We start from the raw sequence: 101,919 nt of genomic DNA, 5'->3' as shown, positions 1-101,919 counted from the left end.
TGAGAGGTTGTGGAGTGTTTGTCCCGCTTTCATGAAGTTTAGGGCGGTTTACTGCACCCCCATGATCCTCACAATCACTCTCTGGAGTATTTTAGGCCTGGAGGAGGAGGAGGAGGAGAAGAAGATGATGATGATGATGTCCTGCCCATCTGACAGGGAGTATAATTTCTGACTCAAGATAATCCAACCGGCCAAGGAAGGGAAAACAAACAAGCCATTTAAAAAAATAGAATTATTATTATTATTTTGGTGGTGGTATGGGACCTGCCTTTGCCCCTCTGCTTGTGAATGAGCATCAGCTGTCTTAAAATTGCCACACTGGGGCCTTCCACTTTCAGCCAGTCTCTTTCCCCCGGCTGGAGAGAGAGCAGGCTTGATTTCTGATAAACAACACAGCTGTCTTGAACCAGCAGGGACTGTGCTTTTGGGGCTAGTTGTGGGACATTAGCCACCAACATTAAAACAATGTATATCACAGGCTGGTGGTTTTTTTTTTTTTAAAAAAAAAATTAAAGCCCATTTATGCTAACGCTTAACATCCTGGTACACCGAGTTCCACAGGCTGTGTGTGCATTGTGTGAAATTGGTACAACTTAGCCAAGTCAGCTTTTAAGGCACGTCTACATGCAGACTCTTAGCCGGTTGATGTGGTTTTCAGAGCGCATCTGGGTCTGGCATTTCCACCATTTATTAAAATGGTGAAAGTCTGGCTCACTGGGAAGCAAATGGGACTCTGTATGTGCTCAGAAACTAGTCAATCATATACACTGTGCAGTGGAAACACTGGAAATGGAGGGCTGACAGGGATCTAGAATCATAGAATCATAGAGTTGGAAGAGACCACAAGGGCCATCGAGTCCAACCCCCTGCCAAGCAGGAAACACCATCAGAGCACTCCTGACATATGGTTGTCAAGCCTCTGCTTAAAGACCTCCAAAGAAGGAGACTCCACCACACTCCTTGGCAGCAAATTCCACTGTCAAACAGCTCTTACTGTCAGGAAGTTCTTCCTAGTGTTTAGGTGGAATCTTCTTTCTTGTAGTTTGGATCCATTGCTCCGTGTCCGCTTCTCTGGAGCAGCAGAAAACAACCTTTCTCCCTCCTCTAGGTGACATCCTTTTATATATTTGAACATGGCTATCATATCACCCCTTCACCTCCTCTTCTCCAGGCTAAACATGCCCAGCTCCCTTAGCCGTTCCTCATAAGGCATCGTTTCCAGGCCTTTGACCATTTTGGTTGCCCTCCTCTGGACACCTTCCAGTTTGTCAGTGTCCTTCTTGAACTGTGGTGCCCAGAACTGGACACAGTACTCCAGGTGAGGTCTGACCAGAGCAGTGGAGCAGAATACATCTAGTCCTCAGTGAGGTGGTAGAAGAGCATATGATTAAGAACTCCTATTAAAGACATATGCTCACTCGCACAAAATTTATTCCTGAGCCTAGATTTTCTCCTCACACGCCAGTTTCCTTTCCTGCCCTGCACTATATTTAAAACAAATCTAAACAAACATGTAGCATACAAAAAGAGAAAAACTATTTTAGATGTAGGGGGGGACGACTATTTAAAGCTGGGATAGGTCAGCAGAGCATGAGACTCCTACATCTCAGGGCTGTGGGTTCGAGTCCCCAAAAATCCTGCATTGGAGGGGGTTTGACTAGATGACCCTGAAGGCCCCATCTGATTCCATGACACTTTTAAACACACAAATCATGGGAAGTGGTAGAATTTGGGTCTGCCACCTGCACGCGGGATTAAGAAACTTAAGCACCCGCTACATTGGTAGTCTAGGGACGCGGGTGGCACTGTGGGTTAAACCACAGAGCCTAGGGCTTGCCGATCAGAAGGTCAGCGGTTCGAATCCCCGTGACGGGGTTAGCTCCTGTTGCTCGGTCCCTGCTCCTGCCAACCTAGCAGTTCGAAAGCACGTCAAAGTGCAAGTAGATAAATAGGTACCACTCCAGCACGAAGGTAAATGGCATTTCCGTGCGCTGCTCTGGTTCGCCAGAAGCGGCTTAGTCATGCTGGCCACATGACCCGGAAGCTGTATGCCAGCTCCCTCGGCCAATAAAGCAAGATGAGTGGCGCAACCCCAGAGTCGGTCACGACTGGACCTAATGGCCAGGGCTCCCTTTACCTTACATTTGTAGTCTGAATTTCAAGACCCCCCCAAAAAAACCACACACAGGACAACGAATAGAGAACAGAGCAGGCCCCATCTTTATTTGTCTCTAGGGGGGAGAAGAAACCCCTTGGTTGTTCTCCTTTGCCTTCTGGGGTGGGTGGGGGGGCCTCAGTTCCGTTTCTTGGCCTCCCCGGGGCTCCCCTTGACAAAGAGGCCCGTTCCCGGCCGGCCGGGAGACCAGCGCCACCGGTACCAGCCGCGATAGGTGAGGAACCAGCAGAGGGTGGCGATGGCGGCGCCCACCACCTTGTGGCTGTAGTCGTAGAGGTAGACGACGGTGCAGGCCAGGAGGAAGTTCCACAGGGCGAGGAGGAAGACGTTGAGGAGGAAGATGAGGCGCAGGGGGACGCCGGCCGGGTGGCCCTGGGCCAGGTAGCGGCGGAAGACGGAGGTCTCCTCCACCATCAGGAGGCAGCAGAAGGTCAGCAGGAAGGTGTGGCCCGAGACGTCGTAGCCGTGCCACGTGTGGCCCTCGTGCAAACACGTCCACTTGTCCGGCAGGTTGTTCACTAGGATGCCCTCGGGCACGGGGTCAAAACAGTAGCCGGTGAGGTTTTCGATGAGGAGGAAGGTCTCTGTGGCCCCCAGCCAGAGCCCGGCCCCCACGCCCAGGCGGCTGAGGTGCCTCAAGGTGAGCAGAACCCGGTGGGTCGCCAGGTAAACCACCGAAAGGATGAAGCCGCCCAAGAAAATGCACGTCCAGCCCCAGGCCGACCGGACAAACTTTCTGCGAGGGAAGAAGAACGGAGGGAAGTTAGCAGGGTGGGGCAGGAAGGCGGTCCGCTGCCCCAATGCTGGATTTAGCCCAAATCGGGGAGAGCAGAGGAGCAGAAGGCGAAGTACCTCAAAAAGCGGAACCCCAAGCCGTGAGCCATGGAGGAAGGGAGGAGAATTCCCCCCCAAAATGGGGCCGCCAAGCAAACGGATGGGCAAGACCCCAATACATCACATATCCTGCGTACAAAGCATAACCCGCCTGGGGAAAGTGAACAGCGGGGTGGGGAATACAGAATATTTTTCCAATACATGACCGCAGGGGAGAAAGGTTAACATGAACATGGATTTAACCGATAGTAACAATTAGGGATTCCCTCTTGGGCTTCTCGTGGGATGAAGAAATGAAGGGCACTGTGACATTTTGGCTAAAAAGAAATTTGGCTTAGCAGAAAGCAGAGAAGATGGAGACTGAATGTCTTAAAGAATCATTTTCTAATGACGGGAAATCAGAAGTTTGTCCCCTTTATATTTAATGTTTCTCTCTCTGTTCTTTTTCTGTCTCCTTTTCTTGTTCCCTTTCTCTCTATCCTCTTGTATCTGTTCCAGATAATACTGTATCGTGAAAACTTGAACAACAGTCATTAAATATGAATAGTGGAATATGAATCTTTTTGGAGATGTCTGGGACCTATCAGCCATTCCAATATACCGTGAGGCATTCGACCCACAAACTAACAGTTGCGGAAACTTTGCTATGCTGAGCTCTGAACGCACAACTGATTTTTCATTTGGCACTCAAAAGCACTGGGGATAATAGCGCCCGGTATGATAGCATTCTGCCCTTGGGAAGAAATTCCCCGCAACTCAAGTCAACGGCTGCATTTGGCAGTCAGAGATCGGATGGCATCAGTTGACCCCAGGATATTCGGTGTGGATGAACCAGGGATTTATCGCTGCTATACAAAGCCTTGTTTTCTGCCAAGCCGCTCTCCCGCCCGCCTCCCCCAGGCATGCAACCACAAACATGTTTTAAGAGACCCCGCCGCGATCACTCACATGTTGAAGAAGTTATGGTGGTTGGCAAAGATGGCTCGGGGGTTCACGTAGAACTGCAGCAACGGCCCAAAGATGACCACGGCTGCCAACCAGAGGTGGTAAGCTCGCCGGAGACAGGGCACCCCTAGCAGCCAGGCATACTGGTTGCTCCAGAAACACACCAGGCCACGGCAAAGGGCTTGGGCCCAGCCGGCCGCCTTGGCCGGCAGGGAGGGCTTCTTGGCCCCTGATCCCTCTGCCATCCCCCCCACCTGCACAGCCAGAGATGCCAGAGGAGTCCTGTCCCTCCTCGGCTTTGGGACGACCCGAGGTGGGTGGGTGGGGGGTGGGAAGAGACAAAACTCTTGCGGAGAGAAACGTCGTCCAGAGTTGATCCACGACGACAGGTGTGGGGATCAAATCCAAGTTTGGCGTGAGCAGCTGACCGGGAGTAGGAGGGGAGAGCAAAGCAGACTGGAAAAATTGGGGTGGGGAGAGGGGGGGTGTCGCTGTGCCAACGCACGTTGAAGAAAAAAACCAAAGACCCAACCCCCCCCCTCTTTTTAAAAACCGAAACAAAGAGAAAGAAAATTTCAACAGCTTTTATTGACGGCAATTGCAGTTTGCACAGACACCCGTGTTGGATGGAAGTGTGCAGATTATCTCAGGAAAGAGATTCTTCCCCCCACCCCCACCCCGTGACGTACAAGCCTCCCCCTTCTATGCTGGGGGAGTGGGTTTCCGGAAAAAACAGCTTCTCTCTTTAACCAGAGAGAGAGATTAAATCAGGGTTCAATCTACTTAAAACAAAAAACCTCCAGATATTTTATTGTTTCAAAACAAAACAAAACAAACCTTACCATCACCACTCGAGCATCAGAGGCGCAGACGATGGGAGACCCCCCCCCCAAAAAAAAAATGGGAGAAGAGCAGGAAGTATCCCAGAAAGGGAGCCTCCCAGGACACCCAGCTCCCCACGGCAAACGGGGAAATACAGTTTGGGGAAGGGATGTAGAAGAGGATTTCCGCCGGCCTCCCTTTTCAAGCCACCTGCCGCTGGAGGAGACTAAAAGAAAGGCCGGGGGGGGGGGGGACTGTGGGGGTGAGTAGAGGCAATGGGGAAGGACGATCTGGGAGGCAGGGCCCAGGCTGAGCGCACAGCATCTTCCAGGGGAAAAGACCCCGCCCCGCAAAATATCAAGCCCTGCTATGACCCCTACGCTGTCATTTCTCACTCAGACAAATGGCAAAGGGTCCCCAGAAGTAGCGTCCCAGGAAGGAATGTGTCCTGTGCGTTCTAGAAAGGGAAGAGGGAGCCTTAATTATCTGCTGCTGGGTGAGAGACGGAGGGCATTTTGCCAACAGCTGCTGTGGCAGAGGGAAAAAAAGGGGGGGTCTCGCTGTATCCCTTGCCCCTAGAAGGAGGGAGTAAGGGCCTCACATCCCAGTCTCTGATAACATCTCAGCACTCAACATGGCACCTGGAAAGGAATTAAAGAACGCAAAGCCCTCTTTTCTAACCTCTGTGGAAGGCTGATCAGTCAATCACACAATCACACACACACTGGGGGGTGGCATGGGGAGGGAGGGAGGGAGGGGTCTACAAGCTGTTGTTCCCCAGAGCCAACTAAATCCCAGAGTTGTTAGGATATGATCCATGATTCTGCCTTCCAATAATTCAAATGAAAAATCACAGACCAGGAAGAGGGTGGGACTGTAAATTTCAATCCCACACGGAACCCTAAAGCGACGCTATAAACTAAACTAGCCTGTTGTTCAGATTAACAATTCCTTACCTAAATTCCCCCCCTTTTGCAGCCGGTCATCCGATTCTGGCTCTTCCCAAGAGCTGGGTTCGAGACGCTGCCCATCTCCCCGAGACCTGGTTTACATTTCACTTAGCAGACCGCCCGCAACGAAGTTTGCCCGCCCTCCCACCCAAATGTCCCAAGGCCACAGGCAGCGCGAGGTCTTGTTTGCTCTCCCCCCCCCCCCACTCCCTCGACCGTGTGGCGAGTCCAAAACTGGAGAATGGTGGCGAGCAGAGATAGAAAAGGCTACTGATCCGAAGCTCCTGAGGGTCTGGGGCGCAGCTCTCGGGCGGTAGGGGGTCTCCGAGGATCTTCGTCGTATTCCGTCTGGTGGTACTCCCAGAGCCGGATGTTCCCGTCCCACTGCCAATCAAAGAGAAAGGTAGTTATAGTCATCGCTTCTAAAGCATCCTTGAGGGTACCAAATGCTGTGGAATTCACTAGGCATGCAGGCATAAACAAACAAACAAATAGATAAAGGAACTTGCTAAGCAAGTCCCACGTATCCTGACAGAAAGCTCAAAGCCACTGACAGGTGTACAGTGGTACCTCAGGTTAAGTACTTAATTCGTTCCAGAGGTCCGTACTTAACCTGAAACTGTTCTTAACCTGAAGCACCACTTTAGCTAATGGGGCCTCCTGCTGCTGCCGTGCCGCCGGAGAACGAATTCTGTTCTCATCCTAAAGCAAAGTTCTTAACCTGAAGCACTATTTCTGGGTTAGTGGAGTCTGTAACCTGAAGCGTATGTAACCTGAAGCGTATGTAACCTGAGGTACCACTGTATATGCTTTTGGAAACTGTTAATCTTTGCCACCACTTCCTTTTTAATTCCAGCTTGGTTGATCTGGAATACCTACTTGCTGTTCTGCTTATCCATTGGGTTTTGGCAATCAACTTTTATTAATTAAAAAAAGGAGGTTTTTATTTCTGATAAGACAAATCCAAACTAACCTAGGCTACAACCTATAGAATTGCCTGATCCTGAAACCCAAATACAGTGGTACCTCGGGTTAAGTACTTAATTCGTTCCAGAGGTCAGTTCTTAACCTGAAACTGTTCTTAACCTGAAGCACCACTTTAGCTAATGGGACCTCCTGCTGCTGCCACGCCACCAGAGCACGATTTCTGTTCTCATCCTGAAGCAAAGTTCTTAACCCGAGGTACTATTTCTGGGTTAGTGGAGTCTGTAACCTGAAGCATATGTAACCCGAGGTACCACTGTACAACCAACCAGTTCCACTACTGAACATCTTTCTCCCAGCCCGAACTGAGGGGCTGAATTTCATCTGCAAAACTCGCAGTCTTGCAGTCCAGATACGTCACAAGGGCTCTTGCCCCCAAACAGGAGCCCACCTTGCAATCCAAGTTCAGCTGAACAGTCCCTGCTTTAAGTGCTCTCTTATCTCGCTATACTTTATTTGCACTAGATCGCTGTGCCAATGCAGGGCAGCTGCACTGCCAACGTAAAATACACCTGGGCAATCTCCGCAGAGGTTGCTGCTTATTTCCCAGTTGAGATGACGGGCAGCATGGGCTGGCAGGTACGGAAACGGCTTAAGAGAGGCCTTCCCCTTCTGGTACCTTCCAGATGCTTGGGGTTACAGCTCCCCCCATCCCAAACGTCTTGCAGGCAGGCTGGCTGGCTGGCGCTGATAGGAGTCGAAGTCCAAAACATTTGGAAGGCACCAAGTTGGGGAAGGCTGGTTGACATTTTGCTCTGGCTATTGGCTTTTGTTTTGTTTCCTGGGTTTAGTTACTTATTTATTTTTCAAAGGGAATGCTGTTATTTGGGGTCCAAAACCGGTTTCAAAAACAATGGGCAGCAAACACATTTTGCACCATGCCATTAAATGCTGGGTGAGGGCAGGGAAGATGGCAGCTCCTCCCACATGTGAATGCCAACGGGTTTGCCTACGACCCAGCCGACTGTAAATGCTACACTTTGCCATTACAGTGGTACCTCGGGTTAAGTACTTAATTCGTTCCGGAGGTCCGTTCTTAACCTGAAACTGTTCTTAACCTGAAGCACCACTTTAGCTAATGGGGCCTCCTGCTGCTGCCGAACTGCCGGAACACGATTTCTGTTCTCATCCTGAAGCAAAGTTCTTAACCCGAGGTACTATTTCTGGGTCGGTGGAGTCTGTAACCTGAAGCATATGTAACCCGAAGCGTATGTAACCAGCGGTACCACTGTACTTATTTCAACATCTCTCTTCTAAGGGTTCTCAAGGCGACTCACAACTACTATTCATAAAATGCAAAATCATAAATATAACCCAATAGCAGGATGGTGAAAAGCCACAGTTAACACACCAGAGGCTGATTAATGCTTGCTAGAATAAAGCCAAGTCTTCGCCAGCCACTAAAATTGATCAAGCGCACTTTCTGGGTGTGCCGTTCTTCAGTCTGGGCACCCCAGTCAGAAGACCCCCTTCTCCTTTGGGTTCACCCACCACGCCTCAAACTGGAAGGAGGGGGGCCTTTTGTAGTCAAGTGGCACTGCCAGATGGGTTTGTTGAGAAGGAAAAGACGAGCAGCAGCAACCACAGAAAAGGGCAGATCAGGAGAAGAATTTCATCCTTGCCATCACAACCTTATTGGCAGGGAAGACACACAAGTTCCTGGGCGAGAGCAAAGAGGTTCCAGCAATCATCTTGACCACACAAGCACCCCACCCCACCACTCCCTCGCTCCCAGTACTTGCCGAGCTGCTGACGATCTTCTCCTCGTGGGGGTGCCAGCAGACATCACGGACACAAGCCTTGTGATTGGTCAGTTTTGTCACGATCAGGCCGCTCAGGAGGTCGTATACTGGAGGAAGGGAAAGGAGCACAGGGTAGCACAGAGAAGCGTTGGCAACACACCGGCCCCACGACACTCACTCCTCCCATGGCAGTGGGGAAGTATCAGAAGGGCTATCTATCCTCTCTTGCAGCCAGAATTGATGCTCCAGATACCACTATTTATCCCTTAAAGGACCCCTGACCATTAGGTCCAGTCGTGGCTGACTCTGGGGTTGCGGCGCTCATCTCACTTTACTGGCCGAGGGAGCCAGTGTACAGCTTCCGGGTCATGTGGCCAGCAGGACTGAGCCACTTCTGGCGAACCATAGCAGCGCACGTAAACGCCGTTTACCTTCCCACCAGAGCGGTACCTATTTATCTACTTGCACTTTGAGGTGCTTTCGAACTGCTAGGTTGGCAGGAGCAGGGACCGAGCAACGGGAGCTCACCCTGTCATGGGGATTCGAACCACCGACCTTCTGATCGGCAAGTCCTAGGCTCTGTGGTTTAACCCACAGCGCCACCTGCGTCCCATTTATCCCTTAGATGTCAGCATTGGACCTGCCCACACTTTGTATTATTGATTATTTTTATACAGTAGTGCCATTTAGGTCCTTGCCCCAAGGAGCTTGCAAGTCTTCAAGTTCACACACGGGGGTGTGATTGAGTGAAAATTTAAGGGGCACAGCATATAGTCGGAACAATGGGAGGCTCCCAAGATCCTTCTAGGAAACAGGTGGTGGGGAACTAGACATCTCCATGAGAACAAGTGAAGCGTTTCCCTTTGCAGACCAGACTGACGATGGTCTGCAAAGGAATTTCTTTCCCCTCTGCACAGATCAGATTGAAACCTCTGTCAAGTCTGCCAACCGTTCCTTTGCATTTGCAGTTTTACTTGCCCACACCTAGCACTGTATGAAGCCACGTGTGGATTGGGTGGTTGTGGCTGGGGGTGGAATGGTCTCGCAGGTCAAACTAACCCTAGCCAGGGCAAATGTGTCTCATGGACCAAAGGCTGCTGCAGCAGCAGATTCTTAACAACAACAACAATTTATTTATTTATACCCCGCCCATCCGACTGGGTTGCCCCAGCCACTCTGGGCAGCTTCCTCATGCGCCAACCATTTAGTTCTGCCGTGTTTTCCTTCCCCTTTGGGTTTATTATCCAACTCACCGTCCAGGCATAGTGACACAGCCTGACCTCTTTGCTTTCATTCTCTCCCTTGAGTCCTCCATACCAAAAGGGAAGGGACTTTCAAACAACATTCGCGTCCGTGCGGATGTGCATCTTAAGAGGTTTCTCTCCCACCCACCAGCAAGAGATCGAATCCTGCACCCAAGCAAAACGCCGCACTCCTTCAAAAAGGCAAAGCTTGACCCCTCTGACTGCTGCCCAGCATGGCACTGCCCTTCCAGTTCCGGGCGGATTGGCACTGCCCCGGCCGATCCCTGCCACCCGCATCCCAAGTGCACTCACCCACCACCTTCCCCGTGGAGCAGCCACTGTAGATGTACTGTTGTCCGGTACTATGAAGCGGCGAGAAACGGCAGCGGATCAGCGTGTGGAGCACTCCGTGGCCGCGGTACGTCATGAGGGAGGTGTCGCCTGGAAGCTTTGACTTCCGCCGCGCTGGCAGAGGGAGGAAGGAGAGGCGAGAGGAAGGGTTAGAGGAGAGTAAGACCTGCCTCTTCAATGCTTGAGGGTCCCCATCCTCTAAGACTCACCTTTTTTGGGTACCTGCTGCCAGCGATAATCCCAGTTCTGCTGAGTGACGGCTTGGCGGGAGGCTTCCAGCCCTTCGCGGCCGGAGAACTTCCGCATGTCCCAGAGCTTTATCGTCTGGTCCTTGGAGTTTGAGATGAGGTATCGGGCATCCCCCTGGGAGGAGGAGGAGTGGGGAACAATGGTTTAAAGGAATATTTCACACTCTATAGTCTCCAAGGACATTTCCCATCCGTAGTACAGACGTCCCACAGTAGAGGACTCACTCGCTAAAGGAAACTTAATTTAGCTCTTTCAGCCTCTCCCCATCATGGGAATCCTGTATAAATGACATTAAAGGAATGCATGGCCAAATATATAGGCGCTCATCAGCTACTGTGTTTTCACTTGGACTGCTGTGGGCTTAGGTGGAGGTGAACCAGGCAGATCTTTCTTTCAGACAGTATCAACACCAATTAGCTTCTGGGCCCAATTTAAAGTGCTGGTTTTGACCTATAAAGCCTTAAACGGCTCAGGACCACAATATCTCAAGGACCGCCTCTTCCCATATGAACCTACCCAGACCCTGAGATCATCTTCTGAGGCCCTCCTTCGTGTGCCTCCTCCTCAAGAGGTTCGGAGGGTGGCAACACGAGAACGGGGCCTTCTCTGCAGTGGCTCCTTGTCTGTGGAATGCTCTCCCCAGGGAAGTTCGCCTGGTGCCTCTATTATATACCTTTAGGCGGCAGGCAAAAACGTTCCTTTTTAACCAAGCCTTTGGTTGATCCAATTTATACCCTATGCCCTTTTAAAATGTGTTTTTTGGGGGGGAGGGCTATTGGGTAGTTGTTTTTACTTTTATTATGCATTTTGTGGTTTTATATCTTGACTTTATTCTGTGGACAACCCTGAGACCCCCAGGTATAGGGCGGTAAATAAATTCTAATAATATAATAAATAATAATAATAATAATAATAATAGAAAATAACCAGGCCTTTGGCTGATTAATATTATACAGCCTTTTAACTGAGTTTGTGGGAGATGGAGCTATTTTCTTGTTATTTTTGTTTTAACTATTTGTGTTTTTATCTTGTATTTTTATCTTGTGAACTGCCTCGAGATCTTTTGATGAAGGGTGGTAAATAAATCTAATAAATAAAATTAATAAAAACAAGCAGATCACGCAGAACATGTTGCGAATGGGATCCTGAAGAAGCCTTTTTTGAGGGGGGGTTCAAGGTTGTTTCCCTAAATAAGCTTTCCAATCCCATCAGACTCCACCTCCTGCCCTCTGCGACGATAGAGAAAAGGATGCCTTACTTTGCTGTCTATGAAGGTGATGCCATCTTGATGGCCAGCCAGGATGCCCACAGGCCGGGGGTCGTCCTCTCTCATGGTGCGCCGGTCCCACACTTTGCAGATGGCATCGTCCCCCCCGGAGAACAAGATGTGGGAACTGGTGTCGGCAAAGGCCACGGCATTCACGTCGTCTTCATGGGACTCGATCTGGAGGAAGGCAGAGGACTCAGCGCAAGAGGGAGGAGCAGGATTTTCTACGGGAGAGCTAAGAGTGGGATGCGGGTGGCGCTGTGGGTTAAACCACAGAGCCTAGGACTTGCCGATCAGAAGGTTGGCGGTTCAAATCCCCGCAACAGGGTGAGCTCCCGTTGCTCGGTCCCTGCTCCTGCCCCCCTAGCAGTTTGAAAGCACGTCAAAGTGCAAGTAGATAAATAGGTACCACTCCGGTGGGAAGGTAAACAGCGTTTCCGTGCGCTGCTCTGGTTCGCCAGAAGTGGCTTAGTCATGCTGGCCACATGACCCGGAAGCTGTATGCAGGCTCCCTTGGCCAATAAAGCAAGATGAGCGTCGCAACCCCAAAGTCAGCCACGATTGGACCTAATGGTCAGGGGTCCCTTTACCTTTACCTAGGCTGGCTGCGGCATGCCAGGCCCCAGTGTACACTGGGATGCAGTAGGGGCACTGAAATGGTATTTTAACGTACTGCAAGAGACAAGAGCTGGAGAGCCACGAGGACTCGAAAGCTCCTGGGCTCAAGGGGAGCTCAGTGCCTGGGCACCTGCTTCCCAAATTTAAACCCTGGCATCTCTGGTTTGAAGAAGGAGCAGTTGATGGAGCGACAGGAAAGACCCTCTTTCTGCCAGCCCAAGTGGGGAACGCTGACTTAAATGGACAACCAGTCTGGCCTGGTAAATGGCAACTTGCCCAAAGAACCAAGCCGCTTTGTTAGGGGGCTGGCTGGCTGTCGCCAGGCTCAGCTGAAGCCAAGTCATTTAGTGCAGGCACGTCCAACAGGTAGATGATCTACCAGTGGATCACAGGATGTCTGTGGTAGATCACTGGCTCCCCCCAAAGAAGCTCAACAACTTCGAACCCCTAAAAAACGGGCCTTCCTCCTTCCTAAAAATCGCTCAACAACTTTGACCTGAACTCCACAAAAGGGGGTAGATCACTGCTAGCCTTGTGAGTAGATCGCAGTCTCTTGGGAGCTGGTCACCCCTGATTTAGTGCATTTCTGCATCCACGGAATGTGATTGGCCAAGGCAACCATTCTCAATGGTGATGCAGCAGAATCACACGCTGACACACACATGCAGAGCCCACCTTGGAGAAGCACGGCACGCTACAGAGAAATGGGGAAGGGGATGAGGCAGAATGGGCAGTGGGACGCTCAAGAAAAGACATCTAGAACAGTCTTCCCCAAGCTAGGGTCCGCCAGGTATTTCGAACTACAACTACGCTGCTGGGGGAGGGGACTGGCGGAAGTTGTAGTCCAGAACATTTGGAGAGTCCCGGCTTGGAAGGGCTGACCTACAACATCCCAGGGATCCCCGCCCTATAGCTTTCGGGCAGAAAAAATCCAGACAGCTGGACTGGTGCTTTGCTTTACTGCTCCCCTCAATCTTTTATCCGCGTCGGGATACTGTGGAAGGAACCGCCACTGTCCCATGTGCTACAAAACGGCCCGGAACCTTCCAACAGTAGCTAAATGAGTATTGCTAGCAACGAAAGGAGCTGCAATGAAACAGCGGCTGAAACGTTAGGCTAAGGACTAGAGTGGAAGTGCAAAGGGACAACACATATTCACAGAGAGGAGATATTGTTAGGTTTGCTCAAGGATAAATAGACTTGATATTCATCCTTATCATTTAAGTTCATTCAAGTCATTGGGCAATTATTGCTATGATTATGACTACGAAGTTGCTTCTAATTTCACTGTCTTTGGTTTTTCTTCCATTTGCAGAGAGAAATCTTGAAAGGGCCCGAAGGGAAACAAGGCTGTGTGTGTGTGTGTGTGTGTGTGTGTGTGTACAGACACACACAAATATAACAGCCACACTTTCTAAGACCCAGGGAGAGAGGAACAGGAAGTGGGTGAGGCCAGAGGCATGGCACAGAGAGGCCCAGCAGGAGTGGCAGGGTCCAAAACGTAAGTACCTTGAGCGTCCGCTTATTCTGCTCCATGTCGTACACGTAGACACAGCCATAGTTGGCCCTAGGTTTAAAACCAAAACTGAGTGGGTGGAAGAACAGACATAAACACAAGGAAGGAGGGGTGGGAAGAGACACTGAAGCCACACTGGTCAATGGAGCCTAAGGCAGCACCTTGACAGGAGAAAGGCATGTCTCGGAAGCATTTCCAACACTTCACCCTTGAATTGGAGTATTTCTACCCTGACTTTCACCTTTTAAAAAGCCCCCAAGGAAGCTTACAAAATGAAACATTGCACAACTTGGGTCCGTGTCGCTTCCTTTGGGCACCAACAGGGAAGGGGGGGGGCAGCTGCCCCAGCCAGGCTGATGGGAGGGGCTTCACCGCCTTGCCTTTCGCTCCACAGGGGCCACATGGAATGAGAGCCACATGGCCCAGACGCCCAGAATCCTCTTGGCTAAAAAGACCAGTATCAGACAGCCCTCCCCTCCCTGCTAAGCTTCAGGCACATGACAGAGATGTTTCTATTCCAGGAGGAATTTTCAAGAAGTTTCCTCGGGGTTTTTTTTTACTATTACTTTTAATTGATTTTACCCACTATATGCTTTTTAATATTTTTTTTCTGTACACCGCTTAGAAACTTTGCCAATTAAATAGCAGAAATAAATAAATAAGGGATGAGAGAGAGGGCAGAAGATCTGTGTTTTAGAAGAACCCAAATCTTGTCTGCCTAGGCCAAGTTCAGGTGTCGCCTTAGACAATGTCACAGGTAGGGAACTTCAGGCACAACGGCCAAATGTGGCCCCTGGACTCACTATCTGGCCCTCAGAAAGCCACCCCTCATGGCCCTGATTCCCCACCACCACCAAAGTGCTTTGCTCCTGACTGGAATGTCTTCTTGAATGTGGGATGTTGGAGTTTAAGTAGCCTGCTGTACAAAGGAAACAGTTGCCGCTTCGTTGCTGTTTGCCTCTAGCCCCATCTGCAGAGGGCAAGTGGCCCTTGGAAGGTTGTCCAGAAATGAATGCGGACCCCTGCTGGTTTTTATTTAAAAAGAAAGGTTCCACACCCCTGGATAAAATGTTAACCAGTGCTATGAATTGTGGGTAAAGGGACTGGGCAAAAGGCTAACGTACCCGCCAAGCACCTCCCTTCCATCGGAGGAGACTGCGAGGGAAAAGACGGCAAAGCGGCGCTCGTCAGGCCTGTGGAGAGGAAGAGAGAGTTAGAAGCCACTCTAGGAGTCTGTTTAGTCAAATAGGGTGGCTGCTAGGTGCCCTCCTTACCTCAGATCCAGTGCTGTGTGGGTATCGCACTCGCCATAGATGTTGCAGATGTGAACTGTAAGGAGAGGGGGAGGGAAGGAAGGCCAAGGGCATCAGAGTTAACACTTCCTGCGGGGTCAAGGACTGTCATGTGACACACACCCCCACCCTTCCCAGAAGCCAACCCCACTCACTGTAATCTGACCAGCTGGAGTAGAGGAAATGGGCCCCGTCAGGAGTGAAGGCAACATCCAGGACACTCCAGCCTACGTCCCGGGCTTTGATGCTCCGGAACTTCCGGAAGCCTCCGTAAGTGCAGTCATATAAGCGGATTGTCTGATCTGAAGTTGGGGGGGGGTGGAAACGTGGGAAAAGGAACAGAGAAAGAGGCAAGTGTGCTAATTGTACCATGTGTCAATGCGTCCTCATCTACTAGGACCTTTAACACAGAGGCAAAAACACCAAGGTGTTAGGCTTGCATCAGGGATGGGAAACCTGTGTAACCCCCCAAGACTTCAACTCCCAGCAGCAGCCAGCATGGTGTCTGCTCAGGGATGATGGGAGTTGTAGTCCAACCCAAAGTGGTGGAAGGGACACACTTTCCCCATTCGTGCCTTGCAAGACTTTCTTTGTTGAGCTACAGCTGCTGTTGGAAAACAGAACGCAGCCTTTTAAGCCTTTGATCTTGGCAACGGGAATCTGGGATTAGTAAGAGATGGGAGGGCACCCCTGTAAAAATGCAAATCATCCAGATGAACCCATATGAAGGACCCAACTTTGAGGACATTCAACACTGTCCTTTCCAATGGGATAGGAGTATTTTTTTTTCTTCTTCTTCCTTAGAACAGCAATACCAACTAAGCAGCAATGGTGTTTTTGCATGAATAAATAAATCACGCTACACTTGGGTATCTGGGGATTAGAAGCTCCACAGGATCTTACGGAGGACTAAGAGGTTTTGCAGCAAGGCCCACCCACAATGCAATGTTTCCCAAACAGCATTTTAGGACACTTGGTACCCAAAACGCCACAAAAACTTGTGCTACAGGAAATTTCAAGACAAGAGAATTCTAGGATGCCCTCAGTGCCAAGGACGGAAGCTGATCTGATGCAGGGATTGTTTAAAAACCAACTGCTACACTAATAATAATTTACGTATGTCTTACATTTTTGTTATTTTTCCTTCTTGTTATCCTGTATATGACTATAATACAGTATGCGTTGATACAACAAAACAGAAAAGCAAAACAAAAACAAAAAAGCCAAATACTATGATGTGTTACGAAGTACCTTGACAAGCAGACATAAAAAGCTTTCCATCACGGGAATAAATCCCACAGAACGCCTTCTGGGAGTAGGAATCGGTGAAGGACAAGTGGTTGGGGAGAAAGCTGGAAGAAGAGCAAAGTCTGAGTTATTAAAGGGTTCTTCCCCTAAAATCATTATCTCACCCACCGCACCAGGCCTTCTCTTCCAAATACTCACTGTGACGCCACTCGGGAGCACTCCCCACGAGAGAAGCTGCTGTTGTGGCAGAGGCCGCGCTCCCTCTGCGGTGGAAGGAAGGAAAAGAAAAGGAGTAAGTAATTCAACAAGGCTCTGCCTGCAGTTTTCATACACTGAAAGATCTGCTCTCCAGACAGCCCCACCCTCAAGTGGATTTCTGCGTCTTTAAGCTACGAGAACCTCTTGTTTTCCTAGCCTAATATTGGCATCCCCAAGAAACGAACAGGCACCTTGCAAAGCAGTCGAGGGATGCTGTGCTCAGTCTGTCCCGAGCCCAGCCTGCCTGTTGCCAACTGGATGTGTGTTTTGATCTCGTTGCACTCCAGGTCGTGAGTGTCTGGCGTCAAATCCACTGCAAGTAAAAGAAAGAGAGGAAGATTGGACAGGTTGAGAACGAGACCCCCAATTGTTGCCCGATATACTCAGATGGCACCCTCAGACTCTCTTACATTAAAACAAGTTACTGGCCAGTACCTGGAGGTTTGTAGTGATTTCCAAGTCGCCCTTCCCAGGCACTGTCATTGTCGTCGTCCGAGTCCGAGAGCGTCTGGACCAGACGGACACTGGCTGCTCCCCCGCCCTGCATCAAGTGAAATTGTCCTCTGGAGAGAAAAATTGGAAGTTTTAGGAATTACAAATCCGTTTTGCCCCTCCCCACATCACAACTCACAGAGAGGGAATGGAGAGAGGCAGCCCCCAAATTTATTTGTTTCCTGTTCTCTGAAGGTGCCCACTAAGCAGCTTTTGAAGTTTTAATACAACAGCCAAGGAATGATTTCAACTGATGCCTACCCAGCTCAGGATCAGCTTAGGGGTTCACCAACTAAGAGAGATGGGAATAGAGATGCAAATTTTTAACATAAACTATGGAGAGAATATCCCGCTGTCTGAGGCTCCTACATCAATGTCCAATGACAGGGTCAATCTTGAGTAGACTGACAGGATCCAAAAACAATCCAAAGGCTGAAAAGTTCAGGAAACAAGGGTGGCATGAGAACATAAGATGTGCCCTGTTGGATCACACCAAAGGCCCATCTAGTCCAGCATGCTGTTCTTACAATGGCCAACCAGATGCCCCAATGGGAAACCCACAAGCAGATCTTGAGCCCAACAGCATCCTCACCTCCTGCGGTTTCCAGCAACTGGTATTCAGAGGCACAAGGCCTCCCAAAGTAGTACTACAACACAGGCTTCAGGCTAGTAGCCATTAACAGCCTCGAATTCATTTAAAGCCACACAAATTGGTGACCAGCACCGCCTCTTGTGGGACAGAATTACATAATCGTGAAGAAGTTGTCCGCCCTGAATCTTCTGACATTCAGTTCATTGGATGCCTCTGGATTGTAGTATTATTCATCACACCATACATAACTGTATATGCATCTCTCATGTTCCCAGCTTGTTTACTTGCTTTTCTTCCTTCTAAACTAAAAAGCCCCAAGTGTTGCAACTTTTCCTCATAGGTGAATTGCTCCAACTCCAGAATCATTTTACTTGCCCCTTTCCGAAGCTTTTCCAGCTCTACAGTATCCTTTCTGAGGTGAGGGGACTGTACACAGAATTCTAAGACTGGTCATTACAGATACTGGCAGCCTTATTTTCAATTCCTTTCCAAGCAATCCCTAACATGCAATCGCCTTTTTCACAGCAGTCACACTCTGGGCCAACGTTTTCACCAAACTATCCACTACGACCCACTGTCTCCTGGATAGTCACCGGAAGCTCAAACCTCCTAACTGTATATGTGAAGATATGATTTTTTTGCCCCAACGTGCATCACTTGTGTGCACTGAATAGCACTTGCCATTTTACTGCCCATTCATTCATCTATTTTAGAGGGGTACTTTTGGAGCACTTCACAATCTCTTTTTGTCTTAACCACCCAAAAAACTTGCTATCAAAACGGTATCAGGAATCTCTTTTGTGTATGCATTGCTGGCAAAAGCCAACCAGAATATTTGGTATAGAGTTGGCTATCAATATTTTTAAAGTATTCCAAAGTGTTTTGCGGCCTACCTAAGGTGACATCAGAAACAGGGATAAAGAAGCCACAGATGAGGAAACCTTCACTTTTCTTGAATAAATTTCTAAAACTATGATGTCATGCGTCAAAACTTTGGATATCTCATCCTGCTCAATAGGTGGACAACTGAGAATTTTAACGTCATGAGCATACGAAGAAGTATGGCCCTGAACAACTTCTGCACAAGAAAATACAAAAACCCCTCTACTCTTAGAAAAGCAGCCATGGCACGTGATGAGATCCAGCAATACACAGTTAAATTCTGGTACGACCCCCTTACAACTGAGACTGCATCCCGGCTGATTTGTAAAACATAAACCTGGACTGTGACCCTTATTTCCACACTTCCAAACTATTTTGCTTCTGTGTTTTTTAACAAGGCGTCAAGGAAGTCTGCACACTCAGTTATGCTCCCTGGATCCTTAATCATCATCCCATCTCCTTGAATCCATGCATGAATTAATTACCAGACACACATATCTTCAAAATCCTAGCTCTGTGAGAGATCAGCTGAGAATGGATTTTCCAGTAGGGTCTCATGAGTCTCCACGCCAGCAGATTCCACTTACTGAGAGGACTGAGTTCTCTTTGTCCAGATTAACAGAGCCGACAAAAAAGGCATAACAAATTCCCTTCCTCTTCCTGCCTTGAGATTCTGCACGAGTCTGGAACACCAACCGCTGCCAGAGAGGCATCCCTCATATCCCTAATTTGACTAAAAAGTGGGGCGGGGGTGTGAGTTACCTGCGCAGTAGATATGCCAATACCTGGGCCAGATCCACATCCTCGTCGTCCTCTTCCTCGCTGCGCAGTATCCCCGAGTCCCTTCGAGACCAGCTCCCCTGGTTATCCCGGCCCCCCGAGCCAGCGTTGCTACTACTGCGGGAGCCCATGTCTTAAGGCATACTTCACGGTATGTGTCCGGTGTGTTCTTCACTTCCTGGAGCTCAGGAACCAAACGGAGGGAGCAAGTCCTTTCTGAAAAGGAAAATCCTGAGCCACTAATTGCAGAACTTTGTACGCAGTACGGGGCGGGGGGGTGTGAAGCGGGAGAGAGAGAGCAGCGTTCATTCTTCTTCGCATGAAGAATTCCCTGCCTCTTACCAATCAAATCTATCCTCACTCAGAAGTAATAATAATAATAATTTATTATCTATACCCCGCCCATCTGGCTGAGTTTCCCAAGCCACTCTGGGCGGCTCCCAATCAAATGTTAAAAACAGTAAAGCATTAAATATTTAAAAAGTATTGCTCTTTAAAAAATGTAAATTGTATCACAGCTTCTCACTATAGCAGACTAACCCTACATCCAGAAGCCAAACATTCCCCTCATTTGTTTCCATGGGGCACCCACTGCTTCCCATAGCCATACACCCCCCCCAAAAAAATCACCCCCTTTTCATCTTCACCAATCACAGCCTCCAATACTGAAAGGGCTCCTCGGCTCCCATATCGAGGTGCCCTTATCTAGACGTCAGCCAGCCACCCACCCCGTCCTCTACGTGACTATACCACAGCCCCAGGCAACCAAACAAGGGCTCGTAGACCTGCTGAACCCATTAAAGTACTTTTTTCGGACACCTGAGTCCTCTCCGCCAATGGGCATGGCCGTTGCTCACGGCTCCTCCAATCAACAGACGCCATAGAGCAGGGACACTCTTGCTCAGCTGCCGCCGCAGCCGCCACCCCCCGCAACGTTCTGTCCCAACTGCCCGCTCGTCCCAACCAATCAGGACGCCTTTCGCGTTTAACCTTGGCTCTTACCGAACTGCTCCCCTCTCTGCTCTTCCCCCCTCCCCGCGCGTCCACCTTGTCCAATCAAAAGCCTGCCCCCCCACCTTTTCCGGGAGCGCGAGACCCTCCTCACCCTCTAACGGCCGCTGCGCGAGGCCTTGTTTACATCTTAAGGCGACAGCCGCCTCTAACCGGAGTGGAGAAGTGAGATAGGGCGGGCCGCGCCGGCTGAGAATTGATTGGCCACCGTTCACCACCCCACGTGGGATAGAGTGCGGGGCTTTAAAAAGACTTGCTCTCCCTTGATTGGCTGCTGAGGCTCCTTCCTCGCTTCAGACGAGGGGCAGGGAAAGACCGTTAAGCGATAAACTAGGCGATTAAGGTGAATGAGCCGCCGATTGGACAGAGCAAGCGGATGACTCGCAAGAAAGGCGAGCAGCTGGTCGAAGGGGCGCGCTCGGATTGGTTCCCGGTAGCTTGATCGATTGCTCGGGCTAGTTGCGTAACCTCCGCCATTATCGTCAGAGCAGGATGATTGACATCTCGGGTTAGAGGCTGGCTCCTGTGGGGGGCGGGGCAGTGGCTTACTCTCTGATTGGACAGTGGTGAAATGATTGACGTGGCTAAGGCAGGTTACGAGTTCTAGAGTGTAAACACAGGCGTTTCAAAACCAAATACAGTAGCTTCGGTTTGTAGACCGGCTACCCCCCCCGTCAGAGCCTTTTGTTGCCCTTCATACGCAGCCCTGCCCCCATGCAAAATGTGCTGCTCTTCTTGAGCGCCTTATGTATCTTTTGACCCACAAAACGCATTCACACGTTACGTGCACGTGTGAATGCTCTAACTCCTTTGGAATCCTGCCAAACTCTGTGCGCACAAGCCTAGTGACGCTTTCAGCTCAAAACCCTACCACTCCGTGCCCCAGCCATTGGCTACTTCCTCCTCTGTTCCCTTCATATGTTGGCGCCCTATTTCAACTTTTAAATTGTAAGCTCTTCAGGGCAGGGACCTTGCCCTCTTGTGCTCCTTAAAGCACCACACATACTGATGGTGCTGCATTCAAAGGGATCCCTCCAGACTATGGCTGTGTACATGGCAGCAGCTTAAAACACAGCAAGGTTGAATCTCATTTGTACACTGCCTTGCACACTGGATATGAAATTCATTCTGGGCATGCTCAGCAGCTACCTCTGATGTACACACCTCAGCTTACCTGCAAAGTGAACGCAGTGTTCGTTCTCAATTGGATGTGATCTGGTTTGAGGGACAGCGCGTCAAACAAGCAAGTATTTCTCAAGATACTGCAGGATCGATATGGATTGAGGCTAACAATAACAACAACAACAATAATAATATTTGTACCCCATACACGGCCCAAGTGAAATTGGCTTGCAAGTTAAATAGGGTTAGGAACCAAGTTTTATAAGCCGGCCTTATGTAAACCCCTGCAATTGTCATTTAAAGATACAGTACCTTATTGCAGAAAATATAGGTCTTTTAAGAAGCCGAAGTAAAGTGTTCACCCTGTCGTGCCTTTATATTTTAGAATAAATAATGTGTTGTTAATTTTGTTTAATTATAAAAGTGTGCCTGACTGGTTCTGCGCCATGTCAATAATACTGTAGCTACTAACTCAGCATTTCATACTGGTTTGATGTTAGTGTTGTGGACGTGTCTGCAACACATTTGAAAATTCAGCATATAGATACACACCAACTTACTGAATATTCTCCATTAACATGGGATCTTGCACAAGCCGTCGATTTAAAACGCTCACTTCCATTTATTTGTTGATATTTTTATTCTCATTCATGTTTGTTATTAACAGAATAATGTGCATTTGATTTGATTGGGTGTGTGTTAAAAAATAAAAAATTAAGCTGCAGTCAAATAGCGAGCTCACGCTCCAAGTTTCTTTCCAGTTGCTGCCTCACTTCTGGTTGAAATTCCACCAGTAAAAGTGTAGCCATACCTAATTTTCCTTCTTTTCTGCCCTCCTTGCTCACTTTCCCCAACGCCCCCCTGAAAGACTGTCACTTCTACCAGGGATGGAGGGGAAGAAATATAAAACCCCATTAATCACTTGCATATGTTAATTCCCTGAAATGTAGGCTAAGTGTATTCAGAACAACAGAGGGGGTGATTCTACCAACTGTAACCCACATATAGGAATGTAAAGAAGAGGGGGGAAGTTAAGATTATAACACTGAGCACCAGTTAAAACAACAACAGCAACAACCCACCATATCTGATAACCAGCAGGTGGAATTATTTGCTGGCAAGCTGTAACAGACTCACACGGCTGTTTGGTGAGCGAGGGACTCACGTCATGTAACTCACTTCTCTCATCAGACATCCCAGTATGTAATAGGTGAAAAGCTGCCTTGCTGCATGCAAAACCTCCTCTAGCTATTGGCTGCACTGCTGTGATGTCACTGAATGTTCATGGAAATTCTAAATGCTCCGGTGGGGAACGTTAGCAATCGAATGTTGAGACAGACAGAGCAAGTTAGGTCAACAGTGTCCTAGCTGAATTCTGAAGAAGGTCGATGGTGGAATTATGGCCACGGGGAACCGTAACCTTGACCAAATATAAAATCAAAGGCGGGCAACAAGTTTAACTTGAGTAGCATATTTTAGCCCACAAAGGATTCTGTTCTTATTCCATGTGTCCCAACAACAACCCTGCGGGGTAGGTGAGGCTGAGAGTAGTTTTATCCAAGGCTCTGCCACGAGCAACGTAATGGAGGAAAGATTCGATTCAACGTCTCCCCAATCCAGTACCAGAACTCTCTCTGGCTGGTGTCTGATGGGTGGGTGAACTATAAAGTTTGACTCTGAGTTGTTAATTTACCCCAAAGCCAACATGGGCGTACAGTATGAGTCTTCTGGAGAAGGCTGACTTGTTTGCTCAGGAATTTAATTGTCCCACACCTACTTGGCAGACAACTACTTTCTTGGGAAGGAGCAAATCTGAAGTTGGGTAGAACCATTTTTTTGTATGCAACGGTTGCTGTGCTGGAGATGATGGTGGAGATTGAGTAATAAGGCTTGGTGGGCTTTCAGAAAACGGACTGGGCCGAGTTGCCATCGTGCCGTGAAACGTTCTGACTTCGCAGCCCCCACAACACACACACACACAGAGGATCCAAGCTCCAAATGGGTGTTGCCCGCTTCACTTAGGAGATTTCAAAGGCAGCCAGCGAAATTACGGTTTTGGCAATGAGCTTGATGGTTTAGTCGCATTCCGCCTCACACACCCCATTCGCAGGTTTGAAGCTAGATAAGTGCGGGGATCAGAGGCTGATTGTACAAAGTAAACCTGGAACCAAAACAGCAAGGAAGGGGGGGTGCTCTTGTGCTAAAATCCTGCTTGTGGATCCCGCCCCACCCCAGGGGCATCTGATTGGCTGCTGTGAGAACAGGAAGCTGGAGGAGATCAGCCACTGGCGTGATCCAGCAGGCTCTCCTTACATTCTTGTGGACATTTGAAGCGCAATATTTTGCTCTCCAGCGCGGAAGAACCGTCGAAACCTTCTTCCCCAATTCCCTGATTTACAAACCATAAATCCAGCGGGACACACCACATATTGGGTGGGCGCAAAGGAGAAAGTATGACGTTGTCAAACGCCGTACAATCTCTTACGGGCCTCGTGAGATCTGTCCCTTATGTGTGATGTTCAAGTAAGCCAATGTAAAGGAGGTCTGGAAGAGGGGGAAAGGTGGGTTTAAACAGCCAAGGGGTTTTTGGAAGGAAGGGCAGGCGTTGGCATGAAACCCCACGCCAGCTAAAAAGATCGCGGAACAGATTCCCGAGGGAGCGTAGTACATTCATAGGAGCCACGTAAGCTCAATGGCGTGTGTGCTAAGAGGTCCCCGGGATGAATCCTGGCATCCCTCGCTGATCAGTAAAGGCTTTTCTCCAAGGGCTCTCGAGAGCAACTAACTGTCGGTGGATAAGATAAGGCTAATGGATCAGACTCGGTCTAAGGCAGCATTGTAAGTTCGTTTATCAACCGAAAGAAATAGGAGGGCAGGCTAGGCAAATGCATGGAGGCTTCTAAGTCGTTTGGATGGCTATCTGTCAGGGATTTTGAGCTGGGACTCCTGCATTGGGGGGGTTGGACTAGATGACCCTTGTGGTCCCTACAGTTCTATGATTCAGTTAGAGCTACCAAATAGGAAGGCTGGTCCTGAGGTTCTACTAAGGCAGGGGTGGCGAAAGGGGAGCCACTTCAGACATTGCAGGACTCCAAACCCCATAAGCTGCAGCCGGCGTGACCAGTGGCAAGGAATGATGGGAGTTGTAGTTCAGCAAAATTTGAAGGGGCAAAAGCTTCTCGGCGTTACAGAAATGACTTCTGCTTTGAAGACCCATTGGCAGTACAGCTTCCGCTGCATCCTGGCTGGCAAACAACTGCTTCCACATCCATAACCCAAAGCTGCGCTAGAGGCAGCAAGTTAAGATTTGAGGACATGCCGCAAGCTAGCCTGAGGTGTCCCTTTCCCCAAAAGGCTTTCCATCATCTTTTTTTTGCAACGTAAAAGCGTTTCTCAGGAGGAGGGAAAGGCATTCTACGAAAGGTGAAGAGCCACTCGAGAACAAAGATGGCACACAGACACGGACCGCAGACCCAAAGGAGAACCAACGGGCAGCTGGTGGAACAAGACGGCGGCTCACTTCCAACCTACAACCAGAGGAGGATAGCGGCACAGGAAAGGGGAAGCATAGCAGATCTACCAAGAAAATAAAGAAAGCAGTATGCGCGGCTCAGGTTGCCCAGGAGGCAAGATGGCCACCTCATGGCCAAGGAAACAAGATGGCCGTCTCCTGAATGGCCAGAGAGGCGTAGCTGGAAAGAAGTGGGGAAGGGACATTTTGTAAACAAGCTCCCTGTCATCTCCTCCACCTCCCACAGGAGGTGCAGGGTGTGTGTCTTTGGTCTCTTTTTCCCCGGAGAGCAGGTGTGTTCCCTTTCCAGGTGCCTCACATCTTCTTCACCCGGGCTTCCAAGGCTTCCAGTTCCTTCATCACTTCCTTGGGCAGGTCCTCGTTCACTTGTTCCGTCAGGTACTGCCTCACTTCCCTCACTTCTTGTTCCCAGAATTCCTTGGGCAGTGAGAAAAGCTCCTGGTAGTTCACCTTGCTGAGGCCTGTCAGGTCTAAGGCGCCATCTTTGGGGATGTAGCCAATGGGCGTCTCCTTGGCGCTCTCCTCTCCGTCGACGCGGCGGAAGATCCAGTCGAGGACACGGGAGTTCTCGCCGAAGCCCGGCCACAAGAAGTTCCCGGCCGCGTCCTTCCGGAACCAGTTGACATGGAAGATCTTGGGAAGGCGGACTCCCTTACGGCCCTCCATGCTCAGCCAGTGCTCCAGATAGCGGCCAAAGTTGTAGCCAAAGAACGGGCGCATGGCAAAGGGGTCGTGCATGATGACCTTGCCTGGAACGATTTGGGGAGGGAGGGGAGCAGGGATAGGATACCTTAAACAAGTGTGCATAAGCCTCAGGTTAAACTAAGCTTCGTAAAGCTGTCTCTGAAGTAAAACTTCCCTCTTTCCATATACCGTATTTTTCGCTCTATAAGACTCACTTTTTCCCTCCTAAAAAGTAAGGGGAAATGTGTGTGCGTCTTATGGAGCGAATGCAGGCTGTGCAGCTATCCCAGAAGCCAGAACAGCAAGAGGGATTGCTGCTTTCACTGCACAGCGATCCCTCTTGCTGTTCTGGCTTCCGAGATTCAGAATATTTTTTTCTTGTTTTCCTCCTCCAAAAACTAGGTGCGTCTTGGCTGGTGCCTCTTACAGAGCAAAAAATACGGGTATTTTACTCCTCAGGGTACATATCTCGCTGCTCCTTCATAATAGACAGCTGCTGGTTTTATTATTGTTAATAATACAGTGGTACCTCAGTTTTCGAACGTCTCTGTTGACGAATGATTTGGAACCCGAACGCCGAAAATCCGGAAGTAAATGCTTCCGTTTTCGAACACGCCTCAGAAGTCGAACGGCTTCCACTGAGCTTTCTTTCAATTTTCTCCATTGAATTTGCAGGCCACACTTTGTGCCTCGAAGGTTTCGGAAGTCAAACAGTCTTCCGGAACGGATTACGTTCGAAAACCGAGATACCACTGTAATTGATGTCACTGAAAATGCTTGTTATATTTGATATGGATTGAACTCAATGAATTACCGTATTTTTCGCTCTATAAGACGCACCAGACCACAAGACACACCTAGTTTTGGGAGGAGGAAAACAAGAAGGACTACAACTGGTATCTGCATGGCCAACGGTCAGGGGTGATGGGAGTTGTGATGCAGTAACATCTGGCAGATTGGCTACACCTGTTTTAGGCTACCTGCTTGCTGTCTTTGCCTTGTACCTGGAGCTCCGCCTGTGCTGTGACACCTCACTTTTCGGTTTAGACTTGTACCATGTGCTTATCATTGCCATTCTGCCTGTCTCTGGCTCCACCAATTACAAAGGTTTAAAGCAGGAGTTGGGAATGTTCAGGCCTCTCTATCTGGCCCTCAGACTCTCCCTCTATCTGGCCCTCAGACTCTAATAATTTCTTTCTTATACCCTGCCCGTCTGGAATGGGTTGCCCCAGCCACTCTGAGCGGCTTCCAGCCAAAATGCAGAAAAAGCCACACATTAAAATCTTCCTGAAACAGGGCTGCCTTCAGATGTCTTCCGAAAATTTCATTGACATCTGATGGGAGGGCAGTACCACAACGAGGGCGCCGCTACAATGGTACATTTCTCAGTTGTTGCTCCTCTGGCACTGCCAAATACTGGTACGCAGAATCCTACCTGGGTAGGAATGTCTCCCTTTTGCTAAAAAATTCTCCCCACCCTTCATTTAAACGTACAGTGGTACCTCGGTTTAAGTACTTAATTTGTTCCGGAGGTCTGTTCTTAACCTGAAACTGTTCTTAACCTGAAGCACCACTTTAGCTAATGGGGCCTCCTGCTGCCGCCGCACCGCAAAAGCACGATTTCTGTTCTCATCCTGAAGCAAAGTTCTTAACCTGAGGTACTATTTCTGGGTTAGTGGAATCTGTAACCTGAAGCATCTGTAACCTGAAGCGTATGTAACCCAAGGTACCACTGTACTCTCTGTGGCCTTGGTTCCATTACCCAAGGTGGGCAGGCAGGCCTTCCCTGGACTTTAGCCCTTGAGATGCAACCAGATCTACACAGAAAACAGATCCACCAAGCCCCAGAGATTCCTCACCTTTGTGTTCAGCGGCTGCGGTGGATTCCGATCTCATTGCGCTGCCCACGAAGACGCCATGGCGCCAGTTGAAGGCTTCGTACACCAGGGGCACGCCTGTGGGGGAAATCAGTTTAGCGGGTGGGGTCCCTCAGAGAGGAGGGTCGCTCAGTGGGTGCCCACAGAAGGAAGAGCGGGAGGCCAGGGAGCTTACCTGCAGGTCTCCTGCCCCCAAAGATGATGGCATCGATAGGGACCCCCTTGGGGGACTCCCAGTCCGGGTCCATGATAGGGCACTGGCGGGCTGGCGCGCAGAAGCGTGAGTTAGGGTGGGCAGCCGGTCCCGCGTCACCTTGGCAGGAAGAGAAGGGAAAAGTTCAGGTTAGCAGGCCCTATGCGCTTTGTTCTGTGCGACTACCCAGAATCCTTTGCAAACAAGCCGCCCATCCTTGCCTGGTTTCCAAGGCTTGCCCTGCCAGGTGCTGATGGTCACCCCCGCGGGGATCATCTGGTCGATGCCCTCCCAGTAGACTCCCCCTTCGCTGGTCTCGGCCACGTTGGTGAAAATCGTGTTCCGCTGGATGGTGTGCATGGCGTTGGGGTTGGTTCTGGTAGACGTGCCGGGCGCCACCCCAAAAAAGCCGTTCTCGGGGTTGATGGCCCGCAAGCGGCCTACGCGTGAGAGGGGAGAAGATAATGAGCCGCAGAAAATTCTGCTCCGGATCCCAAGGCCTTTCCTGTGTGAGCCTCTATTTCCCCAGGTTTCTTTCTCTCCTTCACACGAGGAGCCGCTGTCTCTGCGCAAGCTTCTCTCTTTCCATCTACCAAATCCGCCATGCCTGAAGGAGCGTCTCCACCCCCGTCGTTCTGCCCGGACACTGAGGTCCAGTGCTGAGGGCCTTCTGGCGGTTCCCTCACTGCAAGAAGCAAAGCTACAAGGAACCAGGCAGAGGGCCTTCTCGGTGGTGGCGCCCACCCTGTGGAACACCCTCCCACCAGATGTCAAAGAGAAAAACAACTACCAGACTTTTAGAAGACATCTGAAGGCAGCCCTGTTTAGGGAAGCTTTTAATGTTTAATAGACTATTGTATTTTAATATTCTGTTGGAAGCCACCTAGAGAGGCTGGGGAAACCCAGCCAGATGGGTGGGGTATAAATAATAAATTATTATTATTATTATTATTATTATTATTATTATTATTATTATTATTATTATTCCCCTTTGAGCCATCTTAAGACTGGGCAGGTCGCGTGATCTGACCTCCCCATCTGCAGACAGGATGAGCGACAGACTACCTGGGAAATTAGGGGTGGCGGTACCTCAGGCCCGGGGGCCAAATGCGGACCCACTAGGCTATCTGCCTGGCCCTCAAGATTTCTCTTTAGGCCACACCCTCTCTCAGCAGGCCACACCTCTTACCAGCTTGCGCTGCCCTCAGAGCGGTTTAACTGTCCTGACAGGGAACTCTAGGCATTGTAGCTTTGTGATATTGGCCTCCTAACACCTCTCAGCACCCTTAGCAAAACGACAGTTCCCATAATTCTTTGGGGAGAAGCCATGATGGCTTGAACTACTTTAAATGTCAGGTGTGAAGGTGGCCAAGGCCCACAACCTGGAGTTAGTACCTTTTCTGTGTACTTTTACAACCTGAGGGGCCACATTCTCCTCTGAGCAACTGCCCAAGGGCCACCTGCCCATGGTGGGCGGGGCCAGGGGCAAAAGTAGGCGGAGCACCAGATGTAAATATCACCTTGGAAGCCAGAGGTGTTGTCAGTCGGCCTGAGGAGATGCCCTGGGGATAGTTCCAAGGGCCACACAGTGATGCCTGAAGGGCCACATTCTCACCCTTTATTTTTCCCCATTTTTATCCTGCTCTTCAAGGAGCTCGGGACAGAGTATACCAGCTCCCAGTCCCCTAACTTTTATCCATACAACAGCCTTGTGTGGCAGGGTTAGTCACAGAGAGAGGGGAAGAGAGTGAAACTGGTCATTCAGTGATCTTTGCAGGTGAGCAGAGATTTGAACGCAAGTCCCCTAATTCCGGCACGCTAGCCACTGCGCCGTACTGCCTCTCGTGACACAGCAAGCATGCTGCGCCCTGCTCCTCTCATTCGGATCCAAACCCACCGTCACTGTCGAACTTCATCCACGCAATGTCGTCCCCCACGCACTCCACCCTCCAGCCAGGAAGTGTGGGGTTCATCATGGCCAAGTTGGTCTTTCCGCAGGCGCTGGGGAAGGCTGCGGCCACATACTTCTTCTTCCCCTCTGGGTTTGTGAGTCCCAAGATCTGGAAGGAGGAAATCAGCAACACGTAAATGTTTCAGGAGACGCACAGGGAGAGGAAGGTGATGCGCCGGTGCCCAAAGACCAGAGACCCATGCACTGGCAATGGCACCCAAATTTTAGACGAGTTTCTTGTTTTAAGAAATCTAAGCCAACTTTAGGATACATAGAATCATAGAGTTGGAAGAGACCACAAGGGCCATCGAGTCCAACCCCCTGCCAAGCAGGAAACACCATCAGAGCACTCCTGACATATGGTTGTCAAGCCTCTGCTTAAAGACCTCCAAAGAAGGAGACTCCACCACACTCCTTGGCAGCAAATTCCACTGTCGGACAGCTCTTACTGTCAGGAAGTTCTTCCTAATGTTTAGGTGGAATCTTCTTTCTTGTAGTTTGGATCCATTGCTCCGTGTCCGCTTCTCTGGAGCAGCAGAAAACAACCTTTCTCCCTCCTCTAGGTGACATCCTTTTATATATTTGAACATAGCTATCATATCACCCCTTAACCTCCTCTTCTCCAGGCTAAACATGCCCAGCTCCCTTAGCCGTTCCTCATAAGGCATCGTTTCCAGGCCTTTGACCATTTTGGTTGCCCTCCTCTGGACACGTTCCAGTTTGTCAGTGTCCTTCTTGAACTGTGGTGCCCAGAACTGGACACAGTACTCCAGGTGAGCACAGTACTCCAGGTGAGTACATGTAATCAGATATTTGCAGTGAAGGCTGTTTGCGTCATAAAGCCTAGTGTGGTTTAAACTTTAATGAGACATTTCCATGTGCTCTTTCCTAATTTTCTGGCGCAGCAGGTCAGGAAATTCAACAGATGATGCTTTTATAGCACAGAGAGGCAGCAGGGGGTAGATCGTCATCTGTTGAATTTCTGCCTGTCACACAATGTCTAAACACAGAGAAGCCTTCCTTTCCCCCTCCCCCTGTTTTTTAAGGAAGGAACTTTGGTTTCGCAATGAAACATAAAAGCACCAGAATGCATTGTAATAAATGCCAACCCAAAGCCATTATTTTAGACTAGCCTTCCCCCATCCTGGTTGGGGCTTTTGTAGTCCAAAGAATCTGGAGAGCGCTGGGGGAAGCTATTTGTCTAAACACCCTCCGAGTCTTGGATCAGAGGGTTATCCGAAGCAACTCTTTAAAATGGCTTGACCAGAAGCAATGGATTGTTAGGGGCATTTTTTAAAATAATGAAACCTTCACTCAACGCACAAAGGTAAACTGCTCTTCTGGAGAGTTAATGGCGTCCCCCAAATTACCCACGATGCTTTGGAGGCTGTTTCAGCCACGAACACTTATTTTGCAGCGAAATTCCTCACAAGTTTTCCCACAAGGCTTTGCACTTACACACCCGCCGTCGTGGGTCCCCTCAACTGCCCTTCCACCCGGGCCAATGCCCTCTGGGTCCTGACGAAAGACCTAAAAAATTCACCTCCCCCCCCCGCCCTTCCTTTCCATGCGTCAGACCCATCCTCGCACATTTGGGATTTCAGCAGTCCTCTGCCACTCATTAACCAATTAATATTTGCTCGTTAAATATCCCCCTGAGGCAATGTAAACACCCCGTTGTCCTTTGCTCCCAAGCCCCACATCCTTTCCCCAGTCCTGGCTATCAAGCCCCGGCCCAAGCCAAACTGAATAATATTCCAGGCTCCCAGAAGCCTTTGCAGGAAATCCATTGCGCCGCGGCCGCCACCCGGCATGCGAGACTGAACCCACAAAGTCAGGATCGGCCCCGGGGCTCCGTAAAGAGGAGCCAAGAGTGCCTCTGAGCATGTACAGACTATGAAACTGTGGAGGGAATTTAGCTACTGACTCCCGGTTCCCCTCATCCTACCCTGCCGGGCCTGCCTCTTCACAAACTACCTTCACAAACCGTCCCTCTCACCAGCATATGCTCTGCCAGCCAGCCCTCGTCTTTGGCAATGCAAGAGGCGATGCGCAAGGCAAAACATTTCTTGCCCAGGAGGGAGTTGCCCCCGTAGCCGCTGCCGAAGGAGACGATTTCTCGGCGTTCTGGGACATGTGCTATGAGGGTCTTCTCGGGGTTGCAGGGCCAGTTGTTCACCAATTCATCTGCATTTGGAGGAGATAAACAGAGGTTGGCAATCTTACGGAAGAATTCTGCACCTGCCTTGCGGACTTGGAGGGTGTCCCAGCAGCTGTACTGGGGGGGGGAGTAACTGGTTTGTTTTGTTCCGGTTTTTATTCTGCATTTTGTGGTTTTATCTTGCAGTTTTACGCTGCCCTGAAATCTATGGATAAAGGACGCTATACAAATATACTAATAATAATAATAATAATAATAATAATAATAATACTGCAGGAAACTAAGGCTGCATTTACACCCTACATTTAAAGCATTACTATATCCCTTTAATTCTGAAGGAAATCAGCCCTGAGTGCTCACTGGAAGGACAGATCCTGAAGCTGAGGCTCCAATAATTTGGCCACCTCATGAGAAGAGAAGACTCCCTGGAAAAGACCCTGATGTTGGGAAAGATGGAGGGCACAAGGAGAAGGGGAAGACAGAGGACGAGATGGTGGGACAGTGTTCTTGAAGCTACCAGCATGAGTTTGACCAAACTGCGGGAGGCAGTGGAAGACAGAAGTGCCTGGCGTGCTCTGGTCCAGGGGGGCACAAAGAGTCGGACACAACTAAACGACTAAACAACAACAACATATCCCTTTAAACAGTCATGGCTTCGCCCGGAGAATCCTGGGAGCTGTAGTTTGTTATGGGTGCTCTCAGATCAGTCTTCTTCAGATAGTTCTGGATCACAACTCCCATCGTCCCTGACCATTGACTGAGGGCGGTGGGAGTTGTAGTCTGACAACGCCTGGGGACGCAAGGTTTGAAGAACACGGTCTTGGGAGACCCCTCCAGAGCTACAATTCCCAGCGCTCCCTGTCCAGAGGATTTGATTGTTAAACCACTCTGGGAACTGTAGCCGTGAGAGGGGAATGTGTGTCTCCGAAAGACTCTTAACAAACTACATCTCCCAGAATTCCTTGGGGGGAGCCATGACAGTTCAAAGCGGTATCACAGAGCTTTAAAATGTCTGGTGCGGATGTGACCACGCTAAAGCTCTGACTCTTTAAGGATCTTTGTTCGAGCTAAACAAGGATCTCAAAAGAGAAGATAGACGGTGACCGGAAGGTGTTTAAAGGATACTTGCAAAATTATATTGAAAAATCAGAACTCCTATTACAATAAACAAGTTCTGTTATAAATACTGAAATGCTAAATAAGACGGATAAAAATGTGTAACAGAAAAAGAAGTAGAAAATGGGTTTAAAAGTGTGTGAGAGAAAGTGGAAAGAAATTGCAACTGAGTAGATTGGAAGTCTAACACAAGGGTGGGGTGACGGGTGGTGGGAAAAGGAAGTATCTGTGGTATTGAGTGTGGGTATGTATGATTATTTTTAAAGATTGTATGAAATGTATGTTTGTATATTCGTAAAATGTATGTATTAATGTTGAATTATTTTAATAATAAAAAATATTTAAATTAAAAAGAAAATGTGTATCCAGACTGGCCTTTCCTCACACAATCTCTCTCTGCTACTAATAATTTAAGCAGAAGGAAGTCTTTGGCAGAGTTTTTGCACTTCCAGAGGATCTACTGTATTTTTCATTCTATAAGACGCACCTAGTTTTTGGAGGAGGAAAACAGGAAAAAAATATTCTGAATCTCAGAAGCCAGAACAACAAGAGGGATCGCTGCGCAGTGAAAGCAGCAATCCCTCTTGCTGTTCTGGCTTCTGGGATAGCTGCGCAGCCTGCATTCGCTCCATAAGACGCACACACATTTCCCCTTACTTTTTAGGAGTGTAAAAGTGAGCCTTATAGAGCAAAAAATACGGTATTCTGCAGGGCTGTCAGCCTAAGGACCCTCCCCCTAATTCCCACATGGCAAAGGCTTAGACCACATGACCTGGTCCCTCCCAACTCTACAATCCCATGATTTTAATTCCGCTAGCAGCCATTGCAAAACTGACCCAGGCTCAGTGGGGGGAAGCAAGAGGCTGCTTCGAAACCTGAGCCTCGTCCCTAACCATTGGGGGGGTCCCAAGAGGGGTGCCGCCCCCCACTTCCAAAACCCCAAAGAGGACCCTCTCACCTTCCAGGGGTAAAGGTCGCCCCACCGAATGCAAGCACTTGACAAACTCCCCGTCGCCGAGTGTGCGGAGAGCGGCAGTGCCCATCCGGGTCATGATCCGCATGCTGGCGACCACGTAGGCCGAGTCCGTGAGTTGGATGCCGATTTTGGAGAGGGGCGAGCCTATGGGCCCCATGCTGTAGGGGATGACGTACATGGTGCGGCCTGCGGGAGAGGAGGCACAAAGGAGTCACAGGCGGCAAGGTTAAAGCTAAAGGTAGAGGTACCCCTGCCCGTACGGGCCAGTCTTGACAGATTCTAGGGTTGTGCGCCCATCTCACTCAAGAGGCCGGGGGCCAGCGCTGTCCGAAGACACTTCCGGGTCACGTGGCCAGCGTGACATCGCTGCTCTGGCGAGCCAGAGCCGCACACGGAAACGCCGTTTACCTTCCCGCTAGTAAGCGGTCCCTATTTATCTACTTGCACCCGAGAGTGCTTTCGAACTGCTAGGTTGGCAGGCGCTGGGACCGAACAACGGGAGCGCACCCCGCTGCGGGGATTCAAACCGCGACCTTTCAATCGGCAAGCCCTAGGCGCTGAGGCTTTTACCCACAGCGCCACCCGCGTCCCTTGCGGCAAGGTTATCGACTGCCAAAAATTGGGAAAGCCGCAACGTCCCGACTAAAACAGGCTGGTTTCCTAAAATGATGGAATACTTCCATATTGCGGAGCTGACAGGGAGGATAAGAGGAGACATGGTACAAAAAGTGAAAAAGGAGTGGGCAGTCTTTAAGGAACACATCAAAATTTAGGTGGGGAAAGTAGAATTTCTGACAGATACGGAGTGAATCCAGAAAATGATTAGAGTGAAAGTAAAGTTAAAATAAAAGAAGAGATTAAAGAAATAATGAAATGAGTTTAAGCTAGTTGGAAAAATAAAGTAGCGGAACAAGAACGGCTGGAAGTCAAGTCACTTGGTCAGTGTTCATATGGGGTAGGTGTGCAGGTATGTTGATATGTATAGTATAGGTAGGTATTACATAGAGTAGTGTAGGTATGTTTTATGTTATGGAAATTAGGTAGTGTGTTGTGTATGTGTATTATTGTGTAAATGTATATGCGTGTGTTTTATATGGTAATAAAATAAAATGTATATAAAAAACAAAGGAGTCACAGGAGGGGAAGGTGCAGGCAGCAGCTCAAGCAGAGACAGGGGCACAGCTGAAGGAAGAGTCATTGGATCACAGAAGGACAGTTTTTGTGGGTGGAGACATCCCTTGAGGTGGGTCGGATACGTATTTGAAGCAATGAGCTAACAGGGTGCAAAGGAGCAGAAGGGCAGGCCTATGGATGGCTAGAGAATAAATAAACTAGGTCCAGGAGGAATTTAGCCCCATTGCTCCGCCCAGACACTGAGGTCCAGCTCCGAGGGCCTTCTGGCAGTTCCCTCATTGCGAGAAACGAGGTTTTACAGGGAACCAGGCACAGGGCCTTCTCAGTGGTGGCACCCGCCCTCCCAGCAGATGTCAAGGAGATAAAGAATGACACAACTTTTAGAAGACACCTGAAGGCAGTTTTTAAATGTTTGATGTTTTGTTGCGTTTTTATATCTGTTGGGAGCCTCCCGGAGTGGCTGGGGAAACCCTGACAGACGGGAATAATAATAAGAAGAAGAATTTAGCCCAACTCTTCTCAGAAAGTCTCCCTGTCCTATCCACTGTCTATTCTCTCTTTACCTTTCATGCAGCCAGGAAAACGCTCATCCACTGCTCCCTTGAATGTCTGTGGGTTCATCCAGTTGCCCAACTGCCCTTTGACCCCAGGCGCAGGGATGGGCACTGTGTCCCTCTGGTTTTCCGTCACAATGACCGTACGGCTCTCCACTCGTGCCACATCCTTGGGGTCGGTCTTGGCTAGCCAGCTACGTGGGAAGACAGAGGGGGAAAGCAAGGTTCGTTCCGTCGCCCCCAAACCTGTGTGGCATAGCCGACCAATGACAGGATTGTGGCGGCAGTGCCCACATCCCCCGGCCAGTGGCTCCACAGAGCCACCTCCCAGGATGCTCGGCAGGACATGCGCTGGCCATGTGCTTCCGGGGGCGGCCGCCTCCCGCCCTCCAATGCTCTCACCAGTTCTCGTATTTCCCCAATGGCTTGATGACGCCTTCAGACTCCAGGTAGGTCAAGATTTTGACGTTCTCCTTCTCAGTGCCGTCGCAGATGTGGACGCTGTCCGGCTGGCAGAGTCGCACCCCGTGGTCCACAAACTCCTTCACCCGGCTCGGAAGTTTGCCCAGGTCCCCGTGGAGCACTCGTGGGGCATGCGCCCAGCGCACTGGGGCTACAGACCAACATCTGAGAGATGAGGCTCCAAGGCTGCAAGAGACACACACACACAGAGAGAGAGAGAGAGAGAGAGAGAGGAGATCAAGCATGGAGCCACATGAGCAGAAGAAAATAAAAAGGAGGGGAGCTGGAGGAAACCTAGATGGGCATCTCAATTTTCCCAGGCCTCTTGTTTGCCCAGGCCTCTCCCGAGTCCTTATCAGAGCATTTAAATCGTGCAGAAATAGGCAGAGAGATTCCCCCGGGGCCACCCACAGCCTTCCAAAATGTGCAAATTGTACGCAAGCTTGGGCAGGCAAAAACCGGTGCGTGCGCGACCCGCGAGCATGTGTGCCGGAGTTTATGCGCAAAGCCAGGCACCTGCGTTCCCCAGAAACTTTAGATGCCGCTGCACAGCAGCGCGGGCACATTTCCGCACCAGAGGCCCAGGCGCCTTCCTCGTCATTTTCAAATCTATGCAACAAACAACACATTGGGAATGCAAGATTGGGGTGCGCTTATCTCTACGCGGCCCACGTTTATATGCAAAGCCCCCCCCCCAAAGTCAGCGCCTCCCCCCCAAAAAAGCTACCTCCGCCTCAAAGGTGAAGCCAAACGTGTTAGACAGGCTGGAGCCACACGAGAAAAATGAGGACGTGGAACAAAACAGCTCCATCGCCAAAATGAGCGATAATGGGAGTCGAACTTAAATTGCCTTTTGGGAATGGAGAGAGGGTATCACATAAATGCTGGCAGATTTCCCCACAATGCACAACAGCACCTGGGGCAGGTGAGAAACACTGAGATGAATACAGTGGTACCTTGGGTTAAGTACTTAATTTGTTCTGGAGGTCTGTATTTAACCTGAAACTGTTCTTAACCTGAAGCACCACTTTAGCTAATGGGGCCTCCTGCTGCCACCGCACGATTTCTGTTCTCATCCTGAAGCAAAGTTCTTAACCCGAGGTACTATTTCTGGGTTAGCAGAGTCTGTAACCTGAAGCGTCTGTAACCCGAGGTACCACTGTACTTGTGATGGGTGAACATCTGAAGGTACCTTTCCCTGAGGCAGACCATTGATCCACTTTGCTCCTTATCGTTTACACCGGACAAAAGTGGCTTTCCAGAATTTCAGGCAGGGCTAGAAACTCAGATACATGAGCTAGGCAGCGAATGGATCGTTGAACCAGGGTTACAGCCGCCAAAACCGAAGGTCTATTTGCCATTTTGGGGCTGGACAGCTCTGAAGTCGTATTTCCCTGCATGACTTTTGGGTTCCCAAAATGCATTCTGATTGTGCGGATAAAACATCACGGCTATAATTCGACAGGATGTTTTGCTGGTGTGAATAAACAAGGCATGTCCAATGATCCCCAGGCACGGGGGGAGAGGTCAGGCCGCATCCTGGCGCCAGGGCATATTCACTCGACCACAGGTGGCCAATAGCCGGGTGCAAAATGCGCCTGGTGAATTTTGAACGCTGGTTTTGGGCAGGGAGTCTTACCTGGAAGGAAAGAACCTGGGGCTTTCTGGACGCTCTACCAATGAGCTACGGCCTGTCCCCTATGCGCAAAGCAGCAGGTTGCGGACGGGAGAGGGTGGCACGCCTGCCGCCTTGCTGGCAAGCTCCCCTTTCAAAGCATAAAAAGGTAAAGGTACCCCTGCCCGTACGGGCCAGTCGTGTCCGACTCTAGGGTTGTGCGCCCATCTCACTTAAGAGGCCGGGGGCCAGCGCTGTCCGGAGACACTTCCGGGTCACGTGGCCAGCGTGACGAAGCTGCTCTGGCGAGCCAGCACCAGCGCAGCACATGGAAACGCCGTTTACCTTCCCACTATAAAGCGGTACCTATTTATCTACTCGCACTTAGGGGTGCTTTCGAACTGCTAGGTGGGCAGGAGCTGGGCCCGAAAGACGGGAGCTCACCCCGCCGCGGGGATTCGAACCTCCGACCATACGATCGGCAAGCCCTAGGCACTGAGGTTTTACCCACAGCGCCACCCTCTCAAAGCATATTTTCTTTTAAAAAATAAAATATGGCGTTCACAAGTTATCAGGAGGTTTGCTCAAGGGTGAAATAACAAGCAGGTGCCCAGACGCCTTTGTCGCCAAGGCAAGCAGGCAAATCCGATTGTCAAAGCCCAGCTCCGTGCCTAACGTGCATGTACCACGCACCACAAAACTCCGTGTGCACGCTCGTGAACTTGCGTGCGTGCGACCAGGGTGACTCTCCTTTCCTCAGAGGTTTTTAAGCAGAGGTTGGGCGGCCATTTGCCACGGCTGCTTTTGTCGAGATTCCTGCGTCGCAGCGGGTTGGACTAGATGACCCCTGGGTCCCTTCCACCCATAACTGTCCACTTTTCCCTTTTCTTGCGAGGAATCCTATTCGGAATAAGGGAATTTCCCTTTTAGAAAAAGGGAAACGTTGACAGCTATGCTTCCACCTCTAAGATTCTAGGCTTCCTCAAGCTTTGGACCTCCAGATGTTTGGACACTACAATTCCCATCATCCCTGACCACTGGTCCTGCTAGCTAGGGATCATGGGAGTTGTAGTCCAAAAAAAAAAAAAACCCATCTGAAGGGCTGAGGTTGAGGACGCCTGTCCTAGGACAATATCGATGGCTGTGGATCTGTGGACCCTAGACTGTGAGCATGTACGCACCTCGCTGACCCTTGCACGGGAGATCTGGGGAAAGGGTTTGCTTCTCTCCCCCCCCCCCCGGGATTGGCAGAGGACCCACAGCGAGGAACCTTGGCTGGGCTCCAGGCGGCAGGGCAAAGGGCAAAGGGCCAGGCCACACGGTGGCGTGGACTTTCACCCGAGCCAAGGCTCCCGGCGGAGCGGGGGGGGGGAGGTCCCGGCCATGCCCCCAGGGCGCCGGGTCGGAGGCCTGCCTTCGTGCGGGAACATGTTGTTCCCAGATAGAGGCGCAGGCCCTCCCCGCCTTGCCCCACAGCTCCCGTGTGGCATCTCCCCACTGCTACGGGGAGTTGTCTTAATTAAAAAAGAGGGGGGGGGGAGGCAAGCCTAGATCAGATCACAAAAAGTGTGTCTGCAACTTTGCACGGGGCGGGGGAGAAATTAAGGAGACTGGATTCTGCTTCGATCAACCAACAACCTTCAATGAGAACTCTGGCCCCTACCTGGGGATTGAACGCGGGACCTTGTGCATGCCCTACCTGTGAGCTACAGCAATCCCTCTCCCCACACTGATTTCCTCCCCAGCCGCTTTGACTCCGACGCTGCAAGGACCAACAGAGTCCTTCCGATTCATTCGGACAGGGTTCAGCTTTTTCACCATTCCACCTACCTAACTGCTCGACCTCCGACAGGACACTTTTAAAACAACAACAAACCACCGGCCTCAGTTTTCCATCTGTAAAATGGGAACGCTTGATGTGTGTGGCGGGGAAGAAGGACTGTCTTGCAGACAGGCTACAGGACGTCGCAATGGATTGCTCCTGCAGAACACTCCATTCATTGTTTTGTTTCGTTTAAAAAAGTGGATGCACACCACAAGAATCCTGTGATGTCGGTTTCCTCTTCCCTCCCGTACCTTTTTCCTTGTGTGTCATGTTTTTTCCCCCTTTGGGGAAGGGGTTAAATGATAAGCCTGTGGGTAGGGACTGTCTTGTTTTGATTGTATGTAAGCCACCCTGAAGAGCAGGGTACAAACACTCTAAATAAACCAACTATGACTGAATATTGCTCCCATTTTACAGGTAAAGGAACTGAGGCACGGAGCAAGAGAGAGAGAATGTGACTGACCCAAGGCCACAAAATGACTCTGTGGCAGAGATGGGGCTGCGTGCAACATACCCACGTTTTAAAATGTGCGCATTTGCTTTACGGTCACCCCCAAGCTGTCGCTGCTGCTCCCATTTTTACAGAGCAGCCCTCTGTGTGTGTTTTGTTTGTGTGTCCAAAGGCTAAAGAAGGTAGCCAAGGTGAGGTAATCTGGAGATTGACAGCCATAAAACGGTTCAAGCTGGCTGCGAGGCTTGCATGGAGAGGATGAGACCCAGTACTGCAACTGGAGATTGCAGCGTGTGTGTGTGTGTTTGTTTGCAGGGAGAGAGATCTTCCTGCAATTCTTTAGGACCCGGATTAGTGTCCTAGCCTTGGTTAATCTGGAGGAGGGCAATCGAAGAGGAAATATTAAGAGCTGTTAAAACAAAGCAGAGGTGATCGGGCTTCGGAGGTTTGCTGTTTCCTCTTATGGGTAAAAGGTTGTAGAGGAAGGGGGGGGTGTTTGTGGGTGACGTGGAGAGGGAGAAGCAGGAGGCCGAGGCGGAGGAGAGCCTAACAAACAAGGGTGGCGTTGCCAGAGGACAAGGACCCATCTGTGTCCCCCGGCTGCAAACACTCTGCTTGCAAAGGAAGCAGGGCACCCAAAATTTAGAAGCTCTTTCGCACAATTGGGGGGGGGGGGTACAGTTTCAGAGTTTTAACCTCAGAAGGGGGTCCACATTTGCATCTTAGACAGGGGCACAGACAAGGAAGGGAGACAGACGGAATAAAGGGAGGGGGAGCATCTCTAAAGGAGATAGAGGCAGGATCATCAAATCTCAAGTGTTGGAAGGGACGGGGGTGTGTGTGTGTGTGTGTGAAGTGATCTCGTCCAACCCCCTTGCAATATTCAGCTATGTGTCAGGAAGGGATACATGAGCACAGTTGGAAGGGACAGGAGGCCTCGCTTGGCGGAAGCAAACGGCTCCGAACGCCTTATACCCATTTCACAGATCGTGCAAACTGAGGCTGGACTTCTCTTCACCCCCAGGGAGACAGTCCCGTTCTTACTCCAGTCACATGAAGTAAGAGGAGCTTTGCGTTGCATTTTTTTTCTTAATGGCATCACGTTATTCTAAAAATCACATGCAGATTATTATGGAATATAAAAACACACCAGGGAGGAGGGGCGTGCTTGTTTGCTTTTTGCATGGGTATTTGTCTTCCCATATTCTGCCCGCCCGCCCGCCCACCCCACTTAAGCGAACCCCTCTCCTCCAGGACCACCCCAAATAAGGGTGGGGTGCAGAGCAATCGCTATGGGGTGGGCGGAAGGCTGAGACCTCAAACACCCTTCGAAGCGAAGGTCATTATTTGAACTCCATGAGATCTGCCGAAAGGATTGAAGCAGAAGTTGGGGGGCCGAGGATGGGATGGGGGGTGGAAAGAGAGAGGGGGGCAGAGGCTTGGAGAGGCGAGATCGCGGAGGCTGGAGACTGGGGAAGAAAGGGGAAGGGGTTTCAGTGTTGCATTGAAACGGGGGTGGGGGGTCAGGGAGAGTCAGAAGTGGGGTGCAGGCAGAGGGAGTCGAGGGGGCCACGGCGGGCGTGTGCTCACCCCAGGATCCGCGTGTAAGGCGCCGGCATCGCGTCCCCCCTTCCCGCAGCCCCCTCGCAGCGCAGGATGGACCCAGGCGTCCGGGCGCCCGATTTAAAGAGGAAGGGGGAGGAGACCCACGTCCTGGCCCGCCCCATAGGCTGCTGGGGGACGGGCCCCCCGCCCGCCCCGCTCCTCCTCCTCCTCCGTCCTCCTCTCCACGTTGCCGCCGCCTGCAAACGGGCATGATGTAAGAGCCGCCCGCAATTGCCAGGAAGGGCCGCGGAGGGAGAGACAGCGCTTGACTCCAGGCTCTGCCACTGGGAGTCGGGCACGAAGGGGTTAAGAGCGCAGAGGAAGCTGCCGGGCCAGGCGTGACTAGGTCACGCCCCCTCCCCAAAAAAAAGGGAAATCAGGGCTTTCTGTTTTATTTTTGCAGTCTACCCTCTGAGATCATCACCGACTTGGAAGGGAGCCGAGGGTCATCTAGTCCAACCCCGTGCAATGCAGGAATTCTGCCCAACAGCTGTCTCTGCCTGGGCTCGAACCGCCAGCCTTCTGGTTGACAGCCAGGCATACTGACACAATGGTCAACTTTGCTCCGGGCTCAGACCGTGAACGGGGCTCACAAGGCGTTTTTGTGTCTCTAGACCTTGGTTTCTGGAATTTAGGTCTCTGGCTGTTTTTGGACTGCAATTCCCATCACCCTGACCACTGGTCTTGCTAGTTAGGGATGATGGGAGTTGTAGTCCGAAAACAGCTGGAGGCCCAAAGTTGGGGAAACCTGCTCAGGACTAATAACTTTGTTGTTGTTGTTTAGTCGCTTAGTCGTGACCGACTCTTCGTGGCCCCCTGGACCAGAGCACGCCAGGCCCTCCTGTCTTCCACTCCCTCCCGCAGTTTGGTCAAACTCATGCTGGTAGCTTCGAGAACACTGTCCCACCATCTCGTCCTCCGTCGTCCCCTTCTCCTTGTGCCCTCCATCTTTCCCAACATCAGGGTCTTTTCCAGGGAGTCTTCTCTTCTCATGAGGTGGCCAAAGTCTTGGAGCCTCAGCTTCAGGATCTGTCCTTCCAGTGAGCACTCAGGGCTGATTTCCTTCAGAATGGAGAGGTTTGATCTTCTTGCAGTCCATGGGACTCTCCAGAGTCTCCTCCAGCACCAGAATTCAAAAGCATCCATTCTTCGGCGATCAGCCTTCTTTATGGTCCAGCTCTCACTTCCATACATCACTACTGGGAAAACCATAGCTTTTACTATACGGACCTTTGTTGGCAAGGTGATGTCTCTGCTTTTTAAGATGCTGTCTAGGTTTGTCATTGCTTTTCTCCCAAGAAGCAGGCATCTTTTAATTTCGTGGCTGCTGTCACCATCTGCAATGATCATGGAGCCCGAGAAAGTAAAATCTCTCACTGCCTCCATTTCTTCCCTTTCTATCTGCCAGGAGGTGATGGGCCCAGTGGCCATGATCTTGGTTTTTTTGATGTTGAGCTTCAGACCATATTTTGCGCTCTCCTCTTTCACCCTCATTAAAAGGTTCTTTAATTCCTCCTCACTTTCTGCCATCAAGGTTGTGTCATCTGCATATCTGAGGTTGTTGATATTTCTTCCGGCAATCTTAATTCCGGCCAGGGATTCATCTAGCCCAGCCTTTTGCATGATGAATTCTGCATGTAAGTTAAATAAGCAGGGAGACAATATGCAGCCTTGTCGTACTCCTTTCCCAATTTTGAACCAATCAGTTGTTCCACTTAGAAACATTTAAACTCATTTCTGTAACTGCAGGGTTTGGCGTAGATGACCCTTCCAACTCTACAATTCTTTGCTGCTACATTTTGCTGCCTGGGTTTTATTGCTGCTGTATAGAGAAGCACAGGAATCTGACCTTTGAGAAGTTTGTAAGTAAAGCCATCTTGACCGTACCACAGGTGTGGTATCTTTTAGTACAGAAGAACAGAGGAACTTTGGAAGAGCTTGGAAGGGGCTGTTTTAAAGGTCTAGCAGCCCATGTTCCCACACTTTGCTGCAGGTTTTGTGATTTTAAATCTGTCCTGGGGCTATTGCACCAAAGAGTCCTCGCCCCAAACCTGGATTTAGATCTCCACCAGGGAGGCACTGAGAATATTAATCCATCAGTGGACAGCAGTCTTTAAATTGCAAATGGTGATTCCCATAAAGATTTGCGGGATGACGGTAAACCCAAATGCACTAGTGTGTTAGTTGCACCACCGAGAGAATTACCAGGATGATAGATTTAATCTACGTACAGTGATGTGTGTGGCCCACTTAAATTTCCCTCTCTAGGGAAAAATACAGTGGTACCTCGGGTTAAGAACTTAATTTGTTCGGGAGGTCCGTTCTTAACCTGAAACTGTTCTTAACCTGAAGCACCACTTTAGGTAATGGGGCCTCCCGCTGCCGCCACACTGCGGAGTATGATTTCTGTTCTCATCCTGAAGCAAAGTTCTTAACCTGAAGCACTATTTCTGGGTTAGTGGAGTCTGTAACCTGAAGCGTATGTAACCCGAGGTACCACATACTAATTTTCTGGGGCGATTTCTCAAGGTACTGTGTTGTATAGAGTGGACGCTCGGTTGAGAACATGATCCATGCAGGATGTACATTCGCAACCCACAGTGTTCACAATCCGCAGCGGCGCATCTGTGTACGCACGGGTTGCAATTCGGCACTTCTGCGCATGCATGGCCACCGAAACCGGAAGTAACCTGTTCCAGTACTTCCGGGTTTCGGCAGTCCATAACCCCCCAAAAAAGGCAACCTGAAGCATCTGTAACCCGAGGTATGACTGTACTTTCTCCCCAGTAGGCGTGAGTGTTCTATGCGGCGCCAGGCCCTGACTCTTGATCTTGTGGCCCCACCCCTTTTTGAACCACGCCCACTAGGCCACACCCCCTCCCATGCTCCCTCCTTTATGGAGCCTGAGCTGGAGGTCATGTTATAGGTACTTGTTTTCTGCCTGCAGAGAATTTTTATTTATTTTTATCTCATGGAATGGCAGAGATGGAAGGGAGCCCAGGGGTGCTCTAGTCTGACCCCGCTGCAATGCAGGAATCTCAACTAAAGCATCCATGACAGATGGCTTTCCAACCTCTGCTTGTCCTACCCTCCAGAGCAGGAGAAAACAAACTTGCTCCATCCTCCATGTGACAGCCCTTGAGATATTTGAAGACGGCTATCATCTCTCTTCTCAGTCTCCTCTTTTCCAGGCTAAAGATACCCAGCTCCTTCAACCATTCCTCATCAGGCTTGGTTTCCAGGCCATTGATCATCTTGGTCAATCTAATCTGGAGCTTGTCAATATCCGTCTTAAATTGTGGTGCCCAGAACTGGACACGGTATTCCGGGTGTGGTCTGCCCAAGGCAGAATAGAGTGAGACTATGACTTCCCATGACCATGAAAGAGGAGGTTAAGGGGTGATATGATAGCCATGTTCACTGGCCTTGCAGACAACTTCATTGTCCAGAAAGTGGGAGAAGCAACAAGAGGAACAGCCATTTTAGATCTGGTCCTAACCAATGTCGATGACCTGGTTAATGGGGTAGAAGTGGAAGGATCATTAGGCGCAAGTGATCATGCTCTTCTGAAGTTTACTATACAACGGAAAGGAGCAGCCAAGCATACTAGGACTCAAGTTCTTGACTTTAAGAAAGCCGACTTCATAAAACTTAGGGAAGTGCTGGGTGAGATCCCATGGACAGTAATACTAAAAGGAAAGGGAGTTCATGATGGCTGGGAGTTTGTTAAGAGGGAGATAGTAAAAGCACAACTTCAGGCAATACCAATGAGACGGAAACATGGAAGGTGCCTAAAGAAGCCAGGGTGGCTATCTAAAGAACTTTTAACTGAGTTAAGATTAAAAAAGGATGTGTACAAAAAATGGAAAAGGGGGGAAACCACCAAAGAGGAATTCAAACAAATAGCCAGCACGTGTAGACACAAAGTCAGAAAAGCTAAAGCACAGAATGAACTCAGGCTTGCTAGAGAGGTTAAAAGCAACAAAAAAGGCTTCTATGGGTATGTTCGTAGCAAAAGGAAGAACAAAGAAACAGTGGGGTCGCTCAGAGGAGAAGATGGTGAAATGCAAACAGGGGACACAGAAAGGGCTGAACTCCTCAATGCCTTCTTTGCCTCAGTCTTCTCCGATAAAGAAAACAATGCCCGACCTGAAGAATTTGGAGGAAATGATTCAGCAGAGGAAACACAGCCCAGAATAACTAAGGAGATAGTACAAGAATACTTGGCTAGTTTAGATGTATTCAAGTCTCCAGGGCCAGATGAACTGCATCCAAGAGTATTAAAAGAACTAGCAGATGTGATCTCAGAACCACTGGCAGTCATCTTTGAGAATTCCTGGAGAACAGGCGAAGTCCCGGCAGACTGGAGGAGGGCAAATGTTGTCCCTATTTTCAAAAAGGGGAAAAGAGAGGACCCAAATAATTACCGCCCAGTCAGTCTAACATCAATACCAGGGAAGATTCTGGAGCAGATCATTAAGCAAACAATCTGCGAGCACCTAGAAAGGAATGCTGTGATCACCAATAGTCAGCATGGATTTCTGAAAAATAAGTCATGTCAGACTAACCTGATCTCATTTTTTGACAGAATTACAAGCCTGGTAGATGAAGGGAACGCAGTGGATGTAGTCTACCTTGATTTCAGCAAGGCATTTGACAAGGTGCCCCATGATATTCTTGTAAAGAAGCTGGTAAAATGCGGTCTTGACTATGCTACCACTCAGTGGATTTGTAACTGGCTGACTGACCGGACCCAAAGGGTGCTCATCAATGGTTCCTCTTCATCCTGGAGAAGAGTGACTAGTGGGGTGCCACAGGGTTCAGTCTTGGGCCCGGTCTTATTCAACATCTTTATCAACGACTTGGATGATGGACTCAAGGGCATCCTGATCAAATTTGCAGATGACACCAAACTGGGAGGGGTGGCTAACACCCCAGAAGACAGGATCACACTTCAAAACGACCTTGACAGATTAGAGAACTGGGCCAAAACAAACAAGATGAATTTTAACAGGGAGAAATGTAAAGTATTGCACTTGGGCAAAAAAAATGAGAGGCACAAATACAAGATGGGTGACACCTGGCTTGAGAGCAGTACATGTGAAAAGGATCTAGGAGTCTTGGTTGACCACAAACTTAACATGAGCCAACAGTGTGACGCGGCAGCTAAAAAAGCCAATGCAATTCTGGGCTGCATCAATAGGAGTATAGCATCTAGATCAAGGGAAGTTATAGTGCCACTGTATTCTGCTCTGGTCAGACCTCACCTGGAGTACTGTGTCCAGTTCTGGGCACCACAGTTCAAGAAGGACACTGACAAACTAGAACGTGTACAGAGGAGGGCAACCAAAATGGTCAAAGGCCTGGAAACAATGCCTTATGAGGATCGGCTAAGGGAGCTGGGCATGTTTAGCCTGGAGAAGAGGAGGTTAAGGGGTGATATGATAGCCATGTTCAAATATATAAAAGGATGTCACATAGAGGAGGGAGAAAGGTTGTTTTCTGCTGCTCCAGAGAAGCGGACACGGAGCAATGGATACAAACTACAAGAAAGAAGATTCCACCTAAACATTAGGAAGAACTTCCTGACAGTAAGAGCTGTTCGACAGTGGAATTTGCTGCCAAGGAGTGTGGTGGAGTCTCCTTCTTTGGAGGTCTTTAAGCAGAGGCTTGACAACCATATGTCAGGAGTGCTCTGATGGTGTTTCCTGCTTGGCAGGGGGTTGGACTCGATGGCCCTTGAGGTCTCTTCCAACTCTATGATTCTATGATTCTATGATTCTATGATTCCTTCTTTGGAGGTCTTTAAGCAGAGGCTTGACAACCATATGTCAGGAGTGCTCTGATGGTGTTTCCTGCTTGGCAGGGGGTTGGACTCGATGGCCCTTGTGGTCTCTTCCAACTCTATGATTCTATGACCCGGTTAATAATAATAATAATAATAATAATAATAATAATTCATTATTTCTCCCTGCCCATCTGGCTGGGTTTCCGCAGCCACTCTGGGCGGCTTTCAACAGAACGTTAAAAACTTACTCAAACATTAAAACTTCAAACATTAAAAACTTCGCTAAACAGGACTGTTGATAAAGCCTAGGATACCTTTCCCCTTTTCCCTGCTGCATCACACTGCTGACTCATGTTCAGCTTGTGGCCACCCAAGACCCCTAGATCTTTTTCACGTGTATTGCTAGGAAGAAAAGGGTCCCCCATCCTAAATTTGTGCACCTGATTCTTCCTAAGTGCAGAACCTGACATTTGTCCCTGTTGAAATCCATTTTGTTAGTTTGGCCAGACCCTTGATAGTTGGTTCCTATGCCAACTTGATCATCCTAGACCACTGCACACCTTCCAGTTAGTCAATTTCCTTCTTAAATTGTGCCCAGAATGGGACTTAACTTTCCAGGTGGTCTGACCAAGGCAGAATAGAGTCTGACTATGATTTCCCTTAGGGACACGGGTGGCACTGTGGGTTAAACCACAGAGCCTAGGGCTTGCCGATCAGAAGGTTGGTGGTTCAAATCCCCGCGATGGGGTGAGCTCCCGTTGCTCGGTCCCTGCTCCTGCCAACCTAGCAGTTCAAAAGCACCTCAAAGTGCAAGTAGATAAATAGGTACCGCTCCGGCGGGAAGGTAAACGGCGTTTCCGTGCGCTGCTCTGGTTCGCCAGAAGCGGCTTAGTCATGCTGGCCACATGACCCGGAAGCTGTATGCCGGCTCCCTCGGCCAATAAAGCAAGATGAGCGCCGCAACCCCAGAGTTGGTCACGACTGGACCTAATGGTCAGGGGTCCCTTTACCTTTACCTATGACTTCCCTTGACCAGGACACCATACTACTGTTGATGCAGCCTAGAATGGCATTAGCTTTTTTTTGCTGCTGTATCACACTGAGGTCTCATGCTCAGCTCATGAACATGACAAAAATGTGCCGGTCGGCCTGCTAACATATAGACTGATGGAGGCCTCTGAGGAATAACAGTGAAATATACTCAGAGTCAGGGACGCGGGTGGCGCTATGGGTTAAAGCCTCAGGGCCTAGGGCTTGCCGATCGAAAGGTCGGTGGTTTGAATCCCTGCGGCGGGGTGCGCTCCCGCTGTTCGGTCCCAGCGCCTGCCAACCTAGCAGTTCGAAAGCACCCCTGGGTGCAAGTAGATAAATAGGGACCGCTTACTAGCGGGAAGGTAAACGGCGTTTCCGTGTGCGGCTCTGGCTTGCCAGAGCAGCGATGTCACGCTGGCCACGTGACCCGGAAGTGTCTCCGGACAGCGCTGGCCCTTGGCCTCTTTGAGTGAGATGGACGCACAACCCTAGAGTCTGTCAAGACTGGCCCGTACGGGCAGGGGTACCTTTACCTTTATACTCAGAGTCGAGAGTGGATTTCATGCTCTTTCTTCAGCTCATAGTGGTGAGGAGGAATGGAAGTTCCCCCAGAATGCCTGCTTTGTATACATTATTTACACAATGGGCCCCACGTGATTGGCTAATTCTGGGATTCACCTGTAGGCCAATCAGGTTGCGGATTCACTTCTACCTGGAGCTGGATTGGGTGGCTCCTGTGGACCAATCAGGTTGCTGCATTCTGGACCCTATTGTTCTAGGACCAATCAGACTGCTGCCTTTTGGATCCTATTCAACTCAGTACATAACAAACAGGAGCAACCTTCTGTAAAGCTTCCTCTGCGTGGTCGCCTAGAGGCAGTTTCCGCTCACCTCAGGCGACTTAGTGGCTCTTTAGAAAGCTGGTCTGAAGAGTGACAGCCGTCGTCTCTTCCAGCTGTCAGGCTTCCACACAACAGACCATGGGTGGGTTGTTGTCGGGGGAAGTCATTGGTGGTAAGAATGTAGAAGGAGCCTCTGAGCACATGCAAAGAACACTGAGAAATAATCAATCTTCAAAATTGGAGGAATGCTATACAGCGGCACCTTGGTTCTCAAACTTAACCCGTTCCAGAAGTCGGTTGCAAAACCGAAGCATTCCAAAACCAAGGCGCGCTTTCCCATAGACAGTAATGCAAAACAGATTAATCCGTTTCAGAGTTTTAAAAGCAACCCCTAAAACAGCAACTTAACGTGAATTTTACTATATAGCGAGACCACTGATCCATAAAATGAAAGCAATAAACAATGAACTGTACTGTACTGTACTATAAAATAAATAAGAGTATTATAGATGATAAAAATTAAAATTAACTTTTTTTCTTACCTGCCCTGATGAATAGTCATTGTTTGGATGGGGGGCTTTTATCCATTTCCACAGTCACACAATCAATCAATCAGTAGCTGGACTGGGTTCCACACAGTCACAAAAACAAATGAACCGAAAAAGCCTCAAAAACAAAAACGCAAAATGAATAGCAAAAACAAAAGCACAAACTTAATCCGTTCCGGAAGTCCATTTGACTTCTGAAATGTTTGAAAACCAAGGTGCGGCTACCGACTGGTGCAGGCGCCCCGGAAACAATAGCCGACAGCTGCATCGGATGTTCGGCTTCTGAAAAACGTTCAAAAACCGGAACACTTACTTCCGGGTTTTCGGTATTTGAGAACCAAGGTACGCTGTATATCAGACAGCCCTGTATGACCTCTTTCTGCGTTGTGCTGACTCCGGCCACCAGGTGGCACTGCCTGCCTAGGGAAAAAACCACATTTTTACCCTAGAGCCTGTTTAGTTTTGTCCAGGAGATCACTAGCTATCCTGGGGAAGAAGGAAATCCAGATATCCTCTCCATTGGTAGGCTTCCATTCACAAGCTGCTATATCTTGTCGCTGGAGAAAAACACAAATCCAGCTGTTCCTGTTGTTGTTGTTTAGTCGTTTAGTCGTGTCTGACTCTTCGTGACCCCATGGACCAGAGCATGCCAGGCACTCCTGTCTTCCACTGCCTCCCGCAGTTTGGTCAAACTCATGCTGGTAGCTTTGACAACACTATCCAACCATCTCGTCCTCCGTCGTCCCCTTCTCCTTGTGCCCTCCATCTTTCCCAACATCAGGGTCTTTTCCAGGGAGTCTTCTCTTCTCATGAGGTGGCCAAAGTCTTGGAGCCTTTGTTGGCAAGGTGATGTCTCTGCTTTTTAAGATGCTGTCGGCAATTGTTTGCAATGGTCAGCTGGTCACTAGGACAAGGTGGGTCAGAGCCCTTTGGATATATTTACTCCTGCATTGCTTAAATGTCCAGTTAAGATATCTCTGTAAGAGAGGAGGATGGGAGACAACAAAAAACAGGATCCTCCTTGGCTACCCCCACTAGGTCCAGTCGTTAGCAGCTGCTCCCAGCAGCACCTATTGGCTAGTGCCCGTGAAGTCACTGGCAGCTACTGCTTAATCCAGGATTTGGGGGGCCCTCTGACCCTGGAGGATGCAGGCTGTGAAAGACAGGAAGCTGCCTTCTGCTGAGCCAGACCCCCTCACAGACCTACAGGTCTCAGGACCCTTAACAAACTACAGTTCCCAGAATTCTTTGGGGCAGTGCCGATGCTTGTGATGCTTCCAACTGATTTATTGTTATGTATATCTCTGAGGGTGACAGCAGCCACGAAATTAAAAGACGCCTGCTTCTTGGGAGAAAAGCAATGACAAACCTAGACAGCATCTTAAAAAGCAGAGACAGCACCTTGCCAACAAAGGTCCGTATAGTTAAAGCTATGGTTTTCCCAGTAGTGATGTATGGAAAGTGAGAGCTGGACCATAAATAAGGTTGATCACCGAAGAACGGATCCTTTTGAATTCTGGTGCTGGAGGAGACTCTTGTGAGTCCCATGGACTGCAAGAAGATCAAACCTCTCCATTCTGAAGGAAATCAGCCCTGAGTGCTCACTGGAAGGACAGATCCTGAAGCTGAGGCTCCAAGACTTTGGCCACTTCATGAGAAGAGAAGACTCCCTGGAAAAGACCCTGATGTTGGGAAAGATGGAGGGCGCAAGGAGAAGGGGACGACGGAGGACGAGATGGTGGGACAGTGTTCTCGAAGCTACCAGCATGTTTGACCAAGCTGCGGGAGGCAGTGGAAGACAGGAGTGCCTGGCGTGCTCTGGTCCAGGGGGTCACGAAGAGTCGGACATGACTAGACGACAACAACAACGTATCTCTGGGGAGCTCGAGGGGCATCCATGGTGCTCCCCCGCTTCTTCTGTCCTCACAACAACCCTGTGGTACAGGTTAGGCTGAAAGATTGTTACTGGTGGCTCAAGGTCAAGCAGAGCCATCTTACCCATAGGCCCTAGGCTGCAGGGCACCCGGGCTCTGGGCTCTCAGGGGTGCCAGGCCGAGAGTCCGGCACCCAAAAGTTGGGTCCAGGCAGTGGCGTAGCGTGGGTTGTCAGCACCCGGGGCAAGGCAAGTAATTTGCACCCCCTAACCCATGGATTTGCGCCTCCTAACCCGTGGATTTGCGCCCCCTAACCCTAACCCCCAGATGTTGCACCCGGTGCGGCCGGCCCCCCCTGCACCCCCCACGCTACGCCACTGGGTCCAAGGAAGAGCTCACCTGTCGGTTGGAGCGCTGCAGCGGGCTCTTCCGCTGTGGGCAGCTCTGCGCTGCGAGTTCGGGGGCGACCGAGCCAGCGAGACGCTGAGGCGGGTGGACGAATCTGCCCTCCTGTGTGCCTGGGACTGGGCAACTGGGCGGATCTTTGCACCCTGGTACCATGTTTAGGGAAGCTTTTAATGTTTAACAGACCACTGTATTTTAATATTTTGTTGGAAGCCGCCCAGAGTGGCTGGGGAAACCCAGCCAGATGGGCGGGGTATAAATAATAAAATTATTATTATTATTTACTTAAGACAGCCCTGAGATCAACAGCAAGCAGACGGCGGAACTGAACCCGAGTCTCCAAAGTCCTAGCCCAGTGCTCTAACCGCTGCACCACACTGTCTTTCTATGGCCTCTGGTTGGCAACAGAGGCTTGATCTGGAGAGGATTCTGCTTGTGCTTGTGAAACATGGAGGCCAAGATCATAACACGTTTGTCAATCGATTGAGTCTTTTAATTTTGACACAATATATTCAAAACACAGTCAAACCTTGGTTCCTGAATGCCTCTGTTTTGGAACGTTTCAGCTCCTGAACGCCAAAAACCCAGAAATAACTGCTCCGGTTTTCAAACGACTTTCAAGCCACATTTTTCTTTTTCTTTTCCATTGACTTTGCAGCCAGGCTCATTGATCCTTGGTATTTGAACTTTTTGGAAGCTGAACGGCCTTCCGGAACGGTTTAAGTTCGAAAACCGAGGTTCCCCTGTATCTCTAAGTGGTGTGCAGAAAACTGAAGCAACAACAGACAACTTTACATCTTACAAATGCACACCGTTACGTATAAAAAAGTTACATTAATACAAAGTTACTAGTATATAAACATTAATATCAATTCATTTTTTTCTTCTGATACATTATTTCAGTCTCCGAATTCTAACTCAGGGTCCAAACAAACTCTCAGCTCACCCACAAAAGTCTCACAACGAGAAGAGACCTTGGAAACAGTGGGCATCACCCTGGTCTCTCATTCATATTTTCATGGGCAGGCCTCAAGTGGATGGGAGTTCCTCAGGCTGCCCACATTCAGCGGCACTCTCACCACCCAGGTACAGCCGACTTGTTGTGTTTCCCGGGGGGGCAAAGGATGGGGAAAGGGACCCACTGAACGTACAGCTTTTTCTTTTTTAAAAAAATGTGTATTTATCAGTTTTCCCAATAAACCAACAAACCCAAATTGCACAATGTGTTCCCATTAGCATTCCATTAGTGTGTGACGTCCCCTCCACCCTTCCATGGTTTCACCACATTTTCTAATATGGCTGCATATTATAATTATTCTGTAAGTTCTCTCCTCCACCATGTTCTCTGTGAGAATATTCGGAGCAGATAGAATGCTTGTGCACATTCCACGACGTCACAGCAGCCCGGCCAATGGGGGGCAGGCGGACGCAAGCTTTGCAGCCAGCGCCTGCATAATAAGCAGGCCTCTCCCAGATTACATATGTTGCTGAGGGCTTTCCCTAATAGGATTCTCTCGTTCTCCTCTGCTGATCGGGGATCTGGTGTGTTTGCGTTGTGTTACTGGAAAAATCCGAGGGCTCCCTTGGACAAAAAGTAAAGACACCAACCAGAGGAAATTGGAGCAAATCAGCAGCCTGTAGGCTTGGCCTTTATTGAACTGTTGCAACAGGGTGTTCCCCTCACTCGCAGGAGAGAGGAAAGACACAGAAAATGGTGTGCAAGACCTTATAAAAACTTTTGAAATTCCCCTCCTCTAGGTCAAGCCCACCCCCAGAAACATCATGCATACATTACAGAAAGGAGGGGTTGAGGGAGGAGTTGTGGTGGTAACCTGAGTGTCCTGTCACCTGGCTGGTTCCCTTCTACCCCTCCCCATGAGTCATTTTCTGAAGACAAAAGGTAGTCGCAGTTTCCTGCCCCCTGAGGGGAAATCCAATCACTGTTCTTTTGTTATGGTCCGTGTTGAATCCACTCGTGTATGCAGTCTGTAGTGTAGTTGATGGTTTTCTGTCTAGGACCATCAGGGTTGGCATAGCAACTGGGCAGGGCTCCTGTGGATGTGCTGCTATGCTCAAGGGATTATGGCTGCCCTGTATCAAGCCTTCCCCATTTTGTAGTCCTTCCTTCATGGAGTAAAATAAAAGTGGAACAGTGCAAATCTGATGTATGGTTGATTTTTTATGAGTTTATAACAGAAGTGTAGCGTATGTAGTGTGTGAGTGTGAGTGTGTGTGAAGTTTGTACAAATTGAATGATTGGGGGGGGGGTGTTTCCTGCTACAGTTGCTACTGCTGCCCTTAGAGAATAGGCACTTTTCTTAGTGAAGGTTCCTTTGCCACACAGCTTTGGAAGAGAGAGTCTTTGGAGTTCTCAAGACTTTTATCTGCTTGCTGGCTTCCTCACTTTCCTGACTCTCTCTCTTTCTTTCTCTCTCTGAGGCAAGTTCCTCATTTGGGGCTGCTGACTGGTGCAAGAAACTTGCTTCACCCCTTCTCTGCTGAGGTCATCCCATCCCTGGAGGAGAGATCACGAGTGGGTCAGATGAGCTGACTGGACAATATGACTCTCCCCCCCCTTCCCCAAACTCCCACATTCACCTCCAGATGCCTCACGTTTTCAAGCAGATGGCGAACCCCGTTTGCCGAACCTTCTGCAACTGGAGAAGTGACCTCACTCCTTAATTCTGTCTCTGTTTTGCAAAAAATAATTCCAGATTCTTCCAGGGCAATCCAGTAGCAGCAGCAGCCGGCGCCTCGCCTAGATTATTTCTGCAGATCTGGACTTCCGACGCTGATGGGGCTGGGCACTATAACCTTTAAAGCACATCCGATGCCCATCCTTTCCCTCAAAGAATTCTGGGTACTGTAGTTTCTTAAGGGTTGCTGGGAACTGTCACTCCGTGAGGGGTGAACTACAGTACCCAGAATTCTTTGAGGGGAAGAAAGCACTTTGAAAATGCTTGAGGGTGTACACAGACTGCGCCAGGCCTTGATAACCTGTTTTTAAAATTCTACAAGGCAGGCTTAGGCAGTAGGTGGACCAAAAAATCCCAGTGCAAGCTGGATTTAGAAGAGGCAGAGGAAGCAGAGACCAAATTGCAAACATGCGCTGGATTATGGAGAAAGCTGGAGAGTTCCAGAAAAACATCTACTTCTGCTTCATTGACTATGCAAAAGCCTTTGACTGTGTCTACCACAGCAAACTAAGGCAAGTTCTTAAAGAAATGGGAGTGCCTGATCACCTCATCTGTCTCCTGAGAAATCTCTATGTGGGACAAGAAGCTACAGTTAGAACTGGATATGGTACAAAATTGGGAAAGGAGTACGACAAGGCTGTATATTGTCTCCCTGCTTATTTAACTTATATGCAGAATTCATCATGCGAAAGGCTGGGCTGGATGAATCCCAAGCCAGAATTAAGATTGCCCAACATCAGGGTCTTTTCCAGGGAGTCTTCTCTTCTCATGAGGTGGCCAAAGTACTGGAGCCTCAGCTTCAGGATCTGTCCTTCCAGTGAGCACTCAGGGCTGATTTCCATCAGAATGGAGAGGTTTGATCTTCTTGCAGTCCATGGGACTCTCAAGAGTCTCCTCCAGCACCAGAATTCAAAAGCATCAATTCTTCGGCGATCAGCCTTCTTTATGGTCCAGCTCTCACTTCCATACATCACTACTGGGAAAACCATAGCTTTAACTATATGGACCTTTGTTGGCAAGGTGATGTCTCTGCTTTTTAAGATGCTGTCTAGGTTTGTCATTGCTATTATTACTATTATTATTCCCCAGCTGAGTTCTACATACTAGCTCTCTGCTATCTGGCGACCTCCAGGTCTGGACTACTGCAAAACACTCTGCAATGGGCTTCCCTTGAAGACTACCCAGAAACCGCAGCTAGCATTTGCCCCCAACACCTGAGCAACTTTGGGACAAAGGGAGGGACAGAAATTCAACTAATCTGCTATATATTTTGGAAAATGGGCCACTCAGCGATATTGAAACCAAACCATCTAGGTTTGGGTACAGGTCAACTCCATTTTGAATCAAAATGGCGGGCTGAACCTTTCAGAACTGCGCCGATTTTAACCACTGCAGTTAATTTTGGGTTTCTTTAGATTCCTGAGCAGTAGCAGTAAAAGGCCTAGTAGTTAATAATAGCAGCTCAATGCAGGGGTCAGCAAACTTTTTCAGCAGGGGGCCAGTCCACTGTCCCTCAGACCTTGTGGGGGGCTGGACTATATTTTGGGTGGGAAATGAACAAATTCCTATGCCCCACAAATAACTCAGAGATGCATTTTAAATAAAAGCACACACTCTACTCATGTAAAAACACGCTGATTCCCAGACCGTCCGCAGGCCGGATTTAGAAGGTGATTGGGCCAGATCCGGCCCCTGGGCCTTAGTTTGCCTACCTATGAGCTAAAGGCTCAGGAATATGACTGGCTCCTTTCCCCCCAAGTCAGTTGCACACTGACACATGGTTCTTCTTAAAATACAGCTGCTTTGGTGTTGCTAATAAGTTCATCCAGGGAAGACGGTTAAACTGTGGAACTCCCTCCCACAGGAAAATTTCACAGAGGAGAAGGCTATCAGCAGTTCTTAGCCACAATGGCTTTGCTCTGGCTGCATGCTTGAGGCAACAATGCATCTGAATGCCAGTCGCTCGTAACTGCAGGAATGGAGGGGGGTCTTGCGTTCGAATCCTGCTTATGTGTTGGCCCCCGTGAGACCAGGATGTTAAATTTGATGGGCCCCTGGCCCTGATCCGACAATCTCTTCTTATGGTCATGAAAAGAGAATAGGCTCCCTACAGCCGATTGCTTTGCGCTGAGTCAGGGTCGCCGGAGTTGCGAAGATGCGCTGAGTCACTTTTTGCTCCCCGCTGGTTCCTCTCTCAGCCGCCGCTGGTTTCTCCTCCGCACCCAGCTTTCATCCTGTCATGCCTCTCTCCCAAGGCCCCAGAATAGCAGCTGCGGAAACCACAGCAAGAGGGAGGGTGAAGGAAATGCCATCCATTGTTTTAACCTCAGAGTCAGGGCTAGCACCCCAGAATTTTAAAAATATATATTTTTAGGACCCATATCCAGAGTTGATATCAACAACCTCAGATATGCAGATGACACAACCTTGATGGCAGAAAGTGAGGAGGAATTAAAGAACCTTTTAATGAGGGTGAAAGACGAGAGCGCAAAATATGGTTTGAAGCTCAACATCAAAAAAACGAAGATCATGGCCACTGGTCCCATCACCTCCTGGCAAACAGAAGGGGAAGAAATGGAGGCGGTGAGAGATTTTACTTTCTTGGGCTCCATGATCACTGCAGATGGTGACACCAGCCACAAAATTAAAAGACGCTTGCTTCTTGGGAGAAAAGCAATGACAAACCTAGACAGCATCTTAAAAAGCAGAGACATCACCTTGCCAACAAAGGTCCGTATAGTAAAAGCTATGGTTTTCCCAGTAGTGATGTATGGAAGTGAGAGCTGGACCATAAAGAAGGCTGATCGCCGAAGAATGGATCCTTTTGAATTCTGGTGCTGGAGGAGACTCTTGAGAGTCCCATGGACTGCAAGAAGATCCAACCTCTCCATTCTGAAGGAAATCAGCCCTGAGTACTCACTGGAAGGACAGATCGTGAAGCTGAGGCTCCAATACTTTGGCCACCTCACGGGAAGAGAAGACTCCCTGGAAAAGACCCTGATGTTGGGAAAGATTGAGGGCACAAGGAGAAGGGGACGATGGAGGATAAGATGGTGGGACAGTGTTCTCGAAGCTACCAGCATGAGTTTGACCAACCTGCGAGAAGCAGTGGAAGACAGGAGTGCCTGGCGTGCTCTGGTCCAGGGGGTCACGAAGAGTCAGACACGACTAAACGACTAAACAACAACCATCCAGAGTTGAATACATGTCAAGAGTCGCTGGGGCTTAGTCTCCTTTTTCAGAACTTTGGAGCCTGTAAAGAAACAGAGAGCGTCTGAACATGCACAGAGTGCCTTTGTTTTGCCACTGTGCAATTCCAGCCAGTCTCCAGACATCCAGATTTGGGGTTAGAGCTTTCCAGGACGGAAGGGTGTTTTGGTTTAGAGACGGGTGCAGACTCTGCTTTGTGTGGAGGAAGCTTAAAGTTGTTTCGCTGTATACTAGTATTCACCATCCCACCCCCTAATTCCATGTGCTGTTCTTCTGCCCCCCGATTTGCACCCTCCCGTGGCGAGACCAAAGGGGTCCAGATGGCTATAAGAGAAGGGGAGAAACGACCGTCAGTGAGGGTCTAGGAATTGTCTGTTCTTGCCCTCCCTCCTTTGCAAAAAGGCAGAACGGTTTGTGATCTTGAGCATATCTTCCTATATACATAAAAATGAAGGCTGTTGACAGGTTCTGCAGTTTGTGAGATCGCCAACTGGTGGCCGTGGACAACTCTGTTGTGAGAAACAACTGGTTCAGGCAAGCTGTTTAATGCACTGTGAAGCACCCCCTCTGCTCAATACACCTGCAGTAAAATCTACCGTATTTCCCGTGTATAAGATGACCCCATGTATAAGAAGATCGCTATTTTTGGGGATTGCAACAAAAAAATTGCCCAAAGTTGTTGAGCATTTTTTTGGGGGGGGGCAGGAGATTGCAACCACACCTTGACGCTGCCTATTATCTCTAAGGAAAAAATATTTTCTTATACACAGAAGAATACAGTATTTTTTATAGGGTGGGAGGCTCTTCAGACAGTTTATCCCCCCCAAAAAAAGTTTATTAGTTTTCTCTTATAACACACAGACAAAAACACAAAAGAAAAACATTACAAACACAACATAAAAACTTAACAACAATAAAAACACACAAAATAAAATAAGATTTTTTCTTCATATTCCCTGGTGTATTTACATTGCTAAAAGACTTTCTTCACACCCTCCATCTGAATTTCGTCATATCACATATTTAGCAGTTCCCAATTTCATATTTATAACATCAATCTCGTCTTTCATTACATACTTCTTAACCTTACTTCCAATTGTCATCCATAATAATCTTTACTATCAATCTTTTTCTATCCCTTAGCCTAATCAGTTACTTCTAGGGATTTCTTAATTATCTTATATTACAATATCTCACTAAATATTCTTTAAATTTCTTCCCGTCTTCTTGTGTTTCCTCCTCTTTCTGGTCGCGCATTCTTCCAGTCAGGTCAGCCAGCTCCAAAAAGCCCATTATCTTCATCTGCCATTCTTCCATTGTCGGTATTTCTTGCGATTTCCAGTTTTTGGCTAATAAAAGTCTTGCTGCTGTAGTGGCATACAAAAGCAGTCTAACATCCTTCTTGGGCAATTCCGGTCCTGTTATTCCAAGTAGAAAGGCTTCTGGTTTCTTAATAAATGTATTTTTCAACATTTCCCCCCCTGCAAAACTCCTCCCTTTCCTTAAAAAGAGAACGCGGAGGTTCCTAGAGTGTGTGTACCACCTTTATATACTACCTTTTCCTCCAAGGAGCTGAAGGTGCTTTACATGGCCCTCCCACCCCCAATTTCATTCTCACAGCAACCCTGTGAGGTAGGCTAGGCCGAGAGACAGTGACTGGCCAAGATCACCCAGTGAGCTTCAGGGCTGAGTCGGGATTCGAACCCTGGCCTCCCAGGTCCAACACTCTAACCAGTACACCACGCTGGCTCTCAATAGATATATGCTAGGCTGTGGGTGAACATATCAGACGACACAGCGATTCTTCAAACAGCTCATGTTTATTCACAGGCCAGAACAGAACTGAACTGAAGGCTTCAGCCAGCCTGCTTATATAGAGCTCCACTACAACACAACTGTAACAACTCTCTGTAACTATCCAATCACTGAACGTCACTTTCAATCCCTTATTTGCATATGTGGACCTGAGTGAAAACTATCTACAGTATCCCCCTGCTGGCCCAGGGTGAGAACTTCAGCACATAACAATATACAGTGGGACCTCGGGTTACATACACTTCAGGTTACAGACACTTCATGTTACAGACTCTGCTAACCCAGAAATAGTGCTTCAGGTTAAGAAGTTTGCTTCAGGTTGAGAACAGAAATTGTGCTCCGGAGGCGCGGCGGCAGTGGGAGGCCCCATTAGCTAAAGTGGTGCTTCAGGTTAAGAACAGTTTCAGGTTAAGGACAGACCTCCAGAATGAATTAAGTACTTAACCCAAGGTACCACTGTATATAGTTTGCTTCCACAGTACATGGCTTGACTCGCTTGCTTGAGTCATTCGCTGCCACCTTCCAGGGCCATGCCCATTCACTTTGCCACTTGTGGCGACGGTGGCAAGCTCTACTTGAAGACATCTTAAGGCAGCCCTGTTCAGGGAAGTTTTTAATGTGTGATATTTTAGTGCATTTTTGGTTTCTGTGGAAGCCGCCCAGAGTGGCTGGGGAAACTCAGCCAGATGGGCGGGGTACAAATAATAAATTATTATTATTCAGAAATTATTATTACGTTTTCTCCATCTTGGTGCATGTTAACAACAACAACAACAAAAACAGTGGACACACACAAATTTGTGTGTCGCAGTCCGGGTTGCTAGGAGGCAGCGATTTCCATCATGTCATGCGTCCGTCTCAATCTGCGATGTTTCCGTTCCGCTTCAGTTCTGCTTCTGCTAAAACCTATGATATCGGTCTCACTATCCCCTATAGACAAAACAAATGTGGTTAATTGTGTATTTAATTGTAGGATTAACTTTAGTACACCTCAGTGGAAGGGAAATATCAAAAAGAAGGTGGGAAATGGCCGAATTATTTATGTAATTATTTATGAATTGTGGCAAAACCTACTCCAATTTCCGTTTCTGACAGAATTCTCCGACATCCCTCGTTATGGAACTTTTTATCTTCTGGACTTTCCCCACGTGTTTCTAAGCATAGTTTTGCCGCCACGAGGCCTACAAACTTGCTGAGAAGGAGTCAAAGGAGACGGAGAAGGATGAGAAGAGGAAGAAATGGAAGAAAATTGAGAAGTCAGGGTTCCTGGAAAGCTGATGAACACGCTGTCCCAACAAGAATTTTATGCAGAAATACAAAGGAACCCAAAGCCAAAGTTCCTCCTAAAATGAAGGCGCAATTAGTATATTATTATTATTATTATTATTATTATTATTATTATTATTATTGATGTTGCTTCTGTTGGTTCCCCAAATCAGCACAGACTGTGGAAACTTCACGCTGGACTTCAAGCATCTGGCATTGTGTGCCTCCCCGTTCTTCCTCCAGACTCTGGGTCCTTGGTTTCCAAATGAGATGCAAAAGCTGCTCTCATCAGAAAAGAGATTTTGGGAGCCATGTCATCAGCTGGTGTTGGTCCACTGTGCTTCCTTAAGTCCAGGGTCAACGCATCCATCCACCAGGAGATTTTGGAGAATTCATGCTTCCGCTGATGAGCTTTATGAGGATGCTGACTTCATTTTCCAGCAGGACTTTGGCACCTGCCCACACTGCCAAAAGTACCAAAACCTGGTTCAATGCCCATGGGATTACTGTGCTTGATTGGCCAGCAAACCCGCCTGACCTGAACCCCATAGAGAACCTATGGGGCATTGCCAAGAGAAAGATGAGAGACATGAGACCGAGCAATGCAGAAGAGCTGAAGGCTGCTATGGAAGCATCCTGGTCTTCCATAACACCTCAGCAGTGCCACAGGCTGATAGCATCCATGCCACGCCGCATTGAGGCAGTAATTGATGCAAAAGGGGCCCAAACCAAGTACTGAGTACATATGCATGCTTCTACTTCTCAGAGGTCCAATATTGCTCTATTTGCAGTCCTTGTTTTGCTGATTTCATTTAATATTCTAATTTTCTGAGACTGTTAATTTGGGGTTTTCATCAGCTGTACGCCATAAACATCACAATTATAACAAATAAAGGCTTGACATATCTTGCTTTGCATGAGTCTATCTCATATATTAGTTTCACCTTTTAAGTTGAATTACTGAAATAAATGAACTTTTCCACAATATTCTAATTTTCCGAGTTTCACCTGTATAACTGCAGCCTGGCGGCAAAAATGTAAGAAGTGAAGTCTCCCACTTGCCAGGAAGATAAACTTCACCTGTTGAATTTCTGCCTGCAGCTGCAAAAGGCCCAGAAACCATATAAGAGGGGGGAAAGGGGGGAAGGATTGGGATCAGTTCAGAAGTGAACAGATGTACCCAACAGGGAAGAGCGAGGCGGGTGTCTGGTTTAGGAGAGATATAGCCATCCCCCCTTGACCCCATGTTCCAGCTTTTAGCAGAGGTGGAGACACCTGACGAGGGGCCATAAAAATAACTAAACCTGTTATGAGCCGATTAGCGATAATCTCCGTCCTCCACCCTCACCTGTGGGAAGGGATCAGAGGCAGAAAAGGAGAGATGATTTGTTAGCGACCCTGGGAGGAGACCGGACCCAGGAGTTCTGGGTTCGAGTCCCGGATGCTTCCCCACTTTGACTCCTCTGACCCCCCCCCCTTCTCCTTGCAGAGGACCCAAGTATCTGGCTCCCCCAGGCCCGCTCCACCCACTAGGCCTTACTGCCTGCCCCAGAGTGTTAAGAAATCTGCCCTGTCTAATCCTGATGTGAGTGGCACCTTTAATGAGATCAGATCTCCCTCCCCAACAAAGCCGATTCGTCCCCCGTCCCCCGCCTTCTTCCACCCGTTCCTTGATCCCAGGCAAAAACAAACAAAGGGATTAGCTGCCTTGGGGAGACTTTTAATGGGATCGCAGCCCCAGGGGGACCGATTTCTCCTGCTGTGGTTCAGTCAGGGTCCCAGAGGGGTTAAACTTTTAACCCCAATAATCTCCCCATAGGTATGGGATGGGGGGGGGCAGGAGTGAGTCTGTAGGTCCGGAAAGAGGGGGTTAAAAACTTGTCGGTCTGGGTTATACATTAAGTTGCCTAGGTGCCTGATGTTGACTCAGAATCTCCTTTTTTGAAACTTGAAGCCATGGGTTCGAGTCCTACCCTCCAGAGCAGGAGAAAGCAAGTTTGCTCCACTCTCCATGTGACAGCCCTTGAGATATTTGAAGATGGCTATCATATCTCCTCTCAGTCTCCTCTTTTCCAGGCTGAACATACCCAGCTCCTTCAACCATTCCTCATCAGGCTTGGTTTCCAGGCCGTTGATCATCCTGGTCGCCTTCCTCTGGAGCTTGTCAATATCCGTCTTAAATTGTAGTGCCCAGAACTGGACACGGTATTCTGGGTCTGGTCTGACCAAGGCAGAATAGAGTGAGACTATGACTTCCTTTGATGGGATGCGGATGGCGCTGTGGTCTAAACCACAGAGCCTAGGACTTGCCGATCAGAAGGTAGGCGGTTCGAATCCCCGCAACGGGGTGAGCTCCTGTTGCTCGGTCCCTGCTCCTGCCAACCTAGCAGTTCGAAAGCACCTCAAAGTGCAAGTAGATAAATAGGTACCACTCTGGCGGGAAGGTAAACGGCGTTTCCGTGCGCTGCTCTGGTTCGCCAGAAGCGGCTTAGTCATGACCCGGAAGCTGTACTCTGGCTCCCTCAGCCAATAAAGCGAGATGAGCAACCCCAGAGTCGGCCACGACTGGACCTAATGGTCAGGGGTCCCTTTACCTTTACTTTTTATGACTTCCCTTGACCCGGTTAATAATAATAATAATAATAATAATAATAATAATAATAATAATAATTCATTATTTCAATCTGTTTCTGCCTGGCCTTGCTGTTCTTCGCTGCCTCCATATCTGTGTCTATTTTTAGGAAGTTCCTTCTGTTAGTCACAGATGAAGCCAGCCGCTTACGTTAACATTTATGCCCTACCCTGGACTGATAAAAAGTGGGCTATCGTTTCCCGCAAAGTAGGTAATGAATAAATAGTAAGCAACCACGCTTGTCTCTTTGTTTATGGGGAAGGGCTGTAGCTCAGTGGTTAGAACAGCTGCCTTGCATGTAGAACGCCTTGGGTTCAAGTCCCTTCCTGCAACCCTGGAAAGCTCTGGGATCAATTCACTATCACAAGCTATTGTTTTCCCAGTAGTGATGTATGGAAGTGAGAGCTGGACCATACAGAAGGCTGATCGCCGGAGAATGGATGCTTTTGAATTCTGGTGCTGGAGGAGACTCTTGAGAGTCCCATGGGCTGAAAGAAGATCCTACCTCTCCATTCTGAAGGAAATCAGCCCTGAGTGCTCACTGGAAGGACAGATCCTGAAGCTGAGGCTCCAAGACTTTGGCCACCTCATGAGAAGAGAAGACTCTTTGGAAAAGACCCTGATGTTGGGAAAGATAGAGGGCACAAGGAGAAGGGGACGACGGAGGACAAGATGGTGGGACAGTGTTATCGAATCTACCAGCATGAGTTTGACCAAACTGCGGGAGGCAGTGGAAGACAGGAGTGCCTGGCATGCTCTGGTCCAGGGGGTCACGAAGAGTCGGACACGACTAAACGACTAAACAAAAACAACTGCTGCAACAATGACACGCCGCAGAATTCAGCAGTCTGGGACTGACGGGAGACTCTGAGAATCCTGACCCTGAGAACTTTGTCGTCGAGGGAAACGAAGGAATCCCTGTGCCCTGTTTTAGCTTCATCAACAACGGACCCCAAAATTTGGGATCCCCTCCAAGCTAAGGTTACCAGACGTCCCCATTTCCTGGGGACAGTCCCTGGATTTACAAATCAGTCCCCATACAAAATCCATTGAAGTTGAAAAATGTCCCCGGATCCATTGAAAAAAAATCTCGTAACCTTACTCCAAGCCTGTGATAAAAGATTTGCAGTCGTTTTGCACTGAAAACCTGGTTTCCCACAAACAAAGTACAGTGGTACCTCGGGTTACAGACACTTCAAGTTACAGACGCTTCAGGTTACAGACTCCGCTAACCCAGAAAGAGTACCCCGGGTTAAGAACTTTGCTTCAGGATGAGAACAGAAATCGCACGGGGGTGGCATAGAGGCAGTGGGAGGCCCCATTAGCTAAAGTGGTACTTCAGGTTAAGAACAGTTTCAGGTTAAGAACGGACCTCCAGAACAAACTAAGTTCTTAACCCGAGGTACCACTGTGGTACCTCAGTTCTTGAACGTATTCCATTCCGGAAGACCGTTCAAGATCCAAAACGATTGAAAGCCGAGGCACAAAGGAAGGGCTGTCCGCAAATTCAATCGAGAAAATCGAAAAGCAGGCAGCGGAAGCTGTTGAAAAAACAGAAGCGTTTCCTTCTGGGTTTTTGGCGTTCGGGTTCCGAAACGTTCGTTGACAGAGACGTTTGAGAACCGAGGTACCGCTGCGATGGATACCCCAAGCCGGAGGTTGTAACTATGGTAACACCCAGAAATCCAACTTTTGTCGGAATCCCTTAAAACCGGCGCCAAAGTTTGGCGATAGTTTTGCTGCGAAAACCCCGGGTTTTGTAGCGTCCCTGTTACCGGAAAAATCCGAGGGCTCCCTCGGACAAAAAGTAAAGACACCAACCAGAGTAAATTGGAGCAAATCAGCAGCCTGTAGGCTTGGCCTTTATTGTACTGTTGCAGCAGGGTGTTCCCCTCACTTGCAGTAGAGAGGAAAGACACAGAAAAATGGTGTGCAAGACCTTATAAAAACTTTTGAAATTCCCCTCCTCTAGGTCAAGCCCACCCCCAGAAACATCATGCATACATTACAGAAAGGAGGGGTTGAGGGAGGAGTTGTGGTGGTAACCTGAGTGTCCTGTCACCTGGCTGGTTCCCCTCTTTCCCCCCCTCATGAGTCATTTTCTGAAGACAAAAGGTAGTTGCAGTTTCCTGCCCCCTGAGGGGAAATCCAATCACTGTTCTTTTGTTATAGTCCGTGTTGAATCCACTGGTGTATGCAGGGTTGATGGTCTTCTGTCTGAGACCATCAGGGTTGGCATAGCAACTGGGCAGGGGTCCTGTGGATGTGCTGCTATGCTCAAGGGATTATGGTGGCCTGTATCAAACCTTCCCCATTTTGTAGTCCTTCCTTCATGGAGTAAAATAAAAGTGGAACAGTGCAAATCTGATGTACGGTTGATTTTCTATGAATTTATAACAGAAGTGTAGCGTATGTAGTGTGTGAGTGTGAGTGTGTGTGAAGTCTGTACAAACTGAATGATGGGGGGGGGTGTTTCCTGCTACATCCCCAATGTTTGAGGTTTGGAGAGAGGGGTTCTCCTATTTTGGGGTTTGTAGTGAAAGAAGTTCCCGTCTCTAACTGATCCAACCCTTCCTTCTCTCCCCCCCCCCTGCCCAGCACCTTTCACCTGGCTCCTCGCCCAACACCCAATGGTTTAACCCATGGCACCCTAGAGAGATAATCTCCCCTTCCTTATCTGAAGTTGGAGGAGGCGGTGGAGGCTGTGTGGGCTGCTGGGGTTAAAAGTTTAACCCCTGGCTGATCCGGCAGGAGAAATCTTCCCTTCTGGCCCACTCCCACTAGATCCCATTAAAAGTCTCCCCATTCTGCTAATCTGCCTGTTTGTTTGCCGGGATCAAGGCAGGGGGCAATGGATCTGCTGGGCTGGGCTGAGCCCCCAGGAATGGTGCGGTCAGGATTAGTCCGGGGAGAATGTGGGTCAGCGAGGTCGAGACACGAGAGCAGGGCAGGGAGAAGGGGCCGGCGGGGGTGGGAGATAATAGAAAGATTGGCCAATTAAACAGAGAATATACCCTGATGCGATTAGGAGAGCTCAGTTTTATTTACAGACATCTGGAGAATCTGGTTATCGAGAAGGCTGGGGCCGTGGTCCTTCTTCAAGGGGTCAGTCAGCATTTTGTATGTGATAAAATACACTATACAATGAGCAAAAATCATAACAACTCTTATTTATTCAATCTCCATACAGTCCTTCCCAGAGGAGCCAGAGTGGCGAGCATCAAAAATGTAAAAGAATGTGATTTTTAAAAGTATTTAAGAGGAATTTTTAAACCACCTGAAAACATTGAGAGCTTCTGAACGCATTTAACAGCTTATTAAAAAACCAAAGCAATGTTATGGACAATACTGGTGGATAGAAGCCTAGCTGTGTTCATGTGGGAAGGAGATGGCTTTTCGGCCCTTGAAAAGGTCAGGGGTCAGCTGTGAAAAACATATGTTGCACAGTAGAACCAGATTCACTCCATGCTATGCGCTGCGACCTTGTTTCACACAGCACTGCAGAACAGTGACAACCATCTTTGCCTCCTGTCTCGTTGGGCGTTTGGGATATGTGACCAATCTGAAAACTGCACTGATATTTACATCCTTTCTTCCCATTGTATTGTCATGTTTTGTATTTTAATTTTAGGGATTATTTATTTTCTAAACTTTCCACTTATCTGAAAACCAAATACAGTGGTACCTCAGGTTACATACGCTTCAGGTTACATACGCTTCAGGTTACAGACTCCGCTAACCCAGAAATAGTGCTTCAGGTTAAGAATTTTGCTTCAGGATGAGAACAGAAATTGTGCTCCGGCGGTGTGGCAGCAACGGGAGGCCCCATTAGCTAAAGTGGTGCTTCAGGTTAAGAACAGTTTCAGGTTAAGAACGGACCTCCAGAATGAATAAAATGCTTAACCTGAGGTACCAGTGTAAATAAACTTTTCATGCAGCCCTTCATCCGCAGATCTCAGGGCCGTTTGCAACATAAAATCACAATATAAAAACCACAAAAGGCATAGTAAATGAATAAATAAATATAATAACAGGACAGCCATTTCCCCCCCCTGGCTAAGCTTCTCTGCCCTTAAACAAGCAAAGCTGTTGCAGTTGCTGCATACATTTAAAGCCCATTGTTGCTGTTGAGTCGTTTAGTCATGTCCGACTCTTCGTGGCCCCCTGGACCAGAGCACGCCAGGCACTCCTGTCTTCTGCTGCCTCCCGCAGTTTGGTCAAACTCATGTTTGCTTCGAGAACACTGTCCCACCATCTCGTCTTCTGCTGTCCCCTTCTCCTTGTGCCCTCCATCTTTCCCAACAGCAGGGTCTTTTCCAGGGTGTCTTCTCTTCTCATGAACCTCAGCTTCAGGATCTGTCCTTCCAGTGAACACTCAGGGCTGATTTCCTTCAGAATGGAGAGGTTTGATCTTCTCGCAGTCCACGGGACTCTCAAGAGTCTCCTCCAGCACCATAATTCAAAAGCATCCATTCTTTGGCGATCAGCCTTCTTTATGGTCCAGCTCTCACTTCCATACACCACTACTGGGAAAACCATAGCTTTAACTATACAGTATAGACCATAGCTTCCCCCAAAGAATCCCAAAGAAACCATAGCTCCACAAGGAGTAAACTAGCCAGGATTCTCTGCTGCAGCAATGTGCTTTAAATGTAGGTGTGGAACGGCTTCAGGGTTTCCCTTGGAGTACTTGCCTTCACGTGGCTGTGTTGCCTAGTGGTCATTCAGGTAGCACCGTAAGTATGCATGTTGGGCCTTTGCGCAGACAAAGATGGATGAAGCCTTCCTCTCCCCACCCCTTTGCCAGGTCTCCTCATCTGTGTGGCAGGCAGAAATCAAGCAAGCACAGCCCGATGGGGAAAACAGTTACCAGTACCTGTTGAATTTCTGTCTGTGGTGTGGCATCTAATGGCACAAGACCGCTGCTCCCCTTTTTCGCCACAGAATGCACCCTGAAAACAAGGTTCTTCGATTGTCCCAATGGACAGGACACCAGCGTCAGACCTCAGCAGAAGACCAGTGAAAATACTAGAGGATACTAATGAAATTATATCGAAAAGAAGTGAACAGCACATGATGTATGAATGAATCTCGAGGAAGGGAGAAATAAGGAACAGTGTATGCAGTGCTAACATGGAGAAATGAAACAGAATATGAATATACAACTTGATTAGTAAACTTAGAAGCGCAACGCGCAATATGAAAATTAACTTTCTCTTCACCGTGGCTGAACCCTGCACTGACCCACCTAAACTCATCCTGGCTTCTAGTTAACGCTAACCAGATTTCCCCAGATGTCCTGAGTACATGTTTGGTTCAAGAGAAGAACATAGATACCAGTCCAGAGTGAAATTCCCGGAAAGATGTATGTTATGGAGAGATCAACCTGGCTGTCGTAAACTAGAATCTTTTGTTGTTGTTTAGTCGTTTAGTTGTGTCCGACTCTTCGTGACCCCCTGGACCAGAGCACGCCAGGCCCTCCTGTCTTCCACTGCCTCCCGCAGTTTGGTCAGACTCATGCTGGTAGCTTCGAAGACAGTATCCAACCATCTCGTCCTCCGTTGTCCCCTTCTCCTTGTGCCCTCCATCTTTCCCAACATCAGGGTCTTTTCCAGGGAGTCTTCTCTTCTCATGAGGTGGCCAAAGTCTTGGAGCCTCAGCTTCAGGATCTGTCCTTCCAGTAAGCACTCAGGGCTGATTTCCTTCAGAATGGAGAGGTTTGATCTTCTTGCAGTCCATGGGACTCTCAAGAGTCTCCTCCAGCACCAGAATTCAAAAGCGTCCATTCTTCGGCGATCAGCCTTCTTTATGGTCCAGCTCTCACTTCCATACATCACTACTGGGAAAACCAGAGCTTTAACTATACGGACCTTTGTTGGCAAGGATCTAGGATCTAGGAACTAGGATCTAGGATGATCCAAACAGAAAGTTCACCCGGGTGAAAATTATTACAAGCAGTAAGAAACTGAAATCTGAAGAGCCACGTTTCCACCTCTGTGTGGAGAAGAATCAAAGAATTCTAGAGTTGGAAGGGACGACAAGGGTCATCTAGTCCAACCCCCTGCGATGTAGGAATATTGTGCCGACCCCGGGGCTCAAACCCACGACCCTGAGGCCAAGAGTCTCGCGCTGTACCGACAGGGCACAAAAAGACATCTGAAAAAGCTGCTAGTGTCGCAAAGAGATGAAGCTGAGATGGAGACGGGCATTTCTCTCTGTCCGCCAACATCCCAGAAACTTTTTTCCTTGTTGCTAAATACTTAAAGGGTAAAGGGACCCCTGACCATTAGGTCCAGTCGCGGCCGACTCTGGGGTTGCGGCGCTCATCTCGCTTTACTGGCCGAGGGAGCCGGCGTACAGCTTCCGGGTCATGTGGCCAGCATGACTGAGCCGCATCTGGCGAACCAAAGCAGCTCACAGAAACGCCGTTTACCTTCCCGCCGGAGCGGTACCTATTTATCTACTTGCACTTTGAGGTGCTTTCGAACTGCTAGGTTGGCAGCAGCAGGGACCGAGCAATGAGAGCTCACCCCGTTGCAGGGATTCGAACCGCCGACCTTCTGATCGGCAAGCCCTAGGCTCTGTGGTTTAGACCACAGTGCCATCCACTTCCCCTATTGAACTATAAAATAAATAAGACAGTATTGTAAAGGTAAAGGGACCCCTGACCATTAGGTCCAGTTGTGACCGATTCTGGGGTTGTGGCGCTCATCTCACTTTATTGGCCGAGGGAGCCGGCATACAGCTTCCCGGTCATGTGGCCAGCATGACTAAGCCGCTTCTGGCGAACCAGAGCAGCGCACGGAAATGCCATTTGCCTTCCCGCCGGAGCGGTACCTATTTACTTACACTTTGACGTGCTTTCGAACTGCTAGGTGGGCAGGATCAGGGACCGAGCAACGGGAGCTCACCCCATCGTGAGGATTCGAACTGCAGACCTTCTGATCGGCAAGCCCTAGGCTCTGTGGTTTAACCCACAGCGCCACCCGCGTCCCTGGTTGCTAAATGGTTCCCTTTTAATTCCCCTCTTGCTCACAACTAAACTTTTTCCCCCTATTGGTAAATGACAGGTCACGGGTTAAACACACAGAGAAACAGCTTCCCTTTGTTTTAGGGGTTAACGTGATCTCGATCCTTGTTGCACTGCAGGGCAACTCACAAAGGACTAGTATGTTGTCTTACCTCAACTGAGGCCTTGTCAGCATTCCTGCTTTTCATATATTCCAGACCAGAAAAAACACCATACTGCTATCATTATTAATAACAACAATTTTTTACACCCCTCTTTCATGCAAGCGCCTCACAGCATAAAAGTGGGTGAGAACAATATGAAACAGCAAATACGTTTAAAAACACGGTGTAATATCAATATCAAATAGACACCCACCCCCCTCCTTGGCAGCGACCCATTCAGGCAGATAGAACTATGCAGCCTATAGTTAGCCTGTGGAACTCCCTCCCACAGGATAGTCACAGACTTGGATGGTTTGAAAAGAAAATTGGATCAATTCTCACGGAGGAGGAAGCTATTGGTAGCTGTAATGGTTCTAGGGGTTGCTCGTGCGTAAGCTTGTCCCAACGTCAGACTGGGTTGCCTGAGTGAACCTTTCCTGTCCGGGCAGCCACTCGCCCGTGACCGTCTCAATCGCTGGCAGAATCCGTCAGTGGGCGTTTCTTAAACCTCTTCCAGCAAAGAAGTTGTTTGACGCCCAGTCTTTGCCTACTCTCCCTGCGCGGAAGCCTTCTACGCAAGGAGGGCGTAGGCAGCGGAGGACCTCTACTCTCCCTGCTAGTCCCCGGCAAGGAGTCATGGGATCGCCTCGCCGATTCCCCCATCTCCCCCCCCCTTCTCCACTGGAGCTACGCTGATTCTCTCCCCCAGAAGATGGGCTGCCTCTCCCACTCCCAGGACGCTCTCTGGGATCCCTTCGGAGCTTGCTCTCTCCCTCGGACACTGATGGCAGTTCCCTGACAGTAGCTATTAGCCAGGTTGCTCTGCTCTGCCTCCACATTCAGAGGCAGCAAGGCTTTCGAATTGCTAGATGCTGGGAACCGTCGGAAGACAGCCATCTTCAAATATCTAAAGGACCTTTAAAGCCCTTTGTGGCTTAGGGCCCTCATATTTACGGGACCGCCTCTCTTAGTATGCCCCGCAGAGGACCTTAAGGTCCATGAATAATCGTAGTTTACAGGTCCCGGGCCCTAAGGAAATCAGATTATTCTCCACCAGGGCCTTCTCAGTGATGGCTCCGAACTGGTAAAATGCTCTGTCCCATGAGACCAGGGCCCTGCAGGATTTAACCTCCTTCCTCCGGGCCTGTAAGACAGAGCTATTCTGTCTGGCTTTCAATTTGAACTTAACCTGATCTTTTATTCCCCTTCCTTCCCTCCCCCTCCCCTTTTTATGAAGATTACCCACTCTGAGATCCCACAGCTAATTCTCCCCTGGTCTCCTGGCTGGCCCAAAAAGGACTAATTTAGCCAGCTAGCCCTGGTGATCATCTAATGTTTATTGGATGGATTTCCCCCCTAAATGGATTTTTGAATTCTGAATTTATTGTCATTCACGTTTTATATTGTATTTTATGCTGTTTTTTGTTGCATCAATTAAGTGTTTTATATTTGTTGTTAGCCACCCTGAGCCCGGTTTTCTGAACCGGGAAGGGCGGGGTATAAATAAAAAAATATTATTATATTTATTATAAAGAGCAGTCCCTTGGAGGAAGGAGCAAGCTTGTTTTCTCCTGCTCTGGAGAGCAGGACTCGAACCAGTGGCTTGAAATGGCACGAAAGGAGATTCCAACTCAATATCAGGAAGAACTCTCTCACTGTAAGAGGTGTTTGGCAACGGAATAGTCTCCCTCAGGAGGTTGTGGACTCTCCTTCCTTGGAGGGTTTTAAGCAGAGGTTGGAGGGCCGCCTGTCGCAAACGCTTTAGCTGATATCCCTGTGCTGCAGGGGGTTGGACTAGATGTCCTCTGGGGGTCCCTTGCGACTCTACCATTCTATGAGGGTGCTCTTGTGCTTGAATTCTGCTTCCAGGCAGGGCCGGATTTACCGTATTTTTCGCTCTATAAGACGCACCAGACCACAATACGCACCTAGTTTTTGGAGGAGGAAAACAAGAAAAAAAATATTCTGAATCTCAGAAGCCAGAACAGCAAGAGGGATCACTGCGCAGTGAAAGCAGCGATCCCTCTTGCTGTTCTGGCTTCTGGGATAGCTGTGCAGCCTGCATTCGCTCCATAAGATGCACACACATTTCCCCTTACTTTTTAGGAGGGAAAAAGTGAGTCTTACAGAGCAAAAAATACGGTAGTTTTGATGAGGCCCTAAGCTACTGAAGGTAATGGGGCCCTTTATATGTCCAGCTGTCCTTTGTCAACAACAAATTGTCGCTTTCTTGTGTGTTGAATATATGCTATATGGTAATTTATGGACCTAAGGGGCTACTTTTAAAATGAGACTGCATTTTAAATTGCATTTTAACCTGTGTTTAAAATTGGTTTTTTATTTTATTATTATGTTTTTACTGTAATTTTAATGGTGTTAGCCGCCCTGAGCCCTGCTCTGGCCGGTGAGGGCGGGGTATAAATAAAATGTACAGTGGTACCTCGCAAGACGAATGCCTCGGAAGACGAAAAACTCGTAAGACGAAAGAATTTTTCGTTTTCTGAGTTGCTTCGCAAGACGGATTTCCCTATGGGCTTGCTTTGCACCTTTTTTTTTAAACCACCAATGCATTCCTATGGGAAACTGTCAATACACAGTGGTGCTTCGCAAGACGAAAAAACTCGTAGAACGAAAAAACTCGCAGAACGAATTAATTTTGTCTTGCGAGGCACCACTGTATTATTATTATTATTATTATTATTATTATTATTATTATTATCTCAAGCCATTTGCCCATGTTGCCATGCAACCAGTCCGTGCAGAACCTAGGCACCCTATACATAGAAAGGAGCAAACCAGTGATATTTTAAGGAGCAGGTTAGCTTACATCATAGGAGCCTACACAGCACACAACACTGTTGTTGTATATAGGTTTTATTTTATTTGTTTTTTATCTTATATTTTGGAAATGTACATCCAGTTTTTCCCACCTTTAATTTTTTTTGGGGGGGCCCCCAAGAGAGTGGGGCCCTAAGCTATAGCTTGTTTAGCTTATACGTAAATCCGGCACTGCTTCCGAGCCTCTTTCCGTAGCACCAGAGTATAGAATCATAGAATCATAGAGTTGGAAGAGACCACAAGGGCCATCGAGTCCAACCCCCTGCCAAGCAGGAAACACCATCAGAGCACTCCTGACATATGGTTGTCAAGCCTCTGCTTAAAGACCTCCAAAGAAGGAGACTCCACCACACTCCTTGGCAGCAAATTCCACTGTCGAACAGCTCTTACTGGCAGGAAGTTCTTCCTAATGTTTAGGTGGAATCTTCTTTCTTGTAGTTTGGATCCATTGCTCCGTGTCCGCTTCTCTGGAGCAGCAGAAAACAACCTTTCTCCCTCCTCTATGTGACATCCTTTTATATATTTGAACATTGGCTATCATCTCCCCCCTTAACCTCCTCTTCTCCAGGCTAAACATGCCCAGCTCCCTTAGCCGTTCCTCATAAGGCATCGTTTCCAGGCCTTTGACCATTTTGGTTGCCCTCCTCTGGACACGTTCCAGTTTGTCAGTGTCCTTCTTGAACTGTGGTGCCCACAGCTATTGTGAGAACAGGACGCTTGGCTAAGATGGACCACTGGCCTGATCCTGTCACTGGAGTCTTCAGTCACAAGCAGCGCAAGATATTTGGCACCAGCTTGGCTGCGGGAGTTGCCGGAAGGAGGCGTACAAGGCGCCATCCAACCCCCTTAGGGACTCCACTTTTGGTTTGTGCAAGTGTCCCTATTTTCCAGGGACGTCCCTGATTTAGAGAAGCCATCCCGGTTTCTGATTTGATCCCGGAATATTCTGCTTTTCCTTAGGATGTCCCTATTTTCACTGGAGGCTACGGAGTTATCCAATTCCTGAGCCATCCCATCTTGTTGTTGTTGTTGTTGTTGTTTAGTCGTTTAGTCGTGTCCGACTCTTCGTGACCCCCCTGGACCACAGCACGCCAGGCACTCCTGTCTTCCACTGCCTCCCACAGTTTGGTCAAACTCATGCTGGTAGCTTCGAGAACAGTGTCCCACCATCTCGTCCTCCATCGTCCCCTTCTCCTTGCGCCCTCCATCTTTCCCAACATCAGGGTCTTTTCCAGGGAGTCTTCTCTTCTCATGAGGTGGCCAAAGTCTTGGAGCCTCAGCTTCAGGATCTGTCCTTCCAGTGAGCACTCAGGGCTGATTTCCTTCAGAATGGAGAGGTTTGATCTTCTTGCAGTCCATGGGACTCTCAAGAGTCTCCTCCAGCACCAGAATTCAAAAGCATCCATTCTTCGGCGATCAGCCTTCTTTATGATCCAGCTCTCACTTCCATACATCACTACTGGGAAAACCAGAGCTTTAACTATACGGACCTTTGTCGGCAAGGTGATGTCTCTGCTTTTTAAGATGCTATCTAGGTTTGTCATTGCTTTTCTCCCAACAAGGAGGCGTCGAGTCTTTAAAAAAATGTTTAATGTTTTATTCTGTTTCTTTTGGTGCGCTGGGGCAACCCAGTAAAACGCTTGGGGTAGAAATAGTAAAACGTTAACGATGAAATGCGACGTCCCTATTTCCATCGGAGAAACGTCGGAGGGTATGTTTGCATCGGGTTTACTCCTGAGCCTTTTCTGCTCCCACAAGGCAGCAGAGGATTCAGAATCGAGCCCATTAACACCCCCTGCAAGGCGGTCCACTCAAATGAATCAAATGATCAAGGGAAGTAATAGTGCCACTGTATTCTGCTCTGGTCAGACCTCGCCTGGAGTACTATGTCCAGTTCTGGGCACCACAGTTCAAGAAGGACACTGACAAACTGGAACGTGTCCAGAGGAGGGCAACCAAAATGGTCAAAGGCCTGGAAACGATGCCTTATGAGGAACGGCTAAGGGAGCTGGGCATGTTTAGCCTGGAGAAGAGGAGGTTAAGGGGTGATATGATAGCCATGTTCAAATATATAAAAGGATGTCACATAGAGGAGGGAGAAAGGTTGTTTTCTGCTGCTCCAGAGAAGCGGACACGGAGCAATGGATCCAAACTACAAGAAAGAAGATTCCACCTAAACATTAGGAAGAACTTCCTGACAGTAAGAGCTGTTTGACAGTGGAATTTGCTGCCAAGGAGTGTGGTGGAGTCTCCTTCTTTGGAGGTCTTTAAGCAGAGGCTTGACAACCATATGTCAGGAGTGCTCTGATGGTGTTTCCTGCTTGGCAGGGGGCTGGACTCGATGGCCCTTGTGGTCTCTTCCAACTCTATGATTCTATGATTCTAACACACAGCAAGAAGAAGAAAAAGTGCATTTTGTGCACAACCTCCCAAACTTTTTCGGTTTGTTTGTTTGAGCACTGGGTAGCGGACAGAGGGGACCGGCAGGGGCTAACAGGACAAGGGCCTGTTATTTTACTAGGGAAGGCTCTCTCCCCCCCCCACTTTACCCCCACTTTTCGGCTTAACAACAGGGCCCAGTCAGGTGGGGAGGTCACGCCAGGGTTGGCAGCGTCCGGGCCAGCGGTGGGGTGAGGCCTGATGACAGGGTGACGTCACCCTGAATAGGCCGAGAATCCCCTGTCACAAAGGGTTAGCAACGCTCCCCGGCCCCTTTGTCCTAGCAACCGCTGGGTATTAGGAAAGCGTAGGCCGGGGCAGAAGCCATGGCAACCGGGCCACAGGCTTGGGCTTGGACAACATGTCGTCCCCCCCGGCCAGCGCCCCAGTGCCCCAAACCTGCCCCACGAACGGGGGCCTTTTAATGCGCCAAAGTGTGGTTTCGCCCGTTTTCTGTGCGCACCCCCCCAGCCGAGAACCGAACTGTTGCATCAAAATGGACTCAGCTGAGTCACCCGAGAGAGAAAGTTTGCTTTTGAAAGTTCTGGCAATTCTCCCTGACCACGACTCTGAACGTACGCAGAGTGCCTTTCCCCCCAATGGGGGAAGAAGCTTGGATGAAAATAAAAAGGGCGAAAGGGCAAGAGGTCTCTAGAACGCCTTCCTGGAGGGAGACGGCTTCTGCTTACAAAAACGGCCTTGTCTCTGAGCACGTGCAGAGTGCTTCTCCTCCACGTAAAACAGGAGGCAGCTTTTTATATTTTAAATGGACCCGGAGAGCGACCCGTCTCCGATTCCCTCCTCCTAGCCCCAGGCATGTATGAGGCGAGCTGTGGTTAGGGACAGAAATGCCCTCTGCATATGCTCAGAGGTGCTCATTATGACTGTTTCGTAGCTTCCGCCATTTTGTCATTGACAGCAGGGCCTGAAGCAAAGGCCGTGACTGAGGGGCTGAAGGATTCAGCCAGAACTGGGAACTGGGAAAGAGGGGGGCAGAGGAGGCGAGAGGAACCCCAGAAGGCTGCCTTATGCCAAGACAGATTGATGGCCCATTTAGCTCAATACTTCCTACACTGGCTGGCAGTGGCTTTCTAGGGATCCAGGCAGAGGTCTCTCTTAGCCCTGCCTTTATATGTTGCCTCAGAGCAATCTCCCCAATGTTCTTCAAAGCAGATCCTGTACTCTACCGCTGAGCTAAGAGGTTTTCTTGGCTCCTACGGGGATTCGAACCCACAGCCTTGGCATTATTAGCCCTACACCTGAGCTAAGCGGCACAACCTCGCACAGTCCCATCTCAGCTGCCCCCACCAGTACAGCTTTCCGTCACACCCTGCTCTCCCCCTTTCTAGATTTCTTCCCTGCGAAAAGTTCCTTTTCATTGCACATTCATCATAATCCGCACTTGGGGCGCAATCAGGAAGGTCACAAGCAATCCTGTTTGCCCATGAAAAACCTTTGGTGCGGCCACACTGCTTCATTCTTATCTGGTGGCTTTCTGCCGAAATCCCGCCATTCTGCCTCAAATCCTCCGGTTTTATTTTGGCCCCGCTTCCGTCGTGTTACAGAACCAACCGAAGTGGCGTGACCGCAAAGGTTGTGTCGACACGGCGCATCACTTTGAAAGTCACGCCTTCCCGCAAAGAAACTATCGTTTGCCCGCTCACAGTGCTACAAACCGTGGCATCTTCAATAAACTACAGTTCCCAAGATTCCTCGCTGGGAAGCCATGAAGCTTTAAATTCATGGATGAGACCCTGTGTGCTATTCTTGTGCCCCAAAAGCCTGTGTGGGGCAGCGGCGAGAGTGTGGGGCTCCCCATTTGGCCACAAAGCTTGCTGGGCGACCGTGAGTCGCTGCTTCTTGACCTAATCTATCTCGCAGGGTCATTGTGAGGATGAATCGAGGGAGTACCCTCAAAAGGGTGAAATAATGAATGTGGCAAAAGGGACGAACGTTGCAGAAACATCACTCTGGAGGGGGCACAGCTTTTCTGCCTGGAAACTGTGACTCAGGCCTCTCCGGCGATGGTGTGACTGGCTGCACAACCGCAGCTGGGAGGCCGGAGGAGTGAAAAACAACAACAACTTGGCCTCTGTGCTTTCTCCCCCTTCTCTCCAGATGAGGAAGTGCTGAGCAGAACGAAACTGGCTTCCTTGGCGCAGAGGGTTCAGGGACACCCTCGAGCAACTCCCACAGAAGTGGGAAGAGGCCTCTGGGCTGGGGGGTGCGGAGCCAAAAAGGTCCTGGGCCTGCCCCTTTTCCATGGCATGCTAATGAGGTCCAAGGTCCCTTCTCCATTGGCCGGTGGCTAATGCGTCCCTGTGAGCTCAGCCTTCCCCGGAGCTTTAAATGGGACCCCGGAGTCCGGGCTCTGGTCTCTTGGGCTGGGCGACTGCCACCCTCCCCTGGCAGCAGTGGGCAGGGGCCAGGAAGGTCAACAGCTGGACCGCAGGAGCTGCGAGGAGGAGGCTGATGGACTCCCAAACAAACAGGTGGGCAGGGAGGTCGCAGGCTAGGCCAGGGTTCATTCCTGGTGTGTGTGTGTGTGGGGGGTCTTTCCCCCCACCCCAAGGTGCCTCAAACCTATTGGGTGCTGTTTCCCCCCTCTCTCCTGGAGATCCACAGCAAAACAGCCTTGGAGAGGCGTTTGAGGGTTTCTCTCTGTGTGTGGGGCGTTTGGGAAGAGCGGTGAACAACTTGTGGTCTCCTCGCTTTCGTTTGTTTTCTCTCTCTCCCCTAAATCACTTTCCTCGAGTGTTTCTGCTTTCGCCTGGAAGGCTGCTGTAAGAAAGGGCTGCATCTACAGCAGGCCTCCCCCAGCCCCACAACCTGGCTCCTCCAGATGTTTTGTACTACAACTCCCAGCGGGAACCAGGTTGCGGGGACGTTGCCCTAGATCTAGCCACAGGGATGATGTGGGCTCCCCTCTACTCTCCTGTTGGGCTTGTTTCTCCAGAGGTAGGTCCCTTCTAGCTTGGGGGGAGCTCACTCCTGGGTTTAGGACAGCAGCTTTGAATGTGGGTTTTATTTAAGGACTCGTGGCATTGCGTGTCTCTGAAACTGAGGGATATGAAAACCAAACTTGAGAGACCCAGGAAGGGTTTTCTGCTGCGATCAAACCAGAACCGACAGAACCCGACGGCGTTTTCAGGCAGTGCGGTATAGTGGTTAGTGCGCTGCCGGAGACCAGAGTCTTTGGTCTGCTCTTAAGAGAGGGGAAGAAGACAGGTTGGCCAGGCATGGGGTGAAGGGAGAGAGAGAATTGCTGCTTTTTATAGCTGCTCCAGCTTGATCAGAAGCCCCCGACTTCTAACTTCACCGTGAACACTCTGCGACGGTGCCCAGTGATACCCACAACCTTGCACTCCCTCCAGCAGGAGATGTCCTAGGCAGGCAGGGTGGGGCGACCAGAAGTTCAACAGGAAACAGCTGTTTGCAGCGGGTGATTAATGGAGGTGCTTGGAGTGAAAAGGCGAGATTTATTTCTGCAGATCTTGGTCATACTCTTAACAGGGACAGGCTAGCTGCTTAGGGCAGGATCAGAAAGGGGCTGGCTGGCTGGCCTCAATGTGTATAGGGCAGACCCACACTATTTAAAGCACACCAGAAACTGCCCCCCCCAAGAGACTCCTGGGAAAAGTAGTTTGTTAAGGAACTGGAACTCTGCAACGGGAAAAGTGCAGTTCCCAGAATTACTGGGAGGAAGTCACGTGCCTCTGCTTTGAGCATTTATCTCTCACCTTCTTGTTTAAGGTGGCGGGTTCGTGGTCCTCCCCCCCCCTCAGAAAACTAGGTTAGGCTGAGGAGGCAGCAACTGTCACCCAGTAAGCTTTGTGGCCGAGTGAAGATTCGAACTCGGGTCTCCCAAGTCCTCGTCCAGCAATCTAACCACTACACCACACTGGCATGAACCGTGAGGCAGCCCTTTGTTATGCCCCTTTAGGTGCCAGGCGACAAGGGTCCTCTTCACCCAGGCCTTGAGCTGATTGACATCCGACACCCTTTGAAATCTGTTGTGGGAGAGGGGAACGGTTGGTTTGCCGTTGTCCTTGTTTTTATATCCTTCTTATTTTTACTATGTATTCCGTGGGGGTTTTTTGTATCAATATTTTGATGGGAAAGGTTTCGCTTACGAAGAAAGGGACGCAAAGAAAAAGAAACGAAAAACAAAACGGGACATAAATGCGTAGAAAGAAACAATATATGAATATATACAATGTAGGAAAAAATACAACGTAATGCACTCCAATGCATTCTGGAACGGATTTGATATTATTATCCTAATACATATGTAAACATGAATAGCCTACTGTTGTCGTTTTATGTTGCGAAGATCTGTCCTGAGATCTGGCGGTATATGAATTGAATAAATGATTAAAAATAATTAAAACAACAGTCCCAAATCACCCTCTGGCTAGGTAGGGGCTCCCTTTCTGTTTCAGAATTTGAAGCAGCCAGCCTGGGTTAACTTTACCCCTCCCAACAGCAGGATTTATTGGCCGATATCCTAGTTACCCTGCTCTGCTGCGAGGCAGCGGAGAGGGGCTAGGAAGCATGGGGCTGGCGCCCCTCAGTTGGGGGGCTGGTGTGGACTAATAATAATAATAATAATAATAATAATAATAATAATAATTCATTATTTATACCCCGCCCATCTGGCTGGGCTTCCCCAGCCACTCTGGGCGGCTTCCAAAAAAAATAATATTAAAATACTGTAATACATCAAACATTAAAAGCTTCCCTAAACAGGGCTGCCTTCAGATGTCTTCTAAAAGTCTGGTAGTTGTTGTCCTCTTTGACATCTGGTGGGAGAGCGTTCCACAGCGAGGGCGCCACCACCGAGAAGGCCCTCTGCCTGGTTCCCTGTAACTTCTCGCAGGGAGGGAACCGCCAGAAGGCCCTCGGAGCTGGACCTCAGTGTCCGGGTAGAACGATGGGGGTGGAGACACTCCTTCAGATATACTGGACCGAGGCCGTTTAGGGCTTTAAAGGTCAGCACCAATACTTTGAATTGTGCTCGGAAACGTACTGGGAGCCAACATAGGTCTTTCAAGACCGGTGTTATATGGTCTCGACCAAGTAGAAAAGAACAGGATGCTGTGTTTGTTTTGACACGGAGAGGTAATCCGTTAAGCCGACCTTCAGGCTTCCAAGGTCTTCTCTCCATCCCTGGGGAAAGCTCAGTCGTCTAATCTCCCCCTTTCCTCTCCCCACCTGCGCAGGATGGGTGCCCCGCCGCCCAGCCCCCTGAGCTTGGAGTACCTAGACGACATCGACCTGCTGCGCTTCGAGGTGAAGCAGGAAGTGTCCCGGACGGGGGGCAGCTTCTCCCTGAGTTCCACGCCCTGCAGCTCCGTGCCCCCTTCGCCCACCTTGGACAAGGCGGGCGACCCCAAGTCCACCCTCGAAGAGTTGTACTGGATGGCCACGCTCCACCAGACGCTGGCGGCGGCGGCGGCAGGGGGTGGCCCCGAAGCCCAGATGATGCCGGGTCTGGACGAGGCGGTGGAGGCTCTGCTGGGGGTCCCGGTGATGGACGGGGGTCTTCGGGGCGGAACGGCCCCACAGCTCCAAGGTTTCTTAGGGGCCATCGAGGGAGCCGGTGGGGAACAGCAGCAGGTGAGAGGGAGCGGGAAGAGGTTGGCGGGTGGGTGGGTTGAATTAGGGGCGTTTGGGGAGTGGGGGACAGAATGGGGGGCTCTGTAAAGTGCCGAGAGGTTCGTAGGAGAAAGGCGGGCGAGACGGAAGGGTCCTTTTTCAGACCAGAGGCCTATTTTTCCATTCCAGAGTTCAAGGCCCCCCTGAGACAGCTCAGTCGGTTAGAGCCGGAGGGTCTTAATCACAAGGTGGGGGGTTTGAGCTCCATGTTATGCGAAAGGTCACTGCATTTCAGGGGGTTGGACTAGATGACCCTCGGGTGCCTTCCAGCGCTACAATTCTGGGATTCTAACATGCGCAACGTGTCGTACCAGGAAATAAACAAGCACAGGCCCCTCCCACTGCTGTAGTTAAGAGGGTTTTACGCCCAAGACTTTTACTGCCTGCTATTCGCTTTCCAAGCACTGGAGATGTAAAGACCAATGCTCTTGAGCATGTGCAGAGCACCCTTCCCTTACATGCCTCTGAGAGCCACAATGTGGAGATCTACCAGAAAAGTACAGTGGTACCTCTGGATGCGAACAAGATCCATTCTGGAGCCCTGTTCACATCCTGAAGCGAACGCAACCCGCATCCACGGGTTGCGATTCGCCGCTTCCGTGCATACGCGTGATGTCATTTTGAGCGTCTGCGCAAGCGACGAAACCCGGATATACCGCGCTCTGTTACTTCTGGGTCGACACGGAGCGCAACCCGAAAAGGCTTAACCTGAAGCGACTTCAACCCGAGGTATGACTGTAAATAAATATAAACAAACATAACATAAAATCATACAATTGTAGAGTTGAATGGGACCCTGAGAATCTTCAGGCCCAACTCCCTACGACGCAGGAATGTTTTGCCCAATGTGGGATTCGAACCACCCCACCCCAAGTTTAAGAGTCTCACGCTCTACCGACTGAGGTATCCGGGCGGGGACAAAAGTTGGCATGGGGTATTCACAGATAATTCTGCCGTGGAGGCTGAATCCACCAGGGAGGCTGGTTGGTTACAGGCAGTGGTGTAGCGTGGGGGGTGCAGGGGGGGCCGGCCGCACCGGGCGCAACATCTGGGGGGGGCGCTCGCACTCGCAGCTCTCTGCCCCTACCTGGCTCACTCACTCTCTCTCTCACTGCAGTGCTGGCTGTGCGAATCCGATCCGAGCTGCCGGGTCGCCGCCCACTGTGGAGGGGAGGGTGCCAGGCGTGCGGTGCGGTGCGGAGAGAGAGCGAAGGACTATCTGGGGGAGGGACAGTGCAGCGGGGGGGGGCGCAAATTACTTGCCTTGCCCCGGGTGCTGACAACCCACGCTACGCCACTGGTTACAGGGGGGAAAAACCTGAGGGATTTCCTGAGGGAAATGTCTCTGGAGTGATTTTCGGCTCTTCTACTCACCGGCGTTTCTTCTCCCTTTCCCTCCCTTCCTTTACAGCTGTCCACGCTCTGCGACCGCTTCTCCGACGCTCAGCTGGTCTCCATGTCGGTGCGCGACCTCAACCGCCAGCTGCGCGGGTTCGGCAAAGACGAGGTGCAGCGGTTGAAGCAGAAGCGGCGCACGCTCAAGAACCGCGGCTACGCCCAGTCGTGCCGCTTCAAGAGGGTGCAGCAGCGCCATGTCCTGGAGGCCGAAAAGTCCCAGCTGGCGCAGCAGCTGGAGTCCCTGCGCGCCGAGGTGGCGAGGGTGGCTCACGAGAGGGACATCTACAAGGCCCGCTGCCAGAAGCTGTTGGGGGACGCCGGGGCGCACTGCGGTGAGGGGGCGGAGCCTCCAGCGCCTCAGCCCACCTCGATGGCACATTTTTACCTATGAGCGGCTCCCTTCCTGGCGCGACGGACTGTGGGTGGGTGGGGGCGAGGGAATTGGGCGGGTTGCTTTCTTGCCCCACTACAACTTGGCCACTGGGGGTCGCTGTGGACCAAGGGGCTGCCCTCCTCTTTCCCTCCACTAGGGGGCGACATGAACACAGACACTCCCCTTTTCCGACACCAGGTGGCGCAAGAGAACATAGGCCGCTGGGCGAGGAGACAATCTCCATGGCAAAAGCATCTCTCAGGTCTTGCGGCTGCCGTGGCTCCTTCCCCTCCAGGGACCCCTGGGAACTGAAGTTTCCCATGGTTCCCGGTGGCGCCGAAGCCCCGTCAAGTCTGTTGTGTAGCTATCCCGGGAGCTCTTGAGAAGTGTGCTTTATGCATCTTTCTTACGTCCACCGCCAGGCAAAGGAAAAATAATAAAAGCCAGAGAGTGTGTGTGTATGAGAGAGATGATTGAAGACAGCTTCCATTTTCTCCCCAGAGTGACAGTGCATTGGGCAGTGATGTCGTCGCAGCGGGGCCTGGGGAGGCAGTTGGGGTCACCGGATTTGGGTTCTTGGGGATCCATGCACCCCTCTTTTGAGCTCATGTCCTGCTTTGCAGATTTCCTCTTAGGGCATCTAGCCGGACACTGTGAGAACAAGATACTAAGATTAGGTGGGCCCTGGGCTCAATCCAGCAGGCTGTTGTTATGTTCTGAGGGCCACATACAAAATCGACAATAGGGAAGCCGGGCGGATGCCACAAAACCATTTGAGCCCATTTCAAGCAAGGAAAAGCGTGTGGTTGGGGTTTTTTTTGTACACAAATAATCTCACGTTCAGTAGCGGGGTTTTCCTTTGTGGCTCACAATTCCAGGCCTGCCGGGCTGGTTTTTGAGGTGGGGAGAAATGTGCTAACATAGAGGGAGCAGAGCGTGTGGGCCTAGCGTGTCGGGATAGAAATTTCCGGAAATGGGGAAGGAAGCACTTGCTGCGGTTGCTAAGCAACAGCCCCAGCATCCCTTCCCAGCCCTTTTCTCAGTCCTGGCAAAACGGCTCAGTGGAACTGAAGTGCAGCGGCCATGTCGTGACGGGGAAGAGAATCGCTGCGCACCCTCTGAGGATTTGGCCTGTTTTGCAGGGAAATTGTTAGGGAAAGGGGTGATATCTAACAGTGTGTCTCAAGGACGCTTTTTGCTCCAAAGGGAGCCGAGGTCTCAGGCCTTCCTCCTGTCGATAACATGATATTTTAAGAGTTTCCCGCTCCCCACATGCTAATTCCTCCCAACGTCCCAGGATCAAATCCCCGTCTGGGAACCTCCTTTTTCTTCAAAGAGGAAAAACAACACCACTGCAGTTTGTGTGCTCAGTCTTTCTTATTCCGAGAGTCCAAAGAGCAAAGGGCAAGAGAAGTTTTACAGGAAGATGGAGACAGCACCTTGGAACATATTCACAAGGGAAGGCTGGGAAATCTAGAGAGTCTGCCTTCCCTACTGCCTGGAAAGGGATAATTATATTAATGATTTTTTTAAAAACTGCATTATATTAGGCAGGTCCTATTACTATAAAAAGTGTCTGTGTGTGTGTGTGTGTGTGTGTGTGTGTGTGTGTGTGTGTGTGCATTTCAGTGCGATAATAAAAGAGTGCATGTTCAAAATATGTGCATGTAAAATATGGAAATGGATGCAAATCTGTGTTTTGTGTGTGTCTGTGCATGCTGTTGTAGCCACACATTTGCATTAGCTGTGCATGCAACAATGTGTTACAGGGTTTTATGTCTGCACAATGAGCATACCACACGTTTAAAGCACACTTAAAGGGCATGGCATGCCCCCAAAGAACCCTGGGAGCTTGTCAGGTCCTGGGATTCACTGGGGGAATTCGGATGCGTTTTAAATGTGCGTTGAATGTGCTTTAAATGTATGGTGCCGTCGGAGAAGTACACGGAAACAGCGGCATGCAATCGAGTGCTCCCACAGCAAGGGACGCGCAAACGCAATTTATTGTGCAGCTGTGCGCTGTCCCGTTGCAGTCATCCTTGTTAAGCGCACTTACTATGAACCCTGCACATGACTCTGAGCATGGACTCGCGCAGGGGTGATTGTGAGTGATCCTTAGTGTGTGTCTGACCGGCTTGTGGCTTGCTTGCGCATGGGGCAGGGAGGTGGGCATTCGGGGGGGGGGGAGCAGGACGGGGTTGTGGCCAAACGGGTGACTCCCAAATATGTGCATTGTGTGGCGCAAATTTATTGCACACGCAACAACGCCACCCCACCTAGGCAGCCGCCTCGATCTGTTTAGCTTTCCAATATTTTCTACTATTTATTTTCGAAACGACTCCTTTTCGCTCCGAGTGAAAATTCTGAGCCGGTGGGCGGCCCAGAAGGGGGAAATCAGAGACAGAAGATTTTCTGGTATGGATGGATTTTTTAAAATAATAAAAGGACCCTTTAAAAAAAACACAAAAGAAGGTAACAAAGAGTGTGGAGTTCTTTCAGTTTCTGCGTGGTGCCTGTTTACGGCCACGTAGTCAGGCCTGGCTGCTTTCTGAACATTTCGAAGAGAGAAGACTGTTCAGCGTTCCTGTACTTTACTCCCTTCTTGTGCTAAGATAATCAATGAGAGACTTTTCCCTTTTGCTCCCTGGCAATCTGATCTGGATACAATCCAATGGATAAAAGGCCCAGATGTGAAGAGACCTTGGCTCAAAGTCTGCCTAGCCGTGGTCTTATCACCTGGGCAAGTCGCATATGCCTCAGTTTCCACATCTGTACAATGGGATGCTAACAAGGTTGGGTGGGGTGTGCACTGGAAGGCTGTAGCTCAGTGGCCCAGCATCTGCTTGCATGCCAAAGGTCCTAGGTTCAATCCCTGATTGGGAGAGAGAATCCTGCAGAGCTAGATAGACCAATGGCTTCACTTTATGTAAGATGGCTTCCTGGCAAGTCGACTCTGCACGATGTTCACAAGCAAGGGCTGCAAAAACGCCACGTATATTATTTCTCTCCCCCCTCTGAAAAAAAGTGCTGAACTAATAAGTGCTGTGATTAATAATATAGTCAAAGCTCTACTGAAAGCATAGCTGGAAAAAACAACAGCCCACCTCCTGCGGGATGCTTCAGTTTTGCTGAGTTTTGTCCCTAGGGCCAAAGGAGATGATGAACCATAAGACGGGGTGTTGGCACAAGGTGGCGCCAGAGGACAAGCAAGCCCTAAAGGCTAGGAGATTCAAGGGCCAGAAAAAATAAAATAAAATAAAATAAAATAAAATAAAATAATTATTCATACCCTGCCCATCTGGATGCGTTTTCCCAGCCACTCTGGGCGGCTTACAGCACATCTAAAAACATAATACAGTGGTACCTCGGGTTACATACGCTTCAGGTTACATACGCTTCAGGTTACAGACTCCGCTAACCCAGAAATATTACCTCAAGTTAAGAACTTTGGTTCAGGATGAGAAATCACGCAGCGGTGGCGCAGCGGCAACAGGAGACCCCATTAGCTAAAGTGGTGCTTCAGGTTAAGAACAGTTTCAGGTTAAGAACAGACCTCCGGAACGAATTAAGTACTTAACCCGAGGTACCACTGTAAAAACATCAAGTGTAAAATGAAAGGAGCCCCTGTTTTGCCACAGACACTGTGCCCCCCCACCTCCCTGCTTCCAGTCCTAGAGATGCAAAGGTTACAGAAGGAACTCTGCACATGCTCAGAAACATTTGTTCTGGGTTCCTGCCTTCCCATGTGAATTTGATTCATCACAGCCTCTAACCCAGAGCTTTTCAAACTGTGTGTCGTGACACATTAGCGTGTCGGCTGCAGTGTGCAGGTGTATCGCACACACACTCCTTGTGCTCTTTCCAGGCTGGAAAAGGGTTAGTTTAACCTCTGGTTTGCTAGTAAAACTGAATTACTGTGTCAGAAAATGATGCAGCATGTCTAAAAAGTGTGTCACAACATGAAAAGTTTGGAAAGCTCTGCTCTAAACGCTTACGCTCTCATTCATTTGCACCTCATCAAGAGGAACAAACCACTCCAGTCCAACCGTCAGAGATAACTTTTCATTCAGCGTTTTCTTGGTGAGCAAAATATTAACCGCATAGATTTTGGAGGCAATTGATGTGCCAACTCACAAAGAAATGATACACGCATCACTATGAACTTGTCACATCGTCAACTCAGATACCAGACTTGCTCGGGATAACTGATAAGGGAATGACCCTAGAGTTTTGTTTTATTTATTACTGATTCCAAGGCATCATGTAAAAAGCAAATGACAATTGACTATCGTGTACAGAATAGTGTGATCATGTTACTGTAAGTTTATTTTAAAGTAAAGGTAAATGGACCCCTGACCATTAGGTCGAGTCGCGGACGACTCTGGGGTTGCGGCGCTCATCTCGCTTTACTGGCCGAGGGAGCCGGCGTACAGCTTCCGGGTCATGTGGCCAGCATGACTAAGCCGCTTGTGGCGAACCAGAGCAGCGCACGGAAACGACATTTACCTTCCCGCGAGAGCAGCACCTATTTATCTACTTGCACTTTGACATGCTTTCAAACTGCTAGGTTGGCAGGAGCAGGGACCGAGCAACGGGAGCTCACCCCGTCACGGGGATTCGAACCGCCGACCTTCTGATCGGCAAGTCCTAGGCTCTGTGGTTTAACCCACAGCGCCACCCGCATCCCTAAGTTTATTTTAGGTTTACTTTATTAGGACAGCCTGAGTGGGTTTTTTCCTCACGTGGCAGCGACTTCAGTTTATTTCAGCACGTGATGAATTCTGAATTAGATATATACAGCGGCACCAAAATCTTTTAAGTGCTCAAGGCCTCTAAAGGTCTTAATCTGCCCCGGGCACCACAACGGGAAGCCCAGAAGACCAGAACACAGCAGTCTTCTCCCCTCTTGCCGTTCCCAACAACTCATCAACTCCCTTCCCTATTCCTTCCCTGAGAGATGGCAGTTGGGGACAACCCCAATTATTATTTTTTTGTTCCCGGAAACATCTGCTAGGAGGCTGGGCTGCAGATGGATGCATAATAGGCTGTTGCCTCTGTGTGGCGCCCCCTGCTGGGTAAATGTCCCCCCTCTCAGTAGGGTGACACAAAGACCGCCTGCCAGCTGCCGTGCCAGCCTGGTTCCTGGCAGCTCTGTAATTAGACCCCAAAGCCGCGGATCTCAGATCAGCCTGGCAGAACCGCTGCAAAAGTTGGCTGCTGTCCTGAGCCCTGCCGCCTCCTTGGCACTTTCGCCCCACATGATGCGTAGCCTTCCTTGACCCCAAGTATTGATTTCCTCCATTGCCTTCCTCCTTCCCCTCCACAAAAATTATGACTAAACTGCGATTAAAAATATGAGGTATTGGTGGAGGGCGAAGGTATTTGCGCACAATGATACCCCAGATACGGGGCATGCTGGATGTAAATTGGGTGAGGGTTTACCCCACCCTTCCAGGCCTGGGATTCTGGCAAAGGATGCTGTGCTGTGATCTGAACTGGCTTTGCAACCCGGGTGCAAATGAGCTCTGCCTTAAGTGCTAAGGGATCGTGCCCATGCACGCTCGCTTCAGAAACCGAAAGCTCCCCGTCAAGGATTCAAAGCAGCGCCTGCGAGGGCAAGGCTGTGATTCTCGAATGGTGGTGGAAGAAAAGCAGCCTGCATGTGCTCAGAGGCACTTTGTTTATTGCTTCCAGAAGAGCCCATCTAGTCCAGCATTCTGTTCTCACAGCGGCCGGCTTGATGCCGACCAGCAGGCAGGAGCCCTCTCACTTAACCCAGGCCTCGGCACATTAAAAACAAAACGGTTGGTTAGATTTTCAGGGGCACCGAATTCCCCTCAAGGGAATTTTCCCAAAGATGCCAACACTCTCCAGGCTTGCTGTAGTGTAGAGGCTGGCTGGCCACTATGAGAACTGATAAAGGTAAAGGTAAAGGGATCCCTGACCATTAGGTCCAGTCGTGGCCGACTCTGGGGTTGCGGCGCTCATCTCGCTTTATTGGCCGAGGGAGCCGGCGTACAGCTTCCGGGTCATGTGGCCAGCAGGACTAAGCCGCTTCTGGCGAACCAGAGCAGCACACAGAAACGCCGTTTACCTTCCCGCTGGAGTGGTACCTATTTATCTACTTGCACTTGCTTTCGAACTGCTAGGTGGGCAGGAGCAGGGACCGAGCAACGGGAGCTCACCCCGTCACGGGGATTCGAGCCGCCAACCTTCTGATCGGCAAGTCCTAGGCTCTGTGGTTTAACCCACAGCGCCACCCTGTGAGAACTGGATTCTGGACTAAAAGGCCTGATCCTGTGAGCTCTTCTTTGTTCTTATATCCACAGCCCGTCATCCCAATTAACACCCAATCGGCTCTTGGCTTCAACACCCCGAATAACAGAAAAAAGGGGGAAGATTATGGCGAAGATCCTTAGATTGCTTCTAAACACGATTGCTGAATGGATCCTCAGCATTCAAAGGCACTCTATCCCCGATTACCAGTTGCTGGCAGGTCAGGCAAGTGGAGCGGTGTTTTTTTTTCTTACTTCCCGGCCCTGCTTGTGGGTTCTCCAAGTGTCTGCTGATGCCCAGTAGGCAGAATGAATGGGCAGAGAGGGGGGCGCCTCCATACGCTCAGCTCTGCAGATAAGTTTCCCAAGGTCTTTCGCCCTGACCCCCTGCCAGTATCTCAGCTCTGCTATCACCCACCCCAGGAACCCTGCCGAGAGCTGTTGTGAAATTTGCTTTCTGCTTGCAAAGCTGGCCTGCGCCCAAGGCTGGCACCCTGCCCGGGCTTTTTCTCGTTGGAAAGGGGGGTGGAAGTGCCGTTCTCGGTAGCCACCCTGTCGCCAGCAATCCCATATTTGCCCTTTCTCCTCTTAATGAATATCCCTGTAATTAATATCTCTGCTCCCCACCTCCTCCCCTCTCCAGCAGCCCCTGGGGCGGCTGTTTTTAGGACATGATGGCATCGAGGTACGAGAACAGATGACTGCATTGCACATCATCTACGAGGCCTTGAGAAAGAGATAGGGGGGGAAGGCACACTCTGTTTCTCCCGCGAGTCTCTCCTTCTGTTGAAAGTGGGAGAGATTGTGTTTTTGTTTTGCTTCTTCAAATTCCTACTGACAGTGTCCCAAATACAGAGCTTCCCCCAGCGGATGGGGGGCAGGCGTGGGCGGCTATCTGGCACGCTGATGGAGGAGGAAGAAAAGAGCTCTCGCTGCAGAGCCGACGTTTAAATTGTTCTGAAACGGGCGAGGGAAGCAACAACCGCATCTATCTGGGAGACACCCCCCCACACTAAAAAGCCTTCATGGAATTGTAGCTTTGGAAGGGGCACCAGGGTCATCTAGTCCCACCCCCTGCATTGTAGGAATCTTTCACCAAACTTGGGGTGAATCCCGTGACCCTGGGATTAAGAGATTGTGCTCTGCCGACCAGAGCTATTCAAACTCTTTATCATTAAGAAGGATGTCACAGAGAACAGAATATAACCCAAGACCCTGGAGATATAGTAGTTTGGCCAGACTGAAGAAAAAAATCTGGGTTTTGTTTTCCATGCTTCTGGTCCTCATTATTTACTTATTTACGCGGAGGACCTTAAGGTCCACAAATGACAACATTTTGGAGGTCCCAGGTCGCAAGGTGGTTAGATTGGTCTCAACTAGGGCCAGGGCCTTTTCAGTACTGGCCCCAACTTGGTGGAACACTCTGTCACAAGAGACCAGGGCCCTTGACATCTTTCCTCAGGGCCTGCAAGACGGAGCTGTTCTGCCTGGCCTTTGGTTTGGACTCAGTCTGACCCTTATGTTTCCCTCCCCTTATGGTTTTGATCTATGGGCTACTTTTAAAATGAGGCTACATTTTAAATTGCATTTTAACCTGTATTTTAAATTGCCCCCCCCCCCACTATTATGTTTTTACTGTAATTTTACTGGTGCTAGCCACCCTGAGCCCAGCTCTGGCCAGGGAGGGCAGGGTATAAATAAATTATTATTATTATTATTATTATTATTATTATTGCATTTTCTCCCACCTTTTTCTCCAAGGAGCTCTGCGGGGTATGTGGTTCTCCCCTTCATTTTGTCCTCCCAACAGCTTTATGAGGTAGGTTAAGCTGAGTAGGAGTGCGTGGCGCGAGAGTCACCCAGAGAGCTTCATGTTCGGGTAAAGATTTGAACCCGGGTCTCCCAGGTCCTCGTCCAACACTCTAACTGCTACAGCACACTGTAGCTAATTTCTACAGAAAGAGGTCTCAAACTCCAGCCAATCTGCCCCCAGGGTGCCAAATCCTCTGGCCACGAGGCTGTGTGAAGAGTCAGCGACGAGGGAATTGCACTCTGTGCGCGGTCAGAAGCACTCATTGCTGCTTTCGAGCGTGGACATGCTCTTAGGCTGAATTCTGGGGGTTGCAAAGTCACCAGCAGGATGCACCACACTTTATTAAGCTTAAATTTAAGCTCTGCAGAGTATGGAATGCCCAAGTGTCAGCCGCACAATTGTGTATCGGAGCCGCAGTTACCCTTATTTCTCCTTCTTCTGGCACCCCACCCGCACCGTTCATTTCCCTCCAATGACCACAGTGCGGCCTAGTAGTGGCTGACTTTTATCTTGTGGCGACAACCCTAAGAGGCGGGTTAGGCAGGAGGAGACCACGGCCGGCCTGAGAGAAGCCAGCGAGCCTCACGCCTAGTGAAGGCTGACTCCCGTGCGAATCTGCCCTGAGGTTTCCTTCTTCACTGGCTGCAATGCGGCATCCATCGGGCAGCCGCTCTGAGCATCCTGCCACGGCGCCACTTTCCGCTTCCTCCTCAATTACTTTCCCCGCCACAATCTGAGGCTTCTTCTATAGAGCAAGCCGGCCAACTGAGTTCCCTCCAAGTCCCAGGACATCTTGCTATGCTGTTCCCATTGTGCTGGTCCAAAGGGACGGTTGTGCCAGGCTAGCAAGAGGTGGGTGGAGAAGGTGCCAGGGCAGGGAGCTCATCAGGCTGCCAGGATTTGCTCCCGAGGCATCTCTCTGGTACCTGTTGCAGAAATTTATGTATAGGTTGGGCGGGGGGTTGCCCCTCCAGCAGATATCATGCATGTGCAGCCGTCTACCAAAACCAGCACAATCGCTTTTGTGACTTTTGTGATTTGTCCCCACAAAACACTTCATCACAGTTTCTTCCTGTCTATTCAAAGGGCTTTGCTGCACGATACCAAATGTAAGAATTCACTGATAAATGCATCTTTGTACTGGCTCACTGGGAAAACTTCAGAAATGCATATAGACATGTGAGCTCAGCACCTCTGCCTGAGTGATGATTCCTGGCATCCTGATACCTGAGTGCCAGACAGGTAGCCATTCCAGAAATAACAAACCCAGATGAAGACAAAAGGGTGTGATGAACTTGGCTGGGAAACAGGGAAATGCAAAGATCTTTTTTGTTACACTTGATGGGTGTTTGGTGGAGGGCAAGGAGAACCATGGGGCAGGGTCCAGGATGCTCAGATTACGGCCAGCAGACCTCCTCCTTCATGATGTAACCATGATGAATGAGTGATGTAGTTGGGGGGTGTAACATGGGGATTAGCAGCTAATAAAAGTTTGGGTTCTCTTTTGTTCAGGGCTTCCATCTTGTTCCACCTGGTGGCAGGTGGGAGTCCTGTCGCAACAGTCTTCAATAAAGACCAAGCCAATAAAGACCAATAAAGGCTGCTGTTTTGCCCTGGTATTCCTGGCTGGTGTCCTTGTTTTTTTGTCCAAAGGAGCCCTCAGATTCCTCCGTTAACATACCCAAGGTGGGTCAGAGGATGCGGCAACCTGTGGTTGCCTAGCAACCATGGAGCTCACCCCCCCCCATGCCTTTTCTCACTGCCCTGCAAAGCAGCCTGGCTTGCAATCACTAACTAGGCCTGAGTGGTTGCCTAGCAACCAGGCCTAACTCACTTCTCCCTTTCTCCCAGCACTGCAACAACAATTTTATTAATTTGCTTTATTTTCGTTGTTGTTTTCCTCAAAGCCTCCAAATGGCTTAGTGTGGTGCACAGGCTACCCCTTCCCCTTTTATCCTTACAACAAGCCTGCGAGGTTGTCTAGCCCACAAAGTCCCCCTTGACACGCAACACCAGACATCAGATCCACATTTAAAGCACCATTGTGCCACTATAAACAAACATGGCTTCCCCCAAAGGACCCTGGGAACGGTAGTTGTTTGGAGACCCTTCACAGAGCTATAGTTTCCAGAGTTCCCTGGGAAGAGGGATGGATTTTCCTGAACCCCTCTTAAGAACTGCAGCTCTGTGATGGAGGGGAATGGGGCTCTCCTAACAACTATGGTTGCCAGAATTGTTTTGGGGGGAAGCCATAGGGATTAAAGTGGTTCAAAAGCGCTTTAAATGTGTGGTGTAGATTTGGCCAGAGAGGGTGACAGAACAAGGGCAACGCACCCGCTTCCCAAAGGGGCCTGATTAGGGCTGCCATACGTTGGGTTTCCGCGGATATTTCCGGGATTTCAAAAGTGGAATTGACATCTGGGGGGGATTTCCGAAAGACAGCGCTTTGTCCTGGATCTTAGACAAGTCAATCGAAAAATTGTGTGCTTTTGTGTTGGTAGAAAAAACTCAACAATTTTGGGGTTGGCTTCTGAAAGATCCATACTCCTGCGCCTCCAATTTTTGATATTTTATCGTGTTTTTAGTATTCTGTTGGGAGCTGCCCAGGGTGGCTGGGGAAACCTAGCCAAATGGGTGGGGTAGAAATAAATTATTATGATTATTATTAAATTGGACCAGGAGGTCCTGGGAGCCGACTCTTGTACCAGACATAGACCACGTTCACACCATACATTTAAAACAGCCCTGGCTTCCTCCAGGTAATTATGGGAATTGTAGTTTGCTAAGGCTGCTGGTAGGGACGCGGGTGGCGCTGTGGGTAAAACCTCAGCGCCTAGGACTTGCCGATCGTATGGTCGGCAGTTCAAATCCTCGTGGCGGGGTGAGCTCCTGTCATTCGGTCCCAGCTCCTGCCCACCTAGCAGTTCGAAAGCACATCAAAGTGCAAGTAGATAAATAGGTACCGCTTTATAGCGGGAAGGTAAACGGCGTTTCCGTGTGCTGCGCTGGTGCTGGCTCGCCAGAGCAGCTTCGTTACGCTGGCCACGTGACCCGGAAGTGTCTCCGGACAGCGCTGGCCCCCGGCCTCTTAAGCGAGATGGGTGCACAACCCTAGAGTCGGACACGACTGGCCCTTACGGGCAGGGGTAACTTTAAGGCTGCTGGTAGTTGTTAAGAGCCCCCCTATTCCCCACACAGAGCTACAATTCTCAGAGCGGTTTAACAATCAATCCCTCTTAACAGGGAATTGTGGGAACTGTAGTTCTCTTGAGGGCAATATGGCTCTCCTTTCAACTCGCAGCACCCTTAACAAACTGCAACTCCCAGATTTTTTGGGGGGGGGGACACCATGATTTTTCCAAGTAGTATCAAAGTGCTTTAAATGCACTTTAATTTGTGCCCAGTCACAGCCCTGGAATTGATTTTCAACACAGCCACTAGTCCATATGAAAGCAATTAACATAACTAAGCTGACTAAGCACACACACAGTGTTTCCTTTCGATTCTGCAGAGAGCAGGGCTTTAGGGCTGGCGTTCTACCTTCCAGGAAAGCTTTGACCGGCTGACGCTTCTCTCCACCGAAAAATGGAACAACGCTGGAGGATGCGCAGGCAGGGAGATTTAGGATCTCCGCTTCCTCCCACTCTTGAGTTCCCAAATATCAGACTTGGTAACAAACAGCGCTGGAGCATAATTAAAAATTCCACAGCTGCAAGAATTCATAATGCCATCTGAGAGACGCAGACGCAAGCAATATATGTGATGGTACCAAAGGAAGTGGTGGGGATAATACTTTTGCATCTGAGATCTGGGGCTGACACAGCAATACCCCCCCCCCCATGCAAATATTCTGCTAATAGCGGCTCCCGCAAGCAGGTGTGATTAAACAGTAGCACGCACACACACACACTTGGAAACATTAGGGAGAAAAACCGATATTATTTATGAATCGCCGAGAGCAAAATGGGAATCGTTGAAGGCCTTGTGCACACAAAAGGCATCAGTGATAAATATCTTAGCAAGGTGTTGGGCGGGGGGGGGGATAGAAATGGCCTGCCATCACGGCAAAATGAGACTCAGAAACTTAGTTTTCCTGTAAACAGAAAAGCTGGGCTGTGCATGCAAGTGGGAGAGTTTTGTTCTGCTCCTGTGAAAGTTACTTCAGAAAATGGACCCTACAAGCGGTTCCTGCCATTTAGCCATTGGTTGGGGGTGGTGGAATATGTTCTGTACTGAAGTTATCACCCTGGGCCAGCAGGGGGTTTCTGTAGATAGTTTTCGCTCAGGTCCACATATGCAAATAAGGGATTGGAAGTGACGTTCAGTGATTGGATAGTTACAGAAAGTTGCTACTGTTGCTTTGTAGCTGAGCTCTATATAAGCAGGCTGGCTGAACCCTTCAGTTCAGTTCTGTTCCGGCCTGTGAATAAACAAGAGCTGTCTGCAGAATCGCTGTGTCGTCTGATATGTTTACCCACAACGTAGCAAAATAAAATACCCCTCATTCCGCTGCCCCCCCCCGGTAATCCAGGTCTGCTCCCCCCGCCCCCAATTCCACATTTCCTAACTTTGGAGAACCCTTCCCACCCCTGTTCATTTGTCTGCTGACAAACTCCTGCATCCTGCAAAGGATTATGGGAAGCACAGGACGGCAGCCTTCCTAGAATATACCTGCCCTTCAAACATCAGTTTTATACCAGTTTAAGCATCACGGCTCCCCCAAGATATCTGGGGAATTGTGAGAATCCTCTGTGGGATGACATTTGAAACTGGGATGGCGATGGGTAGGGGCACAGTACCCACAGCTGCAACCATTTACGCTGGGCCTGCTGGGTCGACTTGAGAGAGTAAAAAGTGTGCTTTCTGGGAGGGGAGCATGGCAGATGTTGGCAAACTGATTTTGGAAGGTGGCTTCTCCGCCATGGCTGATCTCACGCTAAGGAAGCAAGGAGAGGCTTCTGAGGCAGTGGCGTAGCGTGGGGGGTGCAGGGGGGGGCCGGCCGCACCAGGCGCAACATCTGGGGGGGGGGCGCGCTCGCACTCGCAGCTCTCTGCCCCTACCTGGCTCACTCACTCTCTCTCACTGCAGTGCTGGCTGTGCGAATCCGATCCGAGCCGCCGGGTCGCCGCCCACTGTGGAGGGTAGGGTGCCAGGCGTGCGGTGCGGAGCGGAGAGAGAGCGAGGGACTATCTGGGGGAGGGACAGTGCAGCGGGGGGGCGGGCGCAAATTACTTGCCTTGCCCCAGGTGCTGACAACCCACGCTACGCCACTGTTCTGAGGCACTCTGGGGTTCCCGTGAACACACTTCAGGAAGCGCTAATCAAATTGGTACCGTTCCTTGATGTACTTTGCAAGACACCAGCTTGATAAACGCCGACCTTTTAAGCCTCAAGGAATTTTCGAAAGCAGTTCTGGCGGAGAGCACGACCAGGGTAGGAAGCTTCCGTGTAATCACCGCGTAGCCTGGGGACTCCGATTTAGCTGAGGCGGCCGGTTCTTGCAGCGCACTCAGCACAACAGCAAATCCAATCTGCCCGTGCGCTCCACATCACGAGAAAGCGTCTGCAGAGCAAACCGCTCCTGCTGCCTTGTATCTGTGAGCTGGCTCGAGTCAGCACCTGCCAAATTTCAGAGCTGGAGTGGATATGGCACCTACAGAAGGTGTACGTGGCACAAACCTGCAGTTTGCTAAACGGCAAAGCCTCCTTCTGAGCATGTGCGAAGGGTACTTCTGAGTAAGTAGGGCGGCTGCTGTGCATAAATGCTTAAGGTTGGGGAAAGGGGTCAACACCAGCAGTTTAAAGCACACCCGATGCATGCATAAAGCACATTGTTTCCCCCCCAAAATGCTGGGAACTGTAGTTTTCCACCCACAGAACCACAATTTGCAGTATCCTTAACAAATGACAGCTCCTAGGATTATTTGGGGGGAAATAATGTGCTTTGATGGACGCGGGTGGTGCTGTAGGACGCGGGTGGCGCTGTGGGTAAAAGCCTCAGCGCCTAGGGCTTGCCGATCGAAAGGTCAGCGGTTCGAATCCCCGCAGCGGGGTGCGCTCCCGTTGTTCACTCCCAGCGCCTGTCAACCTAGCAGTTCGAAAGCACTCTCGGGTGCAAGTAGATAAATAGGGACCGCTTACTAGCGGGAAGGTAAACGGTGTTTCCGTGTGCGGCTCTGGCTCGCCAGAGCAGCGATGTCACGCTGGCCACGTGACCCGGAAGTGTCTCCGGACAGCGCTGGCCCCCGGCCTCTTGAGTGAGATGGACGCACAACCCTAGAGTCTGTCAAGACTGGCCCATACGGGCAGGGGTACCTTTACCTTTACCTTAATGTGTTTTGAGGGACGCGGGTGGTGCTGTGGGTTAAACCACAGTGCCTAGGACTTGCCAAACAAAAGGTCGGTGGTTTGAATCCCCGCGACGGGGTGAGCTCCCGTTGCTCGATCCCTGCTCCTGCCCACCTAGCAGTTCGAAAGCACCTTAAAGTGCAAGTAGATCAATAGGTACCACTCCGGCAGGTAGGGAAACGGCATTTCCGTGCGCTGCTCTGGTTTGCCAGAAGCGGCTTAGTCATGCTGGCCACATGACCTGGAAGCTGTACGCCGGCTCCCTCGGCCAATAAAGCGAGATGAGCGCCACAACCCCAGAGTCGGCCACGACTGGACCTAATGGTCAGGGGTCCCTTTCCCTTTCCCTTTAATGTGCTTTGAATGGATGGTGTAGAACAGCCCCATTGTAATGGGCCATATGTTAGCTATACTTAGCCTGGATGGACATGACAAACTTAAATCCATTAGTTTCATTGGGTCTACTCTAATTATGGATTCAACCCAGCGGGTTCTTTTTAAGTAAGAGGACGTGATGTATTCAGAAACCATTCCACGGCCGGCTTCCATTCCCAAAACAGCCTTGGCGCCAGGAGAACAACTACGTATCACCACCAGATTAATAGGATTTCTCAGAGGTTACCACAAATGAAAGACGAGGGAACACCGCAATGGAAGGAAGCCATGCCAGGAGACTCATCGCAGCCCAGCTTGGGAAACAGGGCCTCGGAAGAAGAAAGCAAATGTCGTCCTTGCCTCCTTTTAAATAAATTAATTCCCAGCTGGTGCTGGTTGTGGCCGCTGCATGGTGAGGAGTCCTCACTCTGCACATGCTCAGAGGTAATGCCATTTTGTTTAATACTTTGACAAGTATACTTCAACAAGTAATAATAATAATAATTTATTCTACCCTGCCCATCTGGCTGGGTTTCCCCAGCCACTCTGGGCGGCTCCCAATCGAATATTAAAACACAGCATTAAACATTAAAAACTTCCCTAAACAGGGCTGCCTTCAGATGTCTTCTAAAAGTCAGGTAGCTGCTTATTTCCTTGACATCTGATGGGAGAGCGTTCCACAGGGCGGGCGCCACCACCGAGAAGGCCCTCTGCCTGGTTCCCTGTAATTTCGCTTCTTGCAGGGAGGGAAGTGCCAGAAGGTCTGTGGCGCTGGATCTCAGAGTCCGGGCTGAACAATGGGGGTGGAGACGCTCCTTCAGGTATACAGGATCGAGGCCGTTTAGGGCTTTAAAGGTCAGCACCAAAACTTTGAAGTGTGCTTGGAAATGTACTGGGAGCCAATGCAGGTCTCTCAGGACCAGTGTTATATGGTCCCGGCGGCCGCTCCCAGTCACCAGTCTAGCTGCCACATTTGAACATGCCTTGTCGACCACTTTGATCAGCGGAACAGACACTTTTACAAGCGCCATATCACCTGCAAGGAACCAGTCTTTTAGTTTGGCAGCACCTCTGAACCTCCCTGCCTCTGCTGTCCAGATTTGACATCTGCTGAAACCTTTTCTGCTTATGCGATCTTCCCCGGACGCATAGTTTTATTACGTATGATTGTTCTTACTCTGTTGCCTATATCCATATCCTAATTATATCATTATGCCTCCTTGTTTATAAAGCCTGTTGATTTTATTGGAATACTTTTTTCTCTCTCTCTTTGATGTGTGTGACATGAGAGAGGGCCTTTTCTACAGTGGCCCCCAGATTGTGGAATTCTCCCTCAAGAGAGGTTAGACTGGCTCCCTCTTTATCCGCTGGCAGGATAAGACCTTCTTGTTCAGACATTGCCAGGGGGCAATTTTAGTTGATGGAAGATCAAACAGTTCCATAGAGTTTCCCCCTTTCACCGCCCCCCTCCATCCCAGCCTTGGGAACGATGAACCTGACAATTTCAGTTTCTTTCAATTTCTCACTTTGCCATTCTTGAGTCCTCCGCCTCGGTTTGCAAGGTGTATTCTTAAAAAGTCCTTGTGAAAATCCATCGGGATCTTAGATGTGTGTTTGCATGCTATTGTCCACGTGCATTTTTGCAAAGCGATTTCCATGAATGCAGTTCGTTTTCACTAGTACAGTGGTACCTTGGTTCTCAAACATAATCCGTCCGACTCCCAAAACGGTTCGAAAACCAAGGCGCGGCTTCCGATTGGCTGCGGGAGCTTCCTGCACTCAATTGGAAGTCGAGGAAGTTGCGTCGGACGTTCGGCTTCCGAAAAACATTCGCAAACTGGCACACTCACTTCCGGGTTTGTGGCATTCGGGAGCTGATTTTGTTCGACAACTAAGTCATTCAGGAACCAAGGTACCACTGTAATACATTTTAACACATCACTGGCCTGGCATATATGTGCATTTTTGCACACGTTGAAGAAGCGCATTGCAAAATTCAGAGACGTGCAAATGTCAAAAGATGCTTGTGGTTTTGTTCTCAGGTGGTTTCCCAGAGCCATAGAAGGGTGGGGTTGGAAGGGAACCCCCCCAAAAAAATAATTTAGTCCAACCCCCTGCAGTGCATAGCTAAAGAATTCCTGATGTATGGTCATCTAACATCTGTTTAAAAACCTCTAAGGAGAGAGAGCCCCCCACTTTTCTGAGGGGGTCTGTTCCACTTTCAAATGCAATGCGCTCTATGTGGGGCTACCTTTGAAGGTGACCCGGAAACTACAACTAATCCAGAATGCAGCAGCCAGACTGGTGACTGGGAGCGGCGCCGAGACCATATAACACCGGTCTTGAAAGACCTACATTGGCTCCCAGTACGTTTCCGAGCACAATTCAAAGTGTTGGTGTTGACCTTTAAAGCCCTAAACGGCCTCAGTCCTGTATACCTGAAGGAGCGTCTCCACCCCCATCGTTCAGCCCAGACACTGAGGTCCAGCACCGAGGGCCTTCTGGCGGTTCCCTCACTGCGAGAGGCCAAGTTACAGGGAACCAGGCAGAGGGCCTTCTCGGTAGTGGTGCCCTCCCTGTGGTACACCCTCCCACCAGATGTCAAAGAGAACAACAACTACCAGACTTTTAGAAGACATCTGAAGGCAGCCCTGTTTAGGGAAGCTTTTAATGTTTGATGTATCACAGTATTTTAATATTCTTTTGGAAGCCGCCCAGAGTGGCTGGGGACACCCAGCCAGATGGGCGGGGTATAAATAATAAATTATTATTATTATTATTATTGGCTCTTTCCACTGGAAAATTCTTTCTAATGTACAGTCGGAATCTCCTTTCATGGAATTTGAATCCGTTTGGTTCAGGTCGTACCTCCCAGAGCGAGCAGAGAGTGTGAAATAGATAGGTTCACCTTCAAATGTGAATTTAATCCAATTTCTCCCCCGCAATTCTATCCTAGGGAATCTCCCACCCAGCTTATTGTGGCCCCGGGCTATCACTGGGAAAGTTCTGCAGCCAACCTCCTCCATTTATCAGCATTGCGTGACTGCGCTGAAAACAGCCAGCTCTAACAGCCGCATATGCAGTTGGGCACTCTGCATAAATAAGTAAAGGCAAATGTTTTCCGGGCCCCTCACTTTGCAGAGAATTGCTGCTTATCAAGGGAGAAGCAACTTAGCAAAGGAGGTTGCAGGCATCCAACTCCTCGCCCCATTTCTGGATTTTTATGCAAGCGAACTTAGCATCTTCTAATGCACGCTCCATCGTGGCTCTCGGGGGAGGAAATATGAAAAAGCAGGCATAAATTCTTTATGGCATACAGGAAACCGAGGCTCCGAAAGACACAGTGCTGGCCCAATGTTTACTTTCTTGCCTCAGCTCACCCCGGGCAAAGCACTCCCTGTTGAATATCTGTCTGCTGTGTGCTGTTCATAGCCAGAGGGCAATTTCAGCAGCCGGGGCTCCAGCCTGACCTGTAAGCCGCTGTGTCCTTTGATGGGCCACGGGGAACAGATTGGCCGTGCTTCCTTGTTTAGTGGTCTAGCTAAGGCACTCTGTGCATGCTCAGAGGCACCCTTCGCACATTTCCAGGGGCTGGCTGAGTCCGGCCAG

The 101,919-nt window shown here is 49.6% G+C and overlaps 4 protein-coding genes and 1 long non-coding RNA gene across 17 annotated transcripts; 2 read left to right on the top strand and 3 right to left on the bottom strand.

Moving 5' to 3' along the window:
• Positions 1-2,197: 2,197 nt before the first annotated feature.
• FITM1 (fat storage inducing transmembrane protein 1) lies at positions 2,198-4,329 on the bottom strand. The gene is made up of 2 exons (XM_083410753.1): positions 3,959-4,329; positions 2,198-2,912 (listed from the first exon to the last, which is right to left on the bottom strand). Exons 1-2 carry the CDS (start codon positions 4,198-4,200, stop codon positions 2,294-2,296), a joined length of 861 nt encoding a protein of 286 aa, XP_083266879.1. The 5' UTR covers positions 4,201-4,329; the 3' UTR covers positions 2,198-2,293.
• A 195-nt stretch (positions 4,330-4,524) lies between these two features.
• Positions 4,525-20,487, bottom strand: DCAF11 (DDB1 and CUL4 associated factor 11). 12 transcript variants are annotated; one of them, XM_083410383.1, is made up of 15 exons: positions 20,348-20,487; positions 19,225-19,458; positions 16,932-17,059; positions 16,688-16,809; positions 16,437-16,501; positions 16,242-16,342; positions 15,146-15,292; positions 14,973-15,027; positions 14,823-14,891; positions 13,692-13,749; positions 11,556-11,741; positions 10,258-10,411; positions 10,010-10,162; positions 8,454-8,560; positions 4,525-6,111 (listed from the first exon to the last, which is right to left on the bottom strand). In XM_083410383.1, the coding sequence occupies exons 2-15, from the start codon at positions 19,371-19,373 to the stop codon at positions 5,995-5,997; spliced, it is 1,611 nt and encodes a 536-aa protein (XP_083266509.1). In that variant the 5' UTR covers positions 19,374-19,458; positions 20,348-20,487; the 3' UTR covers positions 4,525-5,994. The 12 variants fall into 12 exon arrangements, with proteins under 12 accessions (XP_083266509.1, XP_083266515.1, XP_083266510.1 ...); XM_083410389.1 differs by having other exon boundaries at positions 19,248-19,458; positions 20,348-20,481; XM_083410384.1 differs by having other exon boundaries at positions 20,319-20,458.
• A 1,509-nt stretch (positions 20,488-21,996) lies between these two features.
• On the bottom strand, positions 21,997-41,798 carry PCK2 (phosphoenolpyruvate carboxykinase 2, mitochondrial). The gene is made up of 10 exons (XM_083410343.1): positions 41,497-41,798; positions 35,956-36,201; positions 35,563-35,747; positions 33,848-34,051; positions 31,612-31,799; positions 29,559-29,721; positions 27,883-28,101; positions 27,644-27,781; positions 27,451-27,546; positions 21,997-25,656 (listed from the first exon to the last, which is right to left on the bottom strand). The coding sequence occupies exons 1-10, from the start codon at positions 41,631-41,633 to the stop codon at positions 25,202-25,204; spliced, it is 2,031 nt and encodes a 676-aa protein (XP_083266469.1). The 5' UTR covers positions 41,634-41,798; the 3' UTR covers positions 21,997-25,201.
• On the top strand, positions 38,611-53,549 carry LOC310663263. Of its 2 annotated transcripts, none has more exons than XR_014504451.1 (3): positions 38,611-39,331; positions 39,873-39,983; positions 52,567-53,549. It is a non-coding gene; the product is annotated as an uncharacterized lncRNA (long non-coding RNA). The 2 variants fall into 2 exon arrangements; XR_014504452.1 differs by having other exon boundaries at positions 52,295-53,549.
• A 24,712-nt stretch (positions 53,550-78,261) lies between these two features.
• On the top strand, positions 78,262-85,966 carry NRL (neural retina leucine zipper). The gene is made up of 3 exons (XM_083409397.1): positions 78,262-78,561; positions 81,292-81,688; positions 83,139-85,966. Exons 1-3 carry the CDS (start codon positions 78,419-78,421, stop codon positions 83,514-83,516), a joined length of 918 nt encoding a protein of 305 aa, XP_083265523.1. The 5' UTR covers positions 78,262-78,418; the 3' UTR covers positions 83,517-85,966.
• Positions 85,967-101,919: the final 15,953 nt, after the last annotated feature.

The sequence above is a fragment of the Podarcis tiliguerta genome (assembly GCF_965153285.1).
Source record: "Podarcis tiliguerta genome assembly, chromosome: 13".
Lineage (NCBI taxonomy): Eukaryota > Metazoa > Chordata > Lepidosauria > Squamata > Lacertidae > Podarcis > Podarcis tiliguerta.
The sequence above is the reverse complement of the archived record's forward strand: the minus strand, read 5'-3'. Positions and strand labels throughout refer to the sequence as shown.

Bases quoted from the DNA above. Each gene is read 5' to 3' on its own strand.
- DCAF11 (XM_083410378.1), bottom strand. From the start codon at position 20,124: ATGGCGTCTGTTGATTGGAGGAGCCGTGAGCAACGGCCATGCCCATTG. The intron at 16,502-16,687 runs GTGCCTGTTCGT...CTTCCACCGCAG, and splicing joins TCCCTCGACTGCTTTGCAAG to AGGGAGCGCGGCCTCTGCCA. The intron at 15,028-15,145 runs GTGAGTGGGGTT...CTCTCCTTACAG, and splicing joins CTCCAGCTGGTCAGATTACA to TTCACATCTGCAACATCTAT.
- FITM1 (XM_083410753.1), bottom strand. From the start codon at position 4,200: ATGGCAGAGGGATCAGGGGCCAAGAAGCCCTCCCTGCCGGCCAAGGCG. The intron at 2,913-3,958 runs GTGAGTGATCGC...CTTCCCTCGCAG, and splicing joins CACCATAACTTCTTCAACAT to AAAGTTTGTCCGGTCGGCCT.
- NRL (XM_083409397.1), top strand. From the start codon at position 78,419: ATGGGACCCCGGAGTCCGGGCTCTGGTCTCTTGGGCTGGGCGACTGCC. The intron at 78,562-81,291 runs GTGGGCAGGGAG...CCACCTGCGCAG, and splicing joins ATGGACTCCCAAACAAACAG to GATGGGTGCCCCGCCGCCCA. The intron at 81,689-83,138 runs GTGAGAGGGAGC...CTTCCTTTACAG, and splicing joins CCGGTGGGGAACAGCAGCAG to CTGTCCACGCTCTGCGACCG.
- PCK2 (XM_083410343.1), bottom strand. From the start codon at position 41,633: ATGGGGCGGGCCAGGACGTGGGTCTCCTCCCCCTTCCTCTTTAAATCG. The intron at 29,722-31,611 runs GTGAGAGGGACG...TCCTCCTTCCAG, and splicing joins GGCTGGCAGAGCATATGCTG to ATCTTGGGACTCACAAACCC. The intron at 27,547-27,643 runs GTAAGCTCCCTG...TTTCCCCCACAG, and splicing joins TGGGGGCAGGAGACCTGCAG to GCGTGCCCCTGGTGTACGAA.